We start from the raw sequence: 144,179 nt of genomic DNA on the forward strand, positions 1-144,179 counted from the left end.
GACCAGAAATTTTATTTACAAATGGCTTAAGGCTCAAGTCCAGGAAAAAGGTATAATCTGACCTAGCTTACTGATGTACTTCATTGTAGTTTTAACATTCACGCCTCTATTTTATTATGGATTAAAAACAAAACTGAATAAATAAACCAGACATCCAGTGTCATTATTTGAGAATCAGTGAGTTGGAGCTGAACTAGAACAGTTTCCAAACAATGGTGGAGAGCTAGTTATTTATTTCAAAAATAAAATCTAATTTGGGGCGAACTAATACTTAAAAAGTAAATCACTAAAAATTTAAATGAACCATGCAAACCATCGATTCTCTCTCACTACTCATTTAATTTTGACATAAAATTACTCTGCCCATTTGCTACAAAAGTCTCTAAATGATTTTTGTTATTAACTTTATGTTATAGTGCACAGTGGCAAAGAGCTCACAGACTTCTGGTCCGCCAGTTTCAAATACATTCAGAACCTGAATCCAAAAGGAAATATTCAAGACCGTGGCTCAGCAGAAATGAATCTGACTAGTATCTATGAGGATGTGGGTTCAATCCCTGGCCTTGCTCAGTGGGTTAAGGATCCTACGATGCTGTGGCTGTGATGTAGGCCAGAAGCTACAGCTCTGATTTTCGACCCTAGCCTGGGAACTTCCATATATCATGCGTATGGCCCAAAAGAGCAAAAAAAAAAAAAAAAGGAAATATTCACCTAAGGACCAAAAAAGATATAAAGAGGTATATGATTGGAAAAATACATGAAATGTGCAATAGCCCTGAATCACAGCAGAGATAAGAAAATAAAACCAGAGTGTCATCATTTTTAAAAGCTTCTTCCCAGCCAGACCTCACAATCTAGGAGGGAGAAGTTGATAGAGCTGGAGTTGAGAGTTTGTCTATTTTTGACAGGGTAGAAAGAAAGGTATATTAGAGAATAGGGGTAGGAGAGGTTGAAAGACTAGAGTGGGATTTCTGAGTGAAGATTAGAAGTTTGAATTTCCTGTTGTACTTTTAGATCTCTATCACAGAAAATTTTTAGAGTGATACTATTTGGAGTCTCCTAAAATACCAGCCTACATTCTTACATAAATGATTACCTGCTCTTCTTTTCAGTTTATAATTTTTCCTCTGTGGCTAGAAAATCATCCAACAGCAATGTGTTCTCAGTCCTCCACTCAAAGGATAGACCCTTTCTCAGATGCAAATATTTACAAAAGTAATCTCAGAGTGCAGCAGAATTTTTACTGCTAGATGATACTTCATAGAGGAAAGATGACCTAATATAAGATTATTGAGTGCCACTCATTTATCTACTATGCAAAATGTTAAAACTGAGTTTTTGACATTTCCACCCCCATTTGTGGAAAACTGTCTTCAGTATTTTTTTAAGTGACAAGTAAATTTAATATTTAATTGCAAAGAATTTGAATTCTTGACAGAATTAATGATTTTGACATCACCTAATTCAAATGGAGTTTCACAGACCTCTAGGGACCACAAAATAAAGAAACTTAAATTATTCCAATGATGGAAGAAGATGTTAAAATAGAACAAGTGGCATTTACCTGACTTGCCAACCTTTGAAGCTTCCCCATGATCATTAAAGACCTCTCATAGAAGTTTCTCTTCTCAAACCATTACTGTGTATAGGGACCCCCTTTGCAAAAGTGTCACCTATCAAAAGTGACAGCTGAAGGGGCAGTGCATATAATGGAGTTATTTTAAACAAATGATTCCAAGAATTTCACAGTGAGTGAATGAGTGTTAAAAAAAAAAAGGAAAAAAAAACCCTGATGACAAATTTAACCCTAAAGTTTGATGCACTCTTATTTTACATAACTACATATATATATATATGGTTGATTACAGATTTGAATGCAGACCTTGAATAACATCATTTTGTTAATCTCCTTGTTCAGCCTCAAATACCTTAGTAGTGATCTGTTGTATTATATTAGCCCTCTTGGTAACAGAATGCTGGGCTGGGATAAAGGAGACTTAATATGTGTGGTTCTGGGTTTTGAAATGTATGGGTATGCAATTTTGAGTAACCTACTGTCTATAAAAGGCTCTCACTTTTCTTAGCTGTTAAAAAAAGTGGCTGAAATAGGTTTTAAAATTCCTCCAATGTGAGCAATTTACACATAAAAGAGCTATTAAATAACTATCCTACAGTTAGTTGATATCCTGCATCTTTATCTTCAGCCAGCCAATCCATGTTTATAAGCTATAGGCACACCAGCTAAAATAAAAAATTATAGACTGTTTAATGCAATCTAAAACATTATTAACAGCTACTACTAGAAAATGACTCAGGATATATGCCCATCGAAAAGGTGTTTTATTAGCATTTTCATAAACAAATGGCAAATTGCTGAGTCTATGTTTTATATTCTAAATGATGTATTCTTTCTGAATGTCTTATAATTACCTAAGCCTTTCCTTGAGATTTTTATGTGAGATATCAACAATTTTATGACTTTCTGAATAACTGATAATTAAGTGCTTTGTAGAAATAACACCAGTCTGGAAGTTAGATGTGAGTCTTTCTCTATTTTGTAAGTAAAGGAATATGAAAACAAGTAATATCTGTTTTTCTGTACAGAAATCATCCTAAAATATTTCGCAAGATTGAGGGAGAGGGGAAAAGGAAAAATGAGTATTATTTTAAAGATAATACTATTCTGAGGATTGGTGAAATAAATATTAGGGGAACTCTTGAAGATTTTGTTGTAAATTGCATTACTATGAGTTGTGTACGATTCTAAGTCAAATAGCGACAACCCCAAAACTTGTGAAATTTTATCTTGCTTGGTAAGAATTCTAATTTGCAAACACAGAAATGCGCACACACACGCACTCACATATGAACAGTTTCCTTACCATAAAAGCGTATTTTTAAGACCAAGAACATAGAAAAAATGTAATTCAAATCAAAACGTATCACTCAATATACAAATCTGTTTGACTCCTAAGTTAGGATAGCAAGGTCAGATAGACAGAGTGCTTCCTTAAAACAATTCCATTGCAATAACTTTTCTGTATGTCCTCATCTCTTGAGATTGGATAGAATGTCTGGGGAGAGAAGGACATCTGGCATTTGGCTTTATGAAAACGTTCCTACAGTGACCTTATTTTTCCCATTTTGACAAGAGTTCAGTGAAGCATTATTGCTATTAGCAAGCAGCTTTTGATTACTAAATAGATTACCAAAAAAATATGGTTTATAAATTTCTGACTTAAATAAACTAATAGGCTCTAAAAAGCAGACCTGCAAAAACAGAAAAAAAATCATATCTTTAGAAGTAGAAGGACTGTAACTATATCAAAGTCAATTCATTTTTCATGATTTAACAGAAGTCACTCCTTTTTAAAATATGTCCGATAATTTTATTTCTTTTAGGCGTGTTACAATCATTTCCATACACTGAAATATATCAATATAATCTGGGAAAATTGTACTCCCTTTAACGATAGTTTCTCCTTCCCTAAAAGTATAATTTTTATAAGATGGTGCACAATATTTTGGAAATAAAGGACAGTTTTCTTTGTGTGGTCTCTATAATTTGTTCTGTCATATGAAGAAAAAAATATTAATAAATCATATTGAAATGTTGATGAACTAATGGAATGAGAATTTTAGCACTATCTAAAAAATGTCTTAGGAGAATCAACAAAAACTAGTCTACTTTCTCAGCTTAATAATAGTATCCATTACCCAATCTTTCACTTTCTTGAAATGTCAGAAAACAGGCACTTGAGATTTACTCATACACGGTACACTAGATTAAATTCCTTATATAATGTCCCAATGGAAAAAGGTTTTAAATAAAGAATAATGAAGAGAAATAAAATGAATTAGTACTGAAAATTTAGAAAGAGACACTAAGCTATTAATATGAGTTTTCAAATAAAATAATAAATATAATTTAAATTGTTATCTGGCATTATTTGAGGTTTTGCATTTTAATAAAATTTTATTTAATTTTCATTTTAATAACTCAAGATTGCATCCTCTAGTCGTCACAAATTTTTGTGTTTAATTTACATATTTTATTAGATACTTAAGAAATATTGTGATCAATGTCTGATATTAACACATTATTTATTTAATTACATCTAGGACAAAACAAGAATTTGAAAAGTAAAACCAAAGAACATGAGACAGGACCACAATCCAAGAGCTTTTTATGTATTTTGTAAAAGACTGTAATTTAATTCTGAAAGAAAATGAATTCTGCAGTCTTGAAAATCATGATTTAATAGGTTGATGTAGATGTCTCATTAAATGAAAAATATTGCCCTTTACTTTAACTCATTCCCCTTATACCTCCAATCAGATTAAATTATCCACCTAGAATCCTACTGAAAATAAGACATCCCTTTGCTTCTCAATTCCTTCCTCACAAAATTTTCATGAGGGTGAAGAAAATGGAGAGATCACTTTTTGATGATGTACTAAAGTGAAAGCATTTCATGATGGACAGGAAACTTAATTACAATTAATTAATTTCTAAAAATAGTTAATTAAGTCTTCAATTTCACCTGACACAACCTAACATTAATTATTGATAGCAAATGGCCGAAACTGTTCTATTTTCTAAATAGGTTTTATCTTAGGACATTGTGGAACTCTTCATAAATGTATCAAGTATTCTACTTCATGCTATTTTTGCTAGTTTACACAAAAACTCAGTGATTTTTGACTCTTTTTTTCATAAATATTTATGTATAATATGTTTTTCCTTGTAAACAGGATTTTTCCAGCCCAAAGGGAGGAAAAACAATTTGTGTGTTAATTTTATCTCACTGGTTTTGTTCAGCTTCAGTAGTTGTGTATATAAAAGAAGAGATTAGATAAAGGGGAATACAAGCAACCCCTGTTGCTAACGTAAAGAATTTTAATTAGCATGATGATAATTTTGCAGCAATTCAGGTATATTCTACTCCTTTGCTTATATTACAAACCAGCTGCTAAATGGTTCCTGGCAGTAATCCTTCAATAGTGATTTTGTGTAGATTGTGCTGCCCCCTGCAGAATAACCAAAAGCATTCAAGAGTTTGGTGTCTACCTGCAATTTTGGGATGAAAACACTCCCTTTCTTCTTGAGATTCTGGTATAAATAAATTTTATGTAGTAATTATTCTTACCACTACTTGGCATATCTTGCAAATCATGTGACAATCTGAACATTCCTCTGAAATATAAAGAAACAAAATATTCCTTTCAGTAAGTCCTCCTGTCTTCTCTACACTTAAATAAAAAAAAAAAAAAAGTTAAATCTTCAGAGACCAGTGAGTGATGTTTAAAATTTTCAAATAGTAATTTCATTGTAAAATTGTGTTTGTGTTTGTATTTGATGAGAGACAGCTTACTGTCCTAAGTGTCTGACAGTCACAAATAGGCCATAATACTAGAAGGGAAATGAAAATCCTTAGTGATAAAGACACATATATTCAGTTTTCCTTCAAAAATTTCAGTCTACATCAAGAAAAGTTAAAGCATGGATTTCCCATCATGGATTCGTGGTTAACGAATCCGACTAGGAACCATGAGGTTGTGGGTTCCATCCCTGGCCTTGCTCAGTGGGTTAAAGATCCGGCGTTGCCGTGAGCTGTAGTGTAGGTTGCAGACGTGGCTCAGATCCCATGTTGCTGTGGCTGTGGGGTAGGCTGGTGGCTACCGCTCTAATTAGACCCCTAGCCTGGGAATCTCCATATGCTGCACCTAGAAAAGGCAAAAAGACAAAAAAAGAGAACTGCAGCTGCTGGCCTGTGCCATAGCCACAGCAGTGTGGGACCTGAGCGGCATCTGTGAACTAGACTACAGCTCACAGCAATGCCAGATCCTTAATCCACTGAGCAAGGCCAGAGACCAAACCTGCATACTCATTGACACTAGTCAGCTTTGTTTCTGCTGAGCCATGACAGTTATGAGAAAATGTCAATATTTTTATTAAAAATGATAAAAGATAAGTATATTTTAAATATGTTGTTGAAAAATATGGGCTGCTTTACTAAGGATTACCATTTATCACTTTACTTTCTAAAAAATTAAGATTTAGGTACAAAATTATAGAGTTTTTATGAAGATATTTGTGATAATTGCTCTTTGCTAATTACAAAAGGTAATGTGTTCTATTTAAATATAAAGCCAGAGTAAAAAATATATATATATCTATATATGTATTATATGAATATAAAATCTGGAATTTAACATTAACTATTTGACTCTACTTCCATTTTTAAGGGGCAAAACAGAATTCAAAACTAGTGCCAGTAGAGTTCAGAAAAGAGTTATTCAGTGAATTATTATTATTCCCTGAATTATTGTAAACCTATGTATTCTTAGGTTAAATTATAAAAATCATCTGTTTACATTTAACAAATGTTACTTGATATGGTAATGGTATCATATATTATAATTTTGCTGCTTAAAATAAAAGACAGGACTTCTCCTTTGGGTCATGACAGAGAAACTTGTACAGTACTTGGCAGGCTGTCATAAACAATTTCATTTTATATTCTATACTGAATTAAAATTACATGAAATCATTATCTTTTAATTACATTAAAAACCTTTGCTAAACAATATTTTTCTAAAATTTGATTAACAGTTTTGTTATATAATATTTTTCTTGGAAGGAAATATGTAAGTTTATTTTAAAAGTAGCTCATGCTTTTGTTAAGTACAAAAGCATTTGGTAATACTCATATACAATTTTACCAATATATTTTCCTGTTTTGTTGTAGCAATTCATAAGCTGGTTATAAAATTTATTTGAAAATGTAAAGGAGTAAGCACTAAAATATTTCAATTTAAAAACGATGTACTTTTTTTAGTATAGCTTATATAGCTTTATTTTCTATGCTCTTTCTCCTCTTTTTAAAAAATGAATGTCATTTAAAATTAAGACAGAGAGTGGTAATTTGCTTCACATGCTTTTAGCACTGATAGACCTATATTAGGAAGTAAAATGATGTCTTATAAGGCTGTAAACATGCAAAGTCTTTATGTACACTGCAGATAAAAACTGCCATTTAGGTGAGAATAAATAATTATCTTAGATGGGAGATTTAAAACTAAAACTCTCCAAATTTGTTATCTACATTACTGGGTCATTGATCTTTTTCATTTGGCTCCATTCGGTCACGACCACCTTGTTTGAAAAGTGAAATAATTATATTTTGCTTTGTTTACTTTATTATTTTTACTACCCTCCATTGCCTACTATTTTTTTTTCTGAGAACCAATGTAGGTGAGAAGTAATTTTATTTTTCAACAGAGACTGTCCTGGCTACTTTATATTTCTCCTCTATTCTTGTTTGAAAACTCAACATCTCCTACTTGGCACTTTCCCAGTATGCCTGGAAATCTGATTAGCCAGGTCCATAAGTTAAAAATCCTATTGCCTATTTTACCACAGAGGATAATATTAATTTACTGCCAGAAATATAACTTAGGTTCTCTTTGCTCCAGCCTCTCATAGCAATTTTGCCACTGCTATTCCAGCCTTTCACTAACACTCTTGTCTCCTCTCCAGTTAACTGCCGGATCTCAAAGTTAAAGCACATATTTGTTGCAAAAGCACTCTATATTTTTTGTTAGCAATTTCTGCTTCAGTTAAATTTTCCTCTGTAATAAGCCAGCCCCCAAATTATTGGCTTGCCAAACAGTGATCTAATTTCTCTTCAGAATGTACTGGGCTCAACGGGTAGGTTTTTTGCATCCCTTGCTGGTGGTTATGTGAGCAGCTACATTTAACTGGCAAGTTGTCTGCAATCTTGGTTCAACGGGGACACTGAGACAGCTGGATTTCTCTTTCCCTCAAAGTAGTTGTGAGTCTTCTCTGTTTGAATATAGTCTCTCCAGCTCATCTGTCCACCTGGAACCTCCAGAAGAATAGCTAAAGTTTGTACATGGAGATCAAAAATGCTGCTTGTCCTTCTTAAGGGTACATTCTACAGTCTGTCACATTCAGTTGGCTAAAGCAAGTCACTGTCCCATCACAGCTTCTAGGAGAAGAAGCTACCCAAAGGCATGACTAGTGAATAACTGTTTTATTGAAGGTAATCACTATAATGGACTAACACGACTACATAATCAGTATAACCAATGGGATATATGTCCAGAAAACAATTGCTGCATAATTAAAAAAAAAATACTCAAAATATTTTCTGTATTTTTTGGTTGTGATACGATTTGGAATACAAGTAGGAATAAGAATGAAATACAAAATTATCTGCCACATTATCAACCATTGAGATGTTGTTGCTTTATAACAAAAATCTTTGCTGACACTACACTTTATATAACAAAATTTCTAAATTGACATCTATAAATCACATTTAGAGCTTGCTATTACTCCCACAACACAACCACTTTTAGTTAAAGATAATTTTAATAATGTTTGTTGTTTTTAATGGTCTGATTTGAACTGTTACTGTCTAACATAAAAAGATAAACAACAAGGTCCAAGTGTATAGCATGGGGAACTATATTCAATATATTCAATATCCTGTAAAAACCATTATGGAAAAGAATATGCAAAAGTGTGTATATATATATATATATACATATGTATATATATATATCACTTTGTCGTATACCAGAAACTAACACAATATTGAAAATCAACTGTATTTCAATAAAAAATTAGAGAATAAAATGAATAAATTTTCAATTACATTGTTATTTAGTAAGGAAAAGTGAGGCATGTACTATATAAGTCAGCAACAAAATAATCAAGTCATGTAGATGACCTCTGAAATGTCAGTTGAGACAAATAAAAATCCAAACAAACTGTGACTCTTACAAACAAATACATTAATGGCTCACCTCTTAGTAGCAGGAATTTTAAAGATGAATGGCAACACCTGATTTTGCATTTCTAAAATGGAAAGAGCCATCTCATGTCCTGTTGGGTAAAACAGTGCATTACTCCAATTTGCACAAATATTTTCTTTAAAGGAGTCATACTGTGTTTACAATGATTTCATAATTTTCTAGCTCAACTGCATGCTGTGACTTAAACATAAGTGTAGGCTAATGGAAAAAAAAATTGAGAAGAAAAAAATCACACAAGATTATAACTAAAGCCCAGAAATATACCGAAGTAAAATTCCACATTGTATTCCCAATTATCCATTTTACTTTTATGTTCCTATAACAAAATGTTTATCTGGAGTCTAAATAGATTGTCAGAGCTACATATATTAAAGATACCTTAGCTTTCAGTTTCAAGAAAATATGGAAGAGGCATTTAAGATGAAACAACTAATTCTGTTAGAAGAGTTTAATTCACAGACACATGAATAATAATAAAAACATTTAATGTTTCTTATTTTATAACAATATATCATTGTAGGTGGAGTTTTCATATTATTCTCCAATAGAAATCAAATGTAAAAATGAATTATGTGTTTCACTAAATCAGTAGATACTAATTAGTAAAAACATTAATAGTAAATTATTATGTAATTTTAAAACAGAACTTTTTAAACCAAAATACCAATTCTATTTTATTTAAATATTTAAAGGCAATGTTCTTTCATCAAGTTGAGGTTTTTTTATATAGTGATTTTTATTTTTTTCCATTATAGCTGGTTTACAGTGTTCTGTCGATTTTCTACTGTACAGCATGGTGACCCAGTTACACATAAATGTATACATTCTTTTTTCTCACATTATCATTCTCCATCATCTAGACATAGTTCCCAGTGCTACACAGCAGGATCTCATTGCTAATCCATTCCAAAGGCAATAGTCTGCATTTATTAACCCCAAGCACCTCATCCATCCCACTCCCTCCCCCTCCCCCTTGGGAACCACAAGTCTGTTCTCTAAGTCCATGATTTTCTTTTCTGTGGAAAGGTTCATTTGTGCCTTATATTAGATTCCAGATATAAGTGATATCATGGTATTTGTCTTTCTCTTTCTGACTTCACTTAGTATGAGAGTCTGTAGTTCCATCCATGTTGCTGCAAATGGCATTATTTTGTTCTTTTTTATTATTTACTTGTTTTATTATGTATAACAATAAATATTACCTTTAAATTATCTGCTATTGAGGTTTCATTAGGTAGAATTAAATAAGATAGCTAGGGAATACGTAAATAATCTCTCAAGAAATTCCAAGATCAGTTGTCAATGATTATATTCCTTTTCATTGTGAGATCACTATAGTGACAAATATCAACATGAAATTTACACATATTAAGAGAAATTACACAGATCCACACGTTTACTTATAGTAAGCAAACAGAAAAATTCAGTGTAGTCACACTATCCTTCAGGAATTAACCATGTTTATTGTCACAGATGAAGTGCAAACTTCTGTATTTAATATTTAGAAAAGGCGGGAGGGCTGAGCAATCCATTTGAGGCATAGGCATATATGACCTATTGAAGTCTGAAGGCAAAAAGGGGACTGAAATGAAAATCACAGGCAGCCTGGGCCATACACTGAAACCAGGCAAAAAATGTACACCATTGCTGAAGACCCCAGAGAGCTGAGAGAGAGACCTTATTAGACTCAGGTGCGATGTTCTCAAGGAAGATTACTGAGAGAAAATCCACAGGCACTAAAACCTTGTAACAAGTACCTGGCAGCCATCTTTTCCACCACTGGAGAAGTGGACAAGATCTGAGAAAGCCATCTCTGGGACCTATTGATGCCTGATCAGTGGTAGAGAAATGAATCAAATCCTCTCACCACTTAGATATCAATCACTGCTAAAGAAAATGTGTAAACCTGACATCAAATAATTTCAATCCAGTGGCACACTGAAGGTAAATGGAGCACAGCAATACCAAGAGCCAGTCCACTAGAGTCTTCTTTGACTCAACTGCCACAAATGAAGTCCTGGAAGAAGAAGAAGCAGACCCTCTTCCAGATTTAACTAATACTTCCATTTGAATTTTGTATATCATTGCAATGAAAAATCACCACACATATGAAAAAGATAAGAAAATATGATTTATTGCCAGAGAGAAAATAGTCAATAGATCAGAGACATTAACCAAATATTTTAAGTTTCAGAAAGGACTGTAAAATAAATGTAACAAATATGTTATCTAAATTGTCTTTGGCTATAATAAACATGTTAAAGGATATAGTGGAAAAGGTGAATAAAGTGTATGAACACATAGGAAATTTCAGCAAAGATATGGAACCGAATGTGAATTCTAGAAATGAAAGTTATGATATGGGAGACAAAGAATTCCTTTTTTTTTTTTTTTTTTTTTCTGTCTTTTTACCTTTTCTAGGGCCAAACACGTGGCATATGGAGGTTCCCAGGCTAGGGGTCTAATCAGAGTTGTAGCCTCTGGCCTACACCACAGCCACAGCCAAGGCGGATCCTTAACCCACTGAGCAAACCCAGGGATCGAACCTGCAACCTCATGGTTCCTAGTCAGATTCGTTAACCACTCAGCCACGACGGGAACTCCAAGACAAAGAATTCTTACAGGCTAACAACAGACTAGACATGCTTCCTTCAGGTGCTACCTTTGTAATACCTTAGTGGTTTTTTTTTTTTTGCTATTTTTGTCAATAATTTTTTGTATTAAATTCTCTACTAAAATAACTGATGATTTCTGACTCATTGATCTGATATAGTAGGAAATCAATAAATTTTCACTTATATTAATGAATTTAGAATACATCATGGAACAACATGGACCAGACAACTGAAGAGGAGGATCTAGCTGGTCTAGTGTTAATTTTCCTGAGAATGTACAAAGAGGCTGTTGCTGAGAGTACCAGAATAATGTGAACTGAAATCAGCTCTTGTTACTTTAAGTAACTGCTACTAGACTGAGACAGCATTGCTGGCTTGATGATGACAGGAAGAGTTTATCATTTTTCTATCACAAATGTAACAAATTATTAAAGTTATTGGTGTCAAACAACACAAATGAATTATCTTGCAGTTCTGGAAGACAGAAATGTGAAGTGTCTTATGGTCTAAAATCAAAGTGATAAGAGCACAGTAGCATTCCTTCTGGAAGCTCCATGTGAAAATTCATTTCCTTTCCTCTACAAACTTCTATAGGATACCTGCATTTCTTGGATTGTTTCCCCTTCCTCCATTATCAAAGCCTATCACTCGAAGCTCTGCTTGTGTTGTCATATCTCCTCTCTCTCAGCTTTCATTGTAATAGCTCCTCTGACCTTGACCCTCTTATCTTTACATTTTAAGGATCCTTGAGATTACATTGAATACAAAAGGATTATCCAGATATTTCTCCCTATCTGCAAAGTGCCTGTAGCCATGTAAACAACATATTCACAGGTTTCAGGAATTCGGGAGAGCAAGTATTATTTTGTCCACCACAAGCAAAAAGCTAACAAATGGACTGGCCAATACACAGGAACAAAAAGACAAAGAGAAAGCAAACAAGAACCAGAAAGTTCGATTATTCTCCTCCAATCTTCCAATCTTATTTTAGCAACCCATACTGATAGCACCTAATGCAAGAACCCTTGGGAAAGGAAAAAAAGAAAAAATGTCTCTGGACACCCAGTCCAGAATCATTGTTAAACAGAGACCAGAGAGATTTTTTTTAAATTTTTTATTTTATTTTATTTTATTTATTACTCAAATGAATTTATCACATCTGTAGTTGTATAATGATCATAACAATCCAATTTCACAGGATTTCCATCCCATAACCCAAACACATCCCCCCACCCCCCAAACTGTCTCCTCCAGAGACCATAAGTTTTTCAATGTCTTTGAGTCAGCATCTGTTCTGCAAAGAAGTTCAGTCTGTCCTTTTTTTCAGATTCCACATGTCAGTGAAAGCATTTGATGTTGCTGTCTCATTGTATGGCTGACTAGAGACTAGAGAGATTTAAATTTGAAAAACCAAACTTCATAATTAGTGTGACTAGGCATTACTAAGCACTATATAACACACACACATACACACACACCTCCTCAACAAAAACTGTCTTTAAGAGACTTCAAATTTATTACAGAAATTAAGAAAGTACAAAAAACAAATGAAATTAAAACAGAAAATAGATAAATGATACAATAAAACACATGACAAATGTGAAGAAAACTGAAGGATAGAAACTGATTCAAACCAATGGGAAGAGAGTTACTGCGGAAAAGGCAATATTGCGTTTTCTCTGGTGTTTGATTAAAAACTAGATATGCTAAGTGAAATAAGTCTTGATAATAGGTATATGTATTTTGTTGAAGTATAGTTTGTTTACAATTATATTATTTTTAGGTATGCAACATTACAATATTTTTATAGATTATGAAAGGGAAGGAAGATATAAATCTATCATTAATGATAGAAAATAAGGGGAAAATGTAAAGCTAAATTGTTAAAATAGATTTTTATCAGTTTGGTTCTACATTTTATCAAAGCATTGTTCTATTCAGTTAAATAATTGTTTTATTTTTTTTTCTCTTTTTTCAAATATGAATACTGTTGATCTATTTTTTGAAAAGTAAATATTTCCTTTTTTTTTTTTTTTTTTTTTTGCTTTTTAGGACTGCACCTGCATCATGTGGAGGCCCCCAGGCTAGGGGTCTAATCAGAGCTGCAGCAGCCAGCCTACACCACAGCCACAGCAACACAGGATCTGAGTCACAGTCTGCAACCTACACCACAGCTCACAACAACGCTGGATCCTTAACCCACTGAGGGAGGCCAGGGATTGAACCCACAACCTCATGGTTCCCAGTCGGATTCGTATCTGCTGAGCCATGATAGGAACTCCAATATTTCCTGTTCTTATATTTTGTTTTACATGTAAAATTTAATAATTTATTCAAGTATTTATCAGTAGCCTACTATGAAAAATTAAAACCACAAGATAACACCTCAAACCAGTCAGAATGGCCATCATTAATAAGTCCACAAGTAACAAATGCTGCAGAGGGTGTGGAGAAAAGGGAACCCTCATGCACTGTTGGTGGGAATGTAAGCTGGTACAACCACTATTGAAAACAGCATAGAGGTACCTTAGAAAACTATACATAGAACTACCATATGACCCAGCAATCCCACTCTTTGGCATATATCCAGACAAAACTTTCCTTAAAAAAGACACATGCACCCGCATGTTCATTGCAGCACTTTTCACAATAGCCAGGACATGGAAACAAACCAAATGTCCATTGACAGATGATTGGATTAGGAAGATGTGGTGTATATACACAATGGAATACTATTCAGCCATAAAAAAGAACAAAATAATGCCATTTTCAGCAATGTGGATGGAACTACGGACTCTCATACTGAGTGAAGTAAGTCAGAAAGAGAAAGACAAATACCATATCACTCATATCTAGAATCTAACATTTGGCATAAATGAAACTTTTCATAGAAAAGACAATCATGGACTTGGAGAATAGACGTGTGGTTGCCAAGGAGGAGGGGAAAGGGAGTGGGATGGATAGGGTGCTTGGGGTTAATCGATGCAGACTATTGCCTTTGGAATGGATTGGCAATGAGATCCTGCTGTGTAGCACTGGGAACTATGGCCACTTATGATGGAGCATGATAATGTGTGAAAATAGAATGTGTACATGTATGTGTAACTGGGTCACCATGCTGTACAGTAGAAAATTGACAGAACATTGTAAACCAGCTATAATGGAAAAAAAATAAAAATCATAAAAAAATAGTGTAGACTAGATAACACATGAAAAGACAAAAATTATGACCTGTGATTCTAAAATTTTCTTATTGATATTATAATTTAATTGTTTATAGTTATAAATCTTCCTGTTTGTGAACATTGAAATTAATTTTTCAAAATAGAGATAGTATAAACAAACTATCTCTGATTATTAATATATGAAGAATCTGATTTTTAGTAGATGAAAGTTTTCATGGTATTTTTCTTAATGAACCCCCTCTATTACAAACAAAATTTTTGTATCTAGCCTCTCCAGGACTGAGTATGTGATTTCTGGTGTGTTACTGATATATTTAATTACTATTAAAGAAGAAAATACAGGTGTTCCTGACAGGGCTCACTGGTTAACGAACCTGACTAACATCCATGAGGATGCAGCTTTGATACCTGGCCTCGCTCAGTGGGTTAAGCATCCAACATTGCCTTGAAGTTTGGTGTAGGTTGCAGATGCTTGGATGCAGCGATGCTGTGGCTGTGGTGTCGGCCGGCAGCTACAGTTCTGATTCAACCCCTAGAGTGGCAATGTCCATATTCCCTGGGTGTGGCCCTATAAAGACCAAAAAAAAGAAGAAAATACAATTATACAAAGTAGATTTCTTAAAATATCCCAATTATTGGTGTTTTGTTTGAGTTTATACATTTTACAGCCAGATATAAAGTGAGTGGAAATTTTGAAATAAAATAAAAACTAGAATTTATTTTCATAAAATAAGACTGAGTCTGATGATTCTATCAGATCTCTCAAGGGAAAAATCAAGTCTGATAAAAATCAGTATCCAATAATTTAATGTAGCACACCAAATACTTTATTGGGACTAGATATTGTTTGTGTGTAAGCTGTTATATTGACATTTGATTACATTTTAATATTGATTTTCTCTCCTTTCTTAGCATATCATATCAAGTTCTTTTTTCTCCTTCTTAGTGTTTGCAATGTATATTTAAAATACATTCAAGTCCACTTTTAAACAACACTCTACCACTGAGAGGAGTGAATTACCCAACTACAGTCCAGTCTAGTCATCCTGCCCCACTTAAAGGGGGAGGGGAGGGTAAACAAAACTGAGAAACTCTTGTAAAGTTCACAATCCAGAGGCACAGACTCAGTGACAGACTGAAACTCGATTAGAGGATGTTTCCCTTCCCTCCGCACCTAGCCCCAGCATTACTAAGAGTCTATTTATAGAAGCTCTTTTTACCCAGTATACCATGTCCAGGTTTCAACAAAACTTACATGGCATACTAAAAGGCTCAAAACAAAATGGAACAAAAAAACATTTTGAGAAAGCAGAGCAACCATCACAACCAGACATGCCAGGGATGTTGGAGTTATCAGACTAAGAATTTAAAGCAACTATTATTAATATGCTAGGAACTAGAGTGGATAAAGTAGACAGCATGCAAGAACAAATTTAAGCAGGGAGATGGAAACTGTAAAAAACTGCCAGAAGAAATGCTGGAGATCAAAAACACTATAAAAGAGATGAAGGATGCCTTTATGGTCTCATTAGTAGACTGGACCACCAGGAGAAAGAGTCTTTGTGTTAAGTATGGCCAATAGAAACTGCCAAAATTTAAAATCCAGGATAAAAAAAGATTGGAAAAAAAAAATAGAATATCCAAGGCTTGTAGGACCTCTTCAAAAGGTGTAACATACACATAATGGGAATGTAAGAAAGAAAAGAGAGAAAAGAGCAGAAGAAATATTTGAGGCAATAGTTAGAATTATCCAAATGAATGTCAAATACCAAATGAAAGATTCAAGAAATTCAGGAACACAAAGCAACATAAAAAAATTTCCCCACCAAACAAAAACCTATGGTTGGAGTTCCCACTGTGGCCCAGTGAATAAAAGATCAGACTGTAGCTACTCTAGTCAATATGGAGGCACGAGTTCCATCCCTGGCAGGCAGGTCAAACAGTGGGTTAAAGGAGCTTATGTTGCCACAGCTGAAGTGTAGGTCACAGATTAGGTTCAGCTGCAGCTCAGATTCAACCCCAGGCCCAGCAAGTTCCATATGCTAACATGGCTGTAAAAAGAAAACAAAACAATCTGATGCTTAAGCTTATCCTATTTAAATTACCAAAATCAAAGATAAGAAGTAGTCCTGAAGGGCATCAGAAGGAAAAAAAAAGAACATATCGATACATAAGCAAAGATAAAAAATTACATGCAACGTCACCTCAGAAACAATGCAATAAGAACTGAGTAGTGTGAAATAATTAAATTAATTATTAAAATAATAATTTAAGAGGGAAAACACTCCTCCCTCAAATTTTGTATCCAGTGAAATAAATTATCCTTCAAAAGTGAAGGAGAAATAAACACTTTCTCAGACAAACAAAACTTGAGAGGATCTGTTGCCAGTACATCTGTTTTGCATTAAATGTTAAATTTGGTTTTAGGGGGAGAGGAGACAAGATGGTGGAGTAGAAGGACTCAAGCTCACATCCTCTCGCAAACACACCAAAATTACAAGTAACTGCTGAACAACTATCAACAAAAAAATACTGGCACCTACCAAAAAAAGATATTCTACACCCAAAGACAAAGAAGAATCTACAAGGAGAAGGTAGGAGGTGCTTTTTCATGATTTAATCCCCAAATCCCTTACCCACAGGGTGGGTGACCTACCAACTGGAAAATAACTATATCGCAGAGGCTCTCCCACACAAGGCTCCTCAGCCTGGGGGGGTCTGGCCTCAGGAGGAGGAGCTCTCAGTGCATTTGGCTTTGAAGGCTAGTAGGGCGGTGTGTGCTGGAGCCCCACAGGATGCACCCTGGGACAGGGCAAAACAGTAAGTGACTCCATAAGAGCCTGGGCTACCCATGGATCCAGGAGGGTCTCTTGGGGAGGTAGAGGTCAGCTGTGGCTCTGCTGTGTCCTGTGGGGACACTGGTGATAGAGTCCCCAGGGAATTAAAAAAAGATTTTAAAGGAGAAGGAAAATGATATACATTAGTAACTTGTGTCTATACTAAAAATAAAAGCATCCCAGAGAGTAAGTGGAGATATAATTTTTTAAAATACTTTTATTTTTCTTAGTCTTAATTGATCCGAGAAAATCATTTATTCAAAATAATAGTTGAATATATATAAAATAAAGTTATTAAGAAAATTAATGACTTGAACAAAAGTAAATGAATTGAATGTAACAAATGCCTAAACATGAAAGGGACTAAAGTAAAATATGTATTTGTTTGTTTTGTTTTTGCAAAAGTGAATTTAGTTTGGTTGAGGATAAACTCTTAGTTGAATATGATAAAATAAATTGTATGTATATTGTGAAAATATAGGTTCTTTTGAATTGCAACCCTAATCTTTGCTTTGGTAGAATCTCATCCCAGAAATAGTGTGGAAACTTGAACATTCCACTGCTAAATAGTTCCTATGGTTTTTCAGAAATAATGAATACAACCTGCCAGAGAAGTTTTTTTCTATTATTGGTGATTAGATAGAGCAGATTATATAAAAAATTTTTATGAAAATCTGTATCACATCTAAAAAGAAAAATTGAAAGCAATATATAAAGTCAATTTTCTGCGTTTTAGTTAATTTTACCTTTTCTTACAAAACAAAGTTTCCAAAATGTAAGACATCTTAAAGTCAAATTTTTTGAGCTTGTGACTCTTTAATGATGACTAATTTAGGTAGTTATGTGAACTCACTTAAGACAACCCTGGTTTTGATAAAAGAGGTTGCCTTGGAATGGCAATTTTCTTTTTCGTATATCAATGCCATGTATTGTAGCATTCCTAAATTACATTTAAAATTATCTTGGTTTAAAATTATCTTGGATATATAAACAATAAAAACTATGCATGCTCTGCTTGTTTAATAACTATATCACACAGAAATAATATTGAAACCCAATTCCACAGTGTGTTAGGATTTTCTAAATAACCAGCATTTACTTATCTGTATTTACTCTCTCATTGTAATAACATTTCATTTATCATCATCCCTACATTCTCAGATTAGATGATATTTACTGAGAATGCAAAGAAGATTACCATTTGACCCTAACACTGGTGTTTGATTGTCACTAAGACAGCATACATATTTTTAATCATGGAAGATAAAATAAGTGTACCTTCTCCCAACAATGTATTTTCTGAGTAAAACCAAGGAATCGGAAATTGGTTGATGAGAATTAATATATATTTTTTAAAGCAACCTAGTTTTAGGTTTTATACTTGATTGATGAGTAATTTTTCATATAACTGGCAGCTGGATTTCACCCATTAGTAAGCCTTCTGGGATGATGTGAGGAGACTGACATCCACATCAGTTCTATGTATAGAACCATCCTTTTTCCTACACAGTTTGAGTAATAGAAAGTATAGAGATTCTAGCTCTCCATTTAGGCTTCTAATTGGATATTACAATGTCAAACTTTTTCTTCAGTCTTTTTGTATGTATATATTTAAGAGAGAATTAATCTCCATTGGCCTTTTTTATTGTCATTGTTGGGTGTTTTCATTTTTTATAAGTTTTATTGAAGTATAGTTGGTTTACAATGCTGTGATAATTTCTGCCGTACCACAGAATGTTTCAGTTTTACTTGCACACACATCCATTCTTTTTCAGATTCTTTTCCAGTATAGATTATCACAGAATACTGGGCAGAGTTCCCTATGCTATTTAGCAGGTTCCCATTGGCCAGTCAGTCCATTTACCTCAGAGTGCATATGCCAATCTGAAACCCCCAGTCCACTCCCTCATTCATCCCCCTTTGGTAGCCAAAAGGTTTTCAAAGTCTGTAAGTCTGTTTCTGTTTTGCAAATAAGTTCATCTACATACCCCCCTCCTTTTTTAGATTCCACATATAAGTGATGTCATATGTTGTTTGTCTTTCACTATCTATCTTCACTTAGTATGATAATGTCTAGGTCCATTCATGTTGATGGAAATGGCATTATTTCATTCTTTTTTAATGACTGAGTAATAAATAGTTCATTGTATATATGTACTACATCTTCTTTATCTGTTCATCTGTTGATGGACATTTAGGTTGTTTCTATGTCTTGGCTACTGTGAATAGTGCTGCAGTAAACATTGGGGTACACGTATCTTTTGAATTATGGCTTTCTCTGGATAGATGCTCAGGAGTGGGATTGCTGGATCATATGGTAGTTCTATCGTTAATTTTCCGAGGAACCTCCATACTGTTTTCCACAGTGGTTGTACCAGTGTACAATCCCCTAATAGTGTAAGAGGGTTCACTTTATCCACACCCTCCCCGGCATTTATTGGTTGTAGACTGTTTGACCATAGGCTTTCATTTTAATTATTAGTATTGTTGTTACCCACACGCATAGAAGTGTTTTAGAGGTATAAAGAAGAGCTAAATTTCAATATTTACTATATTAACAGAGTAACATAGTAATTATAATACAAAATACATAGGGGAGAATATATAATTACATGTAATTGTGTACTTTTATATTTTATATTAAGTAGCCTGAGACTAGTAGCTTAACAGATATGAAATACTAAGTTTCAGCTGATCAAAAGGTATTCCAAAGAGAAGGGTACATCTTTTCCTCTGCTACATCACATACAATTTACTATTGATTATTTATATAGATACCAAGATATTGAACAGACACACTGTAGGTGTTAATCTTTAGGAGGGAAAATGGCAGAAATTGTAGGCATATTGTGTTAGATAAGGAAAAAATAAACTTTTTTTCCAGAAATCTTTTTAATATTAAGATTAATTCAGTAGTTAAATAAAGGTGAACAGAGGAAAATGTGAAGTACTTTCTTAGTCTCATGTAGTGGCTAAGCATTACCAAATATGAAGAATTTTAGTATTATTCTTTACTTATAGTAATAGTCCATAAAAATAATTTAAACTTTCCACCAAAACAAATGCTATAAAACAAAAGTAAATTATCCTCCCAAATTATTTTATATCTATCTGCATAGCTTTAAATGTTATGAGATAGATAATTATTGAACTTCCTGACACCCAATTACAGATAATTTATATTCAATCTATTTCAGAGAAGAAGGGAACATAGAATCCCTGGTGTTTCAAATTTTGATGATTTCTCTATATCATTATATCTTGATATTTTATATTACCACATAGAGCTCTGCTTCATAGTTTGTAATTTCTGGGTCCATTCATTAAATCAGATTCCCAAGAATCATATACAACATAAAGCCTTCTTAAGAATTTCAAGGGTGGAGTTCCCATCATGGATCAGTGGTTAACGAATCCGACTAGGAACCATGAGGTTGCAGGTTGGATCCCTGGCCTTGCTCAGTGGGCTAAGGATCCGGCATTGGCATGAGCTGTGGTGTGGGTTGCAGATGTGGCTCGGATCCCACGTTGCTGTGGCTCTGGCGTAGGCCGGCGGCTACAGCTTCGATTAGACCCCTAGCCTGGGAACCTCCACATGCCACAGGAGCTGCCCTAGAAATGGAAAAAAAAAAAAAAAAGAATTTCAAAGGTGAAATTCATCTCAAACCACAGGTGAGGCAGGGGTTAATTCAAGATTGTCAAATCACTCCGGAGGCACTTTTTTCTTTCTTTTCTTTTCTTTTTTTTTTTGGTTGCACTCATGGCATGTGGAAGTTCCCAGTCCAGGGAGTGAAGTTGTGCCACAGTACTAACCAGAACCACAGGAATGACAATGCCAGGTCTTTAATTGCTAGGCCACCAACAAACTCCCAGAGGCACTTTCTTACTGCATTAGGGTGCACTTCAGCCCAGGTTTAATTTATAATTTCATGAAGTAATACCTCACTTAAGCAGATGAGAGCTATTTTAGGAAACTATAACCTGCAAATCCATAGTTTTTTGTTTGTTTTCTTAATGCAATCCTAGACAAGCCAAGTACATCTTGCCAAAATTATTTCATGTTAAAGGATTCTCCTCCTGGCAAATACCATGTTTGTTTGTCAGAAAGTCTGTCGTTAGCATGTATGTAAAGACATTTGAATAAGTCATATTCTTTACTTGTCAGTGGTTTATAGATTAAAGACACAAAAAAGATTAAAAATTTTGGAAATAGGATGACTATTTAATGCCTATTTAACTTGCCTGCATGGTATAGCACACAACTGGATATAATTTTAGAGATTTCTGTAATCTATTATAAATATAGTCCAAATAAAACTGTTTTTCCCTATGTGGTATCATTATTAGAGCAACAAAACTGAGTTCATGGCAATTTATAGAAAGCTCCTTATTTGGAAAACACTGTGTTTGTTGGTGGTGTTATTTCTTAATAACAATTTTCAATAACCACCACAAAGTATCTTTTAGCTGATATAGCCAATAATATACTTTTTTGATTTTTGTCTCAGTTGATACCAACATTTTTGCTCTCTGTCATTCTAGTCTGAAAAGATCATTATGAATCACATAAAATATCACAATGATACACTGTATTAATGACATGATCCTGATGAGTGTAAGTTATCAAATAGAAGTATTTGAGAAACATTTCTTGAAAAATAGAGAATTGAACACAACAAATTTGTTAAACTGTCAATGAAGAAATAAATGATCATAAAGGAGTGATTAGGCAAGTGCCCAAATAATACTACAAAAGCAGCTACCACCTCATAAAACAACCATTTAATAAAGCAAAAGGCAAGTGCCTGAAGTTGCAGGCGAGTAAACATGAACTAGTGAGCCTATGTGTATAGTTTTATGTGCATTTATTTCTGTGCATTGGAATTCTAAAGAAAGTATAAAAATTAACAAAAATTAAAAATTCTAGAAGTCAGAATTAAAATAACTGAAATAAGATAATCACAAGTTAATCTTAATAGCTGAAGAGCGATAACATAGGAATGAGTAAGTGAATTTGAAGACAAATCAATAAAAATAATTCAATCTGGAAAATAAAGAGAAGAAAAAAGATGAGCTGACCCCCAGGACAGGTTTAATCATCCCAAAAGACACAAAATTGAAAGGATAGTGTCACATTCGTGAAATGTATCAAAACTATTGAAGGCAAAGATAAATAAAACTGGTAAAGTTAGATTAGAAACAAACTCATTGTAAACAAAGGTATAGTGATGAAAATAATGATTGAATCTTCATCAGCAACCATGAAAGTTAAAAGAAAGTTGAACAATAGCTTTAAAATGCTTAAAGGAAAAAAACAACATAAATCACAAAAAGCCTTCCAAAATGCCTTGTCTCATTAGCAAAGGAACAGGAAAGTGGTGGCTGTCAAGAAAAACTTTCACACGTAACCATTCTATTGCAATCAAATGCTGTGGGAAAAAACTGTGGTCATATCCTTCTCACTCCAGAAAAGGATAAGTAGGGTGCTTAGACTCCCAAACTGGCAAGGCTATACTGAGGTATTTCAACCCTCTTGCCAAAGTGATAACAGAAAACAATTTTATCCTGGCCCATTACTAAGGTGCTCAGTCCCCTCATGGCATCAGATGTGGCTAGCCAGATTTGTTACCTCTACCATGACATACTAAGGAGCTTACTGCTCTGCTGCCTATGGAAGCCAAGTTGGGACCCTGGATCTTTATCTTGATGTAGCAATATGAGGTAGAGACCCTCTTCTCCTGCCAGAGGAATGCCACCAAAGCCAGTTAATATGAAAGTTTTAAAGAATATCTAGTGTTACAACATGGTATTTAAAATAGACAAGTTTCAATTGGAAATCACCTACCATACTAAAACCAGGACTCTTTCAAACTGAATATAAAAACCATCAGTAGATAGTTCATGAAATCATTTCAGTGAGGTTGCATAAATGGAGAAGAAACTAATTCAGGCTTTTAGAAAATTGAGCCTTATAGCTTGACTAGAAATTTAAATGGCAGTAAAGAGGATTAGGAGAAGGACTTTTCACTCGAAGAAAGCACCATAAACAAGAATTAATGAACATGAATGAGAAAAACGGTATGGAATGGAAAACTAGTGGGTTTTATTTCATTTATTTTAATTTTTTTTTCACCAGAGTAGAGGACATTTTTGGAGATTAGGGATGTGATTAAAATTAAACTGGGAAAATAGAGTGGAACCAATTGTGGATATATCAAAGGCCATACTTAGGAAAACCTGAGGGAGATTGTGATCTGTCAAATTTTTTAAGAAGTAGAGGAATTCATTATTCAAATGAATGTTTTGGAGAGATTACTCTGGCAGGAATATTGAACATTGATTGGAGGGGCAACATATTGGGATCTATAAGGATTCTTTTATTCTGCTAATGTGTATATACTGTGAGTGTACAAGGAGAAAAGCCATGGAGGTAACGTTGGGAATGGAAAAGAGGAAAATTGCTCAATTTTTTGATTTAATTTTCTTGGAGCCTAATTGACTTGCAATGTTGTATTAATTTCAGGTGTACAGCAAAATGACTCAGTCATACATATAACTATACCCATTCTTTTTCCCCATATGTTTTTGCAAATTATTGAGTAGATTTTCCTGTGCAATATAGTGAGTTCTCATTAATCACCTATTTTACTAGTGTGTATAAGTTATTTCCACCCTCCCAATTCTTTCCTCCCCCCTCAACTGTGGTTTTTTTGTTGTTGTTGTTTTTTTTTTTTTTTTTTTCTTTTTTAGGGCCGCACCCGTGGCATGAAGAGGTTCCCCAGTTAGGGGTCGCATCAGAGCTACAGCCGCAAGCCTATACCACAGCCACAGCAACACAAGATCTGAGCCATACCTGTGACCTGAGGCCACAACTCACAATGCCAGATCCTTAACCACTGAGCAAGGCCAGGGATCGAACCCGCAACCTCATGGTTCCTAGTCGAATTCATTTCTGCTGCACCACGATGGGAACTCCTTAATTGTGTTTTAACTAAATTTTTTGTGCATAGTCCCTAAAATGTAGATCAAGCAGAGATCAATTTCAGAGATTTGTGCTTTGATGTAGATGTAAGACATTTCCAAGGAAAATATGTTTTCTCTGTGAGCTCTCAGTAGTTTTCAGAACACTGCCCCATCCATGGCCATCTTTTTAAATATGCACCACCTGGGGTTGAGATGTAGGCTCCACTGTGAAGAGAGGATTCTTCTGTCTTGGGAATCAATTGGCTTTCATCTGACACAAAGGTAAAATAAGGAGATAGCCCTCTCATTTCAGTCAGCTTGACCTGCTCTGAGTCTCCTGGTTACTTTTTGCCTGTGATGAGAAGTCTCTTGATTTATTGGAAATATACAGCACAGCAGCCCCTTGCCAATTCCATACCTCATATGTTCCCTGGAGTTTGAAAAATGAATAACCAAGTGCCCTACCTGTAAGGCCTAACCGCTAGGACACTTTGCTGCCGAAAGCAGATGCAGCAGCTTTTTAAGTTCAACAGCTCAGGACTTAACATAAAGTGAACTTGGCAGGATTTTGCTTAGGAGCTGAAGAATCAAACTTACTGGCCTGTGTGAAATTTGATTAACTGAAATCTCATCAGTCCTTATGCTGACCACATCCCCAGAAATAGGCAGCTGGGCTCCTGGGCAGCTATGTGACCAAGCAGAACTGAGCCAGCTGTCAGCTTGCTCTGAAGGAGAGCCTCCAGAGTGGAGCATAGCTCTCAGCAAAAGCAGCAGTGCCTTAGCGTGCACACCCGTCTTTAACCATTCCATTAGCTGGCATCTCTGTTCAGTGCTTGAACACCTAATGAAGGTATTTTGATCTGGAAAAGGAGATTGACAGGATTGGCTTAATTTTCAGATATCTGGACTCATAACGCTTTCTTACAGAGTGTAAAGACATTACATGTGTAAATTAGACCCAAAGAGATCTGATAATAACCTCTTGTCCCACTCAGAATAGTCTCAGAGACACTAGTCTGAACCTGCACTTGATTCTGACAGCCAAATTATGGGCACAAATAATTGGAAACATGGCATCCAGCAATGTTTGTCAAAGGCCTTTAAAAGGATGACAGTTTCAAATGTGAGCTCATTTGAATAGTTAGTCAACAATGAAAGGATCATTTTAAAGACAGTTAAACTTAACCCCTAAAGTCACAATTTTCAATTACCATGGCTTATGTGGAGGAAAGGAAATTATTCACTGTGGGTCATTATCTTTATTTCAGTAAGGCTTTTTTTTTTTTTTTCTTCCCCCTGAATCTAATCAAGTCTCTTAAAAATTACAGCATAAAAACACATAAAATTAGTAGAGGATTAAACTTCATGGAGTTTTCACTACTGGTTTTTATGATAAGTAGTTTCCATATTATATTTAAATTGATTTGCATTTCTTTAAGGAATCATTAACATGCTGAGAGCCAAATCATACAGCTATAAAGAGTCACTGTGAATTTTACCAGTTGCTAATGCTGCAACCATTATAAATTTTTTATAATCAACACTTGGGAGGAAAAGACATTATCATAAACTCAAAACCAGTTGATTTAATAACTATTTTAACTTGAAATATAACAAAAATGTCATTTTATATACTTTATGTAATGATATGTGTTGCCTCTAGTTCAAAGATCACTGGAACAAAATTATAATCAGACTTGATCTATTCACTTAAGTATTCACTAATGTAACTTACAAATCCATGAAAAGATGAAGCTACAAGATAAGACTCCAAGTCTAATACTAAAAATTATAGTTTTCTAATTTTAAAATGAATTGCTATATAGTATGGCTGTTATAAATTTGCAAATTTAAGCTGGTAGGGAAATTTTTGCTTTGTTCAACTTTTTGCTCAGGTCAAATATAAATTATTAATTCACATATTCAGAGTATTCCTTTTTATCTTAGGACATCAGTTGTATATGTATTGTATATATATATATATATATATATATATATATAGTGTCTATATATATATCAATTGTATATATATTTCTTATACTACCAATTCAGCAGGCATTTGTATGTTGCCAAATTACAGTTCTCTAATTAATTACACATATTTTAACCAACAATATTAAAAGTTAAGCCATGCTGACCATTTATTTTACACCAACTATTCAACATTTAAGTGTGTGACTTCCTTCGTGTGTATGGGTTTGCATGTGAGTGAGTGTATAAAGTACATTTAATTCTCAAAAAAACCTTATGAGTTAGGTCTTGGTCTTGTGATGATTCTAATTTTATGGACTTAAACACTGAGATAAAGAAAGGTTATGATAAAGGAACTTGCTGACCATTTCACAACTAGTGAGCAGTACAGCCAAATACCCAACTATGTAGTTCTGACTATAGCTATTGTGTCTTCTCTTGAGCACAACTGAAGAGTGGAAAGTTTCTTCCTTCTCTACAGCAACTTGTTGATCAGTAGGAATAGATAGGAGGGTCCAGTTCAGACTCCTGCCAGGAATTTCCTCCTTTTGCTTTCACTCTCTTACAAGCAAACCTCTGAGCATAACTCTACATTTGGGAGAATGGACAGTCTCTAGATATTTGAAGCAATGTTACAGTTTTCAATACAATTCAATAAAAGTATTATTTGTAAAAAGGAATACATTAAAATATATTAAATGATAAATATCTGAGAAACTTCAGAAAAAGAAAATAAAGTCATGTGAAATACCTCATATGTGATGGTTAGAAGTAGCCACAAATTTGGCTGACTTCCCAAAAACATACTCAAACATAATCACATCTAAGATTCTTAGTTAATAGGATTAACAAAAACAAGACATGCTCAAAGTTGTTTTTTTACTAGAGCTAAACAGTTTCCTCTAGTACTTCATAATAAAGTTCTATGTTCATGATAGCACATGCATTATAAAAACAATGTTTTATTCAATTGTCACAAAGTTACTGTATAACTTCCAAGTGTGGTTCCATTAAATCTATCCCACAAAGGAAGAAAGTAATTCTTAGTTTTCAGTTTTCAATTATGAAACTATAAGCATGTAAGAAAAATTTCAAGTATCTTTCAAACAATATTCCAGTAATATGATTTTTAAACTTATAATAAGAATTAGTCACTAGAGTATTAAGTGTCTAAAATTTCTGAGCAGAAACTGAGGAGAAGATAATTTTCATCATTAACTAGGGGAGATAAAAATGCTTTGACAGTTATCAGAGGAGGACTAGTGTGTCCTTTTATGCAAATAAATAGATGGATTAAGGACATCTATCTTAGAATATGGCTGCTGCTCCATCTCACAAATTTGTGAAATAAAATAATATGGGAAAGGACAATATATGGCTGGGAAGCAGCTATTATCTAATTCAACACCTAGAATAATGGATACACTTTTGTATCCAAGCATCAATAAAATAATTTTTGACATTTAAAAAGAAACAATGTTCTACAAATTAATAACCATGCCAGTGCATTTTGTTTTCATTTATTGAATTCTATATAATTTAATAATATGGATTTTTTAAAGAGTCTATCAACCTTTTTTAGGTTTGGTTGGTGAAAACTGATAGAATATCTGAGCAACTTAGAGTTTATTGTCTACATCTACACTTAGTTTCCTGAGCTACAGTTTTAACTCTTTAATTATGCTCTTACAACATAGTGACCTCCTAATACCATAATTTTTCTTGGGGTTTTTACCTGAAAAATCTTCTGTCCTGTATCTTTGAATTTTGTGTATTTGTCCTTCTAACCATTTACCTGAAAGTTTGGAAAATATATCCTCTATACACAGCATGATTGAATAGTAATTAGTAATAGAAAAGCTATGAAATTTTATAAGGTATTAGTTGCATGTCTTAGGAAAAAATGAAAGAGGAAGTAAGCAGGTAAAAGAAAAAAATCTAAATTTAAAGTTAGTAAATTTTTTTTTTTTTTTTTTTTGTCTTTTTAGGGCTGCACCCATGGCATGTGGAGTTCCCAGGCTAAGGGTCCAATTGGAGCTGTAGCTGCTGGCCTATGCCACAGCCACAGCAATGCCAGATCCAGGCTACATATGTGACCTACACCACAGCTCACAGCAACGCCGGATTGTTAACCCACTGAGCAAGGCCAGGGATTGAACCCAGGTCCTCATGGATGCTAGTTGGGTTTGCTAACTGCTTAACCATTATGGGAACTCCTCAAGTTATTCAGTTTTTGAAAAAGTTAAAAAAAAAATCTTTTTAAAGTGTTTCTAAGATATATTAAATTATAAGAAGATAGAGCCTTCAGAAAATGAATGTAGTTGATAAAATTTCAATGCAGTTAATTTTTAATTTATTTTTAAGTCTGAATTAATTGAATTGGATCTCTTACATAAAAATATTCCTTTGGATTGTCACAAAACATTATCTCTCTTTTCACAAGATTAGAGTTTACAGTAGAAAGTGTAAAGTGAACAATTTTGATGTGATAAATACTATCCTAGAAGTATTCACAGAATAAGACTGCACACTCATTCAAAGGACATACAGTCGAGGAGAATAAGGTATCTGCATTTGGTATAGTAAATAGAATTCACATAAGGAGAACCCAAAGCTGGATTCCAAGAGTGCTGCATTCTCTCATTTTTTATAAATGAATACGATGAACAAAAATGTTATTGTTTCCCTCTAAGATCATATATTTTGTTAGGGACGAAAACCAAGATTAAAACCCAGATTATCTGTTACGGTCCAAGTCTCTTCCCTTCCCTCTTAAAAGTTGAAAATAATTTCATTGTTTCATAAGCAGCCTTTTTTCAGGAATTTTAACTGAACAGCATTTTTCAAAAAAGCGCAAAGAAGGCTATTTCATTCCATTGACCTTTACTTTGATTGATGTAGCCAATTCAGTCACACATTTCAAAATAATTTTGCCTGCAGTCAAAATTTAAAAGAGCTATTTAAGGATTAAACAACTCTCTCATGCAATACTTCCTAAAGTATTTGTACTAAAACTCTGGAGTTATTTTTTTATCATGAAAGAATTCTTTGGTTAAAAAAAATAAAAATAAATGTGTAGGAATTCTGCTTCTAATATGAGTATGTGCAGAGTTGAATGGACCCATTCTCCAGTGAAACTGGTGAAAATTACAAAAATAAAAACCAGAAATGGCCCTGAGGCTATATAGCAAACAAGGAAAAATTATTCAAAATAAGTTACTATGGAGTTCCCATTGTGTCTCAGTGGGTTAAGAACCCAACATACTCTCCGTGAGGATGTGTATTTGATCCCTGGCCTCACCCAGTGGAGTAAGGATTCAGCTTTGCCACAAGCAGGCTACATATAGATGCGGCTTAGATCCAGAGTTGCTTTGGCATAGGCCTTCAGCTGCTACTCCAATTCAACCTCTAGCCTGGCAACTTCCACATGCCGCAGGTGTGACCTTAAAAAGAAAATAAAAAAAAAAACCTGCTAAAATTTAAGAACTGTTATTCTGTGATATTTGAACCAAGAATTAAGTCTTCTCCCCTCCAGCTCCATGATGTAAAAACACTCCAGTCTAGTACAGTCAAAAACATGAGACTCTCTTTCTTCTAAGCTCCCTGTCATAGGTAATGTGCTTATGTTTGTGCTATAATTGTCTGACATACTACAAATATTTAATACAAAATTGATTCAACTAGAAAAAGAGAATGTAAAACAAGCTTGGTTAAAATAATGTTAATACCTTTTTAATAATTTAAAAAGAAAGTAAACAATAAACTTTAGAGGCAAAATAAGGTTGTTATGGATATAAGATTTATCTATTTTATATAAAGATGTTGAAATAGAGAAGGACCCTGTGGTCCTACCCTTCCATGTCCTATGCTTGCCTTTTTCTCTGTAGAAAAACTTTAGCCAAAGAGTAAGTTTAATCAGGGAAATGAGAAATGCTGAAACAAAGGAAAATAGTCAAATGAGACCAAATAATAACAGTTTAGTCATTAAACAAAGTTGAGGACCTTTAGTTCTTTATCAAAGGCTATTGATAATATTCTGAACCATATTCTTTGAGCTGCATCGTAGGGACTAGAACCCCCAGCAGTGGGAAGAAGTTAACTATTATGATGACCAGACTGTAGCCATGATAGAAACTGCCACAATTCCAAAAACTGGCCTCAAGGAAATGGGAACAAACTACCCTGGAACCGAAGACTAATTATACTTAAAACATTCAGGATGATGCTAATCAGACCATCACATGACCAATTTGGAGAAGAGTGTCAGATATGAGTGTCTTGTTTCCACCTGTAGCCCCTCTCTCCACCTATAAAAGCTGGCCTCCAAAATAAAGCCAACTTTCCTTGTCAGACCTCACTTTTGGTAACAATGTGACTAAACCAAGAATCATTTTTGGTAAGACATTCCTATGTAACTCACTATGTAAGAGAAATAATATAGAGTTACAAATTTTACATATTGGAGTAACACATTTTAAATTGCCCAGAGGTGATTGATTTAGTTGTCCAACAGAACAGTTCTAAACAAAACAAAACAAAACCCATAGTGAGAAGTCACAATAGAGAAAATATGGTTATTTTCTTTCTTAACCGGTTCACAGTGTTTAAATCTGGCAAGAAATAGCAACTGAAGTTAGGGGTATTCAAATAGGAGCATTGTTAAAATATTAAGTAAGAAGTGGTTTTCAAATTTAGGTGGTGGTAGCAGAAATGAAAAAAGAATACATACACATCTAAGGGAAATTATGGAAAATAAAATATGTACAATCAACATGGACAACAATCTCAAAGAATACTTAAAACATGACTTCACCCAAAACACTTAAAATTTATAGGGCAACAGTAAGATTAAAACCCTCCTTAAAATGCTGGTTTCTTTGCAGGCTTAGCTAAAGGATTTCTCAGAAATTTCATTTTCTGTTGAGTTAATAGAGAGATGAATTCTTCTAATTCAAGTCTAAAATATTTAATAATTTGTAACAAAATATTTTCAGCTGTCAAAAAAAAAGTCCATTGCAGACTTACTTCTCAAAGAAAATTATTAATGTTAACCCAAAATATGGGTTTACAGAACTCGTGTGGAACACAAATTTAAAATAAACTTTAATCATATTGTACTAATTTTATAAAGTTTACTTTTAACAATGGTGTAATATTGACAGAATTATGATTAATTCAGCTTAACTATGTTTTTAAATTAGTATTTGCATAGTTTGTAAGGAGTGTTTTCATGCTTTTTTATTTTCTGGGAGGGAACTGTGTTATGTAAATGTCTTTAAATCTAGATTAATAGGGTCATTCATGTGTGATTTGCAAAGTAATTATATGTTACACTGAATTTAAATAAAATATTATTTTTAGTCTTCTCTGTCAGAAAGCACATAAAAATATCTTACTGACTTTAAGAGATAATGGTCAAAATGATCATAAAAATTTGCTGCTGCTGTAGATAATATTTCTGCAGATATAAACATCTACAGACATAGATGATACTATATATCATATTCATTTGGAGTTAACAGTCTCTGTTTAGTTAAACATTCCCTTAATGTAGCAGAAAACTGTCCGTGCAATAATAATTCAAGCTGGAATAACAACAGGATTTAGAAAGACATCTTCTTTATTTTTAGAAGATATATTTTCTTGTCATGTTTATATTGAGTTGATGTCAAAGGTAGTGAATATTCCACTATCTCCTTGTCCACGATATCTGTTGTTATCACTGGCTTGTGGCCCTATCTACTTACTTCTGAACAGAACTGCTATAAGATAGTAATTGAAATATAAAACTAGCCATACCCCTTGATAATTCCCTAAGGCAATCTAATTTGTAAATATAACATTCATTCAGCTCTCTAACAGTTCCTTCAGAAGGAAATGTTTTGAGAAGGGTGCTTCAAAGAGTCATAGAAGCATGAGAACTAGGGAAGGAAAGGAATAGAAGTACAATTATAAATAGAGGCTTGTATTGTGAATTGCATACGTGCATGTGTGCTTTTAAATAGCTTGCTGCAATTATATTTTGTTTTAATGATATTTTTCTCTTCTCTCTATGTCCAGCACATAGGTCTAAATTGGGGCTTAATTGTGAAGGCCCTTGGAAAGAAAAGGCCAAAATTACACCCTTGTTCTTCTATGTGTCCTAGTGCAGTATATCTAATGCAATCAGTCTCTTAATAGCTGATTTATTCTCATAAAGATTCCTTAAAAGTCTCAGAGAAAATTTCTGGTTGTAACATTCCAGTTACTTTAAGACATATCAGCATGATTTTCTAGCAATTTAATTTAACATAAGAAGCAACGGCAGTCTGCCTTTCTTGGAATTTAAATTATGTTTCATCTAGAAACAACAAGACTTTAAGTCTGAATCTCTTCAGTTAATGCTAATGTGATATAATGACAAAATTAGTCAAAGAGATGTTCAAAATTTTAGAAATAAATCATGCTAGAAGGAGATTCACACTTAAGAATCCCAATTTATCTCTTTAATCTACTTATAAAGCAAATACAAGCAAAATCACTACCAAAATCATGCTCTCAATAACTCAGGTCAAATATATGTTTCACAACATGAAAAATAACTAGTAATGTGACCAGTGAGATTATTTGTCTTCGTGTTTAACTAACCAAATCCAAAATGCTAATAATCAAATGAAATACAAGGTGAAAATACTTTTCATTAAAACTGAACAGTGACAATGAACTTTATGCAATCTAAATTTAGGGAAACAAAAGCTAAAATTTTGATAATAAATTCACTAATGATATGATTCTTTGTCTCTGAGTCAATCAACATATATTTAATACGTGTGTATTATGTGCTCTTTCATTTTCTTATTCAATACACACAGTATAAGAACTCAACTCTTCAGTCTCCAAATCAGGACAATCTATTCATATTTATAATCTCTATTCTGGCCTAATTTTCTTCACTATTGAGCCATAATTACAGGAGCTATCATGTTATTCACTCACTAAGAAATGTCTTTCTATCCTGTTTTTTCATCATATAAACTATGCAAAATAACAACTACAAATAATCTAACCTGTATAAATTCCTAGCAGTTTTCTCAAGCCATTGGAAAAACAACAACAAAAAAAACCCAGAAGTCTATATATTTGGTTCACTGAGGTTCCCGTCTATACATTCTAACTTGGCTCCAAATGTTGCCTATAACATTTTTTTAATTTCTAACTCTTTTAAAGTTTTTTAATTTATAACTTCCTTTTTTTTTAAGTTTTACTCTAAGTTCATATCTCTCCTCAAACTGTCGATATCTTCTTCAGTCCAAGGAGAGAAACTTACCTTGGATATCATTGAAATAAGTCTGACCCCTTTGATAAAAACTGTCTCAACTTCCTTTTGTACTACCTCTAAAGTTATTTATATCACTGCTTTTACTTTTATAATTATAAATGTCTTTTTGAGATCTTGTTAAGAGCAGGATACCACCTATTAGCCTGTCTTGTTTTGTTTTATTTGTTTATCTGTTTGTTTTTCCAGGGGGAGGATAAACTTTTGGAGCTTTATTTTGGAATCAATTTAAGGAATATCTCGATGTACAGGAGAAGTATTTTAAAATATGATATAAAAATGTCTGGAAATTAAGTAATTGAGCTGTTAAGCATTCCACACAGAAAGTAGAATTCTAAAAACCCAATTTGAACCATTTGAATATGGTTTTAGTTGGCTTCTCAGTTCCTCATAAGACTAGAGGATACCAATGTAGTAATGTAGATGAGAAGGAAGGAAGGGAGGTAGGCTAGGTGTCAGTGTGTCCCACACATCCCTCGCTAACCCAATAATTCTGCAGTTTTAATAGTTGAAAAAAAATGTTTTACATTTGTAGATTAATTTTTTTTTGCTTTTTTTTTTTTTTGAGGGCCACACCCATGGTATATGGAAGTTCCCAGGCTAGGAGTCAAATCAGAGCTAAAGCTGCCAGCCACAGCCATAGCCATAGCAATGTGGGATCCAAGCCATGTCTGCAACCCACACCACAGCTCATGCCAACTCCTGATCCCAGACCCACTGAGTGAGGCCAGAGATTGAACCCTCATCCTCATGGATCCTAGTCAGGATCATTTCTGCTGCGCCACTACGGGAACTCCTGTAGATTAATTTTTAGGAACATGTCTGACTATGTTATTTGAACTGATTCTTCACAAAAAAGCAAGTAAAAATGCTGAATAAAAATTTTTTAAAATCCTCAAATGTATCAAATAACTGGAAAGATAGGAAGGCCTACCAAGTCAGACTAACAAAATGTAGGAGCCCATAGCGGTAAGACAGATAATTATTGAAGCCACTTTTAGCTTTGATATAGGTGATTTTAAGCTGGAATTTTGAGGGCTGCATGGAGTAAAATAAAATAGGTCCAGAGTCCACAGTGTAGAGTCAAGTAGAAGCCTTCCCTAGAAACTTGAACCAATAAAAAGTGAAATCCTCAGGACAAGGTAAACAGGAAGTGGACTATCCTCATCCCTCTAGACTCCAGAGAAATGCAAATACATCTGCTTCTACCTCGAGACAAAAAAAAGAACAAAAACTTCCTGCAAAGTTGTAACAACATGTCCACTCTCTTATCAATCTGTAGCACTGCTTGTGATAAATCAAAAACCCTTAAACTATGAATTTAATAATTTTATAAATAAAATTTCTTCTCAAAGCTACATTTTATTGTTTATATCATTCAAATGATAACATGAAAAGAAATATTTATAGATAATATATTCCAGGAATTACATCATTATTATTAATAATAATAATTTTAGGAGCCAAAATAAAACAAAGTAGAAACTGAAAACTACTTCAACACAGAAATAATAGAGGGGACTGACATCAGACAATCCCAAGTCTTCATATGTAATAGGGTCTCCAAGTGTTCGTAAATAAGTATAAAAACAGAAATAAAGACCCATAGATGTGCACAATTGAATGAAATTTCAGAAAACTACAAGATAAAAACCAACAAAAAAAATCACATAATTTTCATAAGAAAAAGTAAATGGTTATCCTTAATGAATGCAGAGTCATGCCTGAATCAGATTTCATATCGCTAGCACTTTTAGTGTTTTACTTCCTCTTATGCCAATAATGGAATAACTTTAAGGTTGTTAAAAAAACCTACCCCTATTCATACCACAAATGAATAGAATAAATATATCTGTTATACCCAAGCCTTTGTTCTTTCCACTTAAACTCATTGCCTTTATGATATGTATAGAAAAACTTTTAAAATACATATGTAAATGGCTGACTTGAAACTATTTGTTTTTTTCTTCTAATTTTCCAAATGTTTCTAGCCATGAAATATGTTAAAGACAAAGACAAATACGTGTAATGATTACTAGTAACACTAATTATTACACTAATAACTTGTAAAAATTCTAGACTATATTGCCACTTTTTATTGAACAAAAATTAAATAGCAATAGAATTGACTACTTTGTTTTATAAGTTTTGGTGTAACTTTTCCTTTACAATTATAAACTTGGGTTTAAATAATAAACAAAGTTTATATATATTCCCTTTGCAGGTTAAGCACATATCAGTAATCTAATAAGGAAGTGCTGTTATGGAAACATTTTGCTGATAAATAAGCATGTGATAGTCAGGAAACACTGTGTAATTATAGAGTTTACTGTTCAGTAAAAGTTCTGTCAGCATTTTCTTTGCACAGTTTAATAATTTAATTTATAGTAGCTTGAAACATGGTGCTCACATTTTTCAGGCAAATATTTTCACACTTAATGAGTTTATAGTTCACCTTAACCACATTCTAGACAAAGAATGGAAGGAAGTAAAATGGCATACAATGCCTTATTCATCTTGTTATTTAAATGCCTAAATGTCTAGCTCACAACATGAAGAAGATATACCATTTAAAATAACCAGTTTCTCTAGACAATAAAGAAAACAATCAGAATTATGTGGAGTTATGACAGATGAGAAAGAATAAGATAGAGAGAAGAGAGAAAGGAAACAGAGCAAAAAAAAAAAAAAAAAGCGAGAAAGAGAGAGATCACTGCTGATGTAACCTTTAATAACAGTATGGGGTAAAATTGAGAATGATGGCTTTCTCATTTCCCTCCAGTATAATCTCTCTATTTAAAGTTCACTCTGCTTCATGTGAATAATGTATGTGGGCTGACATTCCAGGATAGGAAGAAATAACATGAGCCATAGTTTAATAAGCTTTAAGTGAACAATACTATCTCTTAATATACTAGAGAAAGGGAAGTAGGGTTCATCAAATTGAGCCACAGTAATTATTAAGCTTTTTAAAATATCAGTACTTAGATGAAGTAGAGCCAATATTTTATGATTGTGTTTAAGTATGAGAAAAAACATAAAATATTATTCTTTAAAGGTCCATTTTTTGTTTTATTTATTTCTAAAGTACTGCTTCATCTAGCACAGGCAGCAGAAACTGCATCATTTACAGAAATCCTGTGCTGTAGGTAAAATTGATGATCAAAAACAGAATTTTTTTTAAATCACAAAAAGACCATTAGGAAAGTAGAGCTGTAATGTTTTCTAAGCGTTAGGAAACCTCATGTTTCAAGCCATAAAGCAGTAGGAATACTTAACACTGATAAATTTTCTAAATAACTGAGGTTTCTAACTTAAGTTAAATTACACTTTCAATACACACTCCTTTGTGTGTCTTACTACTTTTGTGTTATACCGAGTTTTGCTATCTTATTTATGTTGCTGCACCTGCATTTCTTCTTCAAATTATTAGCTAGTCTTGACAATTGAATTTCCATATATATATATTTCATTTTTAGTACTGAGTCTTTCAGTACAGGAATGCATACAAATATATCAAGTTATTTAGACAATTCATAATATAATATTTCATTGTTCTCTATATAGATGCATTTTATATAATTCATTTGATATGAAATGAAAACAAGTTTTGTTTATCACCTTCCTAGACTTATCATTTCATAAGGCCTTATGGTGAGTCCCATGAAGCTTTCAGATGTAGGTATTTCCCTATCCACATGATGGTGCATGTTGACCATTGGGAAATAAGAACATGTAATGGTACCAGCTCTCTCTTCTCACTCCACCAAAAAACGCTATTCTCATAGTTACATATATAGGATTCATATGGACTAAGGCCATCTCGATAAAATCTAAATTTTGAAATAAATAAGAAATATGAGATCTTGGGAAAAAAAACAATGCTTGATTTAAACCTAAGTTTGAATATTTCTTGTTGCTCATATATATTATATTAAAATTTAACTTCTGTTGTTTTATGATAAACTGTTACCATTTTATGTTAAAAACTGATATTTAAGGGAGTTCCCATTGTGGCTCAGTGGATTATGAACCCAACTAGTATCCACAAGGATGTGGGTTTGATCCCTGGCCTCACTCAGCTGGTTAAGGGTCCAGTGTTGCTGGGAGCTATACTGTATATCGGATCTGGTGTTGTTGTGGCTGTGGTGTAGGCCAGCAGCTACAGCTCTGATTAGTCCCCTAGACTGGGAACTTTCATAAGCAGCATGTGCATTCCTAAAAGCAAAACAAAACAAAATTGATGTTTAAGAGTTCCCAGCCGGCTCAGTGGGTTAAGGATCCAGTACTGTCACTGCTCTGGCTCTGGTTGCTGCTGTGGTGTGGATTCAATCCCTGGCTTGGGAACTTCCACATGTTGCAGGAGAATCCAGAAAGAAAAAAAATATATATATATATATATATACATATATATATATATTTTTTATTAATGTTAAGAATACAGCTCATACTCTTCTGTTTTTCTCTACTTTATGAATAAAATCTCTGGCCCTGTGTGATCTACCAGGATTATTTCTAATCCTTTCAGTGATTCCAGACATGCCCCTTACTAGCTTCTTCCTCTAAATTTTCTGATCAGCATTAAACTCAAAACTTGGGAGGCCCCTCTGTAGTGTTCTCTTTCTCTTCTGCTTTCTCTTTTCTGGTGCTCTGTCCCGCAATCTCTAACCGCCTCGTTTACTCAGACTCTAAGCTTTGTTTTCTGGGCTCAGAATGTCCACTAGGTTTTGCCTGATTTCCTACTCCTTACTGCCTTGTTGGCAAACTCTTTTATAGTAATATCCGGAACAAATTGAGAGCTGGCATCATTTGTTCTCTACTTCTCAGGGATATTTGTCATTCATTTCTTGATGTTTTGTCTTGAAAACCATTGTTTTATCCATTGTATCTATTTGGTTTGTTTCAAGTGGGAGAGTAATTTCTAGTCCCTGTTAATTTAAGCTTTTCTTGAATCTGAGCAGTAAAATATGTTATTTATTAGAAAAATCTTCCATATTTTAGAAATTCTTCATAATGAACATTTTTATCAGAATACTTATAATGTCTTGTATTGGAAAATTTTAGTAAATCATGTAAAAATCATTATTTCATTGACTCAATCAAACCCTAAATTGAATATGAAAAAACGTCAAAGTAGTAAATATATTTACAATGTGAACAGTATACTATTCTTTTCTACTCATAATAGTGACATGATGAGAAACAAATACAAACTCAATCTTAAAAATTCAAATTCCTATGTTAACATTTTATATAATTTTAACCAAATATTATTCTCTTTCTTATAGAAATATTTTGATACCTTATTTTTCTTTAATTGACCAAAATTGAAATGACATATCTCTCACTACATCTGACCATGGACTTCACTAAATAATGACTCAATGTTTTTGTATTAAGCCTTCCATAAATATATAGTTTTTACCCTCAAACATATTTATTTAATATGCAGAAAGCAAATAATAAATGAGTTAATTAATGTATTCTTATATATTTTGCACTGATTTTCTCCAAATAGGATGTTATGTATTATATGTTTAAATTTTCATCTCAATTAGGAAATAAATTATATGTTTGGTTTAATTTATATCATTATTCTATGTGAGGCCTTAATGCACTTTGAGTGTATTATTATTAAAAAGATCAATTCATCGAGACTATCTATATAATTAATTACAAGAATTATAGTTTTAACATCTATGGAATCCTAGAAGCCTCTTGAAATAACAGAATTTTATTTCCATGATTAAAATATTTAAATTAAATTGTATATTCATTATATATGTGATTCTGTATCTTACCTAGATGGAAGATAAAGCAAATTATTATGATCTTTCAAGAAAAATTGTATTATCCTTTTTCCAATTTATGATTTAGATTGTATTAACCAATATTTCAAGTAATATCCCCTTTGATATCACTGGTTAATCTGAGATAAGAAGAAGCAAATAAGAGTTAATCATTGAATGAAAACTGGAAATTCTAACATTTTATTTCAAATGAGCAAAAGAAAAGTTTCAAGACCAAAAATTCCATAGTTTATCAATTCACTGATGATTTTTTCCTTGAAATATGACTTCGTATCTGTAAGTCTGTTTCTGTTTTACTTGTTCATTTGGTTTATTTTTTAGATTCCACATGTATGTGAAAACATACAGTATTTGTCTTTCCTTGTCTGACTTATTATAGATACAGAGAACAAACCTTGGTTACCAGAGAGAAGGGGGATGGAGGTAGGTGTAAACAGGAGAAGGGGATTAAGAGATCTAGGTATAAAATAAATAAGTTACAGGGATTTAGTGTACAGCACAGGGAATACAGCCAACATTTTATAACTTTAGACAGGGTATAATCTATAAAAATAACAAATTGCTGTGCTATACACCTGAAACTAATATAAAATTGTAATTTAACAATAAAAATAATATTAAAATATTTTTTGACATTTTATAATGATTTTTATTTTTTCAATTATAGATGGTTTAGAGTGTTCTGTCAATATTCTGCTATATAGCAAGGTGACCCGGTCACACATACATGTATACATTCTTTTTTCTCACATTATCATGCTCCATCATAAGTGATTAGATGTAGTTCCCAGTGCCATAGAGCAGGATCTCATTGCTTATCCATTCCAAAGGCAATAGTCTGCATCTATAAACCCCAGATCCATCCTACTCCCTCCAGCAACCACAAGTCTGTTCTCCAAGTCCATGATTTTCTTTTCTATGGAAAGTTTCATTTATGCCATATATTAGATTCCAGATGTAAGTGATATCATATGGTATTTGTCTTTCTGTTTCTGACATTCTTCACTCAGTATGAGAGTCCCTAGTTCCATCCATGTTGCTGCAAATGGCATTATTTTTTTCTTTTTATGGCTCAGTTCCATTGTGTATATGTACTACCATCTTCTTAATCCAATCATCTGTCAATGGACATTTAGGTTGTTTCCGTATCTTCTCTATTGTGAAAAGTGCTGCAATGAACATGTGTGTGCATGTGTCTTTTTCAAGGAAAATTTTGTCTGGATATATGCCCAAGAGTGGGATTGCTGGATCATATGGTAGTTCTATGTATAGTTTTCTAAGTTACCTCCATACTTAGTGGCTGTACCAATTTACATTCCTACTAACAGTGCAAGAGAAGGGTTCCCTTTTCTCCAAACCCTCTCCAGCATTTGTTATTTGTAGACTTCTTAATGATGGCCATTCTGACTGGTGTGAGCTGGTAGCTAATAGTAGTTTTGATTTGCTTTTCTCTAATAATCATGGATGTTGAGCATTTTTTCATGTGCTTGTTGGCCATCTGTATATCTTCCTTGGAGAAATGTCTATTCAGGTCTTTTGCCCATTTTTCCGTTGGGTGGTTGTTTTTTTTGTTGTTGAGTTTATAAGTTGTTTATATATTTTAGAGATGAAGTCCTTATCAGTTGCATCATTTGAAACTATTGTCTCCCATTTTGTAAGGTGTCTTTTTTTATGGTTTCCTTAGCTGTATAAAAGCTTGTCATTTGATTAGGTCCAATTGGTTTATTTCTGCTCTTATTTCTGATACTTTGGGAGACTGACCTGAGAAAACATTTATAAGGGTGATGTCTGTGTTCTCTTCTAGGAGTTTGATGGTGTCTTGTCTTACATTTAAGTCTTTAAGCAATTTTGAGTTTATTTTTATGCATGGTGTGAGGGTGTGTTCCAGTTTCATTGACTTACATTCCACTGTCCAGTTTTCTCAGCCAACAGTTTTCCTTGTTGAAAAGACTGAAAAGTCCTATACTCATCCTCCTTAAACTTTTCCAAAAGGTTGAAGAAGAAGGAACACTCCCAAAGACATTCTATGATGCCACCATCACCCTAATACCAAAACCAAAGATACCACCAAAAAAGAAAACTATAGGTCAATATCTTTGATGAATAGAAACATAAAAATTGTCAGCAAAATTTTAGCCAACCGAATCCAACAACATATCAAAAAGATCATACACCATGACCAGATGGGATTCATCCCAGGTGCACAAGAATGGTTCAACATATGCAAATCAATAATCATAATATGCCAATTAACAAAAGAAAAGTCAAAAACCACATTATCATCTCAATAGATGCAGAAAAAGCATTTGACAAAGCCCACCATCCATTCATGATAAAAACTCTTACCAAAGTGGGTAGAGGGAACATCCCTAAACATAACAGAAACCATTTACGACGAACCCACAGCCAATAGAATACTTAATGAAGAAAAGCTGAAAGCCTTCCCACTAAAATCTAGAACAAGACAAGGATGCCCACTCTCACCCCTGTTATTCAACATAGTATTGGAAGTCCTAGCCACAGCAATTAGACAAACAAATAAAATGTATCCAAATTGGAATAGAAGAGTAAAAATTGTCATTGTATGCAGATGACATGACACCATATATAGAAAACCCTAAGGACTCAACCCAAAAACTACTTGAACTGATCAACAAATTTAGCAAAGGAGCAGGATAAGATTAACATTCAGAAACCAGTCGCATTTCTGTACACTAACAATGAAATATTAGAAAAGGTATACAAAAATATAATACCTTTTAAAATTGCACCCCAAAAAATCAAATACCTGGGAATACATCTGACCAAGGAGGTGAAAAACTTATATGCTGAGAACTATAAAAAATTAATCAAGGAAATTCAAGAGGATTTGAAGAAATGGAAAGATATTCCATGCTCCTGTGTTGAAAAAAATTAATATTATAAAAATGGCCATACAAAGCAATCTACAGATTCAATGCAATCCCTATCAAATTACCCATGACATTTTTCACAGAACTAGAACAAACCATCCAAAAATTTATATGGAACCACAAAAGACCGAGAATTGCCAAAGCAATTCTGAGGAACAAAAACCACTTCTGGCATAATTCTCCCAGATTTCAGGAACTATTACACAGCCACAGTCATCAAGACAGTGTGGTACTGGTACCAAAACAGACATACAGACCAATGGAACAGAATGGAGAACCTAGAAATAAACCCAGACACCTATGGTCAACTGATCCTCGACAAAGGCGGCAAGAATACAAAATCTTAAAATATTTTTAACATTTGTAATTATCTTATTGAGGATGGTTAGATAAAAGCAAATCTTTGTTTATATTCTAAAACTGGTTTCTAAAGCACATATTCCTAACATAGAATAATGTGTTACCCTAAGATATATGCTAATAATACTAAAAAAATTATTTGACTTATTATTCACAAAAAATGTAGTGGTGGTACTAAAATCTTTAAGGACAAAAAGATAATTCAGAGACAGGACTGGCTGATTGATAAATCTAATCTATAAGGCAATCCTGTAAGTCTGTAAAGGTAAAGCTTTAATGGGACTATAGTTTCATGCAATGAATAATGTTAAAAAATGGGATTATTACCAAAAGTAGGAATATTGTGCTATTTGCAGTGTTTAGTACTCAAAGGAAGTGATTAAAATATAATCAGTTGTAATATACACTGTGATACCTGTGCTATGAATTTGACAAGGACTAAATATATCTTTTGAAATTCTCTAATATTCTTAATTTTAGACCTTGTTTTAAAGTAATTATTGGAAATTGATAGAAAACCTATTTTCTTATTTTCTTTTTGGCCTTTTTAGGGCCGCACTCAAGGTGTATGGAGGTTCCCAGGCTAGGGGTCAAATCGGAGCTATAGATGCCAGCCTACATCACAGATATAGCAACGACAGATCTGAGCTGTGTCTGTAACCTACACCACAGCTCACCACAACACCAGATGCCAAACCCACTGAGTGATGCCAGGGATCAAACTTGTGTCCTCATGGATACTAGTCAGATTCGTTTCCACTGAGCCATGATGTTCACTCTGAAAATTTATTTTCTAACAAGTTATTTAAACTTACTCATGTTTATTTAAATTTAGTGTCAGCAAAGTTCCTTCCTTATGTCATTCCCAAAACCATCATCATCCTGGGAATGTGAGATTAATACATTTGAGAATATATTGATATAATTTGTTTATTACTCAAGGCACAGAACAGACAGAGATGAAGAGGTGCACAACACAGGAGGAGCAGAGGATAGTTGGAGGAGAAGCAGGTGAAAATCGGGCAGAATCCATCTATGCAAAGGGAAAAGAGTGGCTGAATGGTAGGTTGGGAGTGAGAAGGGAGAGTGCCAAATGGAGAGTAAGCAGTGGAAATGCAGAACACTCAACAGATTCAATAAGGATAATGCCAAAATACGGGGGGAAAGTTGAGAACTAAATATACTCTAGCCAGTATTATGAGGTGGAAATGCAAAATATGATCTGATAAATTGATTAAACACTAAAAATTTATAGTAAGGTTATAGTGGAAAGAAACTAAAAAAGTTAGTTGTTTTAAAAAGCAAACAAGAATTAAACATTTTATGAAAACTATCTCTTCTCTAGTTGAGTCCAATCAGAATAAGATACCTGTTGAATAGGCATTTACTTAAATAAAAACAGAACTGCATACCTTATAGAGCTGGTTAAGATTGAAACTTTTATTTTTGCATTTATGGTAACTGAAGCCAAATGTAAATAAAATTATTCATTACACACATTTTGACTTTTAAGTTTTCAGATCCCTTTTTTTTTTTTAGCTCTAGATAAGTAAACATATTTAACACCTCTTTTATTCAGCAAACTGTATATTGGTTCATAAAACTTGAGGGGAGTTTAAAGGCCAGTGTAAATGCTCCCTTATTTAAATATTGAATATATTAATCATAATAAATGGTATAATTCCTCATGAAAATTAAATGGTACTAGAAATCCCTATGAAGCAAAGAGATTATTATTCCCGCACCTTATTATTTATGCAGTTACCAGTGCAGTGTTTCTACAGTTTTTAATTGCTTTGTTTTTGACCTCCACACTAATTATTTACATTTATATAAGTATATTTATTTTATGCATACTTAATTTTATTGACAAATAAGATAGTGTTCACTGAAATAAAATAAATTTAACAAAATAATAATTGAAAATTGAAAATCGCCTTCACAGTATGGCCCTTTGCAGCTTGAAGTCAATGATAAATGAGATATGCTTATATATTTATAGTATAATTAAAGTTTTATTTTTCTAAGTAATCTCTTTGAATTTCTCTGATTTTATACTTTGTGCAAAATAGTCCTAGCTTTTGAGTGGCTTACAATTTAAAGCTATTTATACTGCTGTTATGTAGAACTAAAATATTTGTGACAATACCCTTTTCTATATATGGATCATGATCCATACAGCCTGCATACAGTCTCCAAGTTCAAAGCAGAGCTGTGCATTCCAATTAATTGAATGGGCCATTTAAGATATCATTTCAACAAATGCTTATTGATAACGTATACATTTGAAGTTCAAAGAATTATCATTTATGCATATATTGTGGGTTTTTTTTTCAATTATAGCAACTGGACAAAAATTAAGATCCAGACAGATTTGAGAAATATTATTAGAAATAGCTCAAGTATGAATCACACACCAAGCAGGTCAATAGAGTTGACTTCATTTACTTAGTTCACTAAGCTTCTGCGTTTCCCAATTGTTATTTGTTCTGTATTTTTTACCCTATTTATACTTTGTCTGATATTAACTTTATAAATTCTGGTATTTAACTTTTAATTACTTAATTTTTGTTGAGTTTGTGGTATATATTATAATTTGATTTTTCTTTATGACCCAATCTGATTATTTATGGCAACTTAAGCTTGTTAACATTTGCTGAAATAACGGGGTAGTTTGACTCTTAGTTTTGTCATTTCATATCATGATTTATATTTCATATGTACTCAAAGTGTTTTATTTTGAGCTTTGTTCTCTTTGCCTTTTAAAAGTTTTCTACTGATAGCAGGAAAAGACTTATGTACCTAAAAGTTTCTTTGACCTCACATTATTATATAATATAATTAGGTCTCTCCTTCTTGAGACACTATTTATTGATTTTTCGACAGGAAAAAATAATGACCTTGTTTCCTATGCTTTCCCCATGATTTTCTCTTATTCACAACTTGATTTTGTACATAGCATTATTTTAATAGTATTTGTTTATATTCCTTAGATACACATAAGTAGATTGATTTTTCCATTTAAATAACATCTCTGATGTCCAGCTTTTACAGAACAGAGAATCACCAAGCTTATTGTTCTTTCCAACTTTTCTCCATCTTCTCCTATTTTCATTGAGTTGTGCTATTTCCTAAATTGTCAGAGGTTATGTATTTTTAATAATGATTTTTATTTTTTCTATTACAGTTGGTTTAGTGTTCCATCAATTTTCTACTGCACAACAAAATGACCCAGTCACACGCACATATGTATATATACATTCTTTTTCTCATATTACCATGCTCCATCACAAGTGACTAAACATAGTTCTGAGTGCTATCCAGCAGGACCTCATTGCTTATCCATTCCGAAAGCAATAGTTTGCATCTGTCAGAGGTTATATTAATTACATTGTCTTTTGTCACACTTATCCTCACCAAAACATTTTTCTTACATCTAAAATTACCTATATTTAATGTTAACATCCACTCCATTGATGGGAATGTCATCTTTCAGTGATTGCAATTTGTCTTAAGGAGACCTGCAACCCCTGTTCACTGTAGAACTATTCACAATAGCCAAGACATAGAAACAACCTACGTGCCTGCTGGTGGATGAATGGATGAAAAAAAAAAACTATGGCATCTACACAAAAATACAATGGAACATTATTCAGCCATAAGAGAGAGGGGAAACCTGACCATTTGTGACAACATGGATGAAACTTGAGGACTTTATTCTAAGTGAAATAAGTGAGACAGGAAAAAAAAATTACTGTATGACCTCATTTAAAGGAGGAATGTAAAAAAGTCAAACTCACAGAATAGAGAGTAGATTGGTGATTATCAAGGGTTATCAAATATGAGGTGATGCATGTAGTCGTTCCATAACATGTATGTATATCAACCCACTGCTTTGTACATCTTAAACTTACAAAATGTTATTTGGCAACTATATCTTAATAAAGCTGGCAAAAATGAATATAAGTTTTCTGGTAAAGGGGGAGAAGGAACAGAAGAATTTTATAGGTTTTTCCGTTCCAGAACTCTGCCTTTTATTTCTAACGTGAAATAAAATCTCTTAATTTCTTTAAAATCTCTTTTGCCTCTCAAACATTGTCAGTTCAGGACTGTTTCTACAGCCAGCTCTGAGCTCTGTAAATTTCTTCACCTGAAGGTGGTATTCCAGGGCAGTTCCTCTTTCCAAGTGTGTCCCTCCTCTGTAGCAGATGCCACTTTTTTGAGGTTTGTCACTTTTGTGTTCCATACCCTACTTTGACTAAATGCTCTTTTGCTTTACCTACTTTCTTTCTCTCTGGAAGCAGGCAAGATTGATCTTAGTCCTGCCTGCAGTTTCTCCTCCTCAGGGTGGGTGCTAGGGTTCTGGGAGTAGGTATGTCCAGAGGCCTTCTGCCATGGCCAGACCTGCTCTAATGTCTCCGTCATTCTCTGCTCTCAGGCCGCAACACTGAGGCGTTCCTGAATGTTCTGATAGTATCTGTTGCTTTAGTCCCCAGTGATATATAGTTTGGAGTCTGTGGAATTTTGCTCTCTGCTATTTCATAGAAAAGTTTTTTGTTTTGATATGTCCCCTCATTATTATTTATGATTTCAAGCATGAAATGTGAGAAGATTTGGTCCTAGGCATTGGCTACATTTCTAGTATTATTTGTCTATGGAACACTCAGTAACAATGTCAAAGTAATAGTATGGAACAGTGGGAAATAATGAATGGAAATAGATGAATATGATTCAAGAGCAATACATGTATTGAATGGGTAATTAACAGCCCAAATGAATTAAAAACAATATGACACAATTCAGGGAAATTATTAGTTTATTTTATATCTCTTGCTCTATCACTTTTCCTTGATGAAAGTTTTCATAGGTTCATATACTATGAAGTTAAATTGTTTTTGTAAGATCCTTTAATATTGGTTGCCTTCATTAGAAAGTTGGCTTCAAAAAATCAGAGGCCTTTCTCAATTCCTCCCTCCTCTTCTTCCTTCCATTTTTTTTTTTTTTTTTTTTTTTTTTTTTTGTCTTTTTGCCATTTCTTAGGCCACTCCTGTGGCATGTGGAGGTTCCCAGGCTAGGGGTCCAATTGGAGCTGTAGCCACCAGCCTACACCAGAGCCACAGCAACGTGGGATTCAAACTGCGTCTGCAGCCTATGCCACAGCTCACAGCAATGCTGGATCCTTAACCCACTGAGCAAGGCCAGGGATCCAACCCGCAACCTCATGGTTCCTAGTCGGATTCGTTGACCCCTGAGCCACGACAGGAACTCCTCTTGCTTTTTATTAAATGACATTTCTCCAGCAGTAATATAGGTTATCTTAATGAATGAATACATAAGTGAGTAAAAATAAAACATATTGTTAACACCTCAAATTTGCAGGATTCCAAGCTAGACACTACTTTTGTAGTCCGTGAATTATGCCTAATAATTTTCTACCTCAGGGCCTTTGAACATGATGTTCCTTTTGTCTGGAAGATTTTCCTTACACTATATATGATCGGCTCTTTGTCAGTCTTCAGGTCTTCAAAGGCATCTCCCCATAGTCCTATTATCTGATGATCCTTTATAATATAAATCTCCCAGCCCCTTGTCATCTCTTCAACATTTTCTACAGTGGCTGGGAGAATGCTTCACAAACATTAACAGTATGATTATCATTAATTATCATTTGTTATTTATGTTGAAAAAATGACTTATAAAGCTACCAGAATTGAAAAGCAGGGCAATCAAATTATGGATAGGTAATAAAGTTTATGCTTAGCTTTGAGTGGCATATTTTAAATGATAATATATTGCCATTTTTATATTGTTTATATAAATTCAGTGAATAGTGCTGAATGTTTTACTGTAAGTATCATTTCTACTTTTTTATTTTGATTTCCTTTACTTTAGAAACTACAATATATCCTGAGTTAGTTTTAGCAAGGTTAAATTATATGCTAGATTTATATAGTTCATAAATTTAATCTTAATGTATTTTACATGTGATTTACTAATGAAGTGAATAAGTAATACCAATAACTTCTATAAATATGCAATATTTAATAAATGGAACACTTAAAAATAAAAGATAAATGCAAATCTGATGTTGCATTCCACAGTGTATTCAGTAATTCATTTATAGTATGTAAATTTTTATGGAAAATAACCCTTAGAAAATAAATAAAAGGAAGCTGATTCAATAAGAAATGCTTTCTTTATACAATACTTTTATAATTTTTCATTATGTTGAATGGTTATAATGAATAATTATAATTTAATAATATCAATTTTAAAGCAAAATCAAATTAGAAAATATACTAAAAATCATAATATGCATTCACCTGTCAATGGATTATAAATCAACTATACTTCAATTTTTGAAAAGCCATAATAATTGAAAGAATAATTTATGGCCTTGAACAGGTTAAATTAAATGTATTGTTATGACCTAAAACAGAAGGTTTAATAAGCAGGTAGTCTATCACTAAAATATATGCACTAAAACATGAAAGCAACTAAATGCATGCACTTAGAAGTGTACTGATTTTCAGGACAAATCTGTTTTGCCTTTTGTTAATGTCATTATGGGTTTCTTTTCTCATGGTACTATACTACTGAGATGAGATGTGAATGATAAATGAATGAATCTAAAAGTTAAAAAAAGTGTATTGGGGCAATAACAATAAAAAATAAAAAATATTTTTAAAAAAATTCATACACATTAGTTTAGACAAAAAGCAGTTTTAGTTTGTGTCCAAAGGACTCTAAACTCAGGGACAAAAGTAAACAACATGCTTCAGGAAAAGAGGAAACATGAAAACCGTAAGGGTGTAAGTGTCTAGATATGTGGCCCTTTATTCACATGCTTTATTGTTACTCTTACTGTCAATCAGTAATCCAGACGTCTGCTTCTGGCCCAGTCACAATTCTAAATCTCCACAAAGAATATCCTGTTGGTACAGATAACCTAAATGGGAAAGTTACTGGCCAGAAGTAAGTTCTCTAAAGAAAAAAAATTTTTTTTTGACAATTAGATCATTCCATTATTTTTTGCAAAATTTGTTTGTGTGAATGGTTTGAAATAACTCATTTTTATGTTTTTCTTTTATAAATGACCAATTGTAATACTTTTGAAGAGTCCACCTTTTACACATCAATTTATTCTGATAACTCTGCCCATCCCATGTTTCTGGGCTGTGTTCCATTCATCTGTGTGTATACGTATGTGCCATACATTTTTTCTTAAGTATGTCATATTTTCTTAAGTAATATCAATTTATAGTAAGCCTTGTTATCTGACAGGATAGTTTTCCCTATAGAGTCTGTAGCCTTTGCTTTTCAAAATAATTAATAGTCTTATTTCTTGAAAAATTGGCAGGATCGTAATTGGAATTGAGTAAATTTATGGTTAAATTTGGAAAAAAAATATGGACTATCATCTTTTAAAAGTACCAACATATCAATTTCTATGTGTATTTATTATTTTCATTATGTTTTAAAGACATTTTATAGGAGTTCCCACTCTGATGCAGTGGGACAAGAATCTGCAGTGGCTCAGGTCACTGCAGAGGCATGGGTTCAAGCCCCAGCTTCATGCAGTGGGTTAAAAGATCTTGTGTTCCCCATAGCTGTATCATAGTTCACAGCTGGAGCTCGGTTCAGTCCCCAGCCCAGGAACTTCCATATGCGGTGGATGCAGCCATCAAGAAAAGAATTATAATTTGTTTTACACAGTTCCTGCACATCTTTCATTATGCTTATCTTACATATAGTTTTCATACCTGGTATAAGTGATCCTTTAAAAACCATATATTTTTTTTACTGTTTGCTGCTAGTATGTAAAGTTAAATTGATTTTCTTTTTAAATGCCATTATCTAGCAAATCTAATGAACTTTATATTTCTAATCCATTTTATTTTACTTAGTTTTTTCTTTTATAGTTACATTAATGTTAGCTGTGGCTACCAAATTAATTTTTTCTTCTACTATTTCTATTTTCTTTTCTTAACATGCTGTCTAGTATTTCAATGGTGGAGACAATCTCCTGTATTACTGAACTAGAAATACAAGTATCTTGTGTAAAGAGTGGTCCCCCATACTACCTAGTTTCTTAGGTAAACTAGGATCTAGTTTTGCCACCCACACACTTAAAGATATTTTAACTGGTGGGGAAGCCTTGGAGCTGACTGATCTTCAAAAACCAGGAAATGTCTTTCTTCTCTGAATATTTTGACCAAAAAAAGTCATTACTGAAAATTAACCAGGACTTTTCTTAGTCTTTATATCAGTTGACTGTAATCTTGGACCACACATCTTAATTGAACAGAGGTTCTGTTCTAAGGTTTCAAAGTCTGATTTTTTTTCTCTAGTCTACTTCTCTAGAAATTGTATTCAATTCCAGCTCCTTAAAAAAAAAATAATTCCCAAAAATATCTGTTCTATTAATGGTACTATTCATGTTACTCTCATTTTACAGCATTTTGTGTGGGAGAAGATGTAAGGATGGCTTTTATTCTTTCATAGTGGGTCAGTTCTCACAATATACTCTTAGTCACTGATGTATAGTAATCAACCCATAAGATAGAACAGACTATGTTGACAGAATAATTTGGCATAGATATGCAATCTGAATCCTTCCAAGAATGTAGTATAAATTGTCACCTGAGTAATATTTTAACAAATATAGAATTCAAAACTGAAATATACTTTAATTTTGGGGGGGAATTAATAGGTACCATACATTTTTAATATCAATGATAATACTTGTATTGAGAAAGTATTAGATGCTTAGCATTTTCTTAAATACTATTTTCTCATTTATTTCTCACAAAACATTGAGGCAGGTACTACGATTATTCCCATTTTTCAGATGACAAAATGAAGCAAAATGTGGTATGTAATTTTCCTAGGGCACATCATTTAGTTCAGCATTCTCATTTTCCCAAAAATGCAGTGGCATACCAGAAAAACTAGTACTGCATCTGTGGTCACACAGGCGGGAAAGAACTCCTGACTTTGCATTCCATAAGGATAAGCCTTATCTAGCATCACCCAGCCCTAGAGATCATACAGTATGGTTTGTCTGGAAGTAAGCCTCATTTTCTCCATCCTACTTCACTTGTTGTGCTGAATCTCTATTCTCCATGAAATAAATAACACTATAGGCAATTGTGACACATTCACCATTCTTTCATGAATGGGAATTCTACATGGGTCAGTTCTAATTTAAAGCATAACGAGCACATGCAGTAGGTTAATGTTAATGCCTAGTGTTCTTTTTATTCCTTGAAATGAAGCAGACCAAGAGTTTCAAGCATTACAAAATAGAACGTTTTTGTTTTGCATTTCATTGTAAAAAGGAATCATAACTAAAATTTTCTGAGATCTGGCTATTGTCTTACCTGCTTGCCAACTCATATTGTATACCACCTTTCGAATATCCAACAATAACATCTCATTTATCAGCGCAGTTACAACATTGGATTATATACATTTATTATCATGGCTACTACTCCCGTTAAATTTGTATTATTTTTAAAATAAATTATTTATATTGAATATTGCCTAGGACAGCATTTATATTTGGCAAGTGTATAATACACATTTGTTGATAAAGTGAATATATGAAATTTATCAATTTTTTAGAAATTATTCCATCACTTATTAATATTTACTAAATAGCTATTACTTTAGAAAGCAAACAGGTGTTTGGATGTAAAATAGAGTGGCACTGTAGTCTGGTTTGTGAACAAACAGCTACCATCAGTGGAATATTGAAAATGGTATACTAACAAAATTCAGAACTTACAGTTATAAATGTACTCACTGAAATATGTTTTTATATTAAAACATCAGTTTTTAATGTGGACTTACAATTATAGAAACTTTAGGAAGTACATAAATATTTAATTAAATTTTGATTTTAAGTTAATAAACACCTTTTAGGGCCTCTGTAGACTCCTTTATGATGAATGAACTCCATCTATATTTATATAAAGAAAGCATAAAAAGTTTGGGGAGTTGATTTTATACTTAAACTTCACAATAAATTGATTTACAAGTGTAAGTGGTCTTCAGTGGCCCATTAAGATTGATGACATGCATCAGTGTGTTGCTGGAATAAATAGAGATTTCTTAATAATAAAAAATTACTTGCATTTTCGAAAGACATAACAAAAGATTTTGGATTAGCACATTTACACATATACAGATGTGTAGTGTTATACCCCTCCTTGTTTATCCTTTTAAATGTCTCAATGTGTAATGACTAACTTAGTTCTTTCAATAATACAAAAGAGGGAGTTCCCGTGGTGGCGCAGTGGTTAACAAATCCGACTAGGAACCATGAGGTTGCGGGTTCGGTCCCTGCCCTTGCTCAGTGGGTTAACGATCCGGCGTTGCCGTGAGCTGTGGTGTAGGTTGCAGACGTGGCTTGGATCCCACGTTGCTGTGGCTCTGGCATAGGCCGGCGGCTGCAGCTCTGATTCAACCCCTAGCCTGGGAACCTCCATATGCCTCGGGAGCGGCCCAAGAAATAGCAAAAAGACAAAAAAAAAAAAAAAAAAAAAAAAGAATCTTGGAGATATAAAATTAAGGAAACTACCAGTAAAGCAAAATTATTTTATAAAATATAGTTAATAAACTCAGTATTATCTTTATAGTTAATTTAATTAATCATTTATTAATATCTCCAATTTACTTCACTGATAGATCGGAGAATTTTTTTTTTTCCTCTGTCAGAAGAAATGTTTTATAGTCTCTACTTTCCAAATAGTTGAATGGTCTCCACAAATCACTGGACATCATGATCTTTACCCTAAAATAAATAGGAAATTGCTATTATACTTTAATCTCTTTCACCTTCCCATAGATACTCTTGAAAGCAACAAAATATATTCAGAAGTATTATGAACTTGTCTACCATGTTAACTTTTATGTAAGCTGTATTCCTGCTGAGGAGTATTTTACAATTCTCAAAGTACATATTTGACATTGAAAAGACGTTTATTAGGAGCTTTTAACTATTATCCTACACAGAGAATCATCTTATTCCTTTGATATAAAATTTCCATTATTTAAATCACTTATTTTTTTATTTTCAAATGAAATGTGTAAATAAATTCTATTGCTAAGTGTGGTTAAGAAAATATCAGTATTTGTTACAGATTAGTTATTGCAGACCTTTTTAGAAAGGGATAATGAATGTTATTTTGGATGCTATATGCAAGAGGCAATGAAAATGGTATGACTCAACATTCTTAGTGTAATAATAACCCTGTTGCAGTTTGAAAGAATATTAATTAGAGCATTGTTTAGCATAGACTTTTAATCTAAAAAAATGCAACATGAGAATAACTCTGAGACTGTTAAAAACTAGAAATTAATAGAATCAAATTGGTAAAAATAGATTTTTTTCAGGAACTATTGCCATCTTGATATAGAAACAGCTCAATTCCAAAGACAATTGGTACAAGCAAGAATTTATAGTGAAGGAGCAAGATGAGGGGATGAGAGTAGGTGGATGAAAAATTATGAAGAGGAGACATCAAGAATAAGGATTCTTATCATTGTTCAGAATTAGCACTGAAAGTAGGTCAGGGTGATCAGACATCCAGGTTAACCAAGTATCAGTGATAGGGGATTCTTTCTCAACTGACTTAATAGGATTCTTGCTAAAACTGTAATGGACCCCAAAGCCCAGGATTGAAGACTTAGTTAAAAAGATGCTTATAGGACTAAATTTTGATCAAGGTAAGAGTCTTTGTCAAGGGGTGTTCTACCTTGGGGAAGGAAAGACATGTTTTAAAAAGAGACTTGGCAGCAAAAGTCCAGCTTGCTTCATGAGTAGCTGGGCAAAAACAATTCTCAGAAGAGGAAATTTTCTTAGGGTTTAGGAGCCATATTTTTAGGTAATTTTGGTTTAACAAGAGGATTGGAGAGAACAGTTTACAGTTCTTAACAGTTGGGGGTGAAGTCCACATAAAAGTTGCAGTGGAAAATGTTTTTCAGGGCCTCGCACATGAAACTTACATGAAAACAATAAAAAAATAGATATTTCTTCATAAACTCTAAAGTGTTTTGTTTGTTTGTCTTGCTATTTTAGGGCTGCACCAGTGGCATGTGGAGATTTCCAGGCTAGGGGTCGAATCAGAGGTGTAGCTGCTGGCCTTTGCCACAGCCACAGCATTGCCAGATCCGAGCTGCATCTGTGACCTACGCCACAGCTCAAGGCAACGCTGGATCCCCAACCCACTGAGCGAGGCCAGGGTTTAACCCACAGCCTCATGGTTACTAGTAGGATTCGTTTCTACTGTGCCACAATGGGAACTCCTAAAGTGTTTTTAAACTAGAGCTATAATTATTAAAATATTAAGTGATGAGTGCAAGGTTTGCAAAGTAAAAGAAGTTGTGCCTTGAATATGGATAGAGGAATGAGCTTTATGGAGCCAGTATGGAGAAAGAGAAAAGATAAAGAAACAGAATCATGTAGGGGGAGGACAATCATGTAGGGGAAAGACGTAAACACAATCATATAGATGAGGGACTTCACGATTAGCTGTCTCTCCTGGTGGAGGGACTAGTGGCAAAGTCTGCCAAGTTGGGAATTTGAACAAAAAATTGAGTCATGCCATTCAAAATAAATATCCTATATTTATTTCACTTTAATAAATGTTTGGTTTAAAGTACACAATTTTATGAATTATTGTTTATGAAAGATTTAAGGTATTGAATAGTTTATCTTATTATTTCAGGTCAATGCCTATATCTAGAAATACTACACAAATTTTAAAAAAATTATTAAAATATAGTTATTTATAGCATTGTGCCAATTTCTGCTTTATAGCATAGTGACCCAGTCATACACACACACACACACATTCTTTTTTTTATTCCATCATTGTCTATCCTAAGAGACTTGGTGTAGTTTCCTGTGCTAGACAGTAGGACCTTATTGTTTATCCATTCTAAATGTAATAGTTTGTATCTGCTAACCCCCAAATCCTGGTCCATCTGTCCCTCTCCCTCCCTGTGGCAACCACAGATCTGATCTCTATGTCCCTAAATCTGTTTCTGTTTTGTAGATAGGTTCATTTGTGCCATATTTTAGATTATATGTATAGGTGATATGGTATGGTATTTTTCTTTCTGACTTACTTCACTTAGTATGAAAATCTCTAATTGTAGCCTTGTCACCAAAAATGGCATTATGTTGTTCTTTTTTGTTACTCAGTAATATTCCAATTGCATTTATGTATCTCATCTTCTTGATCCATTCATCCATTGATGAACATTTAGATTGTTTCCATGTCTTAGCTACTGTGAATAAGCACTGCAATGAACATAGGGGTTCATGTACCTTTTTGAATTATAGGTACATACCCAGAGTAAGATTGCTAGATCACATGGCAGTTCTATTTTTCATTTTTTGAGGAAACTCCATCTTGTTTTCAACAATGGTTTACTAATTTACATTCCTACCAACAGTATAGGAGGGTTCCCTTTTCTCCACACTCTCTCCATCATTGGTTATTTGTAGACTTATTAATGATGGCCATTCTGACCATGTGAGGTAGTACCTCATTGTAGTTTTGATTTGCACTTCTCAAATAATTAGTGATGTTGAACATCTTTTTGTATGCTTACTGGCCATCTGTATGTCTTCTTTGGAGAAATGTCTATTCAGATTTTCTGCCCATTTTTCAGTTGAATTGTTTGGTTTTTTTGCTGTTCAGTTACATGAGTTGTTTGTATATTTTACAAAATATGCCCTTGTCAGTTGCACCTTTGGCAACAACTTTCTCCCATTCCATAACACTACTCAAATTTTTACATTGTGCAGCATTGTGCAACTAAATAGGTATTTAAAACTAATCTTTTTTTTTTTTTTAATCATGAGGGGAAATTATGTAGTCATTCAAGCAATTATTTATGGATAGGAAAAAATCACCAAGCTCTATTTTTCCACTTTTGAGAAGGTAAATAATTTAGCCCTCTGTCATTTAAAATTAATGCTCTGTCCTCTAAATAAAACAAAGAATAAACTATTTTGCATATAAATGGCAAGATGTAACTCTTTTACGTGACAGTGATACAGCAGAAAAGGTCATTTTAAATAGGCTTGATATTTACAGTAAATACACTAAAATATAGTATTTGACTAGGAAAGAGACCTTTAAAGTTGAAAGTGTATATGCAAAAAAGTCCAGTATGTATTATTCAAGTTGTAGTTTGTAAAGTGTCCAAAAGTCAAGATACCAAAATTTGGGGGGACTGGGTATTACATATTGATAGCATTTTAATTCAAAATTATTAAATATTTTTAATCAGTAATGGCTCAAAGTGGTGAGTCTAATAAATCATTTAAATATATTCTAAGTATGAAATTCAGCTCCTTATTCACCACCTCAGGGCAACATGTCTGTACATAAAATTTTCTGTCCAGTACTTACTGCGTCGTTTAATTTTGGTTTCACTTTTTAAAAATATTCAGTCAATCTCCTATTGATAAAATGGCTTATTGAAAGTGAATACTGCAGAGTTCCCGTTGTGGCACAGCGGAAACGAATCCAACTAGAACCATGAGGTTCTGGGTTTGGTCCCTGGCCTCTCTCAGTGGGTTAAGGATCCAGCATTGCTGTGAGCTGTGGTGTAGGTCACAGATGGAGCTCTGATCTGGTGTTGCTGTGGCTCTGGCATAGGCCGGCAGCAGTAGCTCCAATTAGATCCCTAGCCTAGGAACCTGCATATGCCACAGATGTGGCCCTGAAAAGACAAAAAAAGTAAAAAAGTAAAGTGAATACTGAATAATTTCAAATGCGTAATTTGAATAGACCATTATTTATCTTTTTGGAAGTCATTTAAATAATATTGAACAAAGGAAAAAATATATGTTTATATGGCAAACACAAATATAAACTCAATAGCTGCACAAGGGAATATAAAGAGAAGTATTTCTTTGTTTCTTATGTTTTAGGATTTTGAAATGTGGAACAAAAAGTAAACTGGCATTAAAAGAAAATGGCACCAGACGAAAAGAAAAAGGTTGATTTTGTTCCAGCACTATTGAGACTTGTATTACTTATCCAGTGGAATGTGCTAAAATATTTATGGTTCTTAATATATTTTTTCACATATTAGGCTCCCAGAAAATCTCTCTATAGACATTTTTTGCCCTTTGGTAGGATATAAAGCACAAAGTAATAACACATGCTTAAATAAATTAAATGCAGTAAGTGGTGGCAAATAAATGGACTTGAAAAAACTAGCTTAAATAATTTAGACTTATATGAACACCTGCTGTTTTCTAAGATGCATTTTTCATACAGTAGTTTTAGGTACTGCATATAAAAGTTTAGAAAACAGTTATAAGTACCTATTTATTGATTTCTGTTCAGCCTAGGGCTACTCTAAGGTGAATAAGGTTGAGAAACTAGACAACTTCTGATAAAAAGTCAATAAAAAAGGAAACATGCCTTTTTGTTCCTTGAAAATCAAATTTCCTGAAATTCTAGTCTTGTGTTTTTTTAAATATTGTCATATATATTCTGGCTGAAATCTATTCCAGCGTATATAATCTCTCATTCATTTGCAAATTTATCTGCTAAATGAGCCTTCTTTATTTTCTTAGGCCAAGCAAATCCATTAAAAAATGGCATTGTGTTGTACTAAAGTGCCATACTTAAAAAAAAAATAATCGTTTGTTTCTCAATTAAATAAAATATATGATAGTAATATCTATAATGTATTAAGTGCTTATTAAATGCATGCCAGCCACCCCACTGTTATTTATTCTTTTTTCATATTACTTAATTTCATGCATACCATACCCAGGAGAAATACCATCATTAACATTTCATCAGTGGGAAAACTAAGTACTAGGCCACATAGTATAAGGTACCCAAATGAAGATCTGAGCCCAGGATTACTTTATTATTTTAAATCTTTACCCATACACTATCCAGTCAGGGGAAAAAAAAAAAAAAAGCCCAAACCAACCTTTGAAAATATTCTACAAATAAAAATGATCACTTGTACACAAATGATTTAGCACTTTATTCAAAATAGCCAAAAGGTAGGAAAAACTCAAATGCCCATCAACTAATGAGTAGATAAACAACAGATGATTTCTGAACACAATGAAATATTATTTGGCAACAATAATGAATACTGATTCAGATCTATAGCCTTAAACTAAGCAGAAAAAAATCCACCCACAAATGGCCACATGTTGTATTAATCCATTTGTATGAAAAGTTCAAAATAGACAAATCTTTGGAGCCAGAAATTTACTTGTTGCATAGTGCTTTTTGTAGGGGTAGGCAGGAGGGAATGGAGAGTAACTGTTTAATGGGTACGGAGTTTCTTTTGCGGGTGATAAAAATGTTCTTAAATTATATAGTGGTAAATTATATTGTGGTGATGGTCATATTGTGGTGCGAAGATACCAAAAAATTGAGCTGCACATTTTAAATGGGTAAATTTTTAAAATATGAATTAGATATTTATATTGATTTTTTAAAGCAAAACATTTTTTATAGACAACTTGACTTTGAAAATAGAAAGTCTAAATGAGTCTACAAAGTATATTAGAACTAATAAGTAAATTTAAAGAAAAAATGCTCACCATCACTAGTTATTAGGAAAATGGGACAATGAGATAATGTTGGATATTTCTTATACTTGCTAAAATTAAGTGGCTCAACCATACCAAATATTGGAGAGGATATGAAGCAATTGGATTTTTAATACACCTGTTGGTGGGAATGTAAAATGGTATAACTACTTTGGAATAGTTTCTTTGATTTATTTTTAATGTTAAATATACACATATAATAATGCCATAGTGTATAGACTAAAGATAAAAGAAAGCAAATGCCCTTGAAATAATTTCCCATAAAGGTTTACAGTACCTTTCCAAATGTCAAAAATTGGAAAAAAAATAAAATGTCTATAAACAAATAAAATTAAAATTAGTTTATCCACACATTTGAATAGAACTCGTGAATAAAAAATAAATGAACTCTTGATACCCATGAAAACAGAGACGACTCTCAAAAACAGTATGTTGGTAGAAAGTAGTCAAACAAAAAGGACTATATATTGTCTGATTCCATTTATATAAAGTTCTAGGAAATAAGCTGTCAACTTCCAGAATGGGAGAAAATAGTTTCCAATGATGCAACTGACAAGGGCTTAATCGCTAAAATATACAAACAACTTATACAACTCAACAGCAAAAAAGCTAACAATCCAATGGAAAAATGGGCAAAAGACCTGAATAGACATTTCTTCAAGGAAGATATATAGATGGCCAACAAGCACATGAAAAAATGCTCAACATACCTGATTATTAGAGAAATGTACATCAAAACTCCCATGAGATAACACCTCACACCAGTCAGAATGGCCATCATTAAGAACTCCACAAATACCAAATGCTGGAGCAGGGATGAAGAAAGGGAACCCTCCTGCACTGTTGGTGGGAATGTAAACTGGTACAACCACTATGGAGAACAGTTTGGAGGTACCTTAGAAATCTACACATAGAACTACCATGTGACCCAGCAATCCCACTCTTGTGCATATATCCAGACAAAACTTTCCTTGAAAAAGACACATGCACCCGCATGTTCACTGCAGCACTTTTCACAACAGCCAAGACATGGAAACAACCCAAACGTCCATTGACAGATGATTGGATTAGGAAGATGTGGTGTATATATATATACAATGGAATACTACTCAGCCATAAAAAGAACAAAATAATGCCATTTTCAGCAATGTGGATGGAACCAGGGACTCTCATACTGAGTGAAGTAAGTCAGAAAGAGAAAGAAAATACCATATGATATCACTCATATCTGGAATCTAATGTATGGCACAGATGAACCTTTCCACAGAAAAGACAATCATGGACTTGGAGAATAAACTTCTGGTTGCCAAGGGGAAGGGGGAATGGAGTGGGATGGATTTGGTGCTTGGGGTTAATAGATACAGACTATTGCCTTTGGAATGGATTGGCAATGAGATCCTGCTGTGTAGCACTGGGAACTGTGGTCACTCATGATGGAGCATAGTAATGTGAGAAAAAAGATTGTATGCATTTATGTGTAACTGGGTCCCCATGCTGTATAGTAGAAAATCGACAGAACATTGTAAACCAGCTATAATGTAAAAAAAAAATCATTATATAAAAAAATAAAATAAAATTCTGGGAAATAGAAATTTATCTATAGTGCCATGAAATGGAGAAGTGATTACTTTGCAACGGGCAGGAAGGAATAGGAATGGAGATTTTACAGGGGCACAGGGAAAATTTGGAGGGATAGGAATGTTCATTATCTTGATTCTAGTGATGGTTTCACAACTTATATGTATATAAAAACTTATGAAAATTTACACCTTGTGAAATATTTTGTATGTTAATCATGCTTCGATAAAGCATTTTAAAAGAACAAAATATACCACAATAAATCTACTAAAAAGAAAAAATTGAAAGTCAAGTGCAAAGCTAGAAGTAGAGATGTCCTTTAAAAAAAGACTAACAATACAAAATGTCTTTGAGAACATAGAGCACTTAGAACACTCATACATTTATAATTTTAAGTTGTACAATAATATATAACAATTTGATATTTCTTCCAAAATGAATCATCCTTCTAGGGTATGATTCTACATTAAAATAGACTCATAGGTTTTTAACCAATAGAAAAAAAAAATTATCCCCAAAACTGAACAATCTTATCATAGTAAACAAAGTATTAAAAATAATCCCAATAATCATCAACAAAAAGTAATGAAATTGTGGTATATTTATATAATAGAATACTATTCCACAACTTAAAAAGAACTACAGGACTTCTTATTGTGGCTCAGTGGTAATGCCCCTGACTAGTGTACATGAGAACATGGGTTTTGAGCTCTGGCCTTGCTCATTCAGTTAAAGGATCTGGCATTGCTGTGACTGTAGTGTAGGTCACAGACACAGATCAGATCTGGCATTGCTGTGGCTGTGGTGTAGGCCAGTAGCTACAGGTCTGATTCACCTCCAAGCCTGGGTACTTGTATATGTGGTGGGTGCAGCCCTAAAAAGAAAATTAATTAATTAATTAAAATAAAAAGAACTACAAATAAGCACAATAATATGATGAACCTCAAAAACATCATGTGTAGGAAAAGAAACCGGAACATCATATGAAATACAATAAAAGCATAACTAATCCATGGTTCATTTTGGGATGGGGTAGGTCTTGAATGGGAAGTCAATAATGAATTTTCTGGGATGACGGATGTGTTCTTTACGCTGTTTGGTGTGTAGGTTACAAAGACATGCAATTTTTAAAAGTCAGTGAACTAACCACTTAAGGTCACTATATTTTACTGTATGCAAATTATATCCCCACATAAAAGAATTATAACCATATATACTGTATAAATTTAACTGCATAAATATAAGTGCATATATGCAAGTATATATTACTTTAAAAAAAGTTACTTTAAGCAGAAACTTCCTATTGTAGAATACATACTAGTTCACTTCCTCTATATTCCTTTCTCTTAGATTCTTCTATATTTTGGACTTAAAATGTTTCACTGTACCAATTTCAAGGACTCTCCCACTATATCACTGTTATTGTAGAAGCACTACAGTTATTCTTCTGTGGCTTCTGAGGTCTTGAAAACATGTGAAGCTAAGACTCCTTTTCCACACAGTCACTTTCTTTCCTCTGTGTCTACTAGCTCTTTCAGGTTTTTTTTTTTAATTAGAAAATTTAGTGTATATATTTTCTGTACAGATTAATAAATACATCTACCCTGCTACCTCCCTAAAACAGGAATTATGAAGCTGGCTTCATGTTTCCTCCCCTCGTAAGCCACTGCTCTCCTAAACATACACACACAGATACACACATTTTTGTGTTCTCCTTACTTCCATGATGACTCTCTTGGTCCATTTGGGCTACTGTGACAAAATACCATTGACTGGGTAGCTTATAAACAATAGAAAAATATTTCTTCCCACAGTTCTGGAGACTGGGAAAATCAAGGTATTGGCAAATTTAGTGTCTGATGACAGCCCACTGCCTGGTTCATTGACAATAGTATTTTTGCTGTGTCTTCATATGGTGGGAAGGACAAGGAATCTCTCTGAGATCTGTTTTATAGATACTAATGCCTTTCATGAGGGCTCTACCCTCACACCCTAATCACCTCCCAAAGCCCCAGCCTCCGTACTACTACATTAAGGATTAGGTTTCAACATATGAATTTTGAGGGAACACAAACCTTCAGTCTGTAACAATGCCTTTCATTTATCCACAAAGGTATAACAATTTCTTACTGCTGTGACAGGGAGCTGGAGATTACCTCTTATTCATTATATTTTGCCTAAAACTTTTCTGTCTGCCATGAGACCTTTCCATTTTCTGACTGAGAATTACAGATGGTATCTAAAAATGTCAGTACATGACTCTTCTTTATCTCCAATTTAGCTGTCATACAACTCCATAAAACACTGAGCACTGGCTGCTCAAAAATAAGAAAAAATGTTAAAAGAAACAATGTGAAATCATTCTTCTCCCATGGTCATATATTATTGTTTCCTAAAACCATTCTTGCATTCCAGAATTCATCCCTAAGATTCCTGTCTCACTGCTTACCAGATTTCCAAATTCATTTTTCAGTAAATTATTGATTAAAGGACTGTGTATGATTTATTTCAAATTGCTATGTGCAAAACTCCTTTCAGTCAACCTCACAGAAAATTGGTAATCAATCATGCTTAACATGCATCCTTTTTTTTTCGTATTCTTAGTGTCACTGTTTTGGTCTGGTAGCAGTTATCTCTTACTGAAATTGGTTCCAAAGCTACTGGTCTTCTCTCTTGTTACCACCACAGCATTGTTGGTTTTCATATCCATCACTTGCAATCTTCCCTCTTCATATTTAAAATTTAGTGGTTCTTTGAAGATGCCATACTCATCATCTTCTCTGGAACTTTACCTTTAAAGTAATTTATGTAGAATGCTCTTTTCTTCTATCATTGATTAGCTCCTGCATATTCTTTTAGTCTCATCTTCGAGATCACTTTCACTATAAAGTTCTAGATACTTAAGAGATCATGTACCCTTCCTCTGTGCTGCTTCATCCACTTGAACTAAGGCCCATAATAGCTCTTTTCATATTGTACCTTAATTGCATATTTGCTCCTCTCTCCCTCTCTCCCCTTAGAAACTTGAGGGCAAATACTATCTCACTTTTTGTAGTATTACTAATATTTTGAAATAACCTTCATAATTAGATGAAGGACTGAATGAATAAGAAAAATACTATTAATAAATGGGGACAGAAGTTAGAATCCAAGGTTATTTATATCATATAGACTTCAATAAGTATAATACTTTATATTAAGATAAAGCATGGAAGTGTACTTTTTCTGATTATATTGCAAGACAAATTAAGTTCTTGCTTGATATATAAGCACTTTTAACTTTAATCACATGGGTATATTGTAGAGGTTTTTGATAAATCAACATGCATAATTCCATGTTTCAAATTGAATTATTGTAGATTATTATAGATTATTATTATTATTATAGATTTTAGATTATTATAGATTATTCTCTAGTAAGGATTTATTATTATAAAAGCAATAATGAGGTATTCTGTTATGAGATACCAAATGAACCACTTGAGGAGAATTAAGTTACCATTAAGTTACCATTATACATAAGAATATGCTGTGCCTCCACATTCCTGCATCTAAAAAGTAGATAATCTCACAGTGCTTTACATTATAAATTTCCATAAAAAATATATAAATATTATCCTTACACTTTTTTTACTATACCGCTTCAACTGATTGAATTCTTTTCATGTCAATTAAATAATTGTTAAATGTAAAACAGGATTCGACATAGTTGTATTAGATCCATCATTTGGATTTTAGTTGGACAATTTTATAAAGGCAACAAAGTAACTTCAATACAAATTTAGCCAAAAGAAAAGTATGCGTTTTTTTTGTTTTTGTTTTTGTTTTTTTTTTTAATTGCCATGACTAAATTTTGCCTTTGGTTTCATGACCTAAGGCAAACCTCTCATTTTGCACATTTACCATAAGGTTGATGGATGAACAGATGGATCAAGTACACCATGGGGTGTCCCATCAGCTGTCTGCAAATCTCTGAATGGTGATGGATAATAAATAGATTGATGTAAGTATGCTTCACGAAAATGGAAATTTTGGAGCCTTGTGCTAAACAATGGCTTATTTTACCTCTTCAGAAGTTAACTTTAAGAAGTCCTACTGCAAATTCTTAAACTTTAGTATATTTGTAAATATATTATTAGGCCTCTTTTGTATCTAATCATGTATAGAGCAAAGCATCTCAGAATAACCCAAATGTCATATGGATATATGAGAGCTATTTATTTAAAGAGTTTTAAATGTCTTCATAGAAGGTTGACATCGAATGACTTAATTATCTTAATTATTGATTTGAATCTTTAAAATATCATGGCAATCAGCAATAAGAAACTGAGACTACTTATGGCTCTTAATGTATTCACCTGTTATTAAGCATTGATTGGGTAAAATGAATCATCAACAGAACTAAGTTTAACTTTTGTTATACCTGGATTTAACAGTCCCACAACTCCCTCCGACATTAATCATATATCATTAACGCCAAGACCAGTCTTCAATTTCAGAATTAAAAATTGCTGATATGAAAGCTTATAAAACCATTTCCAAGGACAATACTCTCACAGTATAGAACACATAAAAAAATTACTTTTATGTATCGTATAACTAGATACCCTAGTTCCTGTATCAGATATTTCCATTCTTTCTTCCAACTTACATTTTTCTTAAACATCATTTCATTGTGCATATGGAATGCAAAATACATATGTAAATATATCATTTGGTTACTTTTTAATATAATCACATAGAAATTGTGTACTATGTGTTTGAATAAGCAGAATTCACAGTCTTTCAAAAACGTTAGAAAGTAACAAAGGAGTACTGGGCCCAACAAAACCTGAGTTCCATATTATTCTGCCCCATAGTAACTATGATCCTGGAAGCTTCCAATGTGGCTCAACAGTTTATGAATCTGACTATTATATGAGGATGTGGATTCATTCCCTAGCCTTGTTCACTGGGTTAAGGATCCAGCATTGCCATGAGCTGTGGTATAGGTTGCAGACTCAGATCCCACATTGCTCTGGCTATGGTGTAGGCTGGCAGCTGCACCTCTGAGTTGACCCCTAGCCTAGGAACTTCCATATGCTGTGGGTGTGGCCCTAAAAAGCGAAAGAAATTAATAAGTAACTATGATCTTATGCAAGTTACTTGACACCTATGTGTTACTTTTAAATGTGTCTCAGTCCTAGCATATATACAAAATTTATATATATACATATATATGCATATATAATATATAGATGAAGATGTAGCTATAGAGAGGGATATGATATAGATATAAAGATAGAACAGAGCTATGCCAATATAATCTTCTCTGTAAACTCATGTCCTACTCACTTATTTTTAATTGAGATCAAAGTGTTTATAGCTCTGACCTTCTCAGTTATAGTGTAGAATTTACCTAGAACTCATGGGAGACCTACTTGTTCCAACAACATGCCCCATTCACATATTGGACCAGAAGATTTAAACATTCCTCATGGTCAGATTATTAAAAAAATAAATAACTAATCAAACAAGTAGATAACTTCTGCCCTTTTCTAGACATTTTCTAGCACCAGGACTGAGGGAAGATACACTAATTTCTTGATTTGCCTAAGGGATTAATTTTGCTTCAGGGCTGTGTAAAGCCCTATTGCACACTAAGAATTGGCATTGCTGTATTATGCCTCAAGTATTCCAATAAGAGAGTTTTCATCAACAGACCTCATCCATCTAAAACAGGGAAACTTGATTATTCATGCAACTTGTTGAGCAGTCTTGCACTCATTTAGTTTTATGTTTTTGTTACCTAGAAGTAATTTTGTTGATATGAAAAGAGGTCTGCTTTTACCATCATCATGGCAAGAACTTGTTATTGCTATTTCCATTTTCTGATTTTCTCTGGGAGGATCCCTTGGTTCCTCTTTGTTTTTGCAAGGTGGAACAAGAAGTGATTAGTTTATGGGTGGGGTAGCTGGTACCTAAGATACATATGTGCATCCACAGGTCTCAATAGTGTGTTGGGGGTGGGAAAGAGAGAGAGACAAAGCAAATTTTGAACAAATCAATTAGAAAAGTATAACTGGAAAATATGAAGGTGAGCTTGTAATTAAGTGAATTCCATAAGAATGATGGACTGAGAAGTTTGATGAGCTAGAGGCATTTTGAGCAGTACTGTTTTGATTAATATCTTACCATGTTAAGTATAGTAACAGCAAGGACAATTGATTAGAGGGGGAATGGGTCGTGTGCAGGCTATGGTAGTCATATTAAATAGACAGTTTTTAGAATAATGCATGACAATAAGAGCAAAGAGAAGAAAATAAAGTTGAGAGCTATTTTTTCTCATTTCAAATTTTGATTTAGTTCATTGCCATAGTGAGAGAAAGGAGCGGTACACACTGAACACACTGATCATCCTCCAAGGAGTAGCTTCCTATGTCCCAGCATTTCTAACTCGAGGATATGCAGTCATTGGATGCTTCCTTATGTTACCTCTACACTGTACTAAACTGATAATCGCTGTTCTTTACTGTATACTACATGCAACAATTCCTTTGTACAGCAATGAGAATTTCAGTTTAAGTTTTCAACCTTAGATGGATTGGCCTAACTTCTCGGCCATGTATTCTGACTATGCCTTAAAGAGCTTACCATATCATCTTTAGTCTGAGGCCATTTGTAAATAACTGTAGTATCTTCAAAGTACACAATGTGACGTCCTAGAAGTAAACTATGGTAAAATATGACACAACACAAACTTTCTCTAATCAACTGCTATTGTATTAAAAAACCAACATGTCTTCTCTGCAGGATATCAACACACTAATTATATCAGAAGACATCATAGGAATCTATAGACAGGAGAGTAGGCTGGTATATGATTCTTATTTACAGAGCACCATCTAGCTAGCCTTTTTACCTCCAAGAAAAATCTGTAATTGTTGCTTTGTAACATCAGCCAATGGCAGTTAGGAATTTCATATTGAATCAGTGCAACCCAATTTTAACAGATAGATATTGTTAAGAACAAAGAACAAACATACTCTCAAGATAAAAATATTAAGAAAATATAGAAGTCACAAATTGGAATTAAATATACTTTTTTTTCAGTCTTTTTATGGCCCTGCACATGTCTTATAGAGGTTCTCAGGCTAGGGGTTGAATCAAAGCTACAGCTGCCAACCTTCGCCACAGCCACAGCAATGAAGGATCTGGCCATGTCTTTGACCTACACCACAGCGTGTTGCAATGCTGGATCCTTAAGCCACTGAGTGGGGCCAAGGATGGGACCAAGTCCTCATGGATACTAGTTGGGTTCATTACCACAGCTGAACCACAAAAGGAACTCTAGAAGTGAATATATTCTTTGCATGAAAAAAAATATCCAAACCAAGCACAATCTTGCTCAACTTATGATGGGATTGTCCTGATAAACCTGTCATAAGTTAAAAATATTATAAATGAAAAATGCATTTAAGGGAGGTCCTATTGTGGCTCAGCAAATTAAGAACTGAACTAGTATTCACAAAGATGCAGTTCCATCCCTGGCCTCATTCAGTGGGCTAAGGATTGGCATTGCTTCAAGCTGTGGCGTAGGTCGCTGATTGTGGCTCAGATCTGACATTGCTGTGGCGTAGGCTAGCAGCTGCAGCTTTGATCCGACCACTACCTTGGGAACCTCCATATGCAGCAAGTGCAGCCCTAAAAAGAAAAAAGAATGTATTTAATAACTTAAGCTACTGAACATCATGACTTAGCCTGACCAAACTTAAATGTGCTCAGATAATTCATATTAGTCTATGGTTGGGTAAAATCACCTAACAAAAGCCGATTTCATAATAAAGTGTTGACTCTCTTATGTAATGTATTGGCTACTGTACTGAAAACAAACAAACAAACAAAAAAACAATGGTTGTGTGAATACAGAATGGTAGCAAGCATGTCAGTTGCTCACGCTCAAGATCCCCTGGCTGACTGGGGACTGTGGCTCCCTGACTCTGCACACCATCACCACCACTGTACTGCATATTGGCAGCAAAAGAAAAGATCAAAATTCATCATTGGAGTACAGTTTCCACCAGATGTGTGTCACTTTTACACCATCATAAAGTTGAAAAATCTTAAGTCAAACCAAAGTAAGTCAGAAATTGTACATTTAAAAATAAAGAGTAGGAGTGCCCGTTGTGGCACAGTGGTTAACGAATCCGACTAGGAACCATGAGGTTGCGGGTTCGGTCCCTGCCCTTGCTCAGTGGGTTAACGATCTGGCGTTGCCATGAGCTGTGGTGTAGGTTGCAGACGCAGCTCGGATCCCGCATTGCTGTGGCTCTGGCGTAGGCCAGTGGCTGCAGCTCCAATTGAACCACTAGCCTGGGAACCTCCATATGCTGTGGGAGCGGCCCAAGAAATAGCAAAAAGACAAATAAATAAATAAATAATAAAGAGTAACTCCCCCCAAAATACAAAGGGGTATTCTTACATAGAAGTAGCCTTACAAGACTATAGTTTGGCTTCCCCAAAATCACACACACACACACACACACACACACAACACGAGCAAGATGAAGAAGCACAGAAACCATTCCCAGTTAAAGCAACAGGAGAATTCACCTAAACCAATCAACAATGAAACAGACCTCTGCAGTCTGACAGACATTGAGTTCAAAAGTGAGATAGTGACAGTACTGAAGGAAATGAGAAGATATGAACAGTAATGCGGATTCCTTTAGAAAGGAACTAGAAAATATATGGAGGAGCCAAGAAAAAATAGAGAATTCATTTGCAGAGATAGAAACTGAGCTAAAGGCAATAAAGATCAGAATGAATAATGCATAGCAATGAATTAGAGACATGGAAGATAAAATAATGGAAATCACCCAATCAGGACAGCAGACACAAAACCAAATGAAAAAAAAAAATGAAAGCAGTATAAGAGACCTATAGGATAATATAAAGCATGCCATTCTATGCATAATAGGAATTCTAGAAGGAAAAGAAGAAGAAAAGGTGATTGAAAATATATTTGAAGAAGTTATGGCTGAAAACATTCCAAATCTAAAGGATACTGATATCAAGATGGAGGAAGCACAGAAGGCCCCAAACATGGACACACTAAGATACATTATAATAAAAAAATGGCAAAAGTTAAAGAGAGGATTCTCAAGGCAGCAAAATAAAAGCAAAGCATTAATTATAAGGGGCCACCATAAGGCTATCAGCTGATTTTCCTGCAGATACACTACAGGCCAGAAGGGAGTGGCAAAATATATTTAAAGTGCAGAAAGGAAAAAAATTTGCAGCCTAGAATACTCTATCCAGCAAGACTATAATTTAAAATAGAAGGGGAAATAAAGAATTTCTTCAACAAACAAAAGCTAAAGGAGTACAGTAATACTAATCCCATTCTAGAGGAAATACTGAAAGGGCTTCTCTAAATAAAAAAAAAAGAGAGAGAGAGTGAGAGAGAGAGAAAAGAGAAAAAGAAGAATTAGAATAGAGGAAACCACAATTGGAAAGCAGTGACTTAAATAGGCCAGCATACAGATCTAAACATGAAGAAGCTAAAAAAAAAAAAGCCATCAAAATCATACAATGTGGGGAAGGAAAGTAAGAAGATGTAAATTCTTTTTTTTAATTTTAATGATGTGTTTGAGCCTATAAGACTATCAGGCTAAAGGAAGTAGATATAGGAAGGGCTTAATGTGCTTAAAAAACAGGGCAACGACAAATCAAAATCAAACATTACATTCACAAAAACAGAAAAGTACTCAAGCATAAAATAAACGGAAACAATCCAACCAAAAAAAAAAAAAAAAAAAAAGAAGAAAATACAAACACAGAATCAACCGGAAGACACAGTTTAAAATGGCAATAAATACATATCTATCAATAATCACCTTAAATGTCAATGGAGTGAATGCTCAAATCAAAAGACACAGAGTGGCAGATTGGATAAAAAAGCAAAAAACCTTCATTCTGCTGTCTATAAGAAACTCACCTTAGAGCAAAGGACACATATAGATTGAAAGTCAGGGGATAGTAAAAGACACTTCATGCCAATTGACTAACAGAAAAGCAGAGTTTAAATACTCATATCAGACAAAATAGATTTAAAACAAAAGCCATAAAGAAAAAGAAGTACACTATTTAATGGTTAAAGGATCCATTCAAGAAGAAGATACTATAATCATCAATATAAATGCCCCAAATATAGGAGCACCCAGATATTTACAACAAATACTAACAGATATAAAAAGAGAAATTGATGGGAATACAACCATATTAGGAGACACCCCACTCACCCCACTCACATCAATAGACATATCCTCTAAACAGAAAATCAATAAGGCAACAGAGATCCTAAAGGACACATAGAAAAGTTAGACTTAATTGACATTTTCAGGATGTTACATCCAAAAAAATCAGGATATACATTCTTCTCAAGTGCACATGGAACATTCTCAAGGATTGATCACATACTGGGGCACAAAGCTAACCTCAACAAATTTAAGAGTATCAAAATTATTTCAAGTATCTTCTCTGACCACAATGACATGGAACTAGAAATCAACCACAGAAAAAGAAATGAGAGAAAACTGATTACATGGAGACAAAACAACATGCTACTAAAAAAACCCATGGGTCGATGAGGAAATCAAGAAGGAAATTAAAAAATGCCCTGAGACAAATGATAATGAAGACATAACCACTCAAGATTTACAGGGTGCCACAAAAGCAGTGCTCAGAGGGAAATTCAGAGCAACACAGGACTTCCTCAAAAAATAAGAAAAATCTCAAATCGACCAATTAAGCCACCACCTAAATGAATTAGAAAAAGAAGAACAAACAAAACCTAAAGTCAACAGACTTTAGGAAGGAAATCATAAAGATCAAAGAGGAAATAAATAAAATAGAGATTCAAAAAATAATAGAAAAAAATCAATAAAACCAAGAGCTGGTTCTTTGAAAAAGTAAACAAAATTGACAAACCTCTGGCTAGACTCACCAAGAAGAGAGAAAAAACTCAAGTAAAAAAATCAGAAATGAAAAAGAAGTCACCACAGATATTACAGAAATGCAAAAGACCATGAGAGAATACTGTGAACAATTGTATGCCAACAAATTTGACAACCTAGAAGAAATGGACAACTTTCTAGAGACTTACAGCCTGCCAAAACTGAATCAAGAAGAAATAGATCAACTGAACAGACTGACACTAGAAATGAAATTGAATATGTCATAAAAACACTCCCTGCAAATAAAAGTCCAGGACCAGATGGCTTCACAGGTGAATTCTACCAAACATACAAAGAGGAACTTATACCCATCTTCCCTAAACTTTTTCAAAAGTTTGAAGAAGGAAAACTGAAGACATTCTATGATGCCACCATCAACCTAACTCCAAAACCAGACAAGGATACCACCAAAAAAGAAATCTGTAAGTCAATATCTTTGATGAATATAGATGCAAAAATTCTCAACAAAATTTTAGCCAACCAAATTGAACAACATATAAAAAGATCATATGCCACGACCAGCTGGGATTCATCCCAGGTGCACAGGATGGTTCAATACATGCAAATCAATAAACATCATACACCACAATTAACAAAAGAAAAGTCAAAAACTACATGATCATCTCATTAGATGCAGAGAAAGCATTTGATAAACTACAACATCCATTCATGGTCAAAACTCTTACCAAAGTGGGTATAGAGGGAACATACCTTAACATAATCAAAGCCATTTATGACAAACCCACAACAAATATAATACTCAATGGAGAAAAGCTGAAAGCCTTCCCAATAAAATCTGGAACAAGACAAGGATGCAACCTCTCACTACTGTTATTCAACATAGTGTTGGAAGTCCTAGCCACAGCAATCAGACAAACAAAAGAAATAAAAGGCATCCAAATAGGAAGAGAATATGTAAAACTGTTACTGTATGCAGATGATATGATACTATACATAGAATACCCTAAGGACTCAATCCAAAAATTACTTGAACTGATCAACAAATTCAGCAAAGGAACTGGATGTAAGATTAATATTCTGAAATTAGCCCCATTTCTGCATACTGACAATGAAATATTAGAAAAGGAATGCAAAAATACAATACCTCTTAAAATTGCACCCCAAAAAATCAAATACCTGGGAATACACCTTACCAAGAAGGTAAAGGACTTATATGCTGAGAATTATAAACATTTATCAAGGAAATTAAAGAAGATTTAAAGAAATGGGAAGATATTCCATGCTCCTGGGTTGGAAAAATTAATATTGTAAAAATGGCCATATTACCCAAAGCAATCTACAGATTCAATGCAATCCCTATCAAATTCCCCATGACATTTTTCACAGAACTAGAACAATCCAAAAATGTGTATGTAACCACAAAAGACCCAGAATTGCCAAAGCAATCCTGAGGAACAAAAACCAAGCAGGAGGCATAACTCTCCCAGACTTCAGACAGCAGTACAAAGCTACAGTAATCAAAATGTGGTACTGGTACTAAAACAGACAGATACACCAATGGAACAGAATAGAGAACCCAGAAAATAAACCCAGACACCTATGTTCAATTAATCTTTGACAAAGGTGGCAATGACATAAAATGGAAAAAAGACAGTATTGTCAGCAAGTATTGCCTGGACCCCTAGACAGGTGCATGCAAATCAATGAAACTAGAACACACACTCACACCATGCACCAAAATAAACTCAAAATGGCTGAAAGACCTGAATATGAGACAAAACACCATCAAAATCCTGGAAGAGAGCATAGGCAAGACATTCTCTGACATCAACCTTACAAAAGTTTTCTCAGGTCAGTCTCCCAAAACAACAGAAATAAGAGCAAAAATAAACCAGTAGGACCTAGTCAAGCTGACAAGCTTTTGCACAGCAAAGTAAACAAAAAAGAAAACAAAAACACAACATACAGAATGGTAGAAAATAGTTTCCAATGATGCAACTAACAAAGCCTTAATCTCTAAAATATACAAGTAAATGTGTATATTCAATTCAACAGCAAAAAAACCAATGACCAATGGAAAAATGGGCAAAAGACCTGAATAGACATTTCTCCAAGGAAGATATATAGATGGCCAACAAGCACATGAAAAAATGCTCAACATACCTGATTATTAGAGAAATGTACATCAAAACTCCCATGAGATAACACCTCACACCAGTCAGAATGGCCATCATTAAGAACTCCACAAATACCAAATGCTGGAGCAGGGATGGAGAAAGGGAACCCTCCTGCACTGTTGGTAGGAATGTAAGCTGATACAGCCACTATGGAGAACAGTTTGGAGGTACCTTAGAAATCTACACATAGAACTACCATGTGACCCAGCAATCCCACTCTTGGGCATATATCCAGAAAAAATTTTCCTTGAAAAAGACACATGCACCCACATGTTCACTGCAGTACTATTCACAATAGCCAAGATATGGAAACAACCCAAATGTCCATCAGCAGATGATTGGATTAGCAAGATGTCTAAATATATACAATGGAATACTACTCAGCCATAAAAAGAACAAAATAATGCCATTTTCAGCAATGTGGATGGAACCAGGGACTCTCATACTGAGTGAAGTAAGTCAAAAAGAGAAAGACAAATACCATATGATATCACTCATATCTGGAATCTGTAATACAGCACAAATGAAAGACAATCATGGACTTGGAGAATAAACTTGTGGTTGCCAAGAGGGAGGGGGAGGGAGTGCACTGGATTGGGACCTTGGGGTTAGTAGATACAGACTATTGCCTTTAGATTGGATTAGCAATGAGATCCTGCTGTGTAGTACAGGGAACTATATCTAGTCACTTATAAAGCAGCATGATAATTTGCAAAAATAGAATGCGTCCATGTATGTGTAACAGGTCACCATGCTGTACGGTAGAAAAAAAATTAATTGGGGAAATAACAATTAAAAAATAATAATTTAAAATAAACCTCCATAAAAGCAAATCCTTTTCTTTCTACCCTCACTTCCATAATTATTTTTGGTGATTTCAAAATTTGCATTAAACATCACCTCCACACTCTGTTCTCTCAGTTCCTTGACCACCCTAGCTTCAAATATCATGTCTTTCATTTCACTTCAAGCAAGCATTCTCACTGACATGCCCTAGGCCTCTGTTATTTTACTACCTCAAAGCACTACCTCGAAACATAATTTCAACTATTTAGTAAGCAAATAAATTTTACATTAGGAGACTAATTGCAAGTGTAGCTGAATAAATACCCTAGGTCCCCTTGATTTTCTTCCATATTCTCTAAGACAAATCAACATAATGTCTTCTAATTACATGTTGAGTCTATCAGCCTTCTTTCTTTTTTTTTTTTTTTTTTTTTTCTTGTCTTTTCTAGGGCTGCACCCACAGCATATGGAGGTTCCCAGGCTAGGGGTCTAATTGGAGCAGTAGCCGCTGGCCTATGACACAGCCACAGCAACACAGGATCCAAGCCGCATCTGTGACCTACACCACAGCTCAAGGCAACACCAGATCCTTAACCCACTGAGCAAGGCCAGTGGTCAAACCTGCAACTTCGTGGTTCCTATTCAGATTCATTAACCACTGAGCCATGACGGGAACTCCAATCAGCCTTATTTCTATAGCAAATAATTTTTAAAATCTGTATCATCTGTTCATACTCTTGGTCCCTGAACTTTATCCTGGGTCACAACGCAGCTAAGTGTTACAGGTTCTCAAAATTTCTGTCTCTCTCTCTGTCTAAGGAATGTGGCCTTTCAATGCCCCTTTCCCCCCACATGGAGAAATTTCTTCTGATTCCTCAGTCATAGTGTTTCCCACCTTCAGTCCTTTTACATCTACATCTTTGTTTTTGATGCTCATAGGTCCGGGAAAGTTCTTATGAAAAATGCTCTCTTGATGGTGCTTACTCGTCTTGCTACCATTATGAGTCATATTCTTTTTAGAAGTTGTAATTGTTGGAATGGCTTCCTTCCAATGACCATCAACATTCTTTACTCTTTGGATATGTTTTTACTCTTATTTTTCAGTGTATATTCAATCTAGATGAGTATCCTTGCAATCACATTTTCATTGGTTGTTATTTCCATTGATTTTGCATTTATCTGGCATCACGTTGGTTTCCCTTCCTCTATTTACTCTTCTATTTGTGCCCTTCAGTGACAGGAAAATTTCCCTCTCCCTACCGAGTGTTTTTTCTATCTATATCTATATCCATATCATCTATCATCTGTGTTCTTTCTTGAATATAGTGAGTGTGAATTCTCTGTCTCAATTTCTGACCTCATCAACAGTTGCTTGATTTTTTTCTCATCTAAGCATATTTCTAAGCTTCCTTATACATTTTCTTTTAGATCTCAGTGGGCCATTTTATCTTCTACTTCAGAGAGAAAAGGGATGTTAGAAGTTAACTGACAGCAAGTAATTGAATCTCTGCTTTACTCTATTTTCAAACTTTTCCCTTCAACTTTCTTTTTTACTCTCTTTTCATTCCTTTCCCAGAGTATGAAGAATCCTTTCTCATTTATCCTAGTGATTCGTTATATATATTTTTTCTTCTAGCAAAATATATATATTAGAAGCTTGAAAAAAGAGACCTGAAAAATAAAATAAACAGGCATCTCTACCAACCAAGAAATAATTGGTATTCACACTTTTATTGGTTTCTTTTGAGACTTACTGAAATACTTGTTTTAATAGTAAATTTAATTATAAGTTTTATACATGATTCCCTGTCCTATTATTGTCATGTAAGATAATTTGTCTTATGTTCTACAGATCATTTAACCTGGCTAGACTTGCTCCAAATATTTATTCACTTACTCACTTCATTATTTAATCTTTACAAGGGCTCTGTGGGATAACTATTACAGATAAATATCTTGAGGCTCAGTGAGGGAAGTGACTTGCCGAAGGTAACTGAATTATGAAGTAGCTGAGCTAGCATTCAAATTCTGGGTCTCACTACTAGTTAGTACTCTTCCCACTATTCCGCACATGACAAAAAGCAAGGAAATGAAAAAAAAAAAAAAAGAAAGAAATGAAAACCACAAACCAAAAGATCACTAGGAGGTGAAAGTTCAGAGCTGAGCTCAAGATTCAATGTATGATATCGGTGACACAGCGTATGATACTGTGGATTCTGGAACCACTGTTAATGAATGCTATCAATTATATTTTGTAGTGTCTTATAAAATTTGTGTGTGTGTGTATTTTGTCATGTGGCAGTTGCCAATTGCCAGTCTGCATCAATAATCAGAAATACACAGTGATAGGTCAAGTTGACTATGTGAAGGTAAGTAGTAAAGTCTGATAGAGAACAGTTTCACTCATCAAGCTCTTTATACAAAGCTTCTGCTAATCAATCTGTCTCTCCCCTCTCTCTCTTCCTCCCTCCTTCCTTCCTGTATTTTATCCTGCAGTAGAAAACATTATTTGCTCTTTTTTATTGGTGTGTGTGTTTGTGATATATTTATACAACTTTATAATGTAAACTTAAGCTTCAAGATTTCATAATTAACTCTTTCAAATTTTAGTATTGTTAAATCCAAAGCATTGAGGCAGAGATAACAGTTTTTATTTTCTAAATCAAGTGTCTAGGGTTCCAGGTACCACAGAGCCACAGAAATTGAACAGATGGTACTTTGCAATTAATATGAATTTTAAAAGCCAAATGCTGAGTGTATAATAGCATTTGTTTTGCTTATTATTAGATACTGAATTTTACTCATGCACTGCTTTAGAAAAAAATTACTCTACACTCTGCTACCTTTGACCTTACAAGAGATTAGGAAATTGAGAAGTTATTGAGTGAGGAGTTCCAACAAAATTACAATTACAGAAACCTCTGAATGCTGCATGTAATTGAATTTATCCACAAGCCAAAAATCAATGCATTCATCCAGGAACACAGCAAATGCGACATTCGGCTTTTCCTGCTTTATCAAGCCTAATTGATGTTAGAGGAAATAAATGAGAGAAATAGGCAGTCTTATAGTAGGAGTCTCTAAGGATATAGCAAATAGCCATTCATAAGAGTGAAGGGCAATTCATATTTCTGAATGCCCATTGATGGCAGTAATTGAGGCTAACTCCTTTCCTATATTAGCTCCAGGTCTCACAATTTCTCCCTTCCTTCCTATGGGGAGTGATAAAAGGAAGACATCTATGTAGAGGCTAGATATTGATACATGATAGTTTCTTATATACCTGCTTTGGGACTAGAAGTAAAAAAAAAAATGTGATGGCTCATGGATTAAAAATAAGGGTTTTTTTTAACATATTTTAAAAGATTTAGGGATATTGACATTAATGTTACAGCAAAATAACTCAATTTTTTAAAAAATCTAAGGATAATATTGAATCACAACATCTTATTTCTTTGTTCTGTGGATATATTTTTGCTTGTTTCCTACATAAATGAACTGTTGCTCTTAACACACACATCTGAACCTGTATAAATAGTCACACATTTCCACATTGTATCAATGCTAAAAGGCTCAGTTCCCTTCACTGCTCCAGATGAATGTGGATCTCTCCTTACCCATGAACACTTGGAAAATTATTTCTACACAGCACTTACTTAGCTTTTATCCACATGACCAATAATAGAGCTACTCAGAGTGTGTTCTGCATGTATTATCAGAAGTCAAGAAATTAAGCACAAAAGTGGAAAGTAAACATTTATAAAATTACATGGCAATTTGACAAGAATTTTATATCTGTGAAAAAATAAAAGTTAAAAATTAAACCTCAAAATATTAGAACCTGTATTTTTACAAGCATTTGTGTTTTTTAATCTTTCGTCTTCTAGTAATTCATTTTAACTGCCTTACAATATTGTTCTGTATAGTTTAAGAAAATAAAAGACCTTTGTCACAACTGGTTTGGATTTTCCTAGAGGAGAGGGGCTAAATAATCTTATTTATTTTTATTGTCTAATAATGAAAAATTTTAAGAAGTTCTCCTGTTTTAGATAATAATTTTTCTAATATTCTAAAGTCAAGTTAGCCCACTCTTATTGTTTCCATTACACTTTATAAATATCCATTATTGCAATAAAATTATACCATGTATGTATAATATTTAGCACTTACAAAAATATCTGTAGTCCTTCTATCATAAAAAGCAGATTCTTAATGCCTAAACTATAAAATTTTGTTTCCCTTTAAAAAAAGTGATTCTTATTCAGACTTTAATCTGAACTATACTTCTGCTTTATGGTTATATGCTTGTCAACCTAGAGAATCCATTTGGATATATATCCCTTATGGGAAAGCGATGGTAACTTGTTTATTGTTGTGTCTTCTGGGCCAATTTAATATTATTATATGCTGAATAAATTTTTATTTAAATAATTACTCATCAATAAAAAAATCATTCTCATTACTTAATATTTAGGTTTGGAAGTAATTTTTCATAATCTGAGAAGTGCTCTATTTTTATTATAAATTTCACACATCTACATTTTGAACTATAACATGGTGATTAAAATTCATTGAAACTCTTCAATGTCATATTTAATACTTGTATGTGAAAAACTAATGCAATAATAACATTGTATAATTATATACTTAATAGGATTGCTTTTAATTATATCTACCTTAAAAAAAAGCTCTAGAAACTATACAAACTTTAATTTCAAAGTAGCAAGCTGCTGTCATGCAGGAATGGAAAACTGAGCTTAGCATTAGTGTTAAGACAGTTCCTTTGGGTTGTGAAATAATTTGAATCATTTATTTATAAAAATTTAAAACAAGTGCCGATGTATTATTCTTAAAGAAAATGGTGCTGCCATTTAAGCCTGAAGAAGATATTCAGAAAAGATCTGCTTTCTGGTTTGGTAACATAAATAGTGTGCCCATTCAAGTATAGACACTACACTACACATTCCAGAATTTATCTGGTAGCAAAATTCCACACACAATATCTCTATGTTGTTATAATTAATACCTCTATATGTGACGACTCCTGTACAGTTATCTCTAGCCCAGGTCAATAACATCAACTCCAAACTCTTCTATTCTGCTTCCTAGTGATATCACCTATTGACTATTTATTAGCAAGCCAAACAAAATAGGTGAAATGAAATTAAGTAGTTTTATAACAAACCTCTTTTATTCTCAGTCTTCCACAGTTCACTCAGCAAAACTATGGGTAACAGAGATGTTAGGACCAAAAACCTAGGACTGACCCTTGATTTTCATTTTTCCTTTTCTATTGTACCATATGTTACATACTCAGCAAGACAGTTCAGTGTCCAAAATACATCTGTCTGAGATCCACCTACTTCTCTCTTATCCAGTAGCACCACTCTAGACCGAAGCAGAAATACTCTTAACCAGAGTTACTGCTATTGCCTTCCCAATTGATGTTCTTCTTTCACTTTTGCCTCTTTGCAATCCATTCTCTAGAAAATATATTTTGATTCTTTTCACAATAGAAATTTTATCTTTTCAATATTTCAATTAAATATAGCGTGATATTCAAACTTACTTTTAATGATGTACAAGTTACTGCATTTCTGTCTTAAATACTTCTGTAATCACTTTATCAGTCTATTTGTTTTAATTTGCCTTATCTTTAAAATGGAACTGTTAAGGATCTGATGTAAATTATGTCAATATCTATCTTGATGCCTTTTATATCTATAAACTGTAAAAGATTATGCATATGGTAAGATTCAGTATTGTAGGCTATGTATATTTTTCAAATATTTAACTGTCTCTTCATTTCAGTTCACATTTATATTAATGTGAGTCCATAGAGTTAAGTATTTGGGTTTAATTTTGAAATATCCCTGGGGATATTATGTTCACTGACACTAACCAAATGTTTAGGCAGCTTTATTTTATTGAAACATGTTCTTTCCATATATTTCTTCTTTTTTTTGGTTCATGAAAGTCATTTATTTATTTTTGTAAGATTTTTATTTTTGCTATTATAGTTGATTTACAATGTTATGCAATTTTCTACTGTACAGCAAAGTGATCCAGTCATACATATATACATATATATGTGTGTGTGTGTGTGTGTATACACATTCTTTTTCTCACATTATCTTCCATAATATTCTATTACAGTAACTAGATATAGTTCCCTGGGCTATGGAGCGAGATCTCATTGCTATACACTCCAAATTCAATAGTTTTTATCTATTAACCTCAAACTCCCAGCCCATCCCACTCCCTCTGTTCTCCACAAGTCTGCAACCACAAGTCTGTTCTCCAAGTGCATGAGTTTGTTTCTTTTCTGTAGATAGGTTCATTTGTGTCATATATTAGATTCCAGATGTAAGTGATATCATATGGTATGTCTTTCTCTCTCTGACTTACCTCACTTAGCATGAGAATCTCTATTTCCATCCATGTTGCTGCAAATGGCATTATTTTGTTCTTTATGGATGAGTAGTATTCCATAGTGTACAAGTACCACATCTCCTTAATCTATTTGTCTGTCAATGGACATTTAGGTTGTTTCTATGTCTCGGCTATTGTGATAGTGTGCCAATGAACATAGGGATGGATGTATTTTTTTCAATGAAAGTTTTGACCAGATATATGCCTAGGAGTGGTATTGCTAAATCATATGGAAGTTCTATATTTAGTTTTCTGAGGTACCTCCATACTGTTTTGCATAATGGTTGTACCAGTTTACATTCCCACAGTGTAGAAAGGTACCCTTTTCTCCACACCCTTTTCAGAATTTGCTATTTGTTGACTTGTTAATGATGGCCACTCTAACTAGTGTGAGTTGGTACCTCATTGTACTTTTGATTGGCACTTCTATGAAAATTAGTGATATTCAGCATTTTCAGATGTGCCTCTTGACCATCTGTGTATTTTCTTGGGACAAATGTCTATTCAGGTCTTCTGCCCATTTTTCATTTGGATTTTTTTTTTCTTTTTCTGTTGGGTTGTATAAATTGTTTGTATATTTTAAAGATTAAGCCCTTGTCATTTGCATCATTTGAAACAATTTTCTTCCATTCTGTAGGTTTTTTGTTTTATGGTTTCCTTTGCTGTGCAAAAGATTTTAAGTTTGATTAGATCCCATTGGTTTATTTTTGTTTTTATATAGTTGCCTTAGGAGACTGACCTAAGAAAACATTTGTACAGTTGATGTCAGAGAATATTTTGCGTATGCTCTCTTCTAGTAGGTTTATGGTGTCTTGTACTCTGTTTAAGTCTCTAAACTATTTTGAGTTTATTTTTGTGCATGATATGAGGGTGTATTCCATTTTTATTGATTTACATGCAGCTGCGCAATTTTCCCAGCACCACTTGCTGTAGAGACCGTCTTTTCCCATTTTATATTCTTGGCTCCTTTGTCAAAGATTAATTGACCATAGTTGTCTGGGTTTATTTCTGGGTTCTCTATTCTGTTCCATTGGTCTATATGTCTGTTTTGGTACCAGTACCACATTTTTTTGATTACTGTAGCTTTGTAATGTTGTCTGAAGTCTAGTAGAGTTATACCTTCTGCTCAGTTTTTGTTCCTCAGAATTGCTTTGGCAAGTCTGGGTCTTTCATCATTGCATATAAGTTTTTGGATTGTTGGTTCTTGTTCTGTGCAAAATGTCATTGGTAATTTAATAGGGATTGCATTGAATCTGTAGATCACTTTGGGTAGTATGGCCATTTTAATGATATTAATTCTTCCAATCCAGAAGCATGAAATATTTTTCTGTTTCTTTGAATCCTCTTTAATTTCCTTGAATCCTCTTCAATTTCCTTAATGTTTTATAGTTCTCAGCATATGTCTTTCACCTCCTTGGTCAGGCTTATTCCTAGGTATTTAATATTTGGGAGTACAATTATAAAAGGTATTATGTTTTTGTATTCCTTTTCTAATATTTTCTTGTTAGTATTCAGAAATGCAACTGATTTCTGAATGCTAATCAGGTATCCTGCTATTTTGGTGCATTCATTGATCAGTTTCAGTAGTTTTTGTGTGTAGTCCTTAGGATTTTTTATATATACTATAATGTCATGTACAAAGAGTGACAATTTTACCTCTCCTCTTCCAATTTGGATAACTTTATTTCTCTTGTTTGCTGTGGTTAGGACTTCCAATACTACGTTAAATAAAAGTGGTGAGAGTGGGTATCCTTGTCTTATTCCAGATTTTAGTGGGAAGGCTTTCAGCTTTTCTCCATTGAGTATTAAATTTGTTGTGGGTTTGTCATAAATGGCTTTGATTATGTTAAGGTATATTCCCTCTCTACCCAATTTGGTAGAATTTTTATCATGAAATGGATGTCACATTTTGTCTAATGCTTTTTTTTGCATCTGTTGAGATGATCATGTAGGTTTCGACTTTTGTTATTGTGGTGTATGACACTGATTGATGTTTCTATGTTGAATCATTCTTGTGAACTTGGGATGAATACCACTTGGTCATGGTGTATGATCTTTTTTTATGTTGCTGGATATGGTTGGCTAAAATTTTGTTGAGAATTTTTGCATTTATATTCATCAAAGATATTGGCCTATACTTTTCTTTTTGGTAATATCTTTGGTTTTTGTACTAGGGTGATGGTGGCTTCATAGCATGTCTTTGGGATTGTTCCTTCTTCAACCTTTTGGAAAATTTAACCTTTTGAAAAAGTATGGGTATAAGTTCTTCTTTGTATGTTTGGTAGAATTCACTTATGAAGCCATCTAGTCCTGGATTTTTTTTGTAGAGAGTGTTTTTATTACATATTCAATTTCATTTCTACTGATAAGTCTTTTCAAATGATCTGTTTCTTCTTGATTCAGTTTTGGTGGGTGGTATTTCTCTATAAAGCTGCCCATTTCTTCTAGGTTGTCAAATTTGTTGGCATATAATTTCCATAGTATTCTCTTATTTTTTATTTGTATTGCCACTGTATCCATTGAGACTTCTCCTTTTTTATTTCTTATTTTGTTTATTTGAATTCTTTCTCAACCCCTTTTGGTGAGTCTGGCCAGATTTTTTTCAATTTTGTTTACCCTTTCAAAGAAACAGCTCTTGGTTTTATTGATTTTGTTCTCTTGCTTTTTCAATCTCTATTTTATTGATTTTTCTCTCTGATCTTTATGATTTCCTTCCTTCTGCTGACTTTAGATTTTGTTGTTCTTTTTTAAAATTATTTTAGATGTTGGGTTAAGTTGTCAAGTTGAGATTTTTCTTCTTTTTTGAGGAGGGACTGTATTGCTATGAAATTCCCTCAAGCACTGCTTTTGCTGCATCCCATAGATTTTGAATTGTTTTATTTTCATTATCATTTTTCTTGAGGTATTTTTTGATTCCCCTTTTGTTTTCCTTGTTGACCCATTGCTTTTTTAGTAGCATGTTGTTTAGTCTCCATGTAGTTAGTTTTTTTCACATTTCTTTTCCTTTGATTGATTTCTAGTTTCATGCTAATGTGGTCACAGAAGATACTTCAAATAATTTCTATACTCTTAAATTTGTTGAGGTTAATTTTGTGCCCAAGTATGTGGTCAGTCCTTGAGAATGCAATTGAGAAGAATGCATATTCTGATTTTTTGGATGTAATATCATCAAAATGTGGATTAAGTCTAACTTTTCTACTATGTCATTTAGGATCTCTGTATCCTTATTGATTTTCTGTCTAGAGGATCTGTCCATTGATGTGAGTGGGGTGTTAAAGTCTCATACTATTATTGTATTCCCATCAGTTTATCCTTTTATGTCTGTTAGTATTTGTTGTATGTATCTGGGTGCTCCTATTTCAGGGTCATATATATTGACAATTTTAATATCCTCTTCCTAAATTGATCCTTTTATCACTAGTGTCCATCTTTGTCCTTCTTTATGGCCTTTGTTTTAAAGTCCATTTTGTCTGATATGAGCATTGCAACGCTTGCTTTTACCATCCCCTCACTTTCAATTTACTTGTGTCCTTTGCCCTAAGGTGAATCTCTTATAGGTATCATATTGTAAGCTTGTGTTTTTTTTTTTTTTTTTTTTTTTTTTTTTTTCCAGTCTGACGCTCTATGTCTTTTGATTGGAGCATTCAGTCCATTGACATTTAAGGTAATTATAGATAAATATGTATTTATTGCCATTTTAAACCTCATTTTCCAGTTGAATTGTTTCTCCTTTGTTCCATTTTTGTTGTTGGATGATTTTCCTTTAATCTTACACTTGTGCTCTCTTTTAGTTTTTGCGAATGTATTTTCTTGTTTCAATTTGTGCTTGCCCTGTTTTTCAAGTATGTTAATCTTGCTTTAGCCTGATAGTTTCATAGGCTCAAATGCATTCTATAAAAAGGGGAGGGGCTAACTTCTCTTACTTTCCTTTCTCACATTTTATGATTTTTGAAGTCCTTTTTTTACATCTTCATGTTTATCCTTTTGCTGTATCTTATGTTTATCCTCACTTTTACAAATAAGTTTTTGTTTTCTTTTAGATCTTTATACTGGCTTATTAAGTGATTACTTTCCAATTACAATTTCCTCCATCCTATACCTTCTTATTTACTATTTGGAAGAAACCTTTCAGTATTTCTTTCAGAATTGGTTTAGTATTGTTGTATTCTTTTAGTTTTTGTTTGTTGGAGCAATTCTTTATTTCCCCTTATATTTTAAATGATTTTCTTGCTGTGTAGAGCATTCTAGGCTACAAATATCTCCCTTTTAGAACTTTGAATATATCTTGCCATTCTCTTCTGGCCTGTAGTGTTTCTGCAGAGAATCAGCTCATAGATTTATGGAGGTTCCCTTGTCATTCTTTGTTTATGTCTTGCTGCCTTTAGAATCCTGTCTTTAACTTTTGCCGTTGTCATTATAATATGTATTGGTGTGGGCCTATTTGGGTACAACTTGTTTGGGGCCCTCTATTCTTCCCATATCTAGCTATCTGTTTCCTTTAGATTTAGAAAGTTTTCAGGCATAATTTCTTCAAATATATTTTCAATCCCCTTTTCTTTTCCTTCTCTTTCTAGATTCCCTCTTATGTGTAGATTGGCCTACTTTATATTATCCCATAGATCTCTGATATTGCTTTCATGGTTTTTATCTGGTTTTTTGTCTTCTGTGCTGATTGGGTGATTCCCATTATTCTATCTTACAAGTCCCTAATTCGTTCCTCTGCATTATTCATTTTGCTCTTCAGTGTCTTTAACTCAACTTGCATCTCTACAAGTGAATTTTCTAATTTGTCTTGGCTCCTCCTTATATTTTCTAGTTCCTTTCTAAAGTAATCTGCATTAATGTTCATATCCACTCATAATTCCTTCATATTCATTATTAACTCCTTCAGAATTTTCACTCTCTCCTTTTTTAACTTCAAACTTCTGTTTCAATTTTGCCTCTTCAGGAGATTTCTCCTACCTTTTAACTGGGAAGAGTTCCTGGGCTCCTTCATTTTGCTTATATTTTTCTTATTCTGTGAATGGAGGGAAAAAAAAAAAAAAAAAAACTACGGTAATCTCTGAGGCCTATTTATATGCAAAAGTGCCCCTGGGTAGTTTGTGAGGTCTTACTATTTTTGGGGGGAGGGCCATGGGCACTGATTTTGATTTGGATGATTACTGTCTCTTTCCTCAGTGTGTACAGGCTTTTATCCCTTTGATAGGAATTGTGCCAGTGTAAGGCCTGTGCTTGCTTCCAGGAAGATGGAGGCAATGGACAGGGATAGTACCCAGGCCCTTGACAGTGGCCCTTGACTGTGGCCAGGAGTTGCCAAGACGTATCACAGGCTGCTCCTGGTTGCAGGGCCCTGGGAAGCCTCAGTGACCCTCAGGGTATTGTAGGAAGCACCCAGAACGTTTGGCAGTGGCAACAGCAGGGCATGTGTATTCCCAGGGAAGTGAGAGCAACAATGGGTGGTGCTCTGTTGAAATACCCTCCTCTGCAGCATCCTCCAAGGTGAATGGCACCACAAGTGGTGCCTTTTCATGAATCCACTGTGGTGGTGGGCCACACCCACCTCTGGGACCTGAGATAGGTGTGGCAGTTTGACCCTACTGCCCATAGCTCATGAACAAGTCGTCCAGCTGCTTGTAGCCTGTGTAAGAAGTGACCCACCGTCTGAGTGACCACAGGTGCACAGAGAAAGATAGTCCTGTAGTGGTCCTATTATCACATCATTTCTCTTACGTATTTATGAAGAGTTATTTATTTTTAGGATATTAAACTTTATACCTGTGAGATCAGAGTATCCATTTCTTAGCTCTTTACATGTTGGACTTGAAACTGGAAGTAATATACTGAGTTTTGCTGCATTGCTTTTTTCTCATTTATTTCATTACTGCCATGGAAGTTATTTGTTTACATGTTTGTATGTAACTAAAATTAGACCTTTATTTATTCTGTGTTACTAGTTGATACTAGTTATATTTTTTCCTCAAAGATTTTAAAGCTTCAAATAATTTTTCTTAGTAATTTGTAAACCACATTTGTATTTTTAATTAGTTCTTTGTGAAAAATCAAGCAATGGTTTTTTAAAATTTTATTATTATTGTTGTTATTATTATTTTTAGGGCTGCACCCATAGCATATGGAAATTCTCAGTCTAGGGGTCAAATCAGAGCTGCAGTTGCCAGCCTACACCACAGCAATGCAGGATCTGATCCATGTCTGCAACATACACCACAGCTCATGGCAATAACAGATCCCCAACCCACAAGTGAGGCCAGGTATTGAACCCACATCCTCATAGATACTAGTTGGTTTTGTTTCTGCTGTGCCACAATGGAAACTCCCAAAGCAATAATTTTTTAATACAAGATAAATACAAATAAATTAGTATTATATTTACTTAATACAAGTAAATTAAAAAATAATGATAAATAATTTTTTTAAAAAATCCCACTACTTTCTAGTAAAATATTTTGTAGGCTGCACATGTATCATAAGATCTTATTAGTCCTTAATTTTATCTATTTTATTTTATTTTATTATTTATGCAATGTGTATAATATCCTTGTTATCATTTATATTTGCAGATTTTAAATTTGTTGAACTACTGTATAAATATTGGTTCTATCAAGAAGAAATTTCACTCAGATTATTAATTAAAGAAGTGCTAGTAAAGAATCACTCATGAATGCGTGGTTATCCTAAAAGATCAAATAAAGGAAGATAAGATACTCAAGTATTAACAATGTGAGGAAATGGGAACAAAGTCAAAGACTAATAGGAAAATAGTATTAATGGTGCTATGTGAGAACAACAACAAAAAAATGTATATCATCCTGTATTTGCGGTATGGAGGAACTAGGGTTCTGCAAGAAAAGCAGGAAGAAAAATGCTGATTTTGCTCTCTTCCTATTGTTTAATCTCTTAATGTTTAATCTCTGGTCTGCTGCCTTTTACTGGCTAAAGTCACCAGTATTCTCCCCCTAACAGGGTGACTCAGGTGATTGCATTCCCTAGGGCAGAAAGCAGGACAGGGAAAGGCTGATAATTGATCTGGGGTGGAGTTAGGGAACAAACAGAGGATGACAATCACAACTGTTCTGCTTTTGCAGATATTCAATTTATAAGAATGAATGAGCATTTGAAAAGTGATCTATGAACTGAAAAGCACTTAGATATTAAATAGCAACACAGACATAATTTAGAAAGATACCATAGTATTTATTTTTATTTTTTGTGGATATTTTAAAAAGTTTTATTATGATTAATTTAAAATGTTGTGTTAATTTCTGCTGTACAGCAAAGTAATCCAGTCAAACACACACACACACATATATATATATATATATATATATATATATATATATGCTTTTTGTCATATTATCCCCCATTATGTTCCATCACAACTGATTAGATATGTAGTTCTCTGTGCTGTACATCAGGATCTCATTGCCCATCTACTCCAAATGCAGCAGTTTTCATTTACTAACTCCAGATTCCCACCATTCCACACCCTCCCTCTCCCCACCCCAGCAAACCCGAGTCTGTACTATATGTCCATGATCTTTTCCATTTTGTAGATAGATCATTTGTGCCATATTTCAGACTCCACATATAAGTGATAACATTTGGTATCTGTCTTTTTTTCTGACTTACTTCACTTAGTATGAGTCTTTAGTTCCATCCACATTGCTTCAAATGGCATTATTTTGTTCTGTTTATGGCTGAGTAGTATCCCATTGTATGTATGTACCACATCTTCCTAATCCCTTCATCTGTTGATGGGCAATAAGGCTGTTTCCATATCTTGGCTATTGTGAATGCTGATGTGATGAACATATGGGTGTACGTATCTTTTTCAATGAAAGTTTTGACTGGATATATGCCCAGGAGTGGGATTGCTACATCATATGGTTGTTCAATATTTAGTTTTCTGATGTATTTCCATGCTAGTTTCCATAGTGGTTGTACCAATTTACATTGCAACCAACAATGTAGGATGGTACCCTTTTCTCCACATCTCCAGAATTTGTTATTTGTTGACTTGTTAATGATGGCCACTTACTGGAGTGAGGTGATAACTCATTGTTTTGGTTTGCATTTTTCTAATAATTAGTGATGTGGAGCATTTTTTTCATGTGCCTTCTGGCTGTCTGTATGTCTTCTTTGGTGAAATGTCTATTAGAGTCTTCTGCTCAGTTTTCAATTGTTTTTATTTTGTTGTTGTTGTTATTGAGTTTTTGTTATTGAGTTTCAATTGATTTGTTTGTGTATTTTGGAGATTAAACCTTTGTCAGTTGAGTCATTTGCAAAGATTTTATCCCATTCTCTGGGTTATCTTTTTTTTTTTTTTTTTAATGCTTTCCTTTTCTATGCAGAAGCTTTTGAGTTTAATTAGGTCCCATTGGTTTATTTGTGTCTTTATTGTCTTTATTCTAGGAAGTGAATCAAACAAGATGTTTCTGTGATTTATGTCCAAGAGCTTTCTACATGTTTTCTACTAAGATTTTTATAGTATCTGGCCTTACATTTAGGTCTTTAATACATTTTGAGTTTATTTTTGTGTATGGTTTAGACAATGTTCTAATTTCATTCTCTTACATGAAGTTATCCAGTTTTCCCAGCACCATTTATTGAAGAGACCATCTTTCCTCCACTGTATACTCTTGCCTCCTTTTCATCAATTAATTGACTATAGGTGTTTGCATGTATTTCTGGGCATTCTATCCCATTCCATTGATGTATATTTCTGCTTTGGAACCAGTACCATACTGTTTTGATGACTGCAGCTTTGTAGTAGAGTCTGAAGCCAGGGAGCCTGATTCCTCCAGTTCTATTTTTTCTGTTCAATATTGCTTTTGCTATTTGAGGTCTTTTGTTTTTCCCTACAAACTTTAAAATAGTTTAGTTCTGTAAAGAATGCCATTGGTTATTTGATAGGGATTGCATTGAATTTGTAGCTGGCCCTAGGGAAGTTTATCATTTTGACTATATTGATGCTTCCAATACAAAAGAATGGCATATTTTTCCATCTAGGCTTTCAAAATGAAAGGAACTCCAATTCTAGATGCTATTGACACACAGTAGCATAAAACCATAAAATCTTTCATTTTATTTTCCAAAAAAATATGATTTTTCTGGGAAACCAACAGTCTTTAACACAAAAAACTCCGATAAATTTTGTAAATAAAAGTGTAGAAGAGTACCAAAAAAAACATAAATGTTTCTTTCAACATTGATAGAGTCTTTACAATAAGAACAGGAACTATCACAACTTGACATGAAATTTTAAAATCACTATAAATCATGTGGTGATCATTATACTCTAAGAAGGTATGTATTTTGTCCACACTTCCATTTGGAAAAAATATTCTATTTATATGTCACTGGTCCAAAAAGTATCAGAGCAGTTATTGACATGCCTTGCTGTACTTTTTAACAATTGAATCAATACTTCATATACTACACACATTTATGTGGGACAATAGCAAGGCAACTTTTTATTTTGCCCTAATAATTTATGTAACAGAAAAGTAGATGTCATAGGTTTAGGCAATGGTTATGGTACAGATCATAATATAGACTAGAAAATACACTGGTATCAGTTCTGATAATGTTTCAGCTCTGTGTGTACAACAAGGAAATTATTTGTATATGAGAAAAAGTAACTATATCTGAATTCTAACAATACCTAGTTTTATTCTCAGAGAAAAAGAAATGGCCATTACTGATGTGCTTCCTTTTCTTCACCAGGGTTGGAAAAAATAATGAACGTTAGGAATGAATTTGATTCTTGATTACTGAAGATACACTTTAAGAACCCTGAGCAAAAAAATCTGTTTTTTGTGTATACTTCTCTGCTACCTTTTCCTACTAAATTTTCCTAGAAATTCAATGGGAAATTTAAAATTGAGCAATGAGATTAAAAGATCTCTTCCTGACATGAGTAATGCCACTAAAAACCAGTTCTATGTTATTCAAGTGTTTCTCAAGTGGCAAATTTCAATGGTACTTTCATTATCCATATTTGCCTGAAACTTCAGGCATGAAATATCATGATTTCTTAATATTGATAAGATAGCAAGATAATATCTTCAAAAGATTGAACTGAGGTCCAAACAAATTGATAACCAACACTTTTATTCTTTCTCAGCATGTCCTCCCTTATTGGTAAAAAAAAACTGATGAAGTATTAAGAATATTTAAAAATCACTCCAAAGGCTTCCACAGATCATGAAGAAATACATTTCAGAAGCCAGGGCAGGAGGAATGGATTAGAAATAATAATTCTGTCTGCAAAATTAAAAGTTCTCAAAATTCCAGCTTTTGAATGAAAATCATCACTTTTTTTTTTTGCAGTCTGTTGGAAATAGGAAGTAGTCTCCAGAAAGAAAACACACTGTAATTTCTGGTTCTAAATTTTAGCTGAATATATCTAAATATCTTCCACATTTATTCCAAGCCTGGATGCCATTTTCAATGACTTATACTTGTAATGATATTTAATAGAGACATATTTAGAAGAAACTGAGAGTGGAATCTGACCACACCTCACAGTCTTTATAAATCAACCTGAATAGATAACTTCGTTAAAGTTGATAACGACCATTTCATTTATATGATATAACTATAAAAATAATAATTAACTATTATTGGAAAAGACCAGTGATAACATGATTTTTTTAAAAAAACTTGATCGTTAAGAATTAGAAATGAGATATTTGAGGAATATTGCTGTAAAGAACATAACCTAGATTTTCTAAATGCCAACACAATATATAAAGGAGTTAATTAACTAGGTAGAAATTTGAGGAAACTAATATCACATGGATCAGTTTGATACTTCATCAATAAAGTATGTAAGTGGAGGAAATCTATGTTGATATGTCCCAAAATGTGTTCTAGGGAACTCTGGTTCTCTGGTTAACTAAGTCTGATAAATGCTACATCATACAACCCTCAAATGAAGAGTTTAAGGAGATAGGATAAGATATGATACGGACTTCAGTTAATAAACAATTTCATTTAGCTAAGGATTTTCAAAATATATCTGATGTTTTATTACATGTAATAGTTTTCTAGTAGAATTAGTGTTCAGTGGAAGACAGTTTGAGAAAAATGGTCTAGATCATTGAATTCCTAATAATGGAATTTAAAAGTGAATAACTTAAAACAGATCATATAAGCCATTCTTTCAGACAATACAGCAATGATTCTTAGTTTGTTAAATATTAGTATTTGTTTATTTGTCAGTCTATGCATATTCTTAATTCAATCCACTGCATAAATGTGTTGACATAGTAAAAGTAAACTACTAATTAGAGCATAACCATTCAGCATATTCATTTATTTTATATAACATTTTGAAATACAGTCCTTTACTTCCTTGTCATTGCTTCTTAAAGTACAATCCCATTCCATCCTCTAGACTTCTGGAAGTACTTTCATAAGGGCAGAAAACAACCTTATTAAAAATATCATATACAAGTTAAAATGAAAAATTTATTTCACCTTAATTATTTTCCCTCCCTATAATTAGCAGCTAATCTTATCCACACATAGCTGCAGGCTCAGAACCAGTAAATGCTTCTTGACTGTAGAATTGATTGGGGAACTTTACTTTCTGATAATTACAAGATATAATTACTTTGGAGCTTTCAGAGACCTTTCAGTGATTAGAGAAGCTTTTCTAATTCAGTCATAACATTTGTATTACTAATAAACTAAGAAGTCCTACACTATAATAGCTGACAAATTTGAAAGAAGCACCATTTCTAGAAATGGTATCACAGGCTTAGAGGAAAATTATTTAAGTAGTTAGACTATTGCATTTTTCAGAATCTAACTTTATAATTTTTATAAATAGTGTATAATCAATTAAGACATATAAAGTTAATATGAGCATCTTTTGGGGACACTGTTTCTAGGAAATACAGAGTAACTACTATGAAAACATTAAACATTTTGGAGAAAAATTCTTCCTTTCTCATCAGCACTCAGAATCCTGAAATAACCCAAAGTGAGGAGTGCTAAGAGATTGACTTCCAGGGTAATTCACACGAGAATCTGTCACTAAGGATTGCTCCTACCTTAGGAGGTAGGAGCAATTTAAATTTTCTATATGACAGTGAATATGACAGTGAAACTGTTGCTGAATTGTAATCTGAATACAAAAAAAAGAAAAAAAACTAGAAGTGGAAAACTCATGCTTAAAATGTGAAAAAGTAAGTTGTTTGCTAAAATTTTAATTCAGGATTGCTTTTCTTTATGCTGAAAGCATTTTTTTTTCTCTTGCCTTTTAAAGATTTCACTGTCACTATGACACAATGTGGTATATAAATGCCAGTGAGACAGGATTACACTACAGTAATGTAACATGTGGTGGAAAACAGTTCACTTAGAGGAGCTGGAATACATGTTAGTGTTCTTTCTTGTAGAAGCCCATGAGATAAAAATTGTCATACATATTTTATTACTACTCCACAAACATGTGCAACTAAAGTATGTTTACATGTACAAGAACCTCAGCTAAACTGTATTGAAGAATTCTCCTACAGAGACACTGAGATACTTGGGGGAAAAAATGAAGAATTTATACAGGATGTTAAAAAAAGTTATTGGACACCCTCAGATAACAAGTTATTTTACTATGTTTCTACATATTGCATGTTACATACTTTTTATGATTTGTCCTGTCCTTTATTAGTTGAAACACAATTGTCTAAATCTATACTAATGCTTCTATAAGGAGAGAAATTAGTTTGAATATTAGATATCCTCAAAAATGCTTGGTAGAAAGATCTTTGGGCTTGAATTATAAATCTCTGACTTTTTGCCCACCTCCTTTCACTCACTTGAGAGTTATATGACATTATTATCAACATATACCAACTGTATGTCAAGAACTATCTTAAGAAAGATATATGTATCTATACTCTTTATAAGAATTGTCAACATATAAATTAGCATTATTTTATAGACAGTGAACTTGAAGTCCAAGAAGTTCAAAGGCTTGCCCAAGATCATAAAGCTAATAAATGGCAGAAGCAGGACTCAAACATACATTTAACTAATTCTATGGCTGATGAATCAATCTGTGACCTTTAGATGTATACATTCAATTGTTTACATTAAATAAACATCTTAGTTAAATTTCTCAGTATCTCTGAATTTGAATGTCTTTATGTACAAATGGAGGCAAGCTATTTCCTGTATACCTCCTACAGTTGCTGGATTAATTAAAAAGAATATAAGAAGGTGAATATATTTTATAAGTCAAGGTGTTGAACAAATATCTCAAAATTTTTTCATTCTAATCCTACATCATTTTAAGTAGAAATAATAACTTGGTTTTCATCAGTTTTCTAAAAAATAATAGTTGGGGTATGAAATATCAATTTCATTGTCTAAAAGAAGTCTTCAAATTATTATGTCATAAATTTTAACTGAAACAAGTGCTTTTACTATTTTATAAAATACAAAATGTTTTCTCAAAGCTGACTAATTTTGAATTTAATTGCACACAAAAATATTCTTAAAAACAAATATTATTTGATCTAAATCAATACTACCCTGAAAACATTGATTTTTACTGAGGCATTTCAATAGAAATCCTTGACTGTATTCATAAATAATGAAAAATTTCTGTGTTTTCACATCGCTGAACAGAGTCAGGCCTGTATTCTCAATAAAAGTAAATAATGCAGTAACATAAAATGGTATATAACTCTTTCTTACACTTTAATCTTGTATGATTGTTTTAATAATTTCATAAACTTGTCTTTAAATTATAAAAATACAAAATTTTATCCAAATAGAATGTAGAGAAAGCTATAAGGAGTACTACTGAAATTTCTATATTTGAAGCAAAAGTTAGAAATAAGACTACTGGATAGGAGAAGTTCAATACAATGAGCCACTCTGAATTTCTGAAATATTAACTGTAATGTCCCATTACTTACACAAAGAAAAAGAACATGAACTTGGCAGTCACAGATATGACTTCAGTCCTGTCTTTGTAACTTAATAGCTGGGAAATCTGAATTCTGAACAAATTTAATATTTGATTTCTAGGTTTGTGCTAAGGAAAATAAGTTTATTCAAAAGGAGCATTTAGCAGTTTCAGAAAAATATTAAGTACTAATAGTGCATAAAAATTTCAGGTCACTTAGAAAGCATTCTAAATACAATTTAGATTAAAGTGAATATTTTTTTTCAAATTTATAAATTATGGCATATGAATATGAGCTTGCTTTATATTTTTATAAGACACTGGAATATTTTTAATTTATCTTGATATTGAAAATGTATCTTGCTGTTAATTAGGATTGATGGAATATATCCTCCTCACTTTTATATAAAAAAATATGTCGCTAAAGAGTTGTAACCTTCTGGACACTATTTTAATATATTTGTTGAAACATTCTCCTACAGGCCAGTGCTAAAAAGAATTAGGGTCCATGAACTCACCTACTCAAGTGTATTTTCCTCATCAAACATAAATTTACCCATTCACTTTTAGAACATTTCCTGAATCTTTTGCTAAATGCACATAACCCTTTTAGAAAATATATAAATTGGCTCGAAAGCAGCATTAGGGATGACTACATAATCAAATGTGGAGATAAAGCTGATTTTGGATTTTATTTGAAGTAGACTGGGAAGCCAAAGGAAGCCTAAGCATGAGCACTGCATAACATCATTTATGGTGTAACAGTTCTAAGCTGGTTACCAGGTGAGGAAGGGATTTTAGAGATGCAAGGGTGGGAGCAAGAGGGATGGTTCAGGGCATTGTGGTAAGAGAGACAAGATATGAAAATGGTGGTATAGGCTGTTTTTTGGTAGTATAGGTAGTTACAGGTAAGCATAGTATAGGTTGTTAGTATAATTTAATGGTATAGATAGTTATCAGTAGATGGATTTATATATAGTGAATGATGTACAACTGTTAAATGCAGTCTGAATGTTCCCCACAGTAAGGAAGCATCACCCTCTTCCATGAAATTCAGAACACAAGAAGAGAGTGCAAGACTCAAAAACACTCACTGCACTGATTAAAAATCTTCAGTAATGATTGGAACTTAGGATGATTGTACTGACACTGTGGTGCTCCACCTAGATCTCATTTCAGGACTGAATGATTTATTTAACCAGCTGCTCAGAGAGCTTCCAGAAGACAGCCCTCAGCTCTCAGTTCTCTACTAAAAAAAATAAGCATGCCCAGAATCACAACTCCTCCTAGAGTAACCTGCATCCTATGACTGATCAACATGACATAAAAATGCATAGTCCCCCTCCTTAACTCCTCAGATCCAGTGGAGTTGCCTGAGGCCTGCACTGAGACGGCACTGCAGCTCAACTGCCAATACTTGCTACTGTTGCTTCCCTTCCGCAGGTGATAATCCCAAGAGCAATTTTAAATAAATCTTCTGACCGTTCAGTGACTTCAGTTTAGCTTTACAGTCTCACCTCCCATTTATTTCATACACATCCTGGCATACTCAGCTTGCTCTACTTAGCACTTCTCATGTTACCTCTCACTTGGGGAATTTGAGTACTTTGATGCTTCTATTTAGACCACCCTTACCATCACTGTTCCATTCAGTGTTTGCCTACTCACATTCTAGTCCAGTTCCAAGGTGGTCACAGCTTGGAGATTTTCTGCAAACCCTTTCACCTTGAATTAATAAAGGCTTTGCTCTCAGCTCCGCTTTTACTAAAAATTAAACTGTTATTACATACTCCCCAAAGTAGTAGTATTTTTCTTATTTACCTTTCCATTGAAAATAAAGCTTTGAACGAAGAAAATCTGTTTTCTTCTGCTTCTTTGAATGTGTAGAAAACTGCCTCAAACAAAATTGGTTTTTAATAATTTATTTGTATATTTTGTCTTTTCTAGGGCCACACCTGTGGCATATAGAAGTTCCCAGGCTAGAGGGCTAATCAGAGCTACAGCTGTCAACCTATGCCACAGCCACAGCAGTGCAAGATCCAAACTGTGTCTGTGACCTATACCACAGCTCACAGCAATGCTGGATCCTTAACCTACTGAGTGAAGCCAGGGATCAAACCCACAACCTCATGGTTCCTAGTCTGATTCGTTAACCACTGAGCCATGACGGGAACTCCAAAAATTAGTTTTTAATAAATACTTGCCAATTGCATAAAGTGAAGAAGAAGGTTGTGAATGAATGAATAATGAAACTGAGAAAAAGTGATTCAAAGCCATGGGAACTATATCCCAAAACTTTTTTCTATCATTTTTGTGCAGTTTGTCAAACATTGATTCTGGTAATAATTTTATATCAAAATAAATTGAAACTGGTAATATTAATATCTAACATTAATAAAGCCCTAACTAAATGTCAGGAGATAAGCTAAGGAATTTAAATGGATTATGTATTTTCTCCCAATGGCATTGCTGTGGATTATTACTATCATAATCAAACTCATTTTCCAGATAAGGTAGAGAAGGAATTTGTCCTGGCTTTCAAAGTAAAAAGATGGAGAAGTTAAATTTATCCATCTTTAAATGCATGCCAGCTCGAGGACTTTAAATGCATGCCAGCTCGAGGAAGCCATTTCCAATAAACTATTCTTTACTGTATCTATTTTATTGTGTTTATAAAACTAAGGAAATGAATTAGAGAAAATATCAGGGACAAAGAATCAGACTTTGAAATAACTAGCTGAATGCCTGGACAAATAAAAACTCATTTTCTTATTTCCCATATTTGCAAAATTTTTAAATCAGTGTCTGATAGAAATTGGGCACAATTAAATAAGAAATTTCATTAATACACAGTAAATATTCATTCCCCCCTCTTCCCTAACACTCCATGATGCCTTATCCTTTTCATAAATTATTAATTTGGGAATATGTTTTGATTTTGACACTAAAACAATGTAGGTGACTAGTTGTTCACTTTGATATAAATCATCATGGTCTGTCCCTACTAAGTGTTAATTAAAATTTTAAATTAAATTTATACTTTATCTAAATTTGTCTTTTATGGTACCTGATATTTTAATCTTTTCATAAATGATTCCAAAGCAATATAACTGCAAAAATCATGGCTAAATAAAGGTGTTAAGGTTCCCGAAGAGAGAGAAAGAGAAAGAGAGATTGAAGTGACCCGTAACACAGATTCTTCTGTGTAATGAGCCCAGAAGATCAAAGAATCCTCTACATTTTTTCTAACAGCCAAAGACAAAGAAAATTCACAGGGAGAGTTCAGATGAAATTGGCCAGGTCATAGGTTACAATTAACTTGTGAAAAAAGTTTAATATTGACCTATTAGAAAAGAAACATCAAGGAAGGCCATTAAAAAGTATTCTAAAAGTTGCTCTGGGACATATCTTCAAATGGCACATTATCATTTTACTTAAAATGTCATCATTGATGAATAACTCTTGTGATAGACAGACTTTCTTAGTTAATATACTCACCTCAACTGTTCAAAATTCACTTAAGAATTGAGCCAGATGGCTACCCTCTCAGCCAAAAATATTTTGGAAATGTACTCTGGAATCTTCACCATTCTTGATTTTACCATCCTGATACTCAACAGGAATTGAGTGAACAAATGGTGACTCGCTGTTAGTATACATTCCAACTTAAAATTCCATATTATATCCCTGGTCTATTAGGAAAATAAGGAAAATTACATAGGATTAGCTCAGGAAAAACAGGAACATATAGATGAAATATATATTTTAGAAATGAGGGAAATATCTTCCACAGCCACAATCTGACCTGAGAACAGCTATGATTATTATCGCTACAGTTTTTGAGGAGAGAGATTACTTCTGAAGATTGGAGTGAAAATGTGCTGAACAGAACATTCAGTTAAGACAAGTGGAAAATTTGACTCTATATTAGGAAATAAGAACACTTTGAAGAAACTTTCATAATTTTGCTTTTTGCATTTCATATAATATTGATTCTTTGGATTTTTGTGTTTGAGGAAAAAGATAATTTTTAGTATTTTTAAAATGTTATTTCATCAAAGTATAAGCAACAAAAGTAGTACTATTTTTTCCCACTCAACTTCAAATTTTAAATAAACAGTTGGTAATACTGACAGATATTATTTTAATTTACATGCATACATGTATTGCAAAACTAATGCCAATATTATATTTTTTCCTAAGATATTTCTTTTTTATTTTAATAGGAAAAGTCAACATGAGATCTAAACTAATAAATTTTTAAGTAGACACTATATAGGATTGTTAACTATAGGCAAGGTGTGATACAGAAGATCTCAGTTGTTAAGACAATACACACTATGGATTGTAATGCCCCTTTGGAGAAATGTCCCCTCATTAATTATATTATAATCCTTTATATACTTGATGATTTTCCTTGCCCTGAAATCTGCTCTATTGCAAATTACTATAGCTAATCCAGTTTATTTTTGATTAGTGTTAGCATGGTACATCTTTACCCTTTTGTTCTTAATATATATATATTTTTATGTTTATATTGGTTTTATTAAAGATAATATGTCTTTTGGTCCATCTTTTTAAAATAATTCAATTAATTTTGTTATATTTATAGTTGTATAAACATCATAACAACATAATTTTAGAATAGTTTCCATCCCAAATCCCCAGTTCACCCCTCCCTACCCCCATCTGTCCCCTTTGGTAACCATAAATTTTTCAATTTATGTTTCTGTTCTGCAGATAAGTTTAATGTATCCTTTTTTTTAGTTTCCCAATATAATTGATATCATATGATGTTTGTCTCTCACTGCCTAACTTCACTTAGAATGATAATTTCTCGGTTCATCCATGTTGCTGCAAGTGGCATTATTTCAACTTTTTATGGTTGAGTAATATTTCATTGTATGTATGTACTACATCTTCTTTTTACCCATTCTTCTTTGGATGAACATTTAGGTTGCTTCCATGTCTTGGCTATTATATACAGTGCTGCAATGAACATTGAGGTACATGTATCTTTTGGTCCATCTTAATAATCTCTTTTAATTAGTGTCTTCAGATAATAATGCTTAAATTGATTATTAATATATTTGGATTCATATCTACCATATTTATTACTATGTTCTATTTGTCGCCAGTGTTCTTTGTACCTATTTTTTCATTCCACTATTTTTGCCACTTTTGTTTTAATTATTTTATATGATTTTTGTTTTCTTTTTTCTTAGTATATCAGTTATACTTTTTTTGAATCAGGTTTTCTTTGCTATTAAATTTTATAAGTTTCTTATATATTTAGGATAATAACCCCTTATTGGATATATGATTCACAAATGTTTTAATGTAGGATTAAAATTGTCAATATAATAACTGTACTTAATACACGAAAACAACTTAGTGCTATTTTTAAAAGCCAAAACTTATTTTGCATTTTTAATTGAAAGAAATACCTTACAAAATTTAATACATGGCAACTCAGTATAAATAACTTGAATTATAAAATATTTTAACTTTGCATGTTGACTAGAATTTAAGCATCTATTGATAAGCAAGATTATGTTTGATTAATATAAAGTGGTAAAAGAATATTCTAAGACAGGAAAACTTTTCCATGTACTTTAACAGTTTTGCAAATGAAGAGATAATATACTGGCAGGTAAGAAAGATACTTTTTTAGGTAGTACTTGAGAATGAAGGACATCGAAATTTGAAAGATAAAGGAGGGTATACCTACAAAAATATAACCACTGTGTTGAAAATGATGATGCTAATCGTGTATATTTGGGTAAAACAGTTGCATAAAATCAATGTAGATGAATACTTTAAGGATTTATTACCTTGTCTTTGATTCTTTGCTTCATCTCAGCTCTACAGGAAACAGATCAGTTATAATATTCTTTACCTATTTTTCCTCCCATTTAGAATTACTTTCCTTGGCAAACATTTCAGTAAGTTTTATGCATGAGAAAACCAGGTGCGTTTGAAATTGATAAATGTTGTAAGGAGCTATATATTAGCCAAATAGGATTTCTGTAAATATATATATAAGGCAAATCTTATCAACCAAATGTCAGAATCACTACACTGATATTCATGCTGCTGAGACATGTTCACTCTAGAAATGAGCAAGTGAATAGCTTTAAGGAAAGATAGAAACATTTATTTGTTCTGGCTTTTTCCTGATAAATAAGGCAACTTCCCTGGGTTCTTGCTACTTAAATAAAGGTGGGTGATACATTAGATAACAGAACTTTTAGAATAAGAAAAGAAAATGCCTACAAATACAGTCACTTCTCAAAGAAATTCTTCCTTAAAATTTTTCATAAATACCCTTCTTCTAGGACTCTTTTTGGATGCCAGCATATATTCTGTGGTATAGATTTACAGTGCCATATTCTGAAGACACCTTGTGTGTGTTTTCCAAAGTTGGAGGGGGTGAAGTGTTTAGGTATCTAAATTAGTCATCCAAAATCAAAATAATAGCACTTTGAGGCCTATCTACTCAGAACTATAACAAAACACTTACCTAGTTATTTCCTGGCTCTGCTTTAATGTACATCTGAATATGTGTTGGTGAATTGTAGCAAAGTAAGTAGATACTAATAAATTTCAGCAAAGGGGGAAATAGCAAAAATTATTACTTTTGTCTTGATTTACATAAGTGCTGAGACCAGCTCAGCAGGATGGGGCTGAAGAATGGGTGCTGTGAAACTCAAGGAAAAAAGTTAACATAAAACAAGACACAGAGACATTTATCTTAAGTAAAGTTGGGAACGGAGGGGGGGGGGGACCTCAAGGTCTCAGGGACCAAGAGCCCCGCCTCAAGAAATCACACTGCTTTTATTATGTTCTTTAGGATTAAGTCAAGTGAGGAGGGGGTTGTAGGTGCAGGATATAGGTTTTTTTAAGTTATTTTAAAAGTCACATCGCAGGTTGCTGATTAAGCTTTTATTCTGACCTTTAGGTATTTAACAATCATTAGCATTTGAGGAAGTTTGGCATCAGCTATCCATGCATAGCATCTAGAGAATCACCATTGTGCTTCTGCAGATGGCATACCTATCTGCAGCAACCCTGTGTGCCTAGGTTTGCACCTTGGTTCTCCTTGCTAATGAATATCCTGCTAAGGACCCCTCATAAACCCCTTGGGGCCGTGAGGCTCCTCTTCCTTTTATTGTTAAGAGGACATATCATGCTCTGCAAATGGTGTGCCAATCTGCACAGGTCTGGCGTGCCTAGACCAAGGCATTAAGTCCTTATTCAGCTGACCCTATGAATAACTTATGTCTTTAGGTCTTTGTTCTTAAGCTTAAGTCATTTATCAGCACTGTGACTGTTTTTCAAGCAGGAATATGGGGTAAAGTAAAGCAGGACAAGATGGAGTTTTCAGCAAAGAGGCTAAGAAAATATTGTAGAAACATGTCTCATGACACATAAGCAATCATAAAAAAGAAGCCACTAGTGAGGCATTAAGATTTTTCGTTTTGGCATTTTAATGTCTGATAATTACAGTGAAGGGATTTCAATAAGGTTCTGAAATGCAATCCAAATCAGAAAAAAAAATTAATTTTATGAAGCAATTTGATTGCTAGAAATGAATTTTAAGACATTCCAAGTAAATATAATGAGTATTGGTGGTAAGTAAATATAATAAGGCTCTATTTTGTACTTTTTTTTTTTTACTTTCTAGTTTTAATTATAAAGTGTTCATGTTAAATATTTATTCTCAGTTATTTTAATTTTGTAAATTCAAATAATCATATTGTTGCGGCGGCTGTCAACAGCCCAAGGTCAGAGTGTATCAGCTCTGGTGGCAGCCCTATGGCCAGTGTACCAGCTCCAGCAGCTCTTTCACCTGGCGAGAAACCAAGAGAGCACTAGAAGAGTTGGAGAACTCAGGTTTATTATGCAGGAGGGCTCAGACGAGATCGCTCTCTGAAGTCTGAGTCCCAAAGAGGGGTTTCACAAGGCTTTTATGGCCTAGTTCTTCCGGGTCTGTGCTTGGCGGACCAGAGTGAGAACTGGCAAAATAATAGATGCGGGAGCAAATTTTACAGAAGCAGATGTGTGGGGGAGTTGGCTGGGTTATGGGCAGTTTGGCCAGATTTGCTTAGTCATCATGGCCAGAGTGTCTCCTTTCGACCTTTTTGTTGGGACATTTTCTCCTACAATATTACACAAAGAACTGTTTGATTTAAACTAAAATTTAAGATACTACATTATGTGAAATATAATTTCTTTAGTTTTTATTAGCTATATTCTAAGCCACTGATTTTTAAAGAAATTATACATGTCAAGACATGAGACTATATAATTAATGTCAAAATACAGTAGGTAAATATTTTTTCTAAATACCCGATTTCAAACAGCTTTAATCAGGTTTAGAAGAAATTGCATGAAATAAATAGTATATCTTTAGTAGTTTCTTAATATTCTAAACTCTTTAAGAGGCAATTACAATTGCTCTAAATTACTAAACTTGTTTATTAGACATGAAAAATGTTTCCATTTCATTTTATAACTTTTATCCCACAGCCAATGACAAAATAATTGTTTCATTTGATCCCTCCTCAAATTAAAGAACATCTGCATTTAAGCCATATCTTTCATATTAAGTTTGGCTGGTTGTTCAAATGAAATGATCAGCTTTGCCACAGCTTATTTGATATATAATACTAAACTTATCAACTAACTTAAAAATAACTAAATTGCATGAGGTCTAGATTTCATGTATTAAAATCCAAATTTTGGGCTATTTTAATATGTGTGAGAAATCATAAAATCATATCATCCAATTTTACACTATAGGAAAAATTATGGTAATAATTGTGACAAATTGGTCATATTTTTCAATGCAATTTGCATGTTGTTTTGTGAAGGGTATTAATAAATTAAAATATTGATATTTAATTATTTTACACTCAGCATTATCCCCAAATAGGGCTATCTTTTTTTAATAACCTTCTAAATTTTATCTGTAAATTATAAACAATGTTTTTAAGATTATCTTTTAAAGATTCCTAAATATGCTCAACTTATTAAGAATTTCTACTTCAAATCATTGCTTAAGCTACTTATAAACTCCCAATTATGTTATGTAGCCAGAGCAATTCATTTGTAGATTGGACTATGAAATTATGAGTTGAAAAATGAACAAACATATATCTAAAGTTACTTTTTAAAAAATAACTCAAAACAAGAATAAAAGCTGAGAAACAAAAACAAATTTAGTACACTGCTAACTTGTATGTTAACTTGGCATTAAATTGTCTTATAAGCTACTGTTTTAATTAACAATTCAGTGAGGAATAAAGAAAACATGACTAGCAATGAAATCCTGCTGTGTAGCACCGGGAACTATGTCTAGTCACTTATGATGGAGCATGATAATGTGAGAAAAAAGAATGTAAACATGTATGTGTAACTGGGTCACCATGCTGTACAGTAGAAAAAAAAATAATGTATTGGGGAAATAAAATAAAAACTAAATATTAAAAAAAAAAGAAAACATGATGACAGAGCAAAAAACAAAGTTTCAAACAATTATAAGGAATATTTCTGGCAGCATCTAAGATAAACTCACTTTTAAGAGATATCTCGAAAACTAATGAATCAAACACTTTAGTCTTACTGATTCAGGAAACTAGGGTCCCAAAAGACCAAGTCATTTATCAAAAGTCATAGCTGAAACTGTAACTTGGATATTCACTTAAATAATCTTTCAAAAGCAAATTCAATCATTTATTCACATTTTACTTCACCAATATCTTATCTATTAAGCCTCTTCTGTATATAAAACATTCTACCAGGTGCTAGCAATATTGGAAGTAAGAAAAATTGAAATGTTCCCATAAACATGTAACTTACTTTTTTATAAACTAATGAATACAATTTTAAATGATGACTTTTATTGAAAGAAAACAAGTAAAATGAACAATAATGATTTGCATTCTAATTAAACTATCAATACTATTTCAATCATATACTTAATACCTCAATAACTGTCTCAGATCTTCATAGGAGATATTTTAAGTACTGAAGTTAAAGAAAATTTTTGACAGGTATAAATATCATAAAGATAAAACAAGAACATTAATTCATTTTCTAGGCTGATGAATGATACTTCGCACTTAGATTGTTTAGGTGCTAATTGTAATGACCCAACAGAAGACCCAGATGCACTTCATTTACCAAATTTTGAATCTTTGAAAAATGATAAATGTCTATAATGATGTTCTATTTCTGCCCAAATGAATTTGGAAGCACTGAATCCCACTTCTTACCTGACAGTACATCATGGCATTGAGCAAAATATTTCAAAGATTAATAGCTTGTCAAGGAAAGCTCAAACTGATAAGAATTATCTGTAAAATTATACATCCCTATGTTGGAAATTATTTCATGCAAAAATATGAAGAACTGCCATGGGTGCATATAATATTTTAAATGAATATAGCAAGTGTCAATATTTCATTTAAAGCTTTCATGAAGAATGACAGAGGAAAGTTAAAATAGAACTCTACACACAAGTCACATATTAAAGATTGCAAGCCAAGTGTAGCAGTTTAGAATAACCAACTGAACAAACTAGCATGAACAATCAAAGAAGATCTTGAGAAAGTATGACAACCTTGAAGATTGGTTAAATTAAAATCTATGAACACATAAAAATGAAGGGAAGAGGAAGATTTTTCCTGACTCTAATGGAGGGAGACTACCAGTGAATTTAGGAGATTAAAAATGTTGACATAAGCGGAATAAGTCTCAAAAACTGCTATAGGACATTGACCCAGATTTTTTGGAATTTGAGAAATTTACCAAGGCACTGGAATATTTCATAAGAATGTGAAAAATAATAATACTAACTTTATTCACTCTAACTTTACAAAAGCAGAATGGAGTTTCTGAACATTGTTTTAAGCTCATGCTTATAATCTCCTATTAGAAGTAAGAAGTTGCTGCATGTGGAGGCAGTGGGAATACAAGGATAATAAGTGCTGAACTAAGAAATGAGTACAACATGCTCTACATTTACAGTTTAAAAAGAAGTGGATGAGATAACCCACAGTCAAAGATAATAGTCTTCTTACTTTTCTGAAATATCTTCTAAATGTTTTTTTTTTCTCTTCACTTTTTCAACACCATGACTACTTGCAAGCCCAAAGTTGACACAGCAAGTTACACTTCAAAATACAGTACCAATTGTTTTAGTCTGGATTGCTATAACAAAAATAATATAAATTTGATGATTCAAACAACAAAAATTTATTTCTTACAATTGTGGAGACTAAGAAGTCCAAGATCAAGGTGCCAGCAGATCTGGTGTCTGGTGAGGTCATTCGTCAAGGTTTTCCCACTGTATCTTCACAGGGTGTGTGTTGGAGCGGGAAGAGGGAGAGAGAGGTGGTGGAGGAACAGAGACAGAGATAGACACAGAGACAGAGTCAGAGGTAACATACACTCAGAGGCAAATACCTGCAACTTGTCCCAGATCTTTTATCAGGAATCATAGAAGAAATTTGCAAATAAGATGAAATGTTTTTAAAGTGATGAGATTTCATGAAAATTGAAAGAAACAAATTAGTTGTACATGTTAAAAGAGTCTACAGGAAAAAAAATCAAACAGAATAGGTGAAGGAAAAATTATGTGATTTCCTCTTTGGGAATTCAAAAAGCAATTAATAGAAACAAAAAATTAGTCCTAGTGTTACCAAACACTCAATTCATGTCACAGCGTAGTATAAACTAGTTATTTATCCCAAACTTTGACTATCTAAACAGAACTAACACTACTATATAAACTTATTAAGATTATTACATTTCTACTTTATTCAATTTCTATAGCATAGGGACAATTGCTGTTTACTTTCAAGTTTTTCTTAGTACATATTTAATATTTTATTGGTATGATAGGTCAGAAATTTATTTTTCCAATTTCAAAACCCCTGGGGTCATATATTTTAAAATTAAGCAATTTTCAAATTTTGGAAACATAATACAATGTGTATACTTTCATTATGTAATTTCCAGGGAAGTCTGGGCTAGAATCATGGCCAATTAATTAAAATCACATTATCAAAATCTTATGAATATTTATTAGGATAAATAAAGATTATAGATGAATGTGTCAGTTGAGATGGAGTATTATTTTCAACCAAACAAATTAATAGAGCTGTTTTCTGAACTTTTTTCTTTTTTTTTTTGTCTATTGTCTACTGAGGGCTGCACCTGTGGCATATGGAGGTTCCCATGCTATGAGTCTAATCAGAGCTATAGCTGTCGGCCTATGCCACAGCCACTGCAATGCCAAATGCAACATACACCACAGCTTACAGCAACACCAGATCCTTAACCCACTGAGCGAGGCCAGGGATTGAACCCGCAACCTCATGGTTCCTAGTTGGATTCATTTCCGCTGTGCCATGATGGGAACTCTATGAACTTTTTTGATTTGTGAATTGTAAATGATTTAAAGAGGATTCAAATGAATGAAAAGATATCCCATACTCCTGAATTGGAAGAATTAATATTGTTAAAATGACCAAACTACCCAAAGCAAAAATTTATATGAAAATATAAAAGACCCAGAATTGCCAAAGCAATCCTTAGGAAAAAAAAAAAAAAGAAAAACAAAAACAAATACCAAGCAGGAGGCATAACTCTCCCAGACTTCAGAAAATATTATGAAGTAATCAAGACAATATGGTACTTGTACAAAAATAGAATGTGGATCAATGGAGCAGAATAGAGAGCCCAGAAGTAAAGCCAGACACTTATAGCCAATTAATCTTTGACAAAGGAGGCAAGAAATAAAATGGGAAAAAGTCGGACTCTTCAGCATGTGGTGCTGTTAAAAACTGGACAGCTGCATGTAAACCAATGACTAGAATACAACTTCACACCATGCACAAAAATAAGTATAAGACATGATGCCATAAAATTAGTAGAAGAGAACATAAGCAAAGCATTACAAATGTTTTCTTTTTTTTTTTGTTTTTTTTGTTTTTTTTGCCATTTCTTGGGCTGCTCCCGCGGCATATGGAGGTTCCCAGGGGTCGAATCGGAGCTGTAGCCGCCAGCCTATGCCAGAGCCACAGCAACATGGGATCTGAGCCATGTCTGCAACCTACACCACAGCTCACGGCAACACCGGATCCTTTAACCCACTGAGCAAGGACAGGGACCGAACCCACAACCTCATGGTTCCTAGTTGGATTCATTAACCACTGCACCATGACGGGAACTCCACAAATGTTTTCTTAGATCAGTTTCCCAAGGTGATAGAAATAATAAATATGACCTAATCACACTTACAAGTTTTGCATAGCAAAACAATCCATAAACATAATCGGGAGTATATAAGTAGCTTAAGCAAGGATTTGAAGTAGAAACTCTTAATAAATTGAGCATATTTAGGAATCTTTAAAAGATAATCTTATAAACATTGTTTACAATTTACAGATAAAATTTAGAAAGTTATTAAAAAAGCCCTATTTGGGGATAATGCTAAGTATAAAATAATTAAATGTCAATTTAATAATGGATGTCATCTATATTTTAATTTATTACTTTTACAAAATAACATACAATATTACATTGAAAAATGTAACCAATCCGTAAAGACACACACACAACAAAAGACAACCTATAAAATAGGAGAAACATAAGTTGCAAATGATGCAACCAACAAAGGTTTAATCCCCAAAATATAGAAAAACACATACAACTCAACAACAACAATAAAAAACAAACTATTGAAAAGTGAGCAGAACACCAGAATAGATATTTCTCCAAAGAAAACATACTGATGGCCAATAGAAACATGAAAAAATGCCAAACATCACTAATTATTAATGAAATGTAAATCAAAACCACATTGACATACCACCTCACACTGGTCAAAATGGCTATAAATAGCAAATGCTGGAGAGGGTGTGGAGAATAGGGAACACACCTACACTATTGGTGGGGATGCAAACTGGAACAACCAGTATGGAAAACAGTATGGAGGTTTTTCAGAAAACTAAATATATCATATGATCCAGCAATCGCACTCCTGCACATATATACAGACAAAACTTTCATTGAAAAAGAAACATGGGCGTTCCCATCATGGATAAGTGGTTAACAAATCTGACTAGGGACCATGAGGTTGCGGGTTCAATCCCCAACCTTGCTCAGTGGGTTAAGGATCCAGCATTGCCTTGAGCTGTGGTGTATAGGTCGTGAACACGGTTCAGATCCCATGCTGCTGTGGCTTGGGCGTAGGCTGGCGGCTACAGCTCCGATTCGACCCCTAGCCTGGGAACTTCCATATGCTGTGGGTATGGCCCTAGAAAAGAAAAAACAAGACAAAACAAACAAAAAAGAAATATGCACTCCTATGTTCATAGCAGCACTATTAACAATAGCCAAGACATGGAAACAACCTAAATATCCATTGACAGATGAGTGGATTAGGAAGATGTGGTACACATATACAATGGAGCCATAAAAAAAGAACAAATAATGCTATTTGCAGCAACATGGATATAGAGTTTCTCATACTAAGTAAAGTAAGTCAGAAAGAGAAAGACAAGTATTGTATGATATCACTTATATCTGGAATCTAAAATATGGCACAGATTTGAACCTATCTACAAAGTAGAAACAGACTCACAGACATAGAGAACAGACTTGTGATTACCAAGGGGGAAGGAAGAGGGAGCGGGATGGACTAGGCATTTAGGATTAGTAGTTGCAAACTATTACATTTGGAATGGAGAAGCAATGAGGTCCTACTGTATAGCACAGGGGACTCTACCTAATCTCTTGGAGTAGGCCATGATGGAAGATAACAGAAGAAAAACAATGTATGTAATACAACAAAAGCAATTTATATACATATGTATGGCTAGCTTACTTTGCTGCACAGCAGAAATTGGTAAAACATTGTGAATCAATTCCACTTTGATAAAAAAAAAAAACTTCATTTAAATAGCACTTTATATTTTCCCTAGCATAAAGCAGTTTTTTATTTGTATTTCTTTGCAAATATTTCTCCTCTATCTAAAAACCTGTGCCCTTACATATACAGCTATACCAAAACATAAAGAAAACACATTCATAGAAAATAGCAGGTGGGGAGTTCCCATCTTGGCGCAGTGGTTAACGAATCCGACTAGGAACCATGGGGTAGCGGATTCAATCCCTGCCCTTGCTCAGTGGGTTAAGATCCGGCGTTGCCGTGAGCTGTGGTGTAGGTCGCAGACGCGGCTCAGATCCCACGTTGCTGTGGCTCTGGCGTAGGCTGGCAGCTGTAGCTCCAATTCGACGACCCCTAGCCTGGGAACCTCCATATGCTGCGGGAGCGGCCCAAGAAATGGCAAACAGACATCATTAAAAAAAAAAAAAAAAAAAAAAGAAAGAAAGTAGCAGGTGGATTATCAAACTAAGGATCTAAACAATAATACAATCTTCCTTCCAATTAAGCATGAGAACCTTGCAGTTCAATTAAAAACATTTCCACATAATTGCACAGACGTTCCTAAAGAAGAAAATGATGCTTAGCCAAATAACATAAGATATTTAACTAAAATGCTAATATGTTGTTTTAAAATGGTTTAAATTTAAATAATATGTCACTGAAAAGAAAAAAGAATTACTGTCAGTATTTTTATATTTAAATTTATTTCAAACATCTGAATGTATTTTCCAATACAGTAAACATTATGAATAAAAGTAATATAATTTATTCCAAATGAAGGTTAGCATATATGTAGATTATTTTTTCCTTAAATGTCTTAAATATTAATAACATTCCCAAGCTTTGAAAATCCTTTTATCTTTTAAATGTATAAAAATATAATACTGTGATGGAAATTATAAAGAATAGAAAGAAATATGAGAAATTATGTTAAAAAGCATTTAAAATATTTTCTTCTCAAATAATCAAAATTGCTTCAATAATATTCTCTAAGCATAAATCTCATTTTTTGAAGAAAAATCATATAGAAGTTTGAGTTAGGTGTCTCAGAACATGAATAAAATAATTTAAGATTAACACATTACTACAAAGAGATAAATACAACTTTGATTTTATTTTTTATTTTATTTTTTATCTTTTTGTCTTTTACGGCTGCACCCACAGCATATGGAGGTTCCCAGGCTAGGGGTCCATTTGGAGCTGTAGCCGCCAGCCTACACCACAGCCACAGCAATGCAGAATCTGAGCCATGTCTGCCACTTACACCACAGCTTACTGCAATGGCAACTCCAAACCTTAAATCCACTGAGCGAAGCCAAGAATCGAACCCGCATCCTCATGGATGCTAGTCCAGTTTGTTAACCAATGAGCCATGATGGGAACTCCATAACTTTGATTATTTTAAACCCATATTTTTAATGCTACTCAGAGGCTCTATTTAACTTGTTTTAAGCAATGTTTTTTACTTCATGCAATTAAGATTATCATGCAAATTCAGAAAAGTTTTTATAACCTGGTCAAAAATATTTCTATATTAATTCATATACACAATCTTTCCATTTCAAAGTTACCTAGGGATAAACACACATCACACAGACACTTCAAAGTGTAAAAGCAACCAAATTCAGTTCAAATAAGATTTATGCAGTATCGAATTTCCTATTGTGGTGCAATGGAAAAGAATCTGACTAGGAACCATGAGGTTTCAGGTCCAATCCCTGGCCTCTCTCAGTGAGTTAAGGATCTGGCTTTGCTGTGAGCTGTGGTATAGGTCACAGATGTGGCTCAGATCTCATGTTGCTATAGCTGTGGTGTAGACTGGCAACTATAGCTCTGATTGGACCCCTAGTGTGGGCATTTCCACATGCCACAAGTGAGGCCCTAAAAAAGCGGAAAAAAAAAGAGGTGGACGCAATATCAAGTTATCCTTCTAGTATAAATAAATATATTTGAATTATATGTACAGAAACTTAATAAATAAAATGCTTTGTCCTAGGTCCTTCCTAAATTCAATATTTTCATCTTTTTCATCTTTCAGTGGAAAATAAGCTAATGTTAATTGCATGGTTTATGTATGACTAACTTTATCATATTATATCAATACACGTTTTCAAAAAATTTTATCAATAGTATAATCAGACAATACAGAGAACCACTTTGTGTAGGAGAATATATTTAATATTGAAAATGGTGAGTTTTCAATGATAGAATGATATTTGAATTAAAAATACAAATTACAGGAGTTCCCGTCGTGGCACAGTGGTTAACGAATCCGACTAGGAACCATGAGGTTGAGGGTTCGGTCCCTGCCCTTGCTCAGTGGGTTAAGGATCCGGCGTTGCCGTGAGCTGTGGTGTAACAACAACGGTGTTGCCGTGAGCTGTGGTGTAGGTTGCAGACGCGGCTCGGATCCCGCGTTGCTGTGGCTCTGGTGTAGGCCGGTGGCTACAGCTCCGATTCAACCCCTAGCCTGGGAACCTCCATATGCCCGTGGGAGCGGCCCAAGAAATAGCAACAACAACAACAACAACAACAAAGACAAAAAAAAAAAAATACAAATTACATCTTGATATTGATATTCATGATATAATAACTGAAACTATGTTAATGGAAACTATTCCTGAAGGAGAAATTATATAATGATAGAAGAAAGCTCTGAGAGAATAACTTAGGGGTCATCAAATTTTGGTTGATGAAAAGACAGTAACTAGAGAGAAGTAGTTACCATGTTTCAAAATGGGGATGATATAAAGATAGAGAATATCTTTACTGAGGACATATATAAATACTGTTATGTTAGGATTTTCATGATAATCATATTATCTCTTCTACCAAAACAAAAAGACGGGAAAAATATAGAATAAGACCCTTCCAACACTGTCATCTAAAGACTAGAACGCTCTATATGTTATTAGGTGATATTTCTAAACTACATTATTGATGAAAAACAGACATAAGGATACATTCTTTTAGTGTTCCAATAGCTGAATCTATACAGGATTGATGATTCTAATGTGGTATGCTGCTGAAAAAAAAATCTTGATTTGCTTTTATAGTTAATCATAAGAATTTATATTTTTAAAATAATATATAATGTCAGCCCAGTTCACAACAAATGGTTGCCTGCTAGGCATTACCAAATTTATATTAATTTATCATATATATTCAAGTCTGAGCAGGCCTGATCTCATAATTCAATTCCTAATTTTGAACAAGGGGCTTCAAACTTTTATTTTGCACTGAGCCCACAAATTATGTAGCCAGTCCTAAATTAATAAATAATACCCCCTAAATTATAAAAATGAAATTGATAAAAATGGAAAATACTGAAAATGCAAAATGTGGCATTAAATATGTGGGCCCATTTCCTTTTTGAATCCTGGCATTCTCAAAGATAAGAGAACAGTAGAAATAGAAAAAAAAAAAAAGATAAGCAAACAGGGGAGGTGTTTGGTTTTTTTGTTTTGTTTTGTTTTTTTTGTACACTAACTCAAGCTTGGTGAGGAACAGATATCAGTTAAAACGGAATCACATAAATATCTGAAATTCTCTCTTACCCAGATATCAGGATGACATATAAAATTTTTAGAAAGCGTTCAAGAGTAGATCCTGAAAAAGATGAAACCTCTGTTCTCTTCTCATTTTCAGTGAATGCCCTTTAGCCAGAAACAGGGGATTTAATATAAAAGCAAAAACAAGAATAGGAAATAACCCTACTTCCAAGTTGCCAACTTGTCATTGAAAAATATGGGAGAGATTCACAACTAAAGTAGAAAAGACCTAGAAAAAAAATCGATGGCTTTACAGATAAAATAGCTAGATATTTCTATACACTAAAGTCTCTTAAAAATGACACTTGTAGATACAATGCACAAAAAAGATATTGGGAAAATAATTATTACAGGAGTTCCCATCTAGGCCCAGCGGTTAATGAACCCAACTGGTATCCATGAGGATGTGGGTTCAATCCCTGGCCTCACCCAGTGGGTTAAGCATCGGGCATTTCAGTGTGTTGTGGTGTATGTTGCAGATGCGGCTCAGATCCCGCATTGCCATGGCTCTGGCATAGGGTGGCGGCTATAGCTCTGATTGGACCCCTAGCCTGGGAACATCCATATGCTGTGGGTTTGGCCCTAAAAAGACAAAAAAAAAAATATATGCATTAATTGATAAATTTATAGGAAAAAAATAAGGCAGGTAGACAATTAAGGTGCTTCCAATAGAAATCAGATGCCCATCCTCTATAACTTGCAAGCAGAAATTTCCCTATATATTAAAAAATGTTTGTATTTTTGATTGGTAAGTGCTATCATATCAATATTAAATTCTACCACCATTACAAAATCCATCTCATAGTGTCAAAGGACTACTCAGGTAGAATTAATAACCTAGCCTTCACTTTGGCTTGAAGAGTGATGAAAGAAAGAATTGGAAATTGAGACTACATAAGCATGACCCACTGATCTTAGAAAGCCTCTTGAGATGCAGGTGGCAAATGGAGCTCACCCAGGGGACATAGATACTGGTAAAATCTATGGATTGGGAGCTCGTTCTACCACGTGGACATTGGTACTGGCAAGCACCATTTTGGAATCCTCCTCCTAGCTTGTTAGCACCAGGAACTTGTTGAGCAGAAGCAGCATTTGAATGAAGCCTGGGTGAGACCCACTTGCTTTTCTTGAAAAGCCTCCCAGTGTCAGAGAAAAGCATCATATGATTTCACTTTCATTATCATTATTAAACAAATGAACAGAGGGTGTGGAGAAAAGGGAACCCTCATACACTGTTGGTGGGAATGTAAATTGGTAAAACCACTATGGAAAACAGCATGGATGTACCTCAGAAAACTAAATATAGACCTATCGTAAGACCCAGCAATCCCACTCTTGGGCATACATCTGGACAAAACTTTCCTTGGAAAAGATACATGCACCTGTATGTTCATTGCAGCACTATTCATGACAGCCAAGACATGGAAACAACCTAAATGTTCATGGACAGATGAATAGATTATGAAAATGAGGTATATATATACAGTGGAATATTACTCAGCCATTAAAAATAATGCCATTTGCAGCAACATGGATGGAACTAGAAACTCTCATACTAAGTGAGGTAAGTCAGAAAGAGAAAGACAAATACTATATGATATCACATATCTGGAATCTAATATATGGTACAGTTGAACATTTCCACAGAAAATAAACTCATGGACTTGGAGAAGAGACTTGTGGTTGCCAAGGGGAAGGGGAGGGAGTGGGATGGACTGGGAATCTGGGGTTAATAAATGAAAACTATTGCATTTGAAGTGGATAAGCAACAAGATCTGGCTGTATAGTCCAGGGAACTATATCTAGTCACTTGTGATGGAACATGATGGAAGATAATGTGAGAAAAAGAATGTGTGTGTATGTGTGTATATAAATATATATGTATAACTGGGTCACCTTGCTGTACAGTAGAAATTGACAACACTGTAAATCAACTATAATGGAAAAAATAAAAATCATAAAAAAAACCCAAATGAACAAACATAACAAGATAGATACAGAGTTGTAGATACAGGCAACAGGTATTTACCAGAGGGAGGGGAGATTGGGGACAAGTGAAATAGATGAGGGAGATTGAGGTAAAAATTTCCAGTTATAAGGTAAATAACAATGGATGAAATGTAGTGTGGGGGAAATAGTTAATAATAATGTAATATCTTAAAAAGGTGACAGATGGTAACTAGTCATGACGATCGTTTTGTCATGTATATAAATATCAAATCACTTGTTTTGCACTAGAAACTAACATAGCGTTGTAGGTCAATTATATATCAAATCAAAAGAACAAAAATTAGAAAAAGACATCAGATATGTGGTTACTAGAGGTGAAGTGGCAGCAGAAATTGGATAAAGATGATCAATAGTTGTAAACTTAATTATAACATAAATAAGTACTAGGGTGTAATGTACATGATTATTACAATTAATATTGTGGTGCATTATATATCAAAGTTGTTAAAGAGAGTAAATCTTAAGAGTACTCATAAAAGGGAAAATTTTTTTTAAATTTTGTATTTCTATGAGATGATAGATATTCACTACACTTTAGTAATAATTTCATGACATATATAAGTCAAGTTATTATATTGTACATCATAAATTTATACAGTACTGCACATCAATAATATCTAAATAAAACTTGAAGAAAAACTATTTTGATTACAGATGCTCAGAAATATATAGATCTCTTATTAAAACAAAGATTGTTATACCTAATCTTCAAATATCTGAGTTACTGTGTTTATGGAGAAGCTAAAAACTTGCATCTATAAATTCCCTGGTAATCCAGATGTGCTATTCTAGGAACAGAAACTACTACTTTATTAAAAAAGCCAGTTTGACTCAAGGCTCTTCAATTCTTGCAGTCAAAAACATCCTAACAGAACAGATTTGTTGTAAGACAAAGATTTTTACTGAAGCAGAATTGTAGTTTTTGAGGAGATAAAAACCCCAGTTGAGATAGTGTTTCTAAAATGGTTATAGATGGTATGTAATGTGATAAATACAAAGTATCATTGCAATTCATTCTCCCAAACCAATATATTCCATAACTTTAAACAAGTAATTGAGACTCACAACTTCCTGAGAGAGGCAGGAACTGGAATATCAGAATTTTATTTTATTTTTTTGTTTTTTAGGGCCACACCCACAGCATATGGAGGTTCCCAGTCTAGGGATCAAATCAGAGATATAGCTGCTGGCCTACACCATGGCGCCAGCAATGCCAGATCCAAACTGTGTCTGTGACCTACACTCAGCTCACAGCAACAGCGGATCCTGAACCCTCTGAGGGATGCCAGCGATCGAACCTGTGTCCTCATGGATACTATTCAGATTCATGTCTGCTGAGCCACGATGGGTACTCCCAGAATATTTTAAGTATTAGTAATATGTAGATAGAGTGAAGTGCTTAATTACATAACAAAAGTAACAAAGGATACAATTAACCATTTAATCTAATGCCATGCCTTTAAACAGGTCCCTAAAACCCAAGACTTCCTTTGAAATACAAAATATTATGAAATGTATCCAGGAATAATTAAAAATAGTTACAGAAAATACAGCAATTATGAGAAAAAATATTTTTATAAAAATTAAATATTTTTATTGAAAATTATGATCTGATAACCTAAACTACTGAATAATTATATGCATGGTTGATCCGTTCCATTACTGGCAGAGAACTAAGAATTTATGTTTCTTAAATTCAAGCCATTGATATCTGCCCTAAGGCATACAAATATTTGACTCTTCTGACTTCTCATTCTTCTTTGATAAAACAAGCAGTGGGGAACAATGCTGCTCATATACTGCCATGGCTTAGCTCTTGAATATGAAAGTCAGAGCAGAGTGAAGATTGAATTGTGAACTTACCCACAGCAGGGATTTCAACTAATGAGTTCCACAATTCTGGATAAAGTTTGAAAAGAATCATTGGCCTCTTTAGAATTTATCTATGGGGATGTTTTAAACATAATTTTGTAACTCTTGCTCTTCATATTATGTCTTGGATTTTGTGTTAAAATTAACCATTGATCTGCTTTGTATCACTGTAATTTACTGTTTTCTATGATTTCCTGCCGTAGAACTCCTACAGTATGTAACCTTTAGTATCTGGGTAACAGTCAGTTAATATACTGCCTTTGAGATTCATGCACACTCTTAGGTTTTTTTTTTTAATTCCTTTGTTCCACTTTATAGTATTTAATTTAATATCAAGAGTTTGTTTATCCAACAGTATTTAGAAATATGTAGCTCCTTAAATAAAGCCAATACAGATATTCATGCATAGGTCTTTGTGTAAACATGTTCTCATTTCTCTTAGAGGAATACAGGCATACCTTTTGTGAATGTGTTCACTTTATTGTGTGCTAAGTAGATGCTGCATTTTTTACAAATTGAAAGCTTGTGGCAACCCTGAGTAAAATATATCAGTCTAGCATTTTTCCAACAGCATTTGCTCACTTTCTGTCTCTGTGTCACATTTGGGCAATTCTCATCATTTTTCAACCTTATTACTATTACCATTATTTGTTATGGCAATCTGTGATCAGTGGTTTTTGACATTCTATTGTAATTGGGATGCCACAAACCATGCCCATAGGAGACCACAAATTTTATTGCCTATAAAACCACTAAAAATCCATTTTTTCTTCTTTTTTAATTATAGTTGATTTACAGTGTTTCTTCAATTTCTGTTGTACATCAAAGTGACCCAATCACGCACAGTACCCTGTGCTATATAGTAGAGCCCTATTTCCCATCCATTCCAAATATAAGAGTTTGCATCCCCAAACCCCAAAATTCCCATCCATGCCAATCCTCCTCTCTCCCCACTGGGAACCAAAAGACTGCTATCCTTGGCCATGATCTGTTTCTATTTTGTAAATAGGATCATCTGCATCAAACTTTAGTTTCTACAAATAAGTGATGTCATGTGGTATCTGTCTTTTTCTTTCTGACTTAACCTCACTTAGTATGAGAATCTCTAGTTCCATCCATGTTGCTGCAAATGGCAATAGTTTATCTTTGTTGTGGCTGAGTAGTATTCCACTGTGTACATGCACCACATCTTCTTAATCTAGTCACCTGTCAGTGGACATTTAGGTTGTTTCCATGTCTTGGCTATTGTGAATAGTGCTGCAATGAACATAGGGGTAAATGGATATTTTTCAGTGAAAGTTTTGTCTGGATATATACCCAGGAGTGGGATTGTTGGATCATATGGTAGTTCTAGATTTAGTTTTCTGAGGTACCTCCATATTGTTTTCCACAATGGTTGTACCAATTTACATTTTCACCAATAGTGTATGGGGGTGCCCTTTTTTACACACCCTCTCCAGCATTTGTTATTTGTTGCAGTGTTAATGATGGCCATTCTGACTAGTGTGAACTGGTACCTCATAGTACTTTTGATTTACATCTCTCTATTAGTTAGTGATGCTGAGCATTTTGTCATGTGCCTGTTGGCCATACATATGTCTTCTTTGGAGAATTGTCTATTTATGTCTTCTGCATATTTTTCAATTGGGTTACTTGGTTATTTTTGGTTGAATTGCATGAGTTGTTTGTGTATTTTGGGTATTATGTCCTTGTCTGTTGCATCATTTGCAAAGATTTCCTCCAATTGTGTGAGTTGTCTTTTCATTTTTTAGTGGTTTCCTTTGCTGTGCAAATGATTTGGAGTTTAATTAGGTCCCATTGTTTTGTGTTTTTTTAATAATGATTTTTATTTTTTCCATTGTAGTGTTCTGTCAATTTTCTACTGTACATCATGGTAACCTAGTATAGATTCAATACAAGTGATTAGACGTATTTCCTAGTGCTATACAGCAGGATCTCATTGTCTATCCATTCCAAATGCAATAGTCTGCACCTATTAACCCCAGACTCCCAGACAATCCCACTCTCTCCCCCTCAGCAACCAAAAGTATATTCTCCAAGTCCATGATTTTCTTTCCTGTGGAAAGTTTCATTTGTGCTGTATATTAGATTCCAGATATAAGTGATATCATGGGTATTTGTCTTTCTCCTTCTGACTTAGTTCACTCAGTGTGAATCTCTAGTTCCATCCATGTTGCTGCAAATGGCATTATTTTATTCTTTTTTATGTCTTTATTGTCTTTATTCTAGGAATTGGATCAAACAAGATGTTGCTGTGATTTACATCCAAGAGCATACTATGTATGTTTTCCTCTAGGAGTTTTATATTATCTGGCATTATATTTAGGTCTTTAATCCATTTTGAGTTTTTTTTGGTATGTTGTTAGATAGTGTTCAATTTTTTTCTTTGTTCTATCTTATACTGTATGTTCTTGCCTCCTTTCTCATAAATTAGTTGACCATAGGTGCCTTGGGTTTATTTCTGGGCTTTGTATCCTATTCCATTGATCTATAGTACTGTTTTTGTGCCTGTACCATATTGTTTTGATAACTGTAGTTTTGTAGTGTTTTCTGAAGTCAGGAAGCTTGGTTTGTCCATTTTCATTTTTCTTTTTTCAATATTGCTTTGGCTATTAAGGTTCTCTTGTGTTTCCATACAAATTTTAAAATATTCTATTCTAGTTCTGAGAAGAATGTCCTTGGTAATTTAATAGGGATTGTATTGAATCTTTGGATTCCCCAGATGTTATAGTCACTTTGACAATATTGATTCTTCCAGTCCAAGAAAATGGTATATCTTTCCATCTGTTTGTGTCATTTTTGATGTCTTTCATCAGCATATTATAGTTTTCGGAGTATAGCTCTTTTGTCTCTTTAGGTAGATTTATTCCTAAGTTATTCTTTTTGATATGATGGTAAATGGGATGGTTTCTCTTATTTCTCTTTCTGATCTTTCATTGTTAGTATATACACATGCAGTTGATTTCTGTGCATTGATTTTGCATCCTACAACTTTGCCAAATTCATTGATGAGTTCTAACACATTTCTGGTGTTGTGTTAAGGGTTTTCAAGGTTTAATATCATGTCATCTGTAAACAGTGATAGTTTTATTTCTTTTCCAATTTGGATTCCATTTATTTCTTTTTCTTCTCAAATTGCTGTGGCTAGGCCTTCCAAAACTATGTTGAATAGTAGTGGTAAAATTGGACATCTTTGTCTTGTTCCTGATCTTAGTGGAAATGATTTCAATTTTTCACCATGAGAATGATGTTAGATGTGGCTTATTCATATATGGTTTTTTTATACTGAGGTAGGTTCCCTCTATCCCCACACTCTGGGGAGTTTTTATCAGAAACACATGTTGAATTTTGTCAAAAGCCTTTTCTGCATCTATTGAGATGATCATTTGGTTTTTATTTTTTCAGTTTGTTAATGTGATGTATCATATTGACTTATTTGAGGATACTGAAGAATCCCTGCATCCCTGGGATAAATCCTACTTGATCATTATGTATGATCCTTTTAATATATATTTGGATTCAGTTTGCCAGTATTTTGTTGAGGATTTTTGAAACTATGTTCATCAGTGGTATTGGTCTGTAATTTTAAAAAGTTGAAATTATCCCATGCATTTTCTATGACCACAATGCTAGAAATCAACTACAAGAGAAAAATAGCAAAAAACACAGACTCCTGGAAGCTAAACAATATGATAATGAACAACAAATGGATCATTGAAGAAATCAAAGAAGAACGCAAAAGTTACTTAAAGACAAATGAAAAAGAACATATAACAACCCAAAACCTATGGGACACAGCAAAAGCATTTCTGAGAGGGAAGTTTATAGCAATATAATTTTATCTGAGGAAAGAAAAAAAGCTCAAATAAATAACCTAACCTTACAGCTAAGACAACTAGATAAGGAAGAACAGACAAAACCCAAAATTAGCAGAAAGAAAGAAAAATCAGAGCAGAAATAAATGAAATAGAGACAAAGAAAACAATAGAGAAGATCAATGAAACCAAAAGTTTGTTCTTTGAAAAGATCCATAAAATTGGTAAACCCTTAGCCAGGCTCATCAAGAAAAAAAATAAAGGGAGAGGGCTCAAATCAATAAAATTGGAAATGAAAAAGGAGAAATTACAACTGACTCCACAGAAATACAAAAGATTATGAGACTACTATAAGCAACTATATTCCAATAAAATGGACAACCTGGAAGAAATGGACAGATTCTTACAAATGTACAACCTATCAAGACTGAACCAGGAAGAACTAAAAATATGAACAGACCAATCACAAGTGCCAAAATTGAAAATGTGATTAAAAACCTTCCAAAAAACATAAGTCCAGGACCCAATGGCTACACAGGTGAATACTATTAAACATTCAGAGAAGAGAAGCAGGAACTCCTTTACATTTTTTTACTTTTAGAAAATATTTGCTTATAAATTCTACTTAATGTTATTATAATGAGAGAATCTGCCACATGTGGTTACTGCTATTTGAAGTGGCAGGTCTTCTACCAGTTTAAATTTTCCTCAGAATTCTTTCACTAATTACAGAAAAATATTTTCATGATTTCTATGGGCTAGTTTCAGATGTTTTGAAGTCTCCTGGTCATATATGGCAGATCTGAATTATTACTTAGGTGTCACATGCCCTTTTGACACACGATGAACAATTTTTGTAGCCATTTTTATGTTCCATCTACACTTTTCTTTTTAAAATTTCAATTATTATTATCTACTATTAGAATATATCAGTAGGCATATGTCCTTACCTAGATCCTTAACACCTTTAACTCATGGTCTACACTTATAAAATAATCCCATCAAAATACAAATTCATATGGTCACACCCTTTTACTTTTAGACATGTTTTATTCACTTTCTTTTGCCAATCTGAAGTTCATGCTCCATAACAAGACACGAAAAATATCATTATGATCATTCTATGGTCGCTTCATTTACTGTACAGCAACTGAATATCATTATGACTCCTTTACTTTCACTGTTTTTTCTCCCTAGAACTCTGTCAGACTTATGTATTTTGTGAAAACCCTTTATAAAACCCACATACTCCTTAAAACTTTACCTAATATGACCACTAAATCAGGAGTGATTATAAATTTCTCACTTCTCTCTTGTCATGTATATATGTGTGTGTGTGTGTGCTATATGTTATATACATGTATGTGTACATATATATGTACACATATAAATGTATATATACACATATGTATAAATGTATATATACACATATGTATAAATGTATATATACACATGTGTATATATGTATATGTACACACATATGTATAAAACTTTGTAATATATCACAATGATACTTTTGTGGTCTATTTAATTTACTAGAGTTCTAAACATCTGCAGAGTTTCATCTTCTTGTTCATCATTGCACTTAGGTCACTGAAGGCAAACTGAAATTTAAATAAAAATAGGCATTTACTATCAATAAAGATGAAGTATTTCAATGTCCTTCATAAAAGTTAAAGGCAATAACATAATTTTATTTTATAAAGTAATATCCTGTTAAAATAAAACTTACCATTCAGGCAATTGATTGTAATTTAGGAATATACTTCAAATTAGCATTCATTTTCAATATTGAAATGTAGCATTACTAATACAGTCTTCAAATGTATGTCACATTCACTTAATTTGTCATTCAATCTGCTTTCAAAAATTGTATTGTTCCTAATAGTAAATATAATATTGATTATACAATCATAAAATAAGCTGGTGGTAGTGGGTTGAACAATGCCTCCCCCCCCCCCAAAAAAAAATGTCTATCTCCTAATTCCTGAAAATTGTGAATGTTAACTTGTTGGGGAAAAAAAAGTATTGACAGATGGAATTCAGTTAAGGATCCTGAGAGAGATCATCCTAGATTACCTGGTGAGCCCTAAATTCAATGTGAAGTGTCCTATAGAAATGCCAAGTGCCTTATAAGAGACACAGGGAAGAAAGAGGTACAGAGAAGGAGGAGGAGGCAATGTAACCACAAAATCAGATGTTGGGGTGATGTAGCTAAAGCCTAGGAATGCTGACAGCCTACAGAAACTGGTAGAGGCAAGGAATGGGATCTCTCCCAGAGTATTTGGAGGGAATAAGGCCCTGTCAAAATATTGATTTCAGATGTTTGGCCTCCAGAACTGTGAGAGAATCTGTTGTTTTCAGCCACACAGTTTGAATTCATTTGTTACAGCATCTATAAGAAACTAATACCACATTATTTAAGAAGTATGTTATCAAGTATAATTATTTTTAAACAATATGAATGATAAACAAAAATTTTTTAAATATCTTTTGAATACATAGGTTATAATTAAGTTTTCTTTAATAAATTAGAAATAATTGCATGTGTTACATACTAGCACAAATTTGAAATAAGGTGGTAGTAAAATCAGTTTATTTTGTAATAACACTTGACAAATTTTTTTGTGTGTGTCTTTTTGTCTTTTTTGTTGTTGTTGTTGTTGCTATTTCTTGGGCTGCTCCCGAGGCATATGGAGGTTCCCAGGCTAGGGGTTGAATCGGAGCTGTAGCCACCGGCCTACGCCAGAGCCACAGCAACGCGGGATCCGAGCCACGTCTGCAACCTACACCACAGCTCACGGCAACGCCGGATCCTTAACCCACTGAGCAAGGGCAGGGACCGAACCCGCAACCTCATGGTTCCTAGTCGGATTTGTTAACCACTGCGCCACAACGGGAACTCCGACAAATTATTAAAGTAAAATAAATTACACAAAATGAAATAAAATAAGCTTCCTTTAACAAATAGAACTTTCTCATACAAAATATTTTTCTGAAATATTTAATTAAGAGTGAGGATTACATTTGGAATTTGTAGAATAAGACAAATTCATGGATAGTCATGTAATGAGACATCATTATTGATACTGATGCATTTTCATAAATTTTTACATGTTGCAAGTGTTAATCCAGGCATCCTCTTATACTTTCACTGCCAATACTACAACTTGTCACCTAAATAACTGTAATTAAGCATTCTCTCTAGTTGCTGATTACAGTATGCTGATGAACATTCCCACTGGATTTAACAGACTCTCTCATAACATCTACAGTAATCATCACATATTATAATGTCTTTTTGGCTGAAGACTTCTTAAATAATCTAAAATTTAAATTGAACAAGTCTTTGATTATTGCAGTCTAAAGTTCAACAGGCGCTTAATCAGAAAGGTTTAAGTATCATATCATTGACATCTACTAAGCAATAGGATAATATATATTCAGGGAAATAAATACTGAAACTCATTGGTCATTGATCTGTGTCATTTTAAAAATTAACATCAGCATATAACCCAGAATATTTTTTTTCCTAGAAAGTAGCAGCCTAACAAGAAAGAGATGGTATTTTTGAATTGTACTGAACATTTACAGCATTCAAATGATCTATTTCTGAGGACTTTAAGGCACATACACTTAATGTGCAAAACACTAACATTCAAACAAAGTAAAAGTTTAAAAAACACATATTAAAGTTATTATTTAATTAGGTTATTATTATTCATAAATAAAAAAGAAAAACAGCAAAATGTTTCAGGTCCAGATTTCCAATATGTGTGTCCTCAGACGTGGGCAGGAGGAGCTGCTCCATGAGCCCCATGATCTGTAAGGTGGTTTAATTTCACACACATACACACACTCATCACTATAAAATATGAACTTCCGTCACTAGGATTCATAATATAGAGAGCTCTAGCATGATCCTAGCTCTAAATATCAACACATTTCAGTCTTCAGAGAAATGCCTTTCCACATCTCTTGCCCATAGACCTGAAGTGAAAGGCAGCTGAGGTCTAAATGCTAAAACGGCTTGTGTTTTCTACTGCTGGTAGAAGGTTTTATCTTTTGGGTGAGAATAAGAAATTTAAATAAATACCTATATCTGGCATAACAATATTAACTCAATCCATGTTTCTGGCCCACCATTTCTCTGAGCTACTCCATGAGAAGAACATGGTTCAATAGATAGGGGAAATTATATCAAGTAAACTTTTAGAGTAGGTGATTGGATAAACTTTGAATTTCTATAAATATATAATTTGTATATACATAAACATTTTTGGATATTTAGTGAAATTCACTACTAATTATTATAAAAAATAACTGCTGTGGTATATGATATAGAAGGTCACATTCTTCTTGAGTTGAGGAACTTATGGATTAGATAACAGCCTTTAATTTAACAAAATATATGCTATGTCCAGAATTAACATGCCTGGCAAATTATTATCTAAAACATACATATGTTTATACATATGTATGTATATACATAAGTTTTGAGAAAAGTAGAAGGGAATATACATATAACATTGGAAACATTAAAGCAATGGAACAAATAAATATTTAAATCTACAATAAGAAGGAACAATTAGCCAATCTATGGCAAAATCACAATACTGTACAACTAATATTAACTTGAGCAAATCCATAAATCTTGGTCTTAAGATGAGTTAGACAAAACGCTGACACATTTTGATCTGCAAAATGATAAAATACCTAATTGTGAATAATCTGTCACATTTCTGTTTTTCACTTGTATTCTTTGAATTCAAAGATTACATTTGAAGCAACCATTTAAAAATAACAATACATATATTTTATGCAGTAGGTTTTTACCTGGTTGATATATTATGCATGCTTTTTGTTATTTATCATTTTGGTTATCTTGCAAGTACAAGAAATATAATTTTTAAATAAAATTCAATAGAATTTACTACACAATTCCTTTTTCTAATTACAATATTTTAATTGAATTTGAACTATGAAAACACATCAACTCAGTTCAATTTTCAGAGACTTCCTGTGTTAATTACTTTGGTTCTCATTCAAACATTTGGAAACACCTTTTTTTGAAAATCTTTCTATTTAAACTTTATTTGAAATAATTATTTTGTAATAATAAGTATCTATCTAGTTAGAAAACTGTAATATGGAAAATTATATATAAAAATAAATTATTCCCTCCCAGCGTCTCTTCCCAAAGGTAATCACTATCTATATACATCCTTCCAAAATCATGCATATACAACTCAGACACTTCATATTGTCTATCTGTTTTTCATATGGAAGTGAACACATTAAGCACATAATTCTACCTCTTACTGATATTTATTCAATCTATTTTAGGGGTTGAATCAGAGCTGTAGCTGCAGGCCTGCACCACAGCCACAGGAACTCAGATCTGAGCCACGTCTGCAGCCTACACCACAGTTCATGGCAATGCAAGATCCTTAACCCACTGAGTGAGGCCAGGGATGGAACCTGCATCTTCATGGATACTTGTCAGGTTCACAACCTGCTGAGCCACAATGGAAACTCCAATCTATTTTGGAAACTTTTCTTTTAAGGCCTGTAGGAGTGGCTTTATTTTTGATGGCTGCATATCATTTCTTTATATTGATATAACAAAATTCATTTAAATAGCCCTATAAAAATGGAACTGAATATTTTTTCCATTACACAAAAAATACTTCAATGAACATCTCAAGACATATAACAAAATAATTTTGCAAGTACATACAAGTGGTGTATTTCTAGCAATTAAAATTCTGTAATAAAGAACATATATTCTTTAATTTGAGAGATACTAAATTTCCCCTCATAAAAAAATCTGCCAGTTTAGATTTTCACCACAAATTAACTGACTTTAAATTAATTTTAAGGTAATAGGATTCCATTATTCTCCTCCTCATCCAGGTTAAATTTTCTTTGCATTGATTAAATACACTACTTATTTTAAATTGGATATTCCTATCATTTAAAAACATCGAATCTTCTTTAAGACTCTTTAAAATGTGCCTGATCTTCTGTAAGGATAAAGACTAGGATAAGCATTCAACTTTGGATGAATATTATCTAGGGAAAGCTTCAATATAGGTTCATGATATCTTACTCAGGAGAGAAAAATCCATTTTGATTTTGAAATCATTTTTATATGGTATTCATGAAGCACCTCTCTTCTTTACAGATTTTGAATTTTTAGATAATTCCTTCTATTTGTGCTATACTAAAATTTTCTGTTGACTGGTAAGACCAAAAGAGCACACAGATTTGCCTTTTGTAGGTTTGCCTACATGAGTGACTATGGGGTTGTGAGGGACTCAGTTCATTTCAGCCCTTTAATTTCCCATAATACAACAGAAAAGAGCGGTGGCAGAAGAAATCAATCCCAACTTATCCCTTGTCGAATATCAGCAAACACAATGTCACAAAACCAATGTGAAGAAATGGAATATAGATTTTCTGCTGACATTTGTAAAGTGTTTGTGTCAAAGTATTTTTCTAATACAGAAAAGGTTACAGCTTAACAAATTAAAGCACATGTTTCTTTTAAACTGTTATGTCGGTCATTTGGATTAATTTTAATAGCTTTTTTCCTTATAAAAATATTTAACCCAATGTGATCAGATGCAATCCTCTAACTTTTCATCACTCACACACAAATGTCTATATTATTAGCATATGGAATATTTGTAAAAATCTATTATCTTTCAGATTATGGATTTATCTACTGTCAGTAAAAATACAGTCATGTTTCAAAAATTTAGTTTCTGACAACTATGTTTGGTCTCCCATGCATATTAAAAATGACTTAACCTCATTTTCTCCTCATAGATAAGTTTAGTTTAATATATATTTAAAACCAAAATTATAAATTATTACACTTATATAAGAAGATATATTTTAAAATACACATAACATAGTTATAACATTAACACTTTATTTATGTGCTTGATAATTATATCAAGATAGTTTTCCATATTTTTAATTCTTCCAGTATTTATTGAGGACTTAAAATCAATGATACTTCTGTATCAAAGAGTACACTTAGTACCTACTGATAGGAACTAGAGATTCTTGGAAATAAGTGGCTGATCTCAGGGATGGGATAAGAATAGAGTAGGGTGATCGTGAAATATCTTTTATGCAGAAGATAAGAAAATGCTCTAATAATGATGGGACAAATGAAAAGAGGATAGGAATCTACTAAAACTAGGAAATTTCAATTATAGGAAGTGATAAGGTGAAGCAATGTAAATAAACTAATAAAAAGAGGAATTTAGGAGTCAAATATTGACTCCTAAGGAAATAAAGAACATAAAGGAACAAGAAAGATTGTACTTTGCCAGTAGAATGCCAACTAATAAAATAGATAAATGATTGAATTAGAAAACCAACATCAGATAATCATCAAGGTAATAACTGATTCAATGCAAGATTCAAAATAAATTCTAAAATTATTATATTGTGTGAGAAATAGGATATTTATACAAGCTTGAACTATTACCCCACAAAAATATTTATAATTAGCTTTAAAGTATGGATACCTTGTAGATAACACACTAACCATGTGACTAAAAATCATATTCTGAGTGTTGTAGCATGTGGTCTCTGAGTGCCTCCTGATACATTGCATGGAGAGGCAGACTGCATCACTTATGTGATACTACTGCACCAAATCCAAAATCTGAGCTTAATCATTGAACACAATGCAAGGAATACTCTACACAGTAACTAGTCTATAATCTTTCATTGTAACCAGGTCAAATGAAAGGAAAAACAAGGAAAGATTGAGGAATATTTCTAGATTGAAGGAGACTAGAGAGTCATGATACTTAAGTGAAATATGTGATTTTGGGTTTACTTGCACCAGAAATGAATCAGTTCCTAAAAAGGATGGTCTTTTACCAATATTAATTCCCTGGTTTTGATGTGTGTCCCTTGGTTATACAGGAGTTTCCTTGGTTTTAGTAATGAAAGAGGAAGTATTTTAAGGGTTATCATGGACTACAATTTCTTAAATACTTTAGAAAAATATTAAGATGCACAGGAAGAAAATGAGAGAGACAGAGTCAGAGACTGATAGAGACAGAGACAGCAGGTATTACAAATATTGACAATTAGAAAGGCTATGTGAAGACTTTGTAGGAATTTTGTTCACTTACTTACAAATTTTCTGTAAGTATAACATAATTCCCAAAGTCAAAGTGTGATAAGGAACAATGAAATCACATGGAGAATTTTCATATCAAGAAATCCTTAATCAGAATGTGCATTTTTAAGGAGGTCTTCAAGTGATTTTATACATTAGTATTTGAAGAATACTGCCTTAGATATGATTTCGATGTAAAAATAAGGCATAAAATCAATTACAACTGTAAGTTTTATATTTGATAATGATATTGTGGATATATTCAAGAAGAGGCTTACCCTTAAGTGGCACTTACTGAAATATTTACCAATAAAATGCTACAATGTCTGAAATCTGTTTTGAAATATTGTGATTTGAGGATGAAGTTGATAAAAGGGTAGATTAAGCAAGATGATAGCTTTGTGTTTACTAGGCTATTTTTTTTTTTGGATGTCATTGAACTGTTCTACAGCAAAAAGTACATATAAAAAACATATCTTGATAATAAAGAACACTAGGAAAAGGTGAAAGGAAATTGTTAAATTGTACAGGAGCAGATCTAAAAATAATAGCCAGAGAAGACAAATTCATCCCATTTGTTTCTATGATTTCCTTCTCTATATTTCATATTTTCTCCTGTTTAAAAAGACATTACCATAAGTATAAAATTAGGTTCTTTTAACAAGCAAGACCAAATAGCAGACTTAACAAAATGTTTTAATACTGCTTCATTTTATAAAGTGTTACATTACAAATATTTTCAATCTATGTTTCATTAGTAAAATGACAAAAAGTACTATTATAGGAAGAGAGAAAAAATATTAGAGGGAAATTTAGGTTAGAAAGTAATTTCACCAGGTCAGGTGAAAGATACTGAAGTTCTTGAAAGCACATCATTTCCCCAAATTTTAAGACTACACTGATTTTTCTTTCTGGCAATTATATTTACAAAGTAGGTATAAGTATGGTATTTAACTACTGTTAAGTCTAGCTAAGACTTTTCATCACCTTGGTTCTGTATTCTCACATGTGATGGGTCAATAATAAACATATTTATTTGAGGTTAAAGGAAATAACTGACATAAAAAAAGTAAATTTGCAAATTTTAAAATGATATATAAATTATCCCATGATTTTGTCATTTTTAAAATACTTTCATCTGTTGTAGCATTTTGAAATGATTTATTTGATTATAACACTCTTAGTACATTGTTTTCTGAGAGTTGCAAGGAGGAAAATATACATCAGGTATCTATTATTTATGTTTATCATTTCTAAAACTGTTAATTGATACAAATGTTGTCTTTCATAAAAAAATGTCTGAAGGATCAATGGCTTAAGGACACTAGAATATTATCCCTTTATCATGTATCTCTCCAGACAAAAGCCAAAGGTGATTATGGTTGTTACATGGTTAGAGGGCCAGGCTTCTGTCAAAACATAAAAAGAGAGCAAAGAAAAAAGAACAAAAATCTGGAAACCAGGAGTGTGAACAAACAAAACAAAAAACTAAAGGAGACTCACAAATGTTACATATTTGAATTTATAAGACATAAAATATAAATTAATTTTTTGATTCAATTAATAAAAGAAAGGGTTGAAATACAAGTAAAAAAGCATAAATGGAACGCGTAATAGTTATAGACCCAGTGGGAGAATTCTAAGTTATTTTAAGATAAGTGCAAAGTCTAGCTACGAATCTCTCCATATTTCCTTTAAAAGCCTTTTTTTTTAGGGAGTTCCTATTGTGTCTCAGCAGTAACAAACCCAACTAGGATCCATGAGGATGTGGGTTAGATCTCTGACCTTGCTCACTGGGTTAAGAATCTGGTGTGGCTGTGGTGTAGGACAGCAGCTGCATCTCTGATTCGATCCCTAGCCTGGGAACTTCCGTATGCCATGGGTATGACCCTAAAAAGCAATTAAAAATTATTTTAAAAAACCCACCTTTTTTTTTAATAATTTTTTTTATTTTCCCACTGTACAGCAAGGGGGTCAGGTTATCCTTACATGTATACATTACAATTACATTTTTTCCCCCACCCTTTCTTCTGTTGCAACATGAGTATCTAGACAAAGTTCTCAATACTATTCACCAGGATCTCCTTGTAAATCTATTCTAAATTGTGTCTGAGAAGCCCAAGCTCCCAATCCCTCCCACTCCCTCCCCCTCCCATCAGGCAGCCACAAGTCTCTTCTCCAAGTCCATGATTTTCTTTTCTGAGGAGATGTTCATTTGTGCTGGATATTAGATTCCAGTTATAAGTGATATCATATGGTATTTGTCTTTGTCCTGGCTCATTTCACTCAGTATGAGATTCTCTAGTTCCATCCATGTTGCTGCAAATGGCATTATGTCATCCTTTCTTATGGCTGAGTAGTACTCCATTGTGTATATATACCACCTCTTCCGAATCCAATCATCTGTTGATGGACATTTGGGTTGTTTCCATGTCTTGGCTATTGTGAATAGTGCTGCAATGAACATGCGGGTGCACGTGTCTCTTAAGTAGAGTTTTGTCCGGATAGATGCCCACGAGTGGGATTGTGGGATCATATGGAAGTTCTATGTATAGATTTCTAAGGTATCTCCAAACTGTTCTCCATAGTGGCTGTACCAGTTTACATTCCCACCAACAGTGCAGGAGGGTTCCCTTTTCTCCACAGCCCCTCCAGCACTTGTTATTTGTGGATTTATTAATGATGGCCATTCTGACTGGTGTGAGGTGATATCTCATGGTAGTTTTGATTTGCATTTCTCTTATAATCAGTGATGTTGAGCATTTTTTCATGTGTTTGTTGGCCATCTGTATATCTTCTTTGGAGAAATGTCTATTCAGGTCTTTTGCCCATTTTTCCATCAGTTGATTGGCTTTTTTGCTGTTGGGTTGTATAAGTTGCTTATATATTCTAGAGATTAAGCCCTTGTCCATTGCATTGTTTGAAACTATTTTCTCCCATTCTGAAAGTTGTCTTTTTGTTTTCTTTTTGGTTTCCTTTGCTGTGCAAAAGCTTTTCAGTTTGATGAGGTCCCATGGGTTTATTTTTGCTCTAATTTCTATTGCTTTGGGAGACTGACCTGAGAAAATATTCATGATGTTGATGTCAGAGAGTGTTTTGCCTATGTTTTCTTCTAGGAGTTGGATGGTGTCCTGTCGTATATTTAAGTCTTTCAGCCATTTGGAGTTTATTTTTGTGCATGGCGTGCGGGTGTGTTCTAGTTTCATTGCTTTGCATGCAGCTGTCCAGGTTTCCCAGCAATGCTTGCTGAATAGACTTTCTTTTTCCCATTTTATGTTCTTGCCTCCCTTGTCAAAGATTAATTGACCCTAGGTGTCAGGGTTAATTTCCGGATTCTCTATTCTGTTCCATTGGTCTGTCTGTCTGTTTTGACACCAATACCACACTGTTTTGATGACTGTGGCTTTGTAGTATTTCTTGAAGTCTGGGAGAGTGATGCCTCCTGCTTGGTTTTTGTTTCTCAGGATTGCTTTGGCGATTCTGGGTCTTTTGTTGTTCCATATAAATGTTTGGATTGTTTGTTCTAGTTCTGTGAAAAATGTCATGGGTAATCTGATAGGGATTGCATTGAATCTATAGATTGCTTTGGGTAGTATGGCCATTTTTACAATATTGATTTTCCCAATCCAGGAACATGGAATATCTTTCCATTTCTTTCCATCTTCTTTGATTTCTTTCATTAAAGTTTTATAGTTCTCAGCATATAGGTCCTTTACCTCCTTGGTCAGGTGTATTCCGAGGTACTTGATTTTGTGAGGTGCAATTTTAAAAGGTATCGTATTTTTGTATTCCTTTTCTAATATTTCATTGCTGGTATACAGAAATGCAACTGACTTCTGAATGTTAATCTTATATCCTGCTACTTTGCTGAATTTATTAATCAGTTCAAGTAGTTTTGGGGTTGAGTCCTTAGGTTTTCTATGTATAGTATCATGTCATCTGCATACAGTGACAGTTTTATCTCTTCTCTTCCTATATGGATGCCTTTTATTTCAAAACCCACTTTTTTTTAAAGGAAAAAAAGTTTATCACCTACACTTACAGTACAACTAAAAAAATAAAAAAAAACACAAAAAAATGCATTTTGTATTTTGTATTTAAGTTGGGAAATAGACTCAAAATATGTGGAAGAAGTGTCTGAACCCACTCTACAGTGAGGGGTTCAGTTGAAGCAAATTGGAAACCTGTGAGTCTGAAGGAATTTGTGACAGACCCAAGAAGACATCATCCAGCATTTACCTTCAGAAGGCCTAACTCTGAGTGTTAATGTGAGTGACTGGGTCAAAACATATCAATTATAGTGTTTAAAAAAAAAAAAAAAAAAAAAAGAGTGGAAGCTAGACAGAGCCAGAGGTGGCAGTCCTTAGAAGGGACCAATTCAGAGAGAGAGCGATTACCCTGTAAAAATGACCCACCCCTTAGAACAGCAAATAGTGGTGAAAAGCAGGATGTAACTAATGATAAGGGCATTATTGAAATATGAGTGCAATAAAAAAATCAGAAGAAACCAGAGAAAAAAACAGATATCATTACATAGAAAGTAGAAAGCTATCCAAACATTTGGTTCTCTCTGCTGATAATACATGCATTTATTTTAGGAAAGGCCAACACATTTAAAATAAATAAGAACATGGATGCAGCTAGAGATTCTCATCCTAAGTGAAGTAAGTCAAAAGAAAGACAAAAACTGTATTATATCACATATGTGGAATCTAAAATATGGCACAAATGAACCTATCTACAAAATAAAAACTGACTCAGAGCCGTAGAGAACAGACTTGTGGTTGCCAAGGGAGAAGGAAGAGGAAGTGGGATGGAGTAGGGATTTGGGGTTAATAGACGCAAACTATTATATTTAGAATGGATAAACAATAAGGTCCTACTGTATAGGACAGAGAACTATATCCTATCTCCTAGGATAGGCCATGATGGAAGATAATATGAAAAAAAGAATGTGTGTGCATGTATGTATATATATGTGACTGGATCACTATGCTATACAGCTGAAATTGACATAACACTGTAAATCAACTATACTCTAATAAAAATAAAAAATAAAACAAAGTGTTAAATCTATGAAAGATATGTAGAAAAATAAAAAGAACATGAGAATCAAAACTTCAGTAGACATAAGTAAGCAGGGAAGATCTATGTGAGAAACAAAAGAAAAATTTCAGACAGTTGTATTTTGATAAATTTTGCACTGCTGATTTAAAAGACTGTCAAGAACACAAAATATTGTAAAAGAGATGAATTAACAATAATAAGTAAAAATGGAACTGATGGAACCAAAAAAAGATATTGAGGAAAAATACAAAGTAATCTCAGATGACGACCAAGTTACTAGACACTCAGAGACAATAAAATGGATATACTTCAAACTATGGAAAGAGACATAAAGAATAAAAATGATAAAAGCAAAGAATGGAGACAGATATATAAAAGAGATGTGAGGATTATAACAAAAATTAAACAATGCAGTGTTTCACAAAATATGCTGCATTCGTATTAACACTAAAACATTATTTGCCTTTTTAATTCTCATTTTTGCATATATATTCATAATGTTCAGAGGCTACATTTCTCTGATGTCATTGCTCTGATGACTAATGAAATATATTTGTGTATATTTTTGCATTTTAAAAATTATATTTTAATTTCTGAGTTGGTAAATATTGACAGATAAAATACACATAAACAAAAGCTCTTGTGCTTTTCAATACATTTTGAGAATGTAAAGGGGTTCTGAGACCAAGAGTACTGGCAAAATTTAGCATACATCTAGCAGCCCTAGAAAAGGCAAAAAGACAAAAAAATAAAACAATTTAAAAAATAAAAATAAAACTAACTCAAGGACATTTTCTGAAGTAAAAATTGTCTGCATATTTAAAGAGTATATGGAAACCAGGGAAAATTAACTTCAAACTGCCAACTACAAGACACTAAGAATATCTGCTTCTTAATATCAGTTAGAAGAATGGTTTTAAATCAGGTCCAGTGAGACTTGTACCTCAGATGTTGATCAATTTTCAAAAACAGAATAAAGTTTAAGTGAATAAATTGAGTCTCGGTGTTGTCTCACAGGGTATATAGGCAATTTCATTAGCTTATTTTCATCTCAGTTTCCTCATCTGTAAGATGAAATAATGGTCTCTATCTTACACAGATCCTGTAAATTTTAAAGAATTTATATCATTAAAAATATAAAAGAGTTCTGGAGTTTACATCATGGCTCAGTGGTTAATGAATCTGACTAGGAACCATGAGGTTGCGGGTTCCATCCCTGGGCTTGCTCATTGGGTTAAGGATCCAGCGTTTCTGTGAGCTGCAGTGTAGGTTGCAGACGTAGCTCGGATCTTGCACTGCTGTGGCTCTGGCATAGGCTGATGGCTACAGCTCCGATTAGACCCCTGGCCTGGGAACCTACATATGCCAAAGGAGCAGCCCAAGAAAATGGGAAAAAGACAAAAAAAAAAAAAATATATATATATATGTATGTATGTATAGAAGAGTTTAGACAGAAATCACTCAAGAAATGTTATTAATATAATCATTATTATTATTGGAGGTGAATATTTTATTTTTACTTTATTGCTTTTTAGGGCTACATATGAAAGTTATCAGGCTAAGGATCACATCAGAGTTGCAGCTACCATCCTACACCACAGTCACAGCAACGCAGGATCAGAGCCATGTCTGTGACCCAGATAGCAGCTCCTGGCAATGCTGGAACCCACTGAGTGAGGCCAGAGATGGAACTGCATCCTCATGGATACTATTCAGGTTCGTAAGCCATTGAGCCACAACAGGAACCCCCAGAGGTGAATATTTTAAAAGTATAAATACAAACAGTATTCCTAGATCAAAACTCTTAATTCCTAGAAAATTTTCCACTCTGGAAAATTTTCATAGCTAATTCAGATGTTCAAAACTTTTTGAAAAATCATTTTATTTGTAATGTTTCAAATCATATTTCAGTATTTCCTTCATGTTTAATCACTAGAATTGATATTTTCTGTGGTATTCTAAGAGCCTTCTCCCCATTAAGGAATTTTCCTTTCATTCCACAATTAACATATTTTTTTTTTCTTTTTAGGGCTGCACCTGCATCACATGGAAGTTCCCAGGCTAGAGGTGGAATTGGAACTACAGCTACCTGCCTAGGTCACAGCCACAGCAACGTGGGATCTGAGTCACATCTGCAAACTACACCACAGCTCACAGCTGCAGCTTGTGGAAACTCTGGACCCTTAGCCCATCAAGTGAGGCCAGGGATCGAATCCACATCCTTATGGATCCTAGTCAGGTTCGTTAACTGCTGAGCCACGAAGGGAACTCCCTAATGTAAAATTTTATCCTGAGGAAATAGTATTTGTTTTTATTAAATAAGCATTAAGATGTAAAAATTATCATGTGAATTTTCCTCTTTGCATAAATGGATATGCTAATAATTTTCTAAAGTTTTGACTGTTCCTGCTGACCTAAAATAGCTCCAAACTGATTTTGTGTTCAAATATTAATACACAATTTTATGTGATTTGTAGTACTTCATAATTTCTCTTGATTTTCTTGAGTCTATAAAGTTGTTTTCAATCCTTATTTTGAATACAATTAGTCCAATAAAATGCAAATAGGTATTCTCTTAAAAAATGGGTTATATGATTAAATATAATTTGAAAATTTTAGACTAAATTAATTTTAAAAAATTTCCTTGCTCTTAAAATTTCCAGAATCAATTCTTTAATCTGGATTAAATATATTTAATTATCTTTAATTGAATTAGAAATTCAATTAAATTGAATTGTAAAGTATTTATTTTAGGTAATGTTTCTGAAATTTATTGTATATAGAACAATGTAATACTTTCACTCTGGAGAATTCTTATACTTTTTAAAAGTTTAATATTTATGAGTTCATTTAATTTGGTTTTGATAGGGAAAAGAGGCTAACTCTGGTGATATCATCTCAAAATTATATCGGATTTTTGAAAATGAACTAAAACATCAGCAGATATATAAAAAACAAGACAAAGACCTTAGTATTTAAGAATTGTCATTTAACTGCAATCACCTCTCCCAGTACTATTATCTGATAAATTTTAGATTTACTGTTATTCCTGAATTAAAACAATCTATAAAATATGGCAAGAGAAAAATATAATCTTTTGCATAATAAATGCAAAAATTCCTAGTTACTAAGTTTTCTAATTCTTGTCAACCATTAAAAATAACTTTTCATAGTTACTCAGGAATTTTTCATAAATATATGTAATAATATTCTAAATGCACCTTATATATATGTATATTGCTTATGAACAATTAAATATATGAGTAATTCACAATTCCAAAAGTACAAGTTTACTTTCCACTTGGCAGTAAGCTAAGAAAAATGAATTTCCTTCTATAGCTTCTTATAAGGTTTCCCATACATGTTCTCATAAAATAACAAAGAACTTAAATATTTTAGAATTTTCCTGCTTAGTGCTGAAAAGTCAATAGTGGCTATATACACTAGCTATAATAAGTCAGTAACTAAAGGTAATAAGATAATCTGAATTTAATTTGCACTTATAAAAAAGATCAGATATCGGTATTCAGATTTGAGTCAAAAATGCTATTGCAGCTCATGTTTGTATGGAACATTAGTCATTCATTTTGTAAATCTAACATAATAAGGAGTATAATTTATCAGGACATCAAAATAATAGCTTTTACTCCATTTCCTTGCATCTATAAGGACATGCACAACGGACTCCACAGCTATACATGCACCCTATTAGGGCTAATTGAAAATAGATGGTAGAATTAACCTGCTTCTTAGTAAAAAGCATTAACACTTAATGTGAAAGTCTAATCACCATAAAAAGAGGTTCACATTGAAAGAAAATGTGGTGAATAATTCAAGATCATCTGATTTTCTCATATAAAGCAAATTAAAGAAAGAAAAAGTTAATATAACAACACCCAAAGCAGCAATTATATAATTTGCATTACCTAATCTTTGCTTTCTTTCTCAGATGTATTCCATTTCAGAAGATTCTATAGATGATTTAACACAATGACTCACAGTATTTAGGTGCAACATAGCAGAACCGAGCAGGTGGTTATGGAACAAAAAAGCAGTAAAGGTAATCCATTATAACACAAAGTATGAAAATTATCATGCAAACTCTGAAATTGGGAAAACGGCTTGGATTATTTTATTTTAACAAATTCCATTAAACACAGATTCTTTTAATGATTCAATATAATTAAACTCAAAACAATGAGCTTAAAAGATATAAAAAATATTCAGTTTCTTTTTTATTTCAACTTTGTGTTGAAGTACAATGATTTATGACTATACTAGTTTTAGGTGTATAGTATAGTGATTCAGCATTTTTATAGATTATATTCCATTAAAAGTTATTACAAAATAATGATTATAGGAGTTTCTGTTGTGGCTCAGTGTTTAACGAACCTGACTAGTATGCATGAGGATGCGGGTTCTATCCCTGGCCTTGCTCAGTAGGTTAAGGATATGGCATTGCCATGAGCTGTGGTGGAGGTCAAAGACACAGCTTAGATCATGCCTTGCTGTGGTGTAGGCCAGCAGCTATAGCTCTGATTCCACCCCTAGCCTGGGAACTTCCATATGCTGCGGGTGTGGCCCCAAAAAGCAAAAAAAAAAAAAGATTATAATTCTCAATGCTGCACAATATATCCTCACTGCTTATCTATTTTATAAATAGTAATTTGTACCTCTTAATCCCATATGCCTATCTTGCCCTTCTGTAGGATCAAGACACTCAAGATGGCTGTACTCTACAGATTTGTACAGCACCTGCCAGACCTAGTCCCTTCTTCACCTACACCTATGAATATGCTCCCCAATGACCCCACTACTGAGTATTGTAATATTTAGGCTAAATGGCTCCCCTTGATAGTTTATTAAAGAGAAAGCTTTGCTCACGTGATGCTCATGAATCTGAGGGGCTCTGCGAGATATACTCCAGCTGCCGATTTCCCTGGTAACTGATGAGCCACACAGGCAACAGTTGCAGCTATAAAATGTAAACTTCTCCATCTCCTCCCCTGAGTAGGCAAGATGGAGGATATCTCCCGCCTGATTCCTGCCAGTGAGACAGTTCTACATACTGAGGGGTATCTCTCAAGGACCTGCTGTGTCGAACATGTAAGACCCCTATCCAATAAGTCACTGATATCTAGTCACTATCCCTGGGATCTTTCTATGGTCTCCTGGCAGGGAAAATACAAGTCTTGCAGGACTATGGGCTGTGGCCCAACAATTGTTAAGACTGAAGGTATTCCTCTGGGCACCCAAGATATCGGGAAATAAAGACAAGGTACAGAAATTTGTGGGGCTAGTCTCTACATGGTGGTCCCTTTGCATGTGGGACCCTGAGACAGCTGAAAATCATGAAATGATTTTCCATTTCATCATATTAATAATATCCTGTTAAACTTAAGAGTCTCTTTCCAGTTTAAAAGTAGCCACCATGTCCTGCTGAGTCTTCTGACTGAGAGATGGATGCTTGATACATACAAAATTAAGGACATGGATTATCTGGCAAATACATAGGAGTTGTCTGCTTTAAGTAAAAGAGTATGATATGTTAAAGCAGAAGCAACATGTCAACCCAAGTCAAGTTAAACTGTTATTGCCTTTGTATATGATCTGTCCCCAGGGGCAAACATAAAATGCCCAAGGTCTGACAGGTAAGTCCCTGGTGTTTGGGGTTTGATGCTATTATGGTCTCTTTTACTGCCTCTCCAGAATTGGGACTGGGGAGGTGATGGGTGGAAAGGATTTACAGTATTATCTCAGGATGCTCTTCCTGCTGGTATTTTACTTAATGGTCTTCATCTTGCCTGCATTGTGCCTGTAACACCATTTTACATTTCATTCCTAGTTAGAGGAACTGTGTAACTACAGTGGCCTCAGTGCTAAATGAGTGTGATTTCTGGGTCTACAGTGAGAGGCCCTCATTGTTCTCCTTCAGACTTCCATGAAAACCTCACCCAAAAAGTGCCTGGCACCAAAATGTGCCTAACACTTGAGCTCTATAATGCATTCGTTTTATATTTCTACTGTATTTGGTTGCCAAATACATGGAGACCAACCAAGATTGTAAGGGTCATGCAGGGAAATGAGGGGTCGAAAGTATGCTTAAGCCTCTAAAGATGGCTCTTTTCTTGCTCTTTGCACAACCTCTGCCAGGCCAGTCCCTGCTTCAACTACACCCTGTCCACATTAATGTATGGGTCCCAAGGCCCAGCTAGTAATTGTTACCATCCTTAGGCCAGAACGGCTCCACCTGCCATTTTAGTAAAAGAAAACCTCCCCCATGTGAGGCTCCTTAACCTGAAAGTCTCTGGGAACTTAGCCAGCTGCTGGTTTCTATGGTAACGAAGGAGCCCATGGGGAACATCAGTCCCCCCTGTAAAGACTGGGCTCTTCCTGCTCCTGCTTGAGTAGGGTAGATGGCTTCTTTGTCCTGCCTGTCCCAGCAACAATCATCCCAGTGCCTTCTCCCTGTTCACACCGAAGCAATTGGTCAACCCAAGTCAAGTTCAACTGCCATTGCCTTTGCAGAGAATCTACCCCCAGGGACTGCAGGTAAATCCCAGGTGGCTTTGTGTTTGTTGCTGCCATGTGGGGAATAGAATTAGAAAGGGACTTAGATTTCACCAATATTCTATCCTGTCCCAGGTAAAATTCCTAAATAATTAATATGGGTCCCATACTGGAGAAAGACTCCATTACATTAACCCAGTGGTCTTTTATAATGCCTCTTCAGAATTGGAGTTGATTAGTGGTCAGGCTCTGCATACTGGTAGTATACAGTATTTTTCTCTTGACGTATTTCACTAAGCATTACATACTTTAGGTTCATCCACATTGCTACAAATGGCTGAATTTCATTTTTATGACTGAGTAATATATCCCACATTTTCTTAATTCATCTTAAGTTGCTTCCATATGCTGGCTGTTGTAAATAGTGTGGCTATGAACACTGGGGTGAATGAATCTTTTGTAATTATTTTTTTTCTTGATAATAAACCCAGGAGTGGAATTGATCCATCATACTGTATTTCTACTTTTAGTTTTAAGGAAACGCCATGATGTTTTCAAAGAGGCTGAACCAATTGACATTCCCACCAACAGTATACAAGAGTTCCCTTTTCTTCACATTGTCTCCAACATTTATTTGTTGACATTTTGTTAGCCATTCTGACAAGTTTTAAATGATAATCTCATTTTAGTTTTGATGTGCATTTCCCTGACTAGTGATACTGGTAGTCTTTTCATGTGCTTATTTGTCACCTATATGTCATCTTTAGAAAACCCTATTTAGGTCTTCTTCCTACTTTTTATTGTGTGATCTGCTTTTTTGATATTTAGTTCTATCAGCTGTTAAACATTTTGGAGATTAATCCCTTGTTGGGCTTATCATTTGAAAACATTTTCTCAGATTTTCCATCGTGGCTCAGTGGTAACAATCCTGACTAGTATCCGTGAGGACATGAGTTCTATCCTGGCTTCACGCATTGGGTTAAGGATCTGGCATTGCTGTGAGCTGTGGTATAAGCTGCAGACATGGCTCAGATCTGGTGTTGCTGTGGCTGTAGCATAGGCCAGCAGCTGCAGCTCTGATTCAACCCCTAATCTGGGAACTTCCACAGGGCCACAGATGTGGCCCTTAAAGAAAAAACAAAAAACTATTTTCTCCCATTCAGTAGGTTCTTTCATTGATGATTTCTTTTGTGCAAAAGCTTAAGTTTAATTAGGTCTCATTTGTTTTTTGATCTTAATACATTTGTCTTATGTGAGTTTTTTATCTACAATTTGTCAAAGAGTGTTTTATAGAGTTTTATGGTTTCAGGTCTTACTTAGGTCTCTAATCCATTTTGATTTTATTTTTGTATATGGTGTGAGGGAATGTTCTAGTATTTGTCTTATATTTGACGGTACAGTTTTCCCAGTACCACTTACTGAAGAGACTGTCTTTTATCCATTGTGTATTCTTGCCTACCTTGCAGTTTTTTCCTCTTTAAAAATAAAGCATCTATAGTGATTTCTTCAAAATCTAACTCATATGTTTAAGTATGCTTGGACTTTAAATGTCTTATAATGTAAAATAATTGTTTGAAAAGAATTTAAAGCAATTCCAAGTATATGTGCTACCCTCTTATGTACTTAGAGCAGACGTCATTGATCAATTTTTGAACTATTTCCTGCTAAGTTTAGTCTTAGCTCTAGAACCCTTCCTAACATTCTCAAGGCTGCAATTATCAGTTCTTAGGAATTGTTATAATAAAAAAATCATTTGACAAACCTAGTTTCAGGCTCCTTTTGCTTAGGGCTGGAATAAAATGGTAACATTCTCATAATAAAACAATTGATCAGGAGTTCCTGTCGTGGTGCAGCAGAAACGAATCTTGACTAGGAACCATGAGGTTGTGAATTTGATCCCCGGCCTCCCTCAGTGGGTTAAGGATCAGGTGTTGCCATGAGCTGTGGTGTAGTTCACAAACACGGCTTGGATCTGTCATTGCTGTGGCTGTGGTATAGGCTGGCGGCTGTATCTCCAATTAGACCCTTAGCCTGGGACCCTCCATATGCCATGGGTGTGGCCCTAAAAAGACAAAGAAAATTCACCAATAAACTAATATAGATTATTGTAGAAGCATTATTTTTTGACATGAGAAATTTCAAGCTCCTAGTGTGTTTATTCTGAGAGGGTTGAAATTCCAAATACTTTTATAATTCAAGTTGAACATACATGTTACACAAGGATGATAGTAGGGTATGTTTTGTTCTGGGAGAGACCATCCTAATTTAGGAATAGTTTTGCCCAGAATATATGAAGAAATAGAAGTGAAGACTGAGTTTGGACAGAGCACCAAAGGTCTTCAAGGGAAGTTACAGTTTCAGCACTCTACAACATGTCATGAACACACAATAAGGTCTAAAGCAATTTTCTAAAATATACCCAGCCATATAAACATCAAAGGAAATGCTTCTCAAAAGTACAACTGTAACTTTTAATCCTTCCTCAGTGGCAGGTGAAACTTTTGAAGTTGACTAGAGATCCACGTAAACAGCCTGGTAACATTTGCTGGCTGGAAGGTAAGATATTCTAGGTATAGCTCTGTATTGATTTATCTATTCTAGGTATAGCTCTGTATTGATTTATCTTCTAGTGAACAGTTTTAACAGGATATACCAACGTTGGAATTTGGGGTTTAAACAGACATGCACCTGTAGATAATTTATCTCAAATGTCCTGAAGAATACAAGCTTTTTAGCTGTAGCTAGTGAGAAAGACCCTAAGACCTAAGCTGCTAGATTGAACTCAATTGCTTTTGCCAACATCACTCTGAACCCAAAAGGGCCTGGTGAAGAAAAGCAGGGAATTTAAGTGGCAGTGTCTGATTTGGGGCCTTTTGGACCTGGAGGTGAACCTTGAGTATAAAAATGAACATTGAG

This window comes from Sus scrofa, chromosome 1, assembly GCF_000003025.6.
Source record: "Sus scrofa isolate TJ Tabasco breed Duroc chromosome 1, Sscrofa11.1, whole genome shotgun sequence".
Classification (NCBI taxonomy): domain Eukaryota; kingdom Metazoa; phylum Chordata; class Mammalia; order Artiodactyla; family Suidae; genus Sus; species Sus scrofa.